A 144,179-nucleotide genomic window follows, 5' to 3' on the forward strand; every position below is an offset into this window, starting at 1 on the left:
TCAGATGATCAATGTCATAGAAGAAAAATCAAGGAAGGAGAAAGCAACTATAACCACTTAATGTTTTTCTAAGGGCAGTCAAAGAAGCTCGCCCAAATAAGATGACATTTGCACAGAGACCTGTAAAACTTAGGGACAGAGCTTTGCAGGTAGATATCAAAATAGAGAACAAATTCAAGCCCTAAAGAAAGTAAATTCTAGGTATTTATAATGCAATTATACTGCTTAAAAATCTTTAAAAATTTTGTTGGCCCTGAAAATCTCTCCTTTATCACCTATGATAAAAATAAAAATTCAAAAGTAGTTCACACCTATTTCACGTATGAGCTAAGTTGGTTGTTATTAGTACATGTAAAAACTATGAACTTCTGTCCACAACAGAGAGGCCTAAGCTAAATACTGAGTATTCACACCATGTTTAGTTTAAAAATAAATACAAATAACCTTCTTCCCTTCAATGACCCTTTAAATTTTGGCTGTTTTTACTGAAAAACATCCTTTTAAATTTGTCCTGAAGACAACATGGAGAATTACTTTCTTTCAAAACAAGTTCTCCCTTGAGGAGAAACACATGTTCAAAGAACAAACAACATTCCAGTATCTGACTTAAGGCTACTTAATTTCAGCAGGATGATGTCATACTTAGGCTACTAAACATATTCCTGTACATACTATTTCTTCTGCAATTCTATAAGTCAGGCCTATTCCTGGAAGCAGACCCATCATTTTATGCAATTAGAGAACAATAAAGAGAACAAGTTTGAAGTACAAATACATCCCCAGTAATAAATAATTTCTAAGGGAAATTAAACAGAGAAATATCGATGTGAGAGAAACAAATCAATTGGTTGCCTCCTGCATGAGCCCTGACCAGGGCCTGGGCCAAGGAGAAGCCTGCAACCAAGGTATATGCCCTTGACCAGAATTGAATACAGGACCCTTCAGTCCACTTGCCAAACCGGCTAGGGCCAAGGACGTCACTTCTTATCCTGCCACTCAGCCTGGGCTCCAGTGACCAGGTCCCAGGGAGCAGAGCAGGCCTCAAGCCCGGGAAGTAGCAGAAGTGATGCTGAGCACAATGAGTGACCAGACAGTAACAACAGCAGCTGAAGTAATAACAGTAATTGCTCTACTCCCATTGCTAAATAGCAGTGGTAGTATATCGGCAAGAAGAGAAGTATAACACTGGTGGAGGTATTTACTTACTTAAATTTATCCAGAGCTTAACCAGGAACCAAGCACTCTCCCAAATGCTTTATGGTTATTAACACCTTTAATCCCCACAATAATCTTATTGTTGGTCACAATTTTTATTACACCCATTTTACAGATGAGCCACAGATTAAGTAATTTGCCAAAAGCCACATGGTTAGTAAGGGGTAGGACCAGAATTTAAAATTGGCTAGTGCTACTTCCAAAGAAGCAGTGGTAGGAGCAAAAGTAAAAGAGGCAGAAGCTGAATGTTAACGATTGGAGCAGCAGCAATGGTGTTAATAGTGTGGGCAATGGTGGCAGAAGTAGTCATGGTAATAGCACCACTAATAATGGTAGTTGTGATAGTGATATTACAGAGCGGTAACAGTAGTGATCGTGGTGGCAACAATAACAATACTGATACCATTTTTGAACACCTACTGTGTCCCAGGTATCGGAGTGAGGTGTTTCCACATCATTAATCCTCACCAAAAGCTGTGAGGAAGGAGTTCTGACACTTTACAGCCAGGGTGACTAAGGCTTGCAGTGGTTCAATGACTCCCTGGGGTCACACAGCTGGGAAGAGATAGAGCCAGGCCTTTCTACCCCCAAGGTTGGGTTCTCTCTCCTTCTGGGGTCCTCAGTCCTCCCCCTTACCTGAAGCTGCCTAAGAAAGCACAGCCTCTTGCTTGCTGCCTCCAGAGGCAGAAGTGTGCACCTTCACCTGGCACCATTAGAAGAACAGTCTATTACCCCACACCCCCTACTCCTTGTTCCCAAACCTACCCCTCATCCCACTCCAAACACATCCACTCCCTTTGCCATGACAGCTTGTAGAGGTTGAAGGCAAAGATCTTATCCTAATCCACTAATTTCTTTCAAATCTTCTTGCTTATAACATGGGTTCCTGACTTCTCTCTACCCTGCTGGCCCTTCTCCAGGCATGATGTCTAGAACAGGGCTAATTCTGGAAATGGGAGAGTAGTAGAGTCACCTCCCTCGCTCTAGCATGACCTCTTTTAAAACAGCCTGAGATTACAAAACAGCCTGAGATTACATGAGCTTCTCACACTGGTGATGTCCTAACCCAGTGGTCGGCAAACTGCAGCTCTGTTGACTAATGAGTTTGCTGACCACTGACCTAGACTATCGATTCCAATAATTATAGGCTGTTGTTGTTCCTTGTGATTAAGCCCCTATCCCAGTGGTTGGCAAACTCATTAGTCAACAGATAGGCAATGGCTTGTGAGCCGCAGTTTGCTAACCACTGTCCTAAGCTGACATCTTAAACCCTTGCTCACTCCTGGGTCTGCTTCTCTCTGACCTGCCTGACCCTGAGCCCTTTCTGTGGTTCTCTGAGACCCTCTAGCTTGTCACCGATGGGCAGTAGAGGGTTTTCTCCCACAAGTTTTTTTTTTTTTAATTTAATAAATCTTTATTGTTCAGATTATTACAATTGTTCCTCTTTTCCCCCCCCCCCATAGCTCCCCTCCACCCGGTTCCCACGCCACCCTCTGCCCTTACCCCTCCCCCAGCACTGTCCTCATCCATAGGTGTACGATTTTTGTCCAGTCTCTTCCCGCAGCTACCACACCCCTTTCCCCCTGAGAATTGTCAGTCCATTCCCTTTCTATGCCCCTGATTCTATTATATTCACCAGTTTATTCTGTTCATCAGATTTTTTATTCACTTTTTAGATTCACTTATTGATAGATATGTATTTGTTGTTCATAATTTTTATCTTTACCTTTTTCTTCTTCTTCCTCTTCTTAAAGAATACCTTTCAGCATTTCATATAATACTGGTTTGGTGGTGATGAACTCCTTTAGCTTTTTCTTATCTGTGAAGCTCTTTATCTGACCTTCAATTCTGAATGATAGCTTTGCTGGGTAGAGTATTCTTGGTTGTAGGTTCTTGCTATTCATCACTTTGAATATTTCTTGCCACTCCCGTCTGGCCTGCATAGTTTCTGTTGAGAAATCAGCTGACAGTTGTATGGGTGCTCCCTTGTAGGTAACTGTTTTTCTCTTGCTGCTTTTAATGTTCTCCTTTGTCTTTTGCTCTTGGCATTTTAATTATGATGTGTCTTGGTGTGGTCCTCTTTGGATTCTTTTTGTTTGGGGTTCTCTGCGCTTCCTGGACTTGTAAGTCTATTTCTTTCACCAGGTGAGGGAAGTTTTCGGTCATTATTTCTTCAAATAGGTTTTCAGTATCTTGCTCTCTCTCTTCTTCTGGCACTCCCATAATTCGGATGTTGTTACGCTTGAAGTTGTCCCAGAGGCTCCTTACACTATCTTCATATTTTTGGATTCTTTTTTCTTTTCCAGTTGAGTGTTTTTTGCTTCTTTGTATTTCAAATATTTGACTTGATTTTTGTGATCCTCTAGTCTACTGTTAGATCTCTGTATAATATTTTTTATTTCAGTCAGTGTATGCTTAATTTCTAGTTGGTTCTTTTTCATATCCTCAACGGTCTCACTAAATTTATTGGCCTTTTCTAGAAAATTCTTGAAAAACCTTATAACTGTGGTTTTGAACTCTATATCCAATCGTTTGCTTTCCTCCATTTCTTTCATTTGTTATCTGTTTTTTTGTCTCCGCATTTTGGCTGCTTCCCTGAGTTGATAAAGTGGCTTTGTGTGCTAGGTGTCCTATAGGGCCCAGTGGCTCAGCCTCCCCAGTTACCTGAGGTGGACACTCTTGGTGCACCCCTTGTGGGCTGTGTGCGCAGTCTTGTTGTAGTAAAGCCTTGGTTGTTGTTGATATCACTGGGAGGAATTGACCTCCAGGCCAAATAGCTGTGAGGATCAGCTGTGTCTATGCTGGGAGAACTTCTATGCTGGAGACAACCTTATGAAACAAGATTTGCAAAAACCTCTGTGTTCAGCTTGGATGGGGTGGAGTCTCAGGGCGGAGCAGACAGCACTGGTTTCCTGTCAGCCCTGCACTAATAGGATCCTGTGTCTCAGTGTCCCGTGGTAATCACTGCAAGCACCTCTGAGAGAAAGCCGCCCTCGAGTTCTGCCCGCTGCCAGACAGTCCAGTTTCTCCCCAAATGAGTATGGGTCCCCAGAGTCTCACCTGGAACTGGAGTTCAGTGCAGTCAGGATCTTTTGTCTCCCTCCTGCTTGAGAAAGCCAGCCGCGTACTCAGTTGCCCTCCCTCTGCGCGTGTGCACCTCGGTACCTCTGCCTTCCACAGTTCCTCTGAGTCTCAGTGTGCTTTTCTCTTTCCTGACAGTCCAGTTTCTCCCCATATGAGTCTGGGTCCCCAGAGTCTCGTCCGGAACTGGAGTTCAGCACAGTTGGGAGCTTTTGTCTCCCTCCTGCTTGAGAAAGCCAGCCACACACTCAGTTGCCAGTCCTCTCCATGCGCATGTCTCAGTACCTCTGCCTCCTGCAGCTCCTCTGAGTCTCAGTGTGCTTTTCTCTTTCCTTCTAGTTGTAGAATTTCCACTCAGCCAGCCTTCCAGTGGTTCTGGATGGTGTCCGTTTTGTCTTTTAGTTGTAGTTTTGAAATTGTTGTGCGAGGCAGCAGTTTAGGTGTTTACCTATGCTGCCATCTTGGTTTCTCTCCCACAAGTTTTTGGTTGTCCTTTCTGAGCATCAGATTTAAGGGATTCTATATTCAACCACTCATTGTTCCCCTTCTGAAGGACACTGGTTCAGTGGTAAGTTAGTAAGTGTTCCTCAGAGAAAGGGTTCCCAGGTAAAATCAGTTTGTGAAACTCTGAGCAAAACAGTCTCCTTCCCTTGAGAACTCAGGGCCTTTATGAATCTTTGCAATGGGCCTGGGACTCTCCCAGAAAAGGGTATACTTCCCAGTGTTTCCCAAACCTGGTTCTTTAAATGGCTGTTTATCTAAGTATGTGACACACAAATAAATTCCCTTTGAAAAGAAAAGTCCCAAATTATAGTTAAAGCTAAAAAAAAGGTAATATCCCAACATATATTTAAATAAAATTTAAAAGCTATAGTTAAATAAAATGTAAAAGTTATATTTAAAATTTCTTTGTAAAAAAAAAAGAGATAAAAATATCCAAGAAAACTTTGAGAAGAAAGAAAGATAAGAGTGAAACAAACTACCAAGTATCTAAAGAAAATACAAGGCTATAATAATTTAATGTGTAATACTGGATCAGAGAAATGCATAAGTGAAAAAGAGAAAGAGCATAAAAGTACTCTGTGATTATATGGTGACATTTCAAATCAGTAGAGAAAGGATAACCCAACTACTCAAAAAGAGCATTAGAATAATATTCATTTAGAAAAACAGAATAGTTAGATCCTCACCACATAGCATGCATGTATTAAAATAACCCTAGCTGCAGTAACAGATAAATAGCCTAAATCTGTCACTTAATCAAGTACTCACTGATTTCTTGCCCATGTAAAGTTCAATAGGTGGTTGTATAGGGTTGGGAGATCTTCTCAATGTAACCATGGTTTATAGAAATGTCACCATCTTCAAAATCTCTCTTGAAAAGTTGCCCAAGATGTCAACATTTAGCTGGAAAACAAGAAATATGGAAGAATGCTTGGAAAATTTTGTGGGACAGGTGAAAATCATGTAGTCATCTTTACCCATATTCCATTGGCCAGCATTTGCCTAGCTTTAAGGAGGCTGGGAAATGTAATTTAGCCAGTTACCTAAGGAAAAGAAAAGTTAAGATTCAGTGAACATTTTTTTTTTTTTTTTTTAGAAAGTATTTAATGCAGTATGCCCTTCTGGTTACTAAGTATCCTACCAAATCTAGAGCACGTTTCCTCTTTCCCCAAGAGAGACGATCTAAAATTCTACCTAGTTATTGCAACCAGCTCCAAGTCCAAGAGCTCTGAATGATGCATGGCTTTTCTATCAGTTCTGAATATGGCCCATTAAGGTTCAGTGACACTTGCACTAAACACACAAGTTATAGAAATCTCTCTACTGCCACCTGGCTCAACCTACTCTGTTGAAGAAGGACAGGAGACACACGGAGGCACTGGTCGATCTGGCAGGCATTTTGAGGTCCCTATGATATAGCAGTGGGGACATCTCCTTAATTTGAACTTTGCTAGGTGGAAGAAACTACTTATTTAAATGTTCTTCCCAGCCCTGGATCTACCCTTATGCAGGTTCTCTTTTGTCCATTATCACATTCGAAATAAATTATGGGGACTGTGCCTTCCTTGGGGTCCTTTACAGTTTTCGTAACCCATATCTTCCCTGAGCAAGTTTGGGAGCCCCCAAATACCTTTAATGACAGAGCATCTTTAGGCTGCTGAAGTGCGGGCTTGCAATTTCGTTGCCATTACAAATAAGCAGATTATAGTTTTTTGAGGGCAAGTTCTCTATTCAGTTACATATGCTAGTAGCATTTCCCAAAGTTCTTTCCTAAATGTAAATCTCAAGCCTGTCTTATTTTCCTCTTCCTTTTCCCCATACCATCATGTTTAGGAGGAAATACCACACCTTTACTCAGGTGTGTATGCTGGAGCCAGAAGAAGTCTTCATGGACCTTTATGTATATCTCTTATCACCTGGGACTAGATGCTTTTCCATCATTTTACATTTTGTTTTTTTCATGCTGTCCAAGTAACAAATTATTGCCACATCCCATCTTTTTTTCCTATCACCTTGATAAATGTAGGTAATAACAATCAACATTCATTACCAACATTCCATTTTCTAACCTCCTTCCCTAGAGCAAAGGGTTCCCTAGACATGTGATCCACATTCTAATTGCAAATGACCATTGAACAATCATTTTGTCACTGCATGACACAAATTTTGTTTCTCACCCTGGATATTAGCTTTCATCTTGACTGTCTGTTGGACTAATTAATGCCATGTGTTCTGGGTTTTTTAAATATAATGAAATTCTTGTAGCAACAATTTCTGCGTCAGAGTAATGATACCTGTTCTGTTAAAAAAAAAAGTATCCCCAATTCTCTGGTTTAACACAGTATTTTTTTTTTTTTTAATAAGAAATCCAATTGGCTTAAGTGGAGGAAAGGGTTGATGACCATGATTCTCCATCACTTAGGTTCCCAGACTGATGGCAGTTTCTTCATTTTAAAAATAGGATCTTCTAATGTCTTCCTAGGAACCCACATCCATCTGAGGGACAAAAGAAGAGTGGAGGATAGAAGAGGATTTTATGGGCCAGACCTAGAAATGTTTTATACCGTTTTCACCCATATTCCAGTCAAGCAATTCTTAAGTCACAAGACCCCAAACTAACTTTAAGAGAGGCTGAGAGATGTAGATAACTTGTGTACTAATTGACTTGATTAAGCAGTTTGTCAATCTCTGCCAGGATACACAGGGGTATATTCCAGATGGTTAAGAAAGGTAAAGATAAGCCTATAAAAAGTACTAGTGGAACTACAGAATTATTTAGGGATGTCAAGAACTCTTCAGGGTATGTGAGTTCCATGGACCTACTACAAGAGAGCACTTAGAAGACAGGGGCAGAGCAAATATTAAACTGTCCTTGATGGTGAAAGAAAAGGCTGCTGTTGCAGCAGGGAATAAATACCCACCAGGATCCTTCTTCCCTGCTGAGGAAAAAGCCTTAAGCTACTGTAAGATCGTCAGACACTGTCAATCAGGACACAAGTAAAGACTCACTGTAGCATGGGTAAAAGGAAATACACTCTACCCCTGGGAAGAGTCAGGAGGGTATCCTGCAGCCAGACTTGGGGAGGGGCAAGAAACACTCCAAACAAGATTCACCAAACAAACGGTGAAGAGTTTAGCTGCCACAAGGAAGAGTACGGGTAGGAGCATTGAGAAAGCCATAATCCTAAAATCTAGCCACAATCTAAGTATAAAAACCGTGGAAAATATTTTAAAGATCAAGGGCTCAAAGAATTCTTCCCATGAGTTCTTTTCTGAGGAATTTACTAGAAACTGAACTTTATCCAAACAGAACAAGAGTGGGAAAACTTTAGCAATTTAGCTTTAATATAACTTAATTGCAAAAATAAGATTAAAACTAAGGAGAATAATCCCATATAATAAAAGGCTAATATGCTAAGTGTCCAGTTGTCCGGTCATCTGTTCAACCAATCAAAGCGCAATATGCTAATGATATGCTAAGGCCGCTCAATGGCTCCCTATGACGCGCACTGACCACCAGGGGGCAGACATTCCCACTGGTAGGTTAGCTTCCTGCTGGGGTCTGGCTGATTGGGACTGGAGCCCTCCCGCAGTCCCTCCCTGGCTGGCCATCCTCCCGGGTCCCTCCCAGCCATGATCGTGCACCAGTGGGGTCCCTCACCTGGCCTGCACCCTCTCACAATCCAGGACCCCTAGGGGGATGTCCGAGACCCAGTTTTGGCCCGGTCCTGAGGCAAGGCCGAGGGACCCCACTGGTGCACGAATTCTTATATAACAGTGCTCTATGCCTTGTGTTGTATGTTCCAGTAAAATAAAAACAATGCATCTAAAAATGGGAGGAGAATGGAGATGGAACAAGGAAAGTAGAATAAACTCATTAACTGTGATTTAGATAAGTAAAAGTTAAGAAATGTTATTAAAAATTGACAATACAAATTATAGATAAAAGAAATAAGATAACTACTAGAACAAAAATGTTAACCTCCCTAAATACCAAATTTAGGGATTTTTTAAAAAAATAAAACACAGTAAGCACATTATAAAGAGAAACAATGAATTATTACAGCATAATTGAAAGCAAGCATATTCATCTTATCAACAATTGTGCGTTTAATGTGCCTATCAAAAGGAAAGATTTTCAACTTTTATAAAGATGCAACTATATAGTATGCTCTATTCCAGAGACATGCATAAAACAGAAAGGCTAAAAATAAAAGGACAAAGTATTCCAGGAAAACGGCAACACTAAGAAAGCAGGGGCAGCAACACTGATATCAGATAAAGTAAAAGGCAAACAATAGTAGAGAAAGATTTTCTAACTATGATTCCAAATCCATATGCAAAAATGAAATAGAAGAAAATGAAAAGAGAAACTGATATATCTGACTACATATTAGTAAGTGGCAGACAAGCATGAAAAAAAGGAAATCCAAGACAACTGACAAATTTGGAAAAAATATTTGTAATACATATAACAGCTAAAGGGCTAGTATTTATTTTAATATAAAAATAAGTCTTAAAAATCTGGGGGAAAAGACAAAAACAAAAAATAACTCACTTGCCCTGGCCGGTGCAGTTCAGTTGTTAGAGCATTAGCCTGCACACCTAAGAGTAGTGGGTTTGATTCCAGTCAAGAGCATGTGCCTGGGTTATGGGTTCGCTCCCCGCCCCTGGTCAGAGTGCGTGTGGTAGGCAATCAATCGATGTGTCTCTTTCACATCAGTGTTTCTTTCTCCCTTCCCTCCTCTGTCTCTTCCACTCTCTCTGAAAAGCAATGGAGAAAATATTCTTGGGTGAGGATTAACAAAAACCCGAAACAAAACAAAACAAAACTCCTCACTAATGAAAAAAGGGCAAGACAATAAATCACAAAAATCGACTCAATAAAACTTAAAATTAAAAAGTATTCAACTGTACTCACAGTAAGAAAAGTACATAATGAAACTGTATTTCACTTATCCAACTGGCGAAAATAAAAATGTAAAAACACCAAACTCTGTTGGAGGTTGTGAGGAAACAAGCCTCTCTCATACACTTCTGGTAGAAATACAAATTGGTACAAACTTCATGGAGAAAACTTTGGCAATTTAAAAAATGCATTTACTTTCCGATACAACATTCTTAACTCTAGGAACATTCCCACAATATGAAAATGCATCTGTTTTTCATATTTTCTTTGCAACATTGTAAATGTAAAATATGAAAAATAATCTATACACCCATACATTGAATTGATAGATTACCCAAATGAAGTACTATTAAGTTTTTTTGTTTTATTCTAAATGAAGATTTCAATGAACATATTTGCAGTGATTTCCAGGATATATTTTTAATGAAAAAAACAAAGTTTTAAAAGCATCTAGGAATGCTAAATTTTGTATAAAAAGGAGGGAATAACAAAATATAGATACATGTGTTCATTTGCGCAAATGAACACAGCAAGGATACACCAGGGACTAATGAGACTGATTATCTAAAGGAAATGTATGGGGATGAGGTGGAAAGTAGGGAGTTGCCAATTCTCTTGAGTATAGCGCTTTGTGTGGCTTTGACTTATGGAAAATGTTAATGATTTACATACATAAAGAAAAAAATCAAATTAGCAAGAAAGAAGGACAAATACTTAAAATTATACACCATCAGAAACATATGACCAAAATTGATTCCAAATGAAGTACTACATAGAAAAAAGGAGGAAAGCACAAACCCAGATAACTTTATTATTTTTTAAATTGAGATACAATTCACATACCATAATATTCACATTTTAAAGTGCACAATTCAGTGGGGTTTTGTATACTGAGAAAACTGAGCCAACACCACCATCCAATTCCAGCACACATTCATCAATCAAAAAAAAAAAAAAAATGCCATACCCATTAGCAGTCACTCACGAAGCCTCCATCAACCAGACTGCACAAATTTTTGTGAATAGGTTTTGACTCCCCAAAAACTTGGTTGTTTCTCAGTATCCACAGGAGATTAGTTTCAGAACCCCTGCTTCTCCATGGATAACAAAATTCACAGGTCCCCTATATAAAATGGCATACATAGAACAACGCAGTCGGCCCTCCACATCCACACTTCCAACTACAAATAAAAAATACAGGTATTCATTAAAAAGATCTGCATATAAGTGGATCCATGCAATTCAAACCCGTGCTGTTCAAGAAGCAACTATATTGACTTTTGTTTATTCAATCATATGTTGGATATTTGAGTTGTTTCCTCTTTCAGCTATTATGAATAGTGTTACCATGAATAATCATGTTCAAGTTTTTGTTTGAACATGTTTTCAAAGTTCATCCATTGCCATTGTATATATCAATACTTCTATCATTTTTATGGCTGAATAACTCCATTTATGTACAGTTGACCCTTGAACAATTCTCTTAACTCTCAATTCCAATAATTACAGGCTGTTGTTGTTCCTTGTGATTAAGCCCTTATCCCAGTGGTCGGCAAACTCATTAGTCAACAGAGCGGCAAACTGTGGCTTGTGAGCCGCAGTTTGCTGACCACTGCCTTAAGGTATACAGCTGAATGGAAATGTGGCATCATATGAGACTCTCATTATGCCTATGTTGGCACACTTGATGGTATCCCACAAGTCTTTGTGAATCTGTTCATTTTAGTTCGTTTGTTCTCAGACTGGATCATCTTAATTGACCTATATGTAGGTTCACCTTATCGTTCTTTTGCCTGCACAAATCTGTTGAGCCCTTCTGTTAATTTTTTGTTTGTTTCACTTACTGTATTTTTCAGCTGCTGTTTCTTTTTGTCTCTTCATTATCATTTCTATCTCATCATTGATATTATTTGGTGAGACATTGTTCTCGGACTTTCTTTTAGCTCTTTAGACATGGTTTCCTTTGGTTCCCAGACATATTTAAAGTAGCTTATTTAATGTCATTGTTGAATAAATACAAAGTCTGGGTCTCCTCAAGAACAGTTTCTATTGTTTTCCCTCTGTATATGAGCCAGACTTTGCTTCTGCATATCTTGTTTTCTTGAAAACTGAACGTTTTAAATATAATATTGCAACCCCAGAAATTAGACAGTCCTTTTCGCCACATCTTGTTGTTACTGGTTTTTGTTGTTTAGTGACTTTTGAAACTGTTTTTGTTAAGTCTGTATTCTTTGTTATGTATGCCAATGACGCCTCCACTTCATTAGCTTAGTAGTATAATAACTGGAAATTTCCTTGAATTCTTGGAATCAATACTTTCCTGATTTTGTTGACAGGGTTCTGTGTGCTGGGACACACCTTCAACACTTAGCCAGAAAGTTGACAATTCCACCTTAGCCTTCATTTCTTGCTTGTGCAGGCTATCTCCTGTGTCCTTTCAACATGTAAGTCCTTTCTTTACTAGTGAAAAATATATATTGTGTAGGCCAACCAGAGATGAGAGTTTAGGGCATCTTCAGCTTTTTCCTGAACATGCAGTTACGCATGTGACTTCCTTAATTCCAAGAAATGTGTCAAAACTTACCAGATTTCCCAAGGATATTAAATTCTTCATATTTCACTTTAAGCTTTTCGATGAAATTTTTGTTTGCCCCAAGCTATTCACTGCCTCAGGCAGCTATGATGTTGAACAATTGCCTCTGTGTTCTAAGTGATCTCAGGAAATGGCTTTATGCACTGGGCAAGCTCTTTGACACAAGACAGATTTGCAAGAGGGGCCTTCCAGTGAACTACCAAAGTAGTCAATAACAATTCTGATAATATATCTATGAAGCTGACCCCCAGTGGCTGTCAGCTGCTGGTTTGCAAGACTACCAGGTATATGAGAAGTGGGGACGAGAATAGGGCAAGTTAAAATGTCACAAAGATCACTGTTCTTATGAACATTCAGCTGTTTTTCTTGAAAAATACTCCCTGGATTGCTGTAAGCCTTTGGTTAATTCTCATAGCTCTAAAAAGTTGATTCTGACAATATGGGCAGTTTTCTCATTGCTTTTGACAGCAAGAAAAATTTCTGGATGCCCTTATTCTACCATTTTTGCTGACATCATCCCAGATAACTTTCAAACTTAGTTTTGAGACCATATGCCCTCAGGCTAAAGAAAAAAGCATTCTAAACATATACTGAACTTTGGTTAATGGACTCCTGTTTTACAGAGGCATCATTAGCAATTCTCAAACTAACTTCTGTGTATTCTCATGTTGAGAAAACAAGTAAATATATTGTGAAAGGCTCCCAGTGGTCAAATTAAGGACAATTTGAGTATCAAAATAAATAAGGAACTTCTATTTCTAACCATTACATAATAACTGAAACCAGATTTGCCCTTCTACATTAAGCAACTAGAAAACTTAATAAAATTTATAAAACAAAGGTTTTGGGATAATGGATAAAAAAGCTGTACAGGATATTAACACCCCAGAGAAAAAAACCAAATGAGTTGAGTGCTTCAGCTCACTACCTGCTAGTTCAGAGTTTAGATAAGCTAATGTGACTAGATCGTGGGAGGAAAAATACAGAAGAGGAAGATACACAGAAAGGTTCCTAGATGTACAGAAGGAAGGGTTCCTTCAAGTTGATCATATAAGACTGATCTGTGCAATGCATATAAAGAATCTACATAGGCCAGGGGGAAAAATCCCTAGAAAGCAGAGGAACAATACCAAGAACTTACAGTGCCAGGAATAGTTTGTGTTCTCACCAGACACAACAGAAAGATTTCCTTACAGACGAAGCATAAGATAGTGATTCAGTAATGGGGCCAAATGAGCCCTACACTAAGGTTTCCCAACCTTAGCATTGTTGACATTTTGACCTGGATAATTCTTTGTTGTATATACTATAGAATGTTTAGCAGCATCCCTGTCCTATTATGAGCAAAAACAATAACAATGTATTATAGGGTTACACGTAGAAGCAAAATGTATGTAAATAACAGAACAAAGGCTGGGAGGAAAAAAACTAAAGTGTACTGCCCTGTCAGTGTGGCTCATTGGTTGAATGTCAACCTATGAACCTGGAGGTCATGGTTCGATTCCTGGTCAGGGCACATGCTCGGGTTTTAGGCTTGATCCCCAGTTAGGGGGTGTGCAGAAGGCAGCCAATCAATGATTCTATCTCATCATTGATGTTTCCATTTTTCCCTCTCCCTTCCTTTCTCTGAAATCAATTAAAAAAATGTGTACTGTAGGTTAGACTGTGATAAAGATGTATATTGTAAACCTTATAAGCTAATATTGGGTATTTACAAAATAAAAAATACCCAATAAAAATAGAAAGAGGTATCCATGAGGTCACAATGAAATAAATTAAAAACTGAATAGTTCTTCCTTAATATAAAAAGCCAGCTAGTAAGTGTAGAAATAAGAAGAAACATTTTTTTAAAAAAATTACCATTTACAATTACTCTAGCAGTAATCGTTTCAGTAAGAATTATGGCTGAATGGTAGAACTAGTCAGTGAAAGTTTTAGAATAGTCTATAATCTGAAAGTATCTCCCTAAAAATTCATTAGAAAGTATCTCCCTAAAAATTCATTAGAAAGAGGAAAATACTAACTTTCCAGTGGGAAAATCTCATAGACATTACCTGAAACAAGAAAATTAACATCACCAGTACTAGGTCACATCACCATCATCACCTGCCTCTTAATATGCACTGGGATAAATACAACATCCCTCCTATGATATTCCTGCCCAAAATGCCTAACTTGAATTTAATAATGGGGACATCAGACAAACCCAAATAAAGGGACAATGCTCAATACTTCTGAAAAATGTCAATGTCAGAAAATACTAAAACAGACTCAGAAAATATTATCAACTGAATGTAAGGTATGATGTTGGCTTTTCAGTTGTAAAAAGACATGGGGACAATGGGAAAAATCTGAGCATTTGATAACTGGATTGTGGTAATACAAGAGAATAGAAAATGACTTTGTTTATAAAAAGAATATAAAGGGTGGAGGGGAGAGAAGGAAACAAGAAAAATGAAATGGGAAGAGAAAAGGATGAGAACAAGAAAGCAGTTGGAGAGAGAAAAAGAGTGGAAGACAGAAAGAGAGGGGGATAAATAGGAAAAGGAGGAGGAAAAGGAGAAAGGGAGGAGAAAGATGAAAGCTACATGTAAAGAAAGTGCAGTAAAATGTTAATGCAGTAAATGTTTATGGAATTTGGGTGCAGGACAGGGTGTGGTAAAGAACTCGGCCTTGCCAAAGACAATAATTCAAGAAGGTGAAGGCAATCTATGTCGTACCTGATTGGACTGCTTTGTTTAGGGTAGGAGCTGGCTACACTAAAAAAAAGGACAAACTATGTGATTTACCATAGGCGCTTGGGTCATGTAGTATCATTCCCTCTGGAACAATCCTGTGGGCAATCAATCAATCATCCCTAAATATTGAAGGCACAGTAAAAATTCTGGATACAAAACCTTGAGAAAGCTCCTCAGACTGGCAATCTGCATTTGATGCCTCAATGATAGTATGTCCTGAGGACAAGAGAAGCTTTGCATTTAGAACCCTCATAGATATTGCTCTATGCATCTCTTCCTACGGCTGTTTATAAGTTGTGCACTTTTCCTGTGATAAACTGTGAATGTAATAGGTTTCAGTGAGCTCTGGAAATTTTTCTAGCGGATTATTGAATCTCAGTGTATGGGGAACCCTCCACCTATTCCCCTCCCGCACACCACCTCCAAACCTGCAACTGGTATCAGAAGTAAGAGTGGTCTTGAGTGGGCTCTTCTCTCTAACTTTGTAGTTGGCCCCTAACTCCTTGCAATTAGGGTAAAGTCTTAAGCAGACTTGACAGTCTGCAAAATAGTGCTCTCAACTTCGTAGCTTGGCTAAATCTGGGTAGGCATAAAGACATTTTTCTTTCACTTTTTTCCTGTAATAAATTTTCATAATTGAAATTAATTTCAATCTAACATAACTAAAATTATACCAAAATAAAATGTGAAAGAAAAAAAAAACACACAAATCTTGCATTCAACACAAATAATTTTCTTTCCACACAATATCTTGAATTCCATTGCTCAAGTTATCTAAATTTTTAAGCTCATGGAAAATGTAGAAATGACTCTCCAGAGCTTGTGAATTCCTGATAACCAGAGGCTTTCCCTGCCATTAAGTTTTGAAGAGATTTTATTTTATACACACACACACACACACACACACACACACACACACACACACACACACACGCACTCACACACATATACATTTTTATTGATTTCAGAGAGGAAGGGAGAGGGGAGTGATAGAAACATCAATGATGAGAGAGAAATCATTGATTGGCTGCTTCCTGCACACTCCCTACTGGATGTGCCCGCATTTTACTGAAACACAGGATGTGCCTTGTCCAGGAATTGAACCATGTCCTCCTGGTTCATTGGTTGACACTCAAGCACTGAACAATGCTAGTCGGGCTTGAAAGAATTTTTTAAATCTTATTTTTCTTTTAATAGAAATACTATGATGTACAGAGTAGCCCCCTCCTCAGTAAGTCAGCTTACAACCTTTCTGTTCAGCTATCGTAGAAATGCTCTTTCAATCATAACTCTTCAATCTATGATTCCTCAAAAATGTTTCTACAAGAGCACATGGCCATGTAATTAAGTGTCATACATTTTGAATTTAACAGAAATATTCATATGCAGTGAAATAGAAAACTAATTTTTGGTTGTGTTGCTACATTTAAACAATATGTTACCTAAATAATTGAAATATTCAGAAATCTAAATTTGTCCTGGGAAACTAAAACAGTCAAAAAGTACAAGATCATTACTAAATAAAACTATAATAAATATTAATATTTTTGTATATTACCTGTATACCCCAAATGAATATTACTCTCTTTTTTATTGATATTAGAGAGAGAGAAACATCAATTTGTTGTTCCATCTATTCATGTATTCATTGGTTGATTCTTTTATGACCAGGGACTGAAACCACAACCTTGGTTGTACTGGGAAGATGCTCTAACCCACTGAGTTACCCATCCAGGGCCAAATATTACTATCTTAATCTTAGTTTTACTAACAAGAATAACTTTTAGTAGAGGTTATCTACTTTAAATAGCTACAATTTCCTCATAATTTTCAATTATTATTTTAAATATATCTCAAATTTTATTCTCAAGGCAAAGAAACACAGACCTAATCCAGTGAAATATACTTCATGATAAGCACAAATGAGGAAATCTGAGTAATAATCTCAAAATTCTTTTATAAAGGGAACATTCTGGGCATATTTTTTAAAACCAACTTACGTAGTTGATTTGTGGAAGAGTTATGTAAACATAACTTGAACATACTTAAAAAAGAGAAATAAAGACAACAACAAACTTATTTCTATACCTCCTCCAAAAAGACTTATCCAAATACGAGTTTAAATAATGGGCTGGCAAAAAAACAAAAAGAAGGAAAACAATTTTTTAGATGCAAAAGTTCACAAAAAGAGGTACTAATTAATCATCAAACGTAATTTTTTTCCCCTGAAACACAGCAATTTTAGATTGCTGCTCTTTTCGCCGCCTGCTTGCTTCCCATGAAGGATGAAGAGGCAGCTGTATCTGCTGTTTAGTATTTTCTGGTCCTCTTGGTGCATTCTTAATAAACTGATTTTTGAGTTGAGGATCATTTTGCTGAAAACCTGGCAAGAGGAAGCAAAAATAATGAAAATTAAGTATATACCCAAACAACATGCAAAAGAAATATATTTTATCTTCTCAAATCAGTAATGAAGAAGAAATTTAGTTTTACTGAAATGGAATACCTCATTTTAAACCTAAGTCCAATAGGGAACAGTCTGAAGTTGAAATATACAGTACATGAGCAGTCAATGTTGGGACACATGATTCCTAATCCTTCCAAGTGGATGTGTAGTGTATTGCTTGCCTCTTAATATATGCTGTGATATCTTAAGAAATATCATTTGCTTATGAAATCTGTGTGTGAAGCAGATGTAGCCAGAAAGCACACGTCTTTACTAAGATACTGAATCTGACAATGTTGATAGGAGAGATTTATTTTTAAAAGGCTATTTATTGATTTCACTCCCTTCTGTTACTGAACAAAGTTATTACTACAAGGTAAATTACTAAATCTACTTCAATACAAGACAAAGTTTTGTTTTAATCATAAAGCTACCAAAAGATATGAGGTTGCCAACTTATATTTTAGTCCTTATGGCATCTTATATTATGAGGCACTTCAATTACATTACCTTGAACAAACTACTGTTTGGGAGAGATATACTAGCTTGAAAAGACCTGAATCAATGCATGTTTATAGAATCAGAAAGAAACGGGGGGGTGGGAAGGGGGGGAGACAAAAAAAAGAAAGAAACAGGGAGGCAAAAAGTTTAATATAGATGTATTAAGCATCCTATATTAAGTTTAATATAGGATACATAATTTCTCCACTTCAATTTAGACATCATTATCAAAAGCCTTTTAAAGATCTCCTTAAAAAGCAAATGGCATAATCTACATATAAAAGCCTAAGCGACCATTTGACCATTAAAATGATGCACACTGACCACCAGGGGGCAGACACACTGACTGGTAGTTTAGCTTGCTGCTGGGGTCGGGCTGATCGGGACTAGGCGAGATGGGCCGGACACACCCTGGAGCTCTCCTGCAGTCCCTCCCCAGCCCTGATCGTGCACTGGTGGGGTCCCTCAGCCTGGCTTGCACCCTCTCGCAATCCGAGACCAATCGGGGGATGTCAGTGAGCCGGTTTCGGCCCGATCCCCACAGGCCAGGCCGAGGGACCCCACCGGTGCACAAATCCATGCACCGGATCTCTAGTGTTTTATAAACAAGTGCATACAGTTTCTAAAATATCATGTACACAGATTCATATTTTATACAAATCACCATGTGCTCCAGAAATTTATAATACTCAGAGTGGCTCTAGGGATGAAGAATGAAGAGTTTAAATGTTAAGTGAAACTGTTTCATGATAACTGACATTTGAATGAGACAATATTTCTAAACTAATAATATATTTTTTTTATAATTACGCAAAGTAAATTTGCAGGTGTGAGTAAATTGATAAGTATTATAAATTAAAAAGTTAAGCAAAAATAAACAAAAAAAAATCTCTTTTACACGGGTCTCCTCAGGGAAAACATGGGTGTGGCTTTAGTTTACTTATCCTATGTTTGTAAAAATAAGGTAAATGAGGCAGATGGCCTCGTGTTTGCCAAACTTGGTTTTCTTTTCCTTCTAGGTGCACAACCATAATGTATTTCCCATCACACAACAGTTAAATGAGGCCATGTAACTTGAGTTATAGCCAATGGAAGCTTCTATTTTCTCTCCTTTATTTTTTGTAGTATATTGCCAAAGAGCCATCAGTATACTAATCTTTTATAGTTTCCAACCACTTACCACCCAAACTCCAAAAACATGAAGCCTGCTTCCCAAGTTTTCACTGCCAACCGTTTTACCTATCTTTAGCACACAAATGCTCACTTTTCAGTCTCAGATATCTATTTTCTTACCATCTATCAATGAACTGCTAAGCTAGTTTCAAATTTTTATGTTTTATTAAAAATATTTTTGTTGATATTTTAGAGAGAGGAAGGGAGAGGAAGAGAGAGAAAAAGAAACATTAATGTGTGAGTGCAACATCAATCGGCTGCCTTCTGCATACCCCCTACTGGGGACAGAGCCTGAAACCTGGGCATTTGCCTTGACTGGGAATCAAACCAGTGAACCCTTGGTACACTGGATGACGTTCAACCAATTGAGCCACAGTGGCCAGGGCCAGTTTTTTTTTTTTTTTTAATGTACAGGTCACTAAACTCGGAGCAGTCACATCCATGAGCTCTGTGGAAAGCACCACAAGCATCACTCAATAACCCTGGGCTTTGAGTTGGATGGGCCTTTGGGTTGGCTTTGTTGGGAAGGAGGTCAGTGTGCTCTGTGTGTGGGAGGAGAAAAAAATGGGCATCTGGTGATCATAAGGATAGTGATTATGTGATTATCTGTTCAAGAAATCCCACTTTATTTTTTCTCCTAGCCACAGAGTCAGTCTGCATTTCTTAACTCCCTTGTGGCTAGATATGGGGTCATGTAATTGAATTTTGGCTAATGAAATGAGAACAGAAATGATTTCTGCCACTTCAGGCCTGGCCCATAATAACCTTCTGCAAAATTTTCCATGTACTTTATTCCCTTCTGTTGGCAAAATGGAGAATATCTGGAAACTGCAAGAGGAAGAATCCAAATGAAACTTTATCATTGAATGACTATGTGAAACATAGCCTCTCTGCTGATTCATGCTGGACTGTGATGTGAGTAAGAAACAAATTTTTATTGTTTTTAAATCAGTGAGAGTTTGGAATATGCACAGAAGTTAGCCGACCCAAATATATTACACTTGATTTGTTATAAATTAATTTAAAAACACTTCGAGCTGGCCAGAGTGGCTCAGCTGGTTGAGTGTCATGCTGTACACTAAAAGTTTACTGGTTTGATTCCTGGTCAGAGCCCATACCTGGGTTGTGGGTTAGGTCCCCAGTTGGGACATATACAGAAGGCAACAGATCAAAGTTTCTCTCTCTCTCTCCCTCCTTCCCCTTCTCTTTCTAAACATGTCCTCAGGTGAGGATTAAAAAAGAAAAAACACACCAAAAACTTTGATTTTACTCTCAACCCAGAAAGTAACATACTTGTTACTGAATGTTTAACAGCACAGTGTTGACTAAGATATAGCTCATATAATAATTTACTTAAAGAATGCATTAATTTAGTTCAAGATAAATTAAATACACCCAATATTTCCTAATAAGTTTTGTCTATATCTTTCCCAATGGCAGGACATAGGGAAATAAAACAACTTAAATCTTGCCTAATAATAGACAAACATGTAAATCGACTATACCTCCGCTATACCCACAGCCAATCAGAGTGAGTATGCAAATTAGAAGACCAAAGATAGCGGCCGCCCAGCTGCTCCAGACGCGGAGTGGCCAGGCAGGGCGGGTGCCTGCTATGAGAGGGAGGGTGGGGCGGGGGGGTAAAGGGATCTACAGGAGCGGCACTCTGGCCGCAGCGAAGACAAGACTGCAGAGTCCGGAGTCTGCAGCGAAGACAAAGATGGCAGACTCCAGCCAGAATATGCGCTGAAGACAAAGATGGCAGACTCCAGCCGGAGTCTGCAGTGAAGACGAAGATGGCAGACTCTGACCGGAGTTTGCAGCGAAGACAAAGATAGCAGACTCCGGCAGGAGTCTGCAGTGAAGATGAAGATGGCAGACTCCGGCCTGAGTCTGCAGCAAAAACTAAGAAGGCAGACTCTGGCCAGAGCGAAGGCCTGGGTCCCGGGTGCTGGAGGAAAACCGGTGCTGGAAGCCAAGGGAAGGAAGGCCTATTGCACGAATCTGTTCGTGCAACGGGCCTCTAGTTAATTATAAGATGGTAATTATAAGATGCTCTATTTCCATTTCCATTTCTGTGGGTACCTAATTCATTCAGGCTATTGAGTAATGAGAGTTTTTCATCCTTCCACTTTGACAAAGCATTGCTTTATTGCATATGAAGGTCAACCAGTCATTAATAACATACCTGGGGTGTTGCTTTTTGGAGCCTGTTCTCTGTAATTTCTAAAAGAAGAAAAACGTCATTAGGATTTTTAAAAGACAAATCTTCTGACTTAACAAAAAAGATAAATTGATTTCACTTACATGTAAATCTAAAGAACAAAATAAAAGAACAAACAGATACAGAGAACAGACTGATGATTGCCAGAGGGGATAGGTTTGGGGGACTGAATGAAAAAAATGAAGGGATTAAAAAGTACAGCCAAAACCGGTTTGGCTCAGTGGATAGAGCGTCAGCCTGCGGACTGAAGGGTCCCAGGTTTGATTCCGGTCAAGGGCACGTAACTTGGTTGCGGGCACATCCCCAGTAGGAGGTGTGCAGGAGGCAGCTGATCGATGTTTCTCTCTCATCGATGTTTCTAACTCTCTATCCCTCTTCCTTCCTCTCTGTAAAAAATCAATAAAATATATTAAAAAAAAAAAAGTACAGATTGGTGGTTATAAAGCAGTCACAGACATATAAAGTACAGCAGAGGGAATACTATGTATGGTGTCAAGTGGGTACTAGAAATATTGGGAGCAACACTCTGTAAAGCATATGATTGTCTAACCACTATGCTGTACACCTGAAATGAATCATGTTAAATGTAAGCTGTAATTGAAAAATAAAATTTAAAAAGAAAAAAAATCTTCTAACTTAATATCCTATGGTTACCTTGTGTCTATTTTTGAGGTCTATCTAGACAAAGAATTCAAAAACTCTTTTCACAGGGGGAATGAGTCATATATAACAAAAATTAAGACTTACATTTAGTAGGAAAGAAAAGAGTAGTGATATGTTATTTTCAAGTGAGAAAAAAAATGTTGACTTTCGAGGCAGGTTTAGGAAATAAGTTAATTATTTTCAATCCTCCAAAGATGGTTGTGTGTCTTTTCTATACTCATTATATATATACTAGAGGCCCAGTGCATGAAATTTGTGCATGGGGGGGTGTCCCTCAGCCCAGCCTGCACCCTCTCCAATCTGGGACCCGTTGAGGGATGTCCAACTGCCCGTTTAGGCCCGATCCCAACAGGATCAGGATTGGGCCTAAACGGGCAGTTGGACATTACTCTCACAATCCAGTACTGCTGGCTCCCAACCGCTCGCCTGCCTCTGCCTGATTGACCCTAACCACTTCTGCCTGCCAGCCTGATCACCCCTAACCACTCCCCTGCCAGCCTGATCGACACCTAACTGCTCCCCTGCTGGCCTGGTCACCCCTAACTGCCCTCCCTGCCGGCCTGGTCACCTCTATCAGCCCTCCCTGCTGGCCTGATCACCCACAACTGCCCTCCCCTGCTGGCCTGGGTCCCCCCCAACTGCCCTCCCTTGCTGGCCTGGTTTCCCCCAACTGCCCTCCTCTGCCAGCCTGGTCACCCCTAACTGCCCACACTGCCCTCCCCTGCAGGCCATCTTTGTGGCAGCCATCTTGTGTCCACATGGGGGCAGCCATATTGTGTCTTGGAGTGATGGTCAATTTGCATATTACTCTTTTATTAGATAGGATGGATATATGTATATGTATGTATTTTATTGATTTCAGAGAGGAAGAAAGATAGAAACATCAATGATAAGAGAGAATCATTGATTGGCTGCCTCCTGCATACCCCCTACTGGGGAGGGGGAATCGAGCCCACAACCTGGGCATGTGCCCTTTGGCCAGAATCAAACCTGGGACCCTTTACTTCCCAGGCTGACACTCTATCCACTGAGCCAAACCAGCTAGGGCTTCCATATTCTTAAACTTCTATCAACATCACAGTTTTCTACTGTATTAAAATGATCCTGACCTCTAAATATATAGAAAAACAGTACACTGAAGAAAGCAGCTAATACTGAAGAAATTAGCTTACCATGTGTAAGGATAACCCTAACCTGATTAAAATTACAAATGAAAATAAACTTATTGATTTAAAACAGAACAGCTGTGCAAAGTGGTATTTAATAGCAGAGATAGAGACAGCAGCATCACCAAACATTAAAAAAAAAGCATTCTGGAGAAACTCCGGTGTTAGGGCAAGCAGCTGTACTGAAATAGAAATACATAATAAAATGATGGATGCTTACAATAATGGCCATAGGTTAATAAAAACAAAACAAAACAACAAAAAAACCTATCACATTTTTATTCATTAAGTTTTGTTTAAAGAGTGAACTATGTGAGACATTTTCACAAGTTATTCATCAAAAGCTAACTCAAAGTTTCAAAACTTTGGTAATTGAAGGGATAAACTTAAATTAGCTAGAAAAATTATTTGGCTATAACATCTCATTTTCTTATGAAGCTGGACAAATGTGTCATTGACATTTGTGTTTTTGTATACATTATCCTAATATAAAGTGGAAGAGATCCAAGTCACAGGATGTATTCTGTATAAGCTAGAATTACGGAGGGGAGGTAGTCTTTTCTTTCACTATTAGAATGTGTAAATATTTAATATTTTTAAAAATTAAAAACTAATAGTTATTTCAGGATACCAAAATATAATTACCTTCTAGAGCTTTTAGATCCAGATAAAGAATGGAAAAACACTGATTCAAACTTCCTTGCTTCTATACTTGGCTCGTTTTTGTCATTTCTTATACTCTCACGCGTTTCAAGTATATCTTCTTCAGGGAACACTTTTTTGGGAGATTTTTGTTCCAAAACTGAAGGAGGACAACTACTTTCCTTCTTTCGTGTCCGTCTGACTTTCCCAATGAAGAAGTCATCTCCACTATCACTATCCTCAGACATGGAAGACTGTTTGTAAAACCTTTCTTCTGTGCTATCATCAAAATACTCCTTCTCTTCATGTGACTCTTCTCCATCACTGTTATCACCAAGTGAACTATCAAAGGCTTTCTTTTCTTGGTTTTGACTTAATGTTTTCATTTTTGGGTCAGCAGGCATCTTCTGCGGTCCAGAAAGAACTACAGGATCCTTTTCAGAAGGCTGTGATGGAGAATTTGGAATAGCCACTGTTTTGAGTCCATGTTCCATCTTGGCTATTTTTTCTTTTGAACTATTAATTGGTTTCTTTGCTAATATTTTGGCTTCCTTGTCTTTTTGTTCACTGATAATAGCACCTTCATGCTGCAACTTAATGGCATCATCATATGAACATGAAGTGTCTCTGGAATGATTTTCTTCTGAAGCATTCATTGATGACTTAACTTCAGCATCATTTTGTCTTGCATCTTTGAAGGCTTTGACGGCAGCTGCAAGAAAAATAGCACACAACTTGTTTCAATACTGAAACAAACAACATAAGATATCAATGTTCAGTATAATATTCCTTATATTATTTAGGAACCCTTGGGCTAATTTATACATTATATGAAATGCAATCAAGCACCACATAATGACATTTCCATCAACAATGGATGGCATATATGACAGTGGTTACATGAGATTATAATGGAGTCTAGGTGTGTAGGAGGTCATACCATCTAATTGTGTAAGTATCCTGAATGGTGTTTGCATAATTATGAAATCACCTAATGATGCACTTCTCAGAATGTTATTCCTGCCGTTAAGTGATGCATGAGTGTATATATAACAAACAGGTCTGACTTTACAAAGAAAGCTACTGACTTTTTAGAAACCAAACTTCGAGTAAGAAAGCTCAGGAGTATCCATTTAAAACATAAAATGAGAAAAACCCATCATTTTATGCCTTGGAGTATTGAAGAACAGTAAAAACTTTACTGAATGCAAATAAATAAAACAAAATGACAACTTTAATCTCTATAGGAATAATGTATAGATATAATTGTAGAGCATTATGAATTGGTTTTCAGACATAAAAATATCTTCTAATCTGTGACAAAAGCATTTAATTCTTTCAATACATTTTAGAATACACATACTAAATGGAAATCATATGGTTAAGTAGCAGACACATCAAAAATAATAATATGAATTACATCAATAATTAGAAAACCAATTGTATTCAATATAATCATGAATATATATTACATATATTCAAATATTAGAATTTAGGAAAAAATATGAATTAACTTGGGCTACAGACTCATATATCCAACCACCTACTTGATAGATAATTCTTCAGGTATCAAATACCTTCCATATTTTCAAGCCTCTACCCATACATATGGAAATATTTGAAAGATATATTTGTAACAGAAAAGGTCCTTGAAAGGCAAAAGAACCTAAAACACAAATAAATCAACAGCCATTTTTAAAAAAATACGCACAAGTGCATTAATAAGTACATGGCTTTAATTCATACCTTTCAGCACATCTATTTTTTTCTTCAGAAGAGGGTGCATTGCTAATCTGGCAATTGCTCTTTCAGTCGCAGTAGATTCAGGCTGCAAATTGAAACAATAAAATTCATGCTGATAAAAATACTATTGTCCTTGGACAATTATAATTATTGTGTAATCAATGAATAAATATTGTTTGCGTACTTAATGTCTTTCTAAAATTGTGGTAGGCATCACATGTGATTTTTAAAAAGTCTAAAAAGATATATCACCCTAGCTGGTTTTGCTCAGTGGGTAGAGCGTCGGCCTGTGGACCGAAAGGTCCCGGGTTCGATTCCAATCAAGGGCTCATGCCCTAGTTGCGGGCTCGATCCCCCGTAGGGGGTGTGCAGGAGGCAGCCAATCAATGATTCTCTCTCATCATTGATGTTTCTATCTCTCTCTTCCTCTTCCTTCCTCTATGAAATAATATATATATATATATATATATATATATATATTTAAGTATAATATAGCTCCTGCTTTCAAAGAACTGAAAATATCAAGTTAAGACTAAATTAATATAAAGGAATCAAATGACATAGTATTAAGCTTGGTGATATAACATGATTATATAATGTTTGAACTTCCATTTAATATATACCAAGTAATTATCTAATCCTCTATATTTATACTTTGAATATCTAATATTACTATTGCATTCTCAGAACCTTCCACTACAGTGCATGGCTTACAGCCAAAACTTTATAAATATCTGATGATGACTGAACAGGAACAGATTACACATCATATTTAATGTATTTAAGAATTCAGAAAATTCATAATGCAGGTTAACTGCTTTAAATATCATCTGTAGGCTAATAACTTCAAATTTCTACTTCCAGTTTTAACTTGGGCTAAAGACTCATATATCCAACCACCTACTTGATAGTTAGATAATTCTTTTATTTTTCTTCTCAAGTCCACTTTTACTATAGACTTTCCCATCTTACTGTATGTAATTTTAACTTTTCTGGTTACACAGGCCTAAAAGTCTAAGGATTCTTCTATTGTATTTCTCCTTCCTTTATATCTCATAATTAATCATTCAGCAAATCCTATGATTCAACTGCAAAATATACTCACTTCTTATCATTTCTATTCTTACTACCTTTCACCAACTCTCCAATGGTCTTCTCACTTGAGCAAATGCAATAATTTCATACCTGGTCACTCTCTTTAGCATTTTGCTCCCCCACAGCCAATTTTCCCTGTAACAGTCACAGTGAGCTTTTAAAATATAACCAGACCATGTTATCTGTTCTTGATACTTAGGCTTTTCCATTGTAAGATCTTCCCTACCTGGAATACTCTACTCCCAAATATACACATGGTTGATCATCTCACTGTATTCTGGTCTCTGCTAAAATGTTGCCTAAACTAACACAACGCTTTCCATCACTCCTTATTTATTTCACATCACCTAATGCTTCATGCCAGTGCAGATATTTGCATATCTGTAAGGCAGACACTTTATCTTCTTCATTGCTGTAGATACCAGGGTCGGGGAACCTTTTTTTCTGCCAAGGGCCATTTGGATATTTATAACATTTTCGAGGGCCATACAAAATTATCAACTTAAAAAAAATTAGCCTGCTATATTTGGTCAAACATTTAATTAACTCATCCCTATGCCTTAGCAGGGCCAGACCAAATGATTTTGTAGGCCTTATATGGCCCGTGGGCCAGACATTCCCCACCTCAGTGCCTAGAACAATAATGGTTAATAGTTGGCATTCAGTAAACATTCCATAAAGCAAGTGAATAAATTTCACTAGTGTGTGAAAGAAGAGCTACCCGCTTCAAACATCTTTATTATAAATTTATCCTACAATGTTAACCCAATATAAGTTTTTTTCCCTTGCAAGTAATATAAACTTGTGAGTAAGTAAAAGCAAGATGGTGGCAGTTTGAAATCTACTGTTTAGAACACTGATCTAGGTAATGTCACCCAGAATAATGTCTTCAAATTAAACTTGGTGAAAATACTCTGCCTGGACTGCCTGCTGCTATCTAATTACCTTGTGTACTGGGCTGCATAATCTTCCCCTAAAATTTATGTTCAACTAGAAACTCAGAATGTGACCTTATTTACAAGCAGGATCCTTGCAGATGTATGTATGAGATCACAATGGATTAGGGTGGGCCCTAAATCTAATATGACTGGTATCTCTTAAGGACATTTGGTAACAGAGGCACAGAGAGACAGAAAATGAAGAAAGAAGGCTGAGGCAGAGATTAGAGTTAACCTGCCACAAGCCGAGGAAGGCCTAGGGACACTAGAGGTTGGAAGCAGCAAGGAAGGGTTCTTTCCTAGGACCTTCTAAGGAAGTATATAGCCTTACTGACACCTTGACTTCGTATTTTAGCTTCCTGAATCATGAGAGAATAAATTTCTGTTGTTTAAACCATCTATTTTGTGGCATTTTGTTATAGCAGCCTTAGAGAAACTAATATACTTTGACTATGACTCTTACACATTTTTCAACCTTCTCTAAGAAATGTAGTCCATTGGGAGATCATTTATTACACACAGTATTAAATCAGTCTTCTGCTTCTTCAATACATTTCTAGGTTTCTTGATGCAACACTGGACTTCTTACCCATTTTATCTACCTTAAAGAGATATGAGAGAATCTGGGAAGAAAGCCTATTGCTGGTATCCTGAGTCACTCAGTGACAAGCTGGACTGCTGAAGTTTATGGGTCAAACATGCTTGCTTGAACTTTACAGAAAGCATATTGAAGGCTGTAGCACAGAACCCCCAATGAAGGACATAATTTTTCAGGTTGAAAAGGCTCAACATAATATATGAAAACAGTCACATCAGAATATTGACTTTACAAGCTTTCAGAAAGAAAAGCAAACAAACAAAGCAAATCACACACACACAAATAATAATTTTATCACACACACTCATACAAATATAGGAATCAGGATCAGAGGTCGAAAGACAATAAAGCAATGCTTCTAAATTTTTGCAGGAAAATAATTTTCAAACTAGGTAAGAGTAAAAATACGTTGAGACATGCAAGGTTTAAAAAAGTTCACATTCCTTGAATCATTCTCCCAAGAAGTAGCTAATGCCTCACCACTGATATGAAGGATACAGCAAATGATGAAGGCATAGGATGTAAGAAAGAAGAGATCCAGGCAAAAGAAATGCCCAGTATGGTGACAGATTTAGAATTAGAACACCTGGTGTATTAAATATTTTTAGAGGAGATTTCAGTAATGTTGAGGGGTTTGGTGCTATGCTAGAGAGAAGATAGAAAACTAACAAAACAAACATAACAATGATAAACTATAGGAAATTGAAATATTATGGAAAGGGAAAAGTAATCACTCACTACATGACATAGTTAAAATAACATAATCACAAAATGCTCATTTAACCTAAATTTATATATAATCCTACTAGGCGTACCAGTTAATAATAGCGGATTTTGTAATGAAAGAAAACACGGCAATTTCAAGAGAAACATCAAAAGTGCTTTATTCAAAGTAATGTCCATTGCTAGCTACACATTTCCCTAGCTTTCAGGAAATTTGTGGATACCGTCCCAATAGAACTTTTCTTGTTTTGAGACAAACCATTCAGAGACCCAATTTTCCACTTCTTTGTTATGTTTTGAAGTGCTGCTCAGAAAGTGCGGGTGCCATCGATCAGAACAAGTGGTAATCTGAAGGAGCAAGGTCTGGTGAATACAGCAGGTGGGTTAATACTTCCCAGGCAAGATCTTTTAATGTGTCTTTAACTGGTTTTGAAGTGTGTGATGGTGCATTATCATGAAGCAAAATTACTTTGCCATGTCTTCTGGAACATTCTGGTCATTTCACAATCAAAGCATGGTTCAAATTGATTACAGGTTGTCAGTAGTGATCAGTATTAACGATTTCACCTGGTTTTAGAAGCTCATAATACACCACACCCTGATACCACCAAACACAGAGCATTGTCTTCTTTCCTAAGCGATTTGGCCTTGCAGTTGATGTTGATGGTTGACCTGGATCAACCCATGATTTTGTGCATTTGGGATTCTCAAAATAAATCCATTTTTCATCACCAGTCACAATTCGATGCAAAAAAGACTTTCTTTTGTACCGTTGAAGCAACATTTTACTGATGACTTTTCAGTTTTTCATTGATCTTTCGTTCAGTTGATGTGGCACCCATTTTCCTTCCTTTAAAATCTTTCCCGTTGCTTGTAAACGATCAGAAATTGTTTGCTGAGCAAGGTTTAATCTTTCTGCAAGTTGTTTTTGAATCTGACATGCATCTTCACCCAATAATGCTTGTAATTGTTGGTCTTCAACCAACTTTTTCGGTTGACCTGGACGTTCTTTGTCTTTCACATCGAAATCATCACTTTTAAAGCATTTAAACCAGCATTCACAAGTATCTTGAGATGGAGCATGTTCACTATAAGCTTCCTGAAGTATTCAGCACTTTTCTTCAAAATAAAGTAATGAATTAAAACTTCCCGCAAATGCTTTTTGGCATGAAATTCAACATTTTTAAGTGTAAAAATATCCATGATGTTAACACCTTCAGCAAATTTCACATATGAAGTTTTGAAGCTTGTTGTCAATACAACAAAACAGCATATATATCAAATAGCATATATATCAACACTAGTGGCCCGGTGCACGAAATTCATGCACATTAAAAGGGGTTTAATTAGAGGAAATAATTTAATATTGCTATTTGCCATTTCTCTGTAATAGAAGTGTCAGAGATGAAAGAAAATTAGTAAAATGTATATGAAAACCTTCCTCCTGTCAGAGTCTGGGGCACACCATGGGACCCAGAGTCAAGTCCCCGTCCACCCACATGCACCTCAAAATCACGTGAGACCCAGACCCGGCCACCCCACCCCCGCTCAATTGGGATAGATCCAGACCTGGCTAGTCCCACCCTTGTCAAGCCCCGCAGGGCAGGGAACATAGCCTCAGGTCCCCTGGCCTGGTGCCAGGATGGGGGGCGTGGCCTGAGGTCCCCCAGCCCAGACTGGGGTGGGGGGACGTGCCTTGAGGTCCCCTGTCAAGCCCCGCCAGGTGTGGGACATGGCCTGAGATCCCCTGTCAAACCCCACTGGGTGGGGGGCATGGCCTGAGATCCCCTGTCAAGCCCCATCGGCAGGGGGGTGCAGCCCCAGGTTCCTCCTGGGTGGGGGGCATGGCCTGAGTTCCCCCGACCCAGCACTGGGGGTGCACCTTGAGGTCCCCTGTCTAGCCCCGCCAGGCAGGGGGGAGCAGCCTCAGGTCCCCTGGCTCAGTGCTGGGGCAGGGGGTGTGACCTGAGGTCCCCGGCCTGCTGCCGGGGTGGGGAGCGCAGCCTGTCAAGTCCCACCTGGTGGGGGGCATGGCCTGAGGTCCCCTGGCCTGGCACTGGGGCAGGGGGAGCAGCCTGAGGTCCCCTAGCCCAGCACCAGGACAGGAAGTGCACCTTGAGGTCCCCTGTCAAGCCCTGTTGGTGGGGGGCGCGGCCTGAGGTCCCCTGGCCTGGCACTGGGGCAGGGGGAGCAGCCTGAGGTCCCCTAGCCCAGCACCAGGACAGGAAGCACATCTTGAGGTCCCCTGTCAAGCCCTGCTGGGTATGGAAGGCGGGCTGAGGTCCCCTGTCAAGCCCCACGGGGGCAGGGGAGGGCGTAGCCTCAGGTCCCTGCTGATTGCTTGTTAAGGCTCCTTATGGGAAGTTGGCCTCAGCTGTGGGTGCAGCCATCTTTGTGATGGAGTGATGGTTAATTAGCATATTCCCTCTTTATTAGATAGGATATGTGTAACTCCATCTATTAATAAAGTCACATTATTAACTGGTACACCTAGTCTTACCTAATAATAAAGAAACATGTAAATTGACCGTACCTCCGCTACACCCACAGCCAATCAGAGTGAGTATACAAATTAACCCAACAAAGATGGCGGTTAATTTGCATACATACCTGGGTCCCGGGAACCTCCTCGGCACCCAGGTCACTCCCAGCCGGCCATCGGAGGGGCGGGGCACACGGGGGGCGGGGGCGCGCTTCCCAAGCCTAAAGCCTGGGGCTTGGGAAGGGGCCGAACCTGCAACCAAATGCAGACCATCTGGAAGTCAGCGCTGGGTAGCCCAGCTGCAGCCTGGCGACCCAACACTGACTGCTCAGATGGCTGAGACCCAGAAAGTGAGTCAGGGTCTGATCTGCAGCCTCAGTGGAAGCTATTGATCAGTGTACTTACCTCTCTCTTTCTCTCCCTCTTTCTTTCTTTCTTTTTTTTAAATATATATTTTATTGATTTTTTACAGAGAGGAAGGGAGAGGGACAGAGAGTTAGAAACATCGATGAGAGAGAAACATCAATGAGAGAGAAACATCGATCAGCTTCCTCTTGCACACCCTCCACTGGGGATGTGCCTGCAACCAAAGGTACATGCCCTTGACCGGAATCGAACCTGGGACCCTTCAGTCCACAGGCCGACGCTCTATCCACTGAGCCAAACCAGTCAGGGCTCCCTCTTTCTTTCTGATCTTCGCCAGCAGCCAAGCTTTTCTTTCTCTCCCGGCCTCCGCGGGGGCTGCTGTTAAGCCCCGCCTCTTTGATCAGGTCAGAGATAGGTCTGGAGATGCTGACTGGCATAGGAACCGACCAATGAGAACCAAAGGTGGGTGCTGTGGGGAGCCAATGGCTGCCTAGGAGGTGGAGCTTTTAATGCATACTGGCATAGGACCGACAAATCAGAACCAAAGGTGGGTGCTGTGGGGAACCAATGGCTGCCTAGGAGGCAGAGCTTCTGATGCTGACTGGCATAGGAACCGACCAATGAGAACGAAATCTGGGTGCTGTGGGGAGCCAATGGCTGTCTAGGAGGCAGAGCTTTTGACGCTGACTGGCATAGGAACCAAACAATGAGAACCAAATCTGGGTGCTGTGGGGAGCCAATGGCTGCCTAGGAGGTGGAGCTTTTGACACTGATTAGCATAGGAACCGACCAATGAGAACCAAATCTGGGTGCTGTGGGGAGCCAATGGCTGCCTAGGAGGTGAAACTTTTGACACTGGCATAGGAACTGACAAATCAGAACCAAATTGGCCAGCAGAGGAGGGCAGCTGGGGGCGACATCAGGCCTGCAGGAGAGGGCAGTTAGGGGTGATCAGGCTGGCAGGCAGAAGCAGTTAGGGGCAATCAGGCAGGCAGGCAGGTGAGCAGTTAGGAGCCAGTGGTCCCAGATTGTGAGAGGGATGTCTGACTGCCGGTTTAGGCCTGATCCCTGGGATCAGACCTAAAATGGCAGTCGGACATCCCGCAAGGGGTCCCCAATTGGAGAGGGTGCAGGCTGAGTTGAGGGAATCCCACCTCCGTGCACGAATTTCATGCACTGGGCCTCTAGTATATAATAAAAGGCTAATATGCAAATCAACCGAACTGCAGAATGACTGGTCGCTATAACACGCATTGGCCACCAGGGGCAGACGCTCAATGCAGGAGTTGCCCCCTAGTTATTAGTGCAATCCCACAGCAGGGGTGCCACTCAGCTGGCGAGTGCAGTGGCAGTGGTGGGAGGTAAGGAGTGAGGGGTCCTGGACTGCAAGAGCAATGTCTGACGGCTGGCTTGGACATCCCCTGAAGGGTCCCTGACTGCGAGAGGGCGCAGGCCAGGCTGAGGGACCCCCCACACCCCCGCTCCAGTGCCTCTAGTCTACATATATTAGAAGAATGGAAAGGTACAGATATGACATGGAGGAAGAACGAGATAGAAATCCTTACAGATCACAGCAAGAAGTCAACAGCTTATGCTTAAAAGTAATCAACTTAAGTTGAAAGTGGGGAAAAACTAATAAAGACCTGTCATTTTCACAGAAAATCTTGTAGAAGTATTTGACTCTTATATCCAGTGGTAGGCAAGCTGGCCAGTTCTCACCTGTTGCCTATCTTTTAAAATAATGTTTTATGGGAACGCAGCCCCATAAATTCATTATACAACTAACCATATGCACTCCAGGGCCCCTGCCCTTCTTTCAGGTTCCACTGGAAAAGAAGACACTGCAGCAACAACTATTTATTTGTAACTACTTTCTTCAGTATATTTCCTGTAGCAACAAAAAATTTGTTTCGTTTCAAAGATAATGTCCAACATATGAACATCTGTATTTGTAAAATAGGCAAATTAGAAAGTGACTATTCTCATCACATGGGTTAATTTCACATGTTTTTAGATAAAAAATTCTGGGAATCCTAATAGATTTTGACTAAATGTATTCACGTAGAATTGCTCAAAACATCTACTACTGGCTTTGACAACTTGCTAAAAGCTTTGATAAATTGGGTATTTTTCTTTCCAGAGTTAGCTACAACTTTCCATCTTAGTTATAAAAAGTTTTAGAAGAGTAGTGGTAATACCTGCATGTCTGGTGTTGACTCTAGGTAAATACTGTTTTGTTAAGAATCATTTTATCACCGAGTTCATTTACCAATGTTATTTCTCTGCCCTGAAAAATATCCTACAGTGACTTAATGATCCAAATTCTGTAAATTCTATGTTTTTTAAAGGCTCTAGAATAGCACTCACCAACTGGTGGTCTGTGAGGTCCGAAAGGTTGGTGACCGCTGCACTAGAATAAGTTTTAAATTTTACAATTATCTATTAATTTAATAAATGAAGATGTTATTCTTATTTATGTCTAATAGGTAATCTTGAAATCAAGTCAAGACAGTATAATTGTTAAATAAAATCTTTGGTCTGTGTTCCCTTTACAAATTCTTATTAAAATTTATATTTAAACAAGTAAATAAATGGTTTTTAATGGCTTTTTGAAGAATAAAGTTAAAGAAAGGTTTAAAGTATTAATTTCACATTTTTTTACTTAGAAGAAATAAGTTCATTTAAATGATTGCTGAAAGTACAAAATTGGTATTTTTAACTTTCTTTAAATAAACCATTTAAGAACTACATGTATCAAAGTCAGGTTTCTGAATTCAGTCCAGTATGAGAAGTTGTTGAGAAACAAGTTTTCTTCCAAATTATTTGAGATAACTTTTTCTCATTTTGTGACCCAACTACAAACCCCTTTCAACCTTTTTGGGAAAGAGATCAAATATAAACATTTAAAAAAAGAGGCTTATGAAACAAGTGGGATCAGGCTCCCACACCTTTGGTCATGCTTTGGGACTCTGATGCAATTTGTTTAAAGCACTAGGCTAAGTGTAGGAGCTCACAAGAATAAGCAAGCAGCCCCTGCCTTAAGACTTCCTTTCTCTCTCTTTAATTTCTCTCCGGTCCATCCTCCTTCCTCACTTATATCCTCCTTCTTTATATTTACTCATATTTATATTTGCATTTATATAAACATGACTTATTATGTGAAGGTATGGTCTTGAAGACAAACCATCTTTGGTTTATGATCTTGCACTAATTTAAAAGATTAAGACAAATGCACAAATAACAATTCCAAGGCAGAATGTGATAAACTTCATAGGAGAGACAGAAAATGCTATGGAAGTTTGCAGAAAATTTTCAAATAGAGTCATACATCTTAAATTTAAATAAATTTATTTTTCAGCTAAAAGGCTAAGTAAGTAGTCTGTGAGCAAATAGTTTTTACACCTGCATGAAAGTCCTCACAATATTGTGGGGTATGAAAGAAACCACAGGTTTCCTTATTTAAAGTTGACACGATGTTTGCCATGGAAAATTCTCAGGAAACTGTGGTTTAACGCACCTCCAGTTTCTTCCATTTCAAATAAATTAAATAAAAAAGGGAAAACACCTAATTTTTAATGGAAAATTTTTATTTTGGCATATGGCTATTTATTGTGAGCACAAAGCATTTGGTGTTCAATTTTGAAAACCATTTTGAGAATGTACATATGAATATAAACAACAATCTAAAAATGCAAAAGCTCTCTCTCTCTTTTTAATATATTTTTATTGATTTCAGAGAGGAAGGAAGAGGGAGAGATAGAAACATCCATGATGAGAGAGAATCATGCATTGGCTGCCTCGTGCAAGTCCCCCACTGGGGTCAAGCCCACAACCTGGACATGTGCCCCTGACTGGAATCAAACCTAGGACCTTTCCGTTTGCAGATCGACGCTCTATTCACTGAGCCAAACCGGCCAGGGCTGCTAAAGCTCTCTTACATGCACTGTACATTCCTTTGAAAATATGCCTAAAACAAAGTGATTTTAAATGAACTGGTAGAGGTAGACTGCTAGTAGCAGTACTTTTAATTGGATTTAATTTCAATTCTGTGTTTTACCTAAAGATATAAATCAACACTTTAATATTTGTGCTTACTAAAGAGAAACAGTCAATTCAGATGGATTCTAAGAACTATGGCAAACTAAGGTTTAGAGCTCACATTTAAGAAGACCTTTCTGCATTCGTTGAATTCATAATCCCTATGATACCATGATTCAAAAATACAGTCTTATACATATGGAAACTTATTCCATCCTTTTGTCCTAAATTTTCATTCTGTAGGCCAAAAACTGAGAAACCTGGGTTTAGACCTTGGACCTGCCATTTCCTATTATCTGACTGTAGGAATATTTTTTACCTTTCTGAGCCCATGGTCTCATCTGTTAAATGGGATTATCATCATCTTCCCTGAGAAAGCTAGCATATATAAAGCACCCAATGAGCCAGGCAACTGGTATTCATGTTAACAAGTATTACTTTGCTGCCTCTTATCCTATAGTTGTTTACTGTAACTGTCTTTTATTTCTATTGGATTACATCATCCTTTAGAAAAGCTGTTGTATATATACACAATAGAATACTATATGGCTGTAAAAAAGAAAGACCTCTTACCCTTTGCAACGGCATGGACAGACCTGGAGCTTATTTTGCTAAGTGAAATGAGCCAGTCAGAGAAAGACAAATACCATATGATCTCCCTTACATGTGGCATCTAAGGAACAAAATAAACTGGCAAACAAAATAGATCCAGAGGTATGGATACACAGAACAGACTGACAGATCTCTGAGGGGAGGGGGCAGTGGAATGGATAAAATAAGGTGAAGAGATTAGTTACAGAAGGTATATGCAGAGCTCATGGACACAGACAACAGTGTGATGAAGGCCAGGGGGTGGGGAGGGCTGGGTAGAGGTGGGCAAAGCAGAGCAAGGAGGGGCAGAATGGAGGACATCTGTAATAGTGTCAATAAAAAAAAATATTGTCTCTATTCCCTTCATATCTTCCACAGTGCCAATTGCTATGCATGCAACAGATGTTTTGAATTGAGACGCTCCTGAAATTCTGGCAACAGCTGTCTGGAAATGTCAGCGTTCCAGTCCCTAAACTCTCTAGCTTTAAACTCTCATCACATACATATTAACTGGCTACTTAACCTTTGTACCCCGTTCCCTTGATTTGAAAAATAAAGACATTACTATTATTACCCCCCCCCCACACACACACATGAATACTTTCTCTATGAGATCACTGTTTTACGGTGTTTTAAGATCAATTAAGATAAGAATGCATAAGGAGAAATTGTGCAAGCTGTAAGATATTCCGGAAATTAGTTTGTTCTGGTCTATTCTGATGGTCACATAACCTCAAATGTACAGAGCTCTATGTAACAGACTTATTTTCTATTTGGTCATCTTCCACTGAGCTCCCTTCCTATAGCAAATCTATATATATAAAAGCCTAAGTGGCCGACCTGACGCATACTGACAACCAGGGGGCAGATGCTCAACGCAGGAGTGGAAACAATAGGCAGGGAAACATGGAACAGATGGATGAATCTCAAAGGGAAGGGGGGAGAGGGGATGGCGCGAAGAGATTAACCAAAGATCTTATATGCATACTAGAGGCCCGGTGCACAAATTCGGGTCCCTCGGCCTGGCCTGCAGGGATCGGGCTGAAACTGGCTCTCCGACATCCCACTATGTCAGTGGTCAGCAAACTGCAGCTCGCGAGCCATGGTTTGCCATTCTGTTGACTAATGAGTTTGCTGACCATTGGGATAGGGGCTTAATCACAAGGAACAACAACAGCCTGTAATTATTGGAATCGAGAGTCTAGGTCAGTGATCGGCAAACTCAGTCAACAGAATGGCAAACTGTGGTTCATGAGCTGCATGTGGCTCGCGAGCTGCAGTTTACCGACCACTGCCCTATGTGAATTACTATTACAAATCTCAGGACTACATATACAAATTAATTTACTATTACAAAATAATGATAAGGTAATACAGACATTGGTTTTTCATTTTTAATTTAAATGATATTTTAAACACTGGAAGGCTGAACAAAGGGCTGTAAATGGAAGACAGGTGATAATCTAAAAAACTGATTTTACACATACTACACATACATTAACTGATGTTAACTTTCCAAAGGAAAAACAATCTGGCTGAGAAGTTAAAAAAAAAAAAGACACAGGATATTTTATTTCGGATTATTTTCAAGTTAAAGTTATGTAATAAATATTGCCAAGTGTTACTGTTAGAGTTTAGATAAAAACATAACATTATTAAGGAACTAAAAATAAATTGCTTTTTACTCTTAACACAAATTAAACATTAATGAAATACCTTTAGAACTTAGCAACCAAAAAGTTTAAAAAATTTACCCTGGTAAAAATCTTAAATTGTGTATTTTTTAAAACTCTCAAGAGGAAGCAAAAATATATACTGCCATATTTTTATACAATTACCACTATTCTATTTAAGATGTCATTATTTTGTGTGAGATATAGACCAAACCACAAGTTTAAAGCTATAACAAAACTAAGTTTTACCTGCTCTTTTATGAATGAATTCTATAAAATAATATCTACTGAAAAATCATAGTAGTATAAAATAAAGAGGCTATTGTAAAATCATGCTCAATACTTTGGTGTTGCTTCTCTGACAAGGACAATGATGGCAACAAGTCCTTATTCTCCTCAAATAAATAAAACCATTTTCTATTCTGGACTTCTTCTAATAAAATGCTTTAACATATCTAACACCAATTAATTATAGAGAAGTCTGTGCAAGTCTACATAAATGTAGAATAAGAGTATATTTTTCCTTAAGGCTAGAATAGACAACCTGACATTTATAGTTGGTGATTCCAATATATTTCTCTCAGCAATCAATAAAACAGGAAGAAAATCAGTAAAGATATAAATCAACTGAACAACATCAACTCTCAGTTTGACCTAAGACAGTGGTTGGCAAACCGCAGGCTCGCGAGCCACATGTGGCTCTTTGGCCCCTTGAGTGTGGCTCAGACTCTGGCTGAATCTATTTTGAAGAAATGGCGTTAGAGGAAGTTTAAGTTTAAAAAATTTGGCTCTCAAAAGAAATTACAATTGTTGTACTGTTGCTATTTGGCTCTGTTGACTAATGAGTTTGCCGACCACTGACCTAAGACATTTATAGGACACTGATCCCAATAGAATATATATTGTTTTCAAGTGCACATAAAACAGTCTCCAAGATAACAAATAATGAAGGTAAAATAATAAAAACCACAAAAAGTATGCTCATGTATCATAAAGAAAACAGTAACAAAGATATACCTGAGAAAATCAACCAAAGATCTTGTATGCATATTTGCATACATAACCCATGAAAGCAGACAGTGGAGTGGGCTGGAGGGGGTTGATGAGGGGAAAAAGGGGATATATGTAATATTTTCAACAATAAAAATTTTAAAAAGAGAGATATACCTGGAAAATCCCCTATTTGCTCAGAGATTAAAGAATAAAGTTCTAATTAAGCCATCAGTTAAAGATAAAATTTCAGAGGAAATTCAAAACATTTTGAACTATAAAATGAAAATATATCAAATACATGAGATGTAGCTAAAGTGGTGCTTAGATAGAAACTTATAGCATTAAATGCTTACATTAGAAAACAAGGTATAAAATCAGTAATTTAAGCTTCCACATTCAGAAACTAAAAAAAGAGCAAAGTAAGTACAAATGCAAGAAAAAACAAATAATATAGAGTAGAGCAAAAGTCAATGAAAGCAAAACAGAAAAACAATGTAGAAAATCAATCAACCCAAAATCTGTTCTCAGGTAGGAATTCTCTTAATTGTAGTCAGCAAAATGAGCAGAAATATAAAAAGGCAAATAGTAAAGAAGAAGCAGGAGTTGCAAATCCAAGAAGCAGAACAACTGGATGAAAGTCCTAACTGTACTGCGTAACAGTAGTATAACCTTAATCATCTCACTTCATTCTCTCAGTTCTTCTCATTTGTAAAAGGGGGTTTAAAAAAATCATTCATAGGGTGAATGGCAGGGGTTAAGGGAAATATTCATGGAAATTATTTGGAAAGAATAAAAATAACTATTCTTGTTTGAATTAGTAAGATTGACAAACTGTTATCGAACACATAAATATCATATTAAGTTATGTCAACATTTAACATGTCTAACATCAATTAATTGTAGAGAAGTCAGTGCCTTTAAGGACCTTGAAGGTATGATAACACAGCAAAAAAATTCATAAATTGCTATAAAGTATTTTTTGGTGGCAATAATGAAGGTCAAGGGGGAAAAATTCATTATATACTAATAATACCTGGCTTCTTCATAAGTTTTCTCATAAAGGAAAAAAGTAAAAAATATAAATAAGGAACTTTAAAAAAATATATATAACCCACTGCAGATATACCTTTTTGCAGATTTTTTCAAAATTGATATCATCACCAAGAGCAGATTTAGTTACTATGTCAGGTTTCAATTCCTATAAAAAATAAAACAAAGTAATTTTAGTTATGAATCTAATTTTAAACTGTCATTATCATTATAAGATAAATTTCTTCCTCTGTTTTGCTCTTAAGAAATCTGATGTTAAGTACATTTTCAACTTTTAGAAGATAACAACTTCTATCACACAGTAAGAAATGACCATGCTAAGAAAAAAAGTCACAGCAAAATGAGTTTAAAAGCTAATCATTCTACAACAATTATATTCTATGAAAGCTAGAACATTCAATGTGCTATAAAATTCCAGGATAAAAACATTTCCTTAATAAGATTAAAATAATTCAAAATGTTAATTTAAGAATTATTACATTTACAGAAATTTTTACTTATTTTAATGACATTGGCAATTTCATCAATTTATAGAGAAATGTAGAGATTTATTGAGAAATATCTAATTTTAATTAATTTTAAAAATCTTAATTTAATTTATAAATGAAGATATGTTCCAAGTGACTGATACCCCAGTAAAATACCTGAAACCGTGCATAGTGCCAAATCCTATACACATACTATATTTTTTCCTATACATACACTAGAGGCCTGGTGCACGAATACATGCACGGGTGGGGTCCCTCAGCCTGGCTGAAGATTGGGGCCAATTGGGGTTGTCTTGCCCAGTCCCCATCGGGGTCAATTGGGGGAGGTACCACAGGAAGTTGGCTGTGGGAGCACACTGAGTATCTGTCCCCTGGTGGTCAGTGTGCATTATAGCAGCCGGTCAACCGGTTGTTTGGTCTACCGGTAGTAATGGTTGCTTAGGCTTTTATATATATAGGTGCCTCTGATAAAGATTAATTTATAAATAAGGCACAATAAGAGATTAACAACAATTAGAGTACAATAATGATAAAACTGAATTATAACAATGTACTATAATAAAAGTTATGTAACTATGATCTCTCTCTCAAAATACCTTACTGGACTGTACTTACGTTTTCACTTAAAAGAAGCACTTTATGACGTCTCTTTGGCATCTCTGAAGTGCCAGCATCACTACTCTTGCACTTTTGGGCCATTATTTAGTAAAATAAAGATCACTTGAATACAAGCACTGTGATACCATGACAGTCAATCTGATAAACACAGATGGCTACTAAGTGACTAACAGGTGGGTAACATATACAATGTGGATACACTGGACAAAGAGATGGTTCACATCCTGGGTGGGACACAGCAGGACAATGCGGGATTGCACCATGCTACTCATAGAGGTGCACAATTTAAAACGTATTAACTGTTTATTTCTGGAACTTTCCACTTAATATTTCAGACTGCAACTGACTGTGGGTAACAGAAGCTGAGGATAAGGGAAGAACACTATACACTAATTCATAACTGTATCACCAGTGGTATTGGTATGTTTCCAACCAAACTATTTTATATCGGGCTATGGAGAGGGATACTGTATCAAAATAAAAATAACTTGAAGGTAGTGACCATATAGACATTTTAAATTCCAACAGGTTCTCATTAAGGTTGGGCTTTTAATTTAATAAAATATAAAACCTGCTTGTATTTTCCAAAATGTGATGAAACTAAAATATGATGTTTAGATTAGGAGGGGTTAATCCCTAATACAAAGAATTACAAGGTGCCAAGAAAAGTCTGGATTCTTGGAGATTTTTTTTTAATTTTTTTTTTTTTTTTTTGGTCTTCTGAAAAATGAGGCAAGAAATGCATTTCTCTGAAATAAAAAATCTGAAATACGTGAGTTATTGACATCTAAATCTTCATGTTTTCCCCCAGATAGGAATTGCATTATGGTTATCCTTTAGTAACAATAAAAACCTTATTTCCTAAATATTGTTCTACTGTTTGTTAAATACACTTCTACCAGATGGAACTTTAATAGGTTACACTTTGTCATCATATTCCCAAGAAATTAAAAAACAAGAACAAAACCCCCCAATAACCTTTGTCTTCTTCCTTCACCTATTCCTGTGTTCTTCGTTGCAATTAATGGCATCTCCAGCCTTTGCTGCTCAGATTAGACAGCTCAGGCATCTGATACTGTGTGCCTCATATTTCTGTTATACTCTCATTCCCCTCCTTGCTTTTTTTGCTGTTGTGTCTGTTGAATTTTGTTCCCTCCTTTCGATTACCATTATCTTAACCATAGGCTCAGGACTCCTATACTTCTTCTAGGGGGTCTCATATACCATCCATTCATTGTTACACAGAATCCCTTAAATACATCCAACCTCAGTATCTTTGGTAAACTGTCTGCTTTAAATTTTTTTATTTGTGAACTGCCTTTCTCTATCTGACCACCTACCTTTCTCACTCCCTCTCCTCCCCCCCAATCAAAAGCTATCCACATTTCAATGCTTGCTTGCTAAATACCACTAAAATGAGACAGAACTTCTTAGAAAAAAATGGCTGACCACAGATCTGAGGCAGGAAAAATATAAGCCCTGCAATATTTTGTTATGACAGAAAAGGAAGGAATAATAGGGTTCTCTCTCACATACGCTAACCTTTAAAGGGATACCATTGGTCAAATTTGGGTGTGATAGAAGAATAATGACAATGACTACATAATTTTTTACTCAAATGAGAATCCATTTGAGAATGAAAGGAGGCACTATTAAAAATTATGCTGGGACACAAGTTATGAATGGGAGAATTGCAAGAAAATGTGGTCATGTGGTAACTCTAATTATAACACTTATTAATTCCTCTTATCTCCAAATGCTCTTTATTTTCTCTTAAACCCATTTCAAGCAGGCTTCTGCTCCAATTACTCCAACTAACATCATTCTTGTAAAAAAATGTCACCAACAATATCCATGTTGCAAAATCTAATGAACAGATCTCAGTCCTCTTCTTATTCAACATAGCAGCAGCATCTGCCTCTTCCCTTCCTTGGCCTGTTATCACTTTTTCACAGGTTAATTCCTTTTTTCTATTTGATATACTTTCTTTGTATGACTTTCAGGACCCATACTCTTGGTTTTCCTTCCTTAGCCTCCTTTGCTAGTTCTTCCTCTTCTTTATAGCTTAATAGTTGACTAGAATTCTATCCTTGGTACTCTTCACCATTATCTAATACTACCTTAGTGATTTCATTTAGTCTTATGATTTTAAATATCATGTACAAGTTAACAACTCCCCAAAGTCTCTTATCTCTAGCCCAGTACTGTCTTCTGCACTCACATTAAACTGACTCCTTCACATCATCACTCCTAACCCTTCCTACTCTGCTCTAATTTTCCATAGCATATCATCTACTAACATACTATTCTATAACAAATGAGTAATATGCTAATTAACTGGACGTCCTTCCGGGTGTCATTCTGGACGAAGCCAGGGCAGGAGGGAAGCAGCCGGTTCTGGGTGCCTGCTGGCGGCTGGAGGGAAGCCTGGGTCCCGGGTGCCAGAGGGAAGCCAGTGCCGGCAGCCAGGGGAAGGAAGGCCTACTCTTGCACGAATTTTCATGCATGGGGCCTCTAGTTACTATATTGTCTTCCCCAATTCCTCCCAAATATCAGAACACTGTAAATTTCTGTTTCTCAGGTGTATCTTAAGTACCCAGAAAAGCTCATGACGTTTGACAAATTGTTCAAGAATACTTGTTGAAAGAATGGATACTGAGGTTATTTTCATTTATTAGGTAGTATAAATTGTTAAATTGAATACTTCAGTTATCTCATATTAGTAGAGCATAAGCTAGACCTGCTAGTAAACACTGTCCCTGTTCAGGAACTATTATAGAGAGTACATTTAATAACTATATCTTTCATTAATTTAATTTTCTAAAGTAAAACAAAATTTTTAATATTGTCATGTGGAGATATGAATCTAAATCACTATCAAACCTAATGCAACACTTCATGTAGGGAAAACTAGTAAAATAATCTAAAAATGTTTTGTATTTTCAAATTCTGTTCACGTGTCCATCTCATTCATTAGACTCTAAGCTTCTCAAAGAAAGCATCATATTAATCTCTAAATTTCTATAAACTAACAGAGTACTTGGTAAACAAAGTACAGACCTAATAGATTTTCGTTGAGCTGAAATAAAGTGCTTTGGATGGCTCTCAGATGACATGATAAAAGTATGTGAACTTTTCTGGCAAATTACAGGACTAAATAACATCTGGTAAAACTTTTGTTTTTTGAAACCTACAATACTAACTAAAATAGTAAGAATGATTTCAGCTCTGGTCTAAAGTTACAACGTAACACAGACAATGACGGTGAACAGGGGTGTATAATAAATCTCCAAAAGACCTCTGTTCAGGATTTCTCCATACCGAATAGTTTTGACATAATTTTTCAAAATGGCATTGAAGTCAATTGCTATCTTAAGTAATATTTCATCTATGCCAGTTACATGAGTAAAAGACTAAAGAGATTCAAAATCGTTTTAAAAATTATTAAACTAGTACCATGCTAAGAACAATGATATTGCATCTTAGTGGTACAAAAACAGTATCAACCCAACTTGTTAAAATTTTCAAGAAATGACAGAAGTGGCTTTATTTTTCTTTGCTTTTATAATTATACCCTTCTACATCTTAAAAGTCATCAATGCTAATTTTACTTCAATAAATTCATTACAGGTGATATTTCAACAACATGGTTTTGATCTGCACAGGTTCATGTACAAGCAATTTTTTCAATAAATATAGTCAGCTCTCCACAACCCAGGGTTTTGCATCTACAGAATCAACCAACCATGGATCAAAACTGATCGCAGCTTGGAATCTGCAAATGCAGAGAGCCAACTGTATGCATTGCTCTATGCCAGTGGTCGGCAAACTCATTAGTCAACAGAGCCAAATATCAACAGTACAACGATTGAAATTTCTTTTGAGAGCCAAATTTTTTAAACTTAAACTTCTTCTAATGCCACTTCAAAATAGACTCACACAAGCCGTGGTAATTTGTGGAAGAGACACAATCAAGGGGCCAAAGAGCCGCATGTGGCTCGTGAGCTGAGGTTTGCCGACCACTGCTCTATGCCGTTCTATATAACAAACCTAAGCATCCACAGATTTTGGTATCTGGTGGGTGAGTGTCGTGTGTGTGTGTGTGTGTGTGTGTGTGTGTGTGTGCGTGTGCGCGCCTGGTGAGTCAGAGACTGTGTGTGCGTGTGTCTGACGAGAGAGAGAGAGAGAGAGAGAGAGAGAGAGAGAGAGAGAGAGAGAGAGAGAGATTGTGTGTGTATGTCCTGGAACTAATCCTGAGGGACAGCTGTAGTTCAGTTTTGGGGGGAGTCAAAAGTTACCCTGCTTTTCCACTGAGCAGGGTGACAAAGATGCTGTTCAAGAGTCAACTGTATTTAAAATTCAAATTCTTAAACCTGAAATGGAAACTTAAAAGAATCTCAAGCATTATTATTAAATGATTAATAGGAAAAAAGGAACTAAGAAATCTGCAAACAATTGACAGAAATTTATCTTTACTTTGATTAGCAAAATTTAATGTGAAGCATGTTACTAAATAGCCATCTAAAATCCAGAACACTGGGCACGGTATAAAAAGACAACCAAAAAGAGTACAGTTTATAATGTGCAAATGACCTGACATCATAACACAAAAAAAGATATAATATGGTAGATTGTTAAAAACTGATATATGTATGAAGACAAAATAGGCAAGATAGTTTCTGTTTAGTTCTCAATAGTGGGAATAATAAAAAGATAACCCAAATACTAGGGTTCCCTTCTCAATTTGCACAAACCTCCCACCCATATGATATTTGTCACTAGGTATGAATCCTCATGCATCTATCCTGCCTCCCCCAACAAAAGCTCTGTTTTAGAGGTTGATCAAGGGTTTGACAATGATCCATTCTGGCTTTGTAAGAATATGTGAGAGGTGATAGTGAAAGCCATGTGGTTACCAGAGAAAGTTAGAGAAACTTAAAAACTGGAATGTACAAAGTATGTGTAGGCATATAAAGTTGACTGTATTATGTAGATAAAAATGGGGATGAGAGACAAAGTTGATCAGGATGAGAAGAACTAACTGATGAATTAGCTTTTACTACCCACGAGGAATTAGACTCCATCTGGTAGACAATAGAAAGGTAATTTAGGTTCTTGAACAAAAGAGTAATATATAAAACAAAGTAGGTTTACTATTAGGAAATTTTACTAGTGTCAGGTTTTGCTGGCAGCCAGTTAAAGAATTACTAAATGTCTACAAACAGTACTGTCTCACTTTAGTTCCAAGTTGACTTTCATGTTTAAAGCTGAATCTTCATATTCTAAAAACTAAACTGCAATGCATCTTTCAACTATAAATTATTTTCATCAAGCTATGAGAAATTATTGATGTGAGCAAAAGCTAAAAAACAATGTGTGAAATTCAATAGTCCAAAGATGTGCATTACATCTAAAAGTAGATATTAACTAAGCATAAACATAATCAAATAATTTCATCAAATGAAGCTGCAAAACCCTCTTGGCATTATATAGTCCTATCTCTCACAGTAGAAATACCTTTTAGAAAATAGGACAAAACAAAAAGAGTTTAACTCAAGTGATTAAACCCGATAACATTTTTTTATGCCAAATAAAAACATCTAAACTGTTCTTGGAACTTCATGAAATTACTCACTTCTGAATGTTCAAAGAGGCAAGCAGAGAAATGAGATGCAGCAATTACATCAGCCTGAAGGTTCTACTTAGAGCACTTCTGCAATTCGAAGAAATAAATCAGGGTAGACAGCTTTTTCTTTTCCTTTTAGACTGTCTTCTAACAAAATGCCTGGCCTCGGGAAGAAAAGTTTACTATTTTATAAATATATAGAGAGTAAATAAAATACTTAAAACTATTTTACTTTTGTCTTCCCAATAACATGTTAAGAATAAAATAGAGGAGGTGAGATCTATACAGTTATTATTTTTGTTATTAGTCAGTATATCAAATAAAAGAGGACACAAATACAGCTTTACTTGAATATTTTTATTTTTAATACTATATCTATCTATCTATCTATCTATCTATCTATCTATCTATCTATCTATCTATCTATGCAGTATTTGCAAGTTTAATTTTCCTTGCCCAGCATCAAAGAGCTAAAGGGGGGTGGGGAGGAAGCACTTCAGCCCTAACCAGTTTGGCTCAGTGGATAGAGCGTCAGCCTGCGGACTCAAGGGTCCCAGGTTCGATTCCGGTCAAGGGCATATATCTTGGTTGGGGGCACATCCCCAGAGGGGAGTGTGCAGGATGCAGCTGATCGATGTTTCTCTCTCATCGAAGTTTCTAACTCTCTATCCCTCTCCCTTCCTCTCTGTAAAAAATCAATAAAATATATTTTTTAAAAAAAGCACTTCAAACTTAATAAACAATTACATAAGCCCAAAGAACATTTTTTTCCACTTCAGTAAATTACCTAGGAAATTCATCAAAAGGCCTTAGGAAAATTGTATTAGGTGATTGAGTCAGTCTTTCCCTATAATATTGGAATTATAACTAAGATATAGGGATGTGCTACATAGGATTTAGGAACATGTTAAAAGACAGTGAGTGGTTTTTAACTGAAAAAATAAAGGATAATCTTTAAAATCTCAAGGAAGTCAAACTATTTATTACAGCTCGAATTCCTTTAAGTAGTTTCTCTAGAACTTCCAATGTCAAGGACAAAATAAAATGTATACTTGTCTTTTTTAAAAATTTATTTTTATTGTTGAGGGTATTACAGATGTACCCCATTTCCCCACCCTTTCTTCCCTTCCATCCAGCTTCCACTCCACCCCATGCCTTTGCTCCTCTCTTTCTCTCTTTCCCTCCCTCCCTCCCTCCCTCCCTCCTCCCTCCCTCCCTCCCTCTCTCTCTACTTGATTTCAGAGAGGAAGGGAGAGGGAGAGATAGAAACATCAATGATGAGAGAGAATCATCACACTGGGGATTGAGCCTGGAACCTGGTATATGCCCTGACCAGAAATCCAACTGTGACCTCCTGGATCATGGGTCAGTGCTCAACCACTGAGCCACACAGGGGAGACTACCAAAGCTTTTTAATCTACTCATCTACTGATGGGCATTTGGGCTGTTCTAGATCTTAGCTATTGTAAATAACACTGCTATGAACATAGAGGTACATTTATACTCTCTGATTGATGTTTCGGGATTCTTAGGATATATTCCCAGAAGTGGGATGGATGTTCCATTTATTATTTTTTGAAGACTCCCCATGCTGTTTTCTACAGTGGCTGTACCAGACTGAATTACCAATAGCAGTGTACTAGGGTACCCTTTTCCCCATATCCTCGCCAGCACTACTTTGTTCATTTATTAATGATAGTCATTCTGGGAAGTGTGAGGTGGCACCCCATTATGGTTTTAATTTGTATCTTTCTGACGATTAGTGATATTGAGCATTTGTTCATATGTCTCTTGGCTATTTGTATGTCCTCTTTGGAGAAATGTCTATTCAGGTCTTGTACCTATTTTCAAATTAGATTGTTTGTCTTCTTTTTGTTGAGTTATATGAGTACTTTATACATTTTGGAAATTAACCCCTTATCAGATGTATCATTGGCGAATATGTTCTCCTATGCAGTGGGATCCCTTTCATTTTGTGGATGGTTTCTTTTCCTGTGCAGAAACCTTTTAGTTTGATGTAGTCCCATTTGTTTATTTTTTCCTTTTGTTTCTCTTGCCCTAAGAGAGAGATATTAGTGAAAATTCTGCTACGTGAGAAGTCCGAGATTTTACTGCCTCTGTTTTCTTCTAAGATTTTTAGGGTCCAGTTTTCTCAACACCATTTTCTTGAAGAGACTGTCTTTACTCCATTGTATGCTCTTGCTTCCTTTGTCAAACAATAATCGACCACATTGGCATGGGTCAATTTCTGGAGTCTCTATTCTGTTCCATTGATTTATATGCCTGTTCTTGTGCTAGTGCCAGGCTGTTTTGAATACAATGGCTTTGTAGTATAGTTTGATATACAGTATTGTGATTTTTCCAACTTTGTTCTTCTTTCTCAAAATAGCTGGTGGAGTCTTTTTTGGTTCCATATAAGTTTTTGGAATATTTGTTCTAGATCTGTGAAATATGCTAATGATATTTTAATAGGAATTGTGTTGAATCTATAGATTTCTTTGAACAGTACAGACCTCTTAATGATGTTAATTCTTCCAAACCACGAACACAGTATAAGTATCCACTTATTTTGTATCTTCCTCTATTACTTTTCTCAATGTCCTATACTTTTCTAAGTACAAGTCTTTTACATCCTTGCTTAAGTTTATTCCTAGGTATCTCACTCTCTTTTTTATTTTTTATTTTTTTTGCAATGGTATAGTAAATGCCTTTTTTTTTTTTTTTTTTAGTTTCTCTTTCTGAGAGTTCATTATTGTTTTATAAAAGTGACATCAATTTCCAGATATTAATTTTGTATCCTGCTACTTTGCCAAATTTGTTTATTAAATTTAGTAGCTTTTTGGTGGCACCTTTAGGGTTTTCTATGTTCAATATCATGTCATCTGCAAATAATGAGTTTAACTTCCTCCTTTCCAATTTGGATGCCTTTTATTTTTTCTTCTTGTCTTATTCCTGTGGCTACGACTTCCAGTACTATGTTGAATAAGAATGGTGAAAGCAGACAACCCTATCTTATTCCTTTTTTTTAAGGGAATTACTTTTAGTTCTTCCCACTGAACATATCTCCACGTGCTAATAATAGCTTCAAGAGCCTATATCAATTAATACTAGAATCATGTTACACTCAAATTTGTTTAAAATATTATACCAAATGCAGCACGGAATGAAAATGCTCAGAAACCTAATCATAGCTAGCTACTAATTCATGGTACCTCAGGAATTGATAATTTTGATATTTAGCTTCCAGATATTATTTCTAAATGTTAAATGCATAAACAAAATCCTTTATAGATAACCAGGTATTCTATCTTTAGGAAGGCCCAAATATTCTAATTATGTCAAATTATAAACAAATTCGATTTTGTCCCCAAGAGGCAATGATGATAAATCATTTCATTACTTTTACTTTTCACTTAATAATGAGCATTAAATTTATAATGCAAAAGCACATTTCATTTTTTTTCTTTTAGAAAAAGCACATCTCTTTATAACACCTAACTATTCTTTTTTTTTAAAATGTATTTTATTGATATTTTACAGAGAGGAAGGGAGAGGGATAGAGAGCTAGAAACATCGATGAGAGAGAAACATCGATCAGCTGCCTCCTGCACACCTCCCACTGGGGATGTGCCCGCAACCAAGGTACATGCCCCTGACCGGAATCGAACCCGGGACCCTTCAGTCTGCAGGCTGACACTCTATCCACTGAGCCAAACCGGTTTCGGCACACCTAACTATTCTTGATAAAATTGAGCACTTAACACTTAAAAGTAAGAGAGGTTAGGTTTGTAGAATATTAAGAATATGAGCTACTGATTCAGACAGATTTGTACTGCATCCTGGCTTTAGCTACACTCTAGTAGTATAACTTTGGGCAAAGCAATTAATTTGTAAATCCCTAGTTTATACATCAGTAAAATGAGGCTAAATAGGAGCCTTGAAAAAATACTATGAAGATTATAGATAATATAGGGGTTGGCAAAGTAGGTGTACAGTTGTATGTGGAACAGTTTATTCTTGTATTACTATTTATTCTTGTATTATTTTTCATGTGAACAATTGTAAATCTACTTTCACCCACTCCTGTATACGTATGCTATAGCAGAGAACCTGGCACAGAGTAGGTGCGCAGTAATTAATAACTAAAATTACTATTAAATTGTTTATTAGTACGCTTTTACATCTGAAATTGAGCTTCCTAGTGCTATAAATAACATATAAGTCTGGGATGTGAAGTTGTTGCATTAAACAGTATCTTTGCTATGTAACTGGGATTCACTTAAAGATTATCAAGGAACTCATATCAATTTGGTAAATCAGTAACATTAATGTTTTTCATTTAACTGTCTCCTTTTCCAGGAAACCGTCCCTGATTATTAGCTAGCAGCAACCGCTTACTCTTTTAAAATTTTCAAAGCACCTCTCATAACTTAGTCTGCTCTTAAAAGTGTGCATACCAGCCCTTCTCTGATAGTATAATACTTTTGCAGAGCAAGAACAATGAATTACATTGCGTATTACATTCCATAAAGATAGGCTTAATGGATGTCTCCTTAGTGCATGGAAAAAGTAATTCAGTCATTGCTTCCTATCAGTTATCTCCCCTCCAATCAATCCTCCACTCTCCTTCAAATTTATCTTTCTAGAAAATACATATGACTACTTAAAAACCTTTCATCGTCCATATTTCCTAAAGGCTTTAAATGGTAATCTCATCTATCATTAAGACACTATCTTTAACCTTTTGGTCCTCTATCCATTCCATATTCCAGCCATGATATTGACTACTGAAGAAATACTTGGTAAATGGATGCTTTATGCCAATTAGTACACTAAGCACTGGAGATAAAAAGACAACATTCTACCCTCAAAAGAGGAGACATTTAAAGAAATAAATGTACTTCAATGTGCTAAATATTGTAAAAGTACTGAACAGCTCTTCCAAATCACACCAAGTACTTTCAGATCTGTATACTTTCTTCTCGGTGTGCTCTACTTACCTAGACTGCCTTTTCCAAAGCAGAATCATATGTATTTTTCAAGTTCCAACCCAGTGCTTCCCATTCTGTAAGGTCTCCCCTAAAACCTGTCAATTAACAAATCCCTTCTCTATGTTCCTGAAACTCTGATTATATTATCAGTATAGTATCTATCACAGAGAGACTCATATGCTTATTTCCCACAGAATAGTATGTTCCCTGGCAGCAGAAATCTATTCATCTATAAACATAGGATGTTCTAAATTATAATTTATTTAACTAGCCTGAACATATAACATGGAATTTGTAATAGCTATTCTTGAGATTCAAGTCTTTTTTTAAATTTGTAGTTTTTCTTTTTCTTTTCTGGTTGCAAATTTTATGAATCTTAAGAGATATATGATCATTAATAAACTAGTATGCTATCTTAGATAGTGAATAACAGAATTATTAATGATAACTAAAACCCACAAGTTCTATTTTAATATATTGAGTTTCACCAGAAATTAAGAATTAAAGTAAAGATCTCTCCATACTTTCTTACCTTAATATACCTTTTGAAGGGTTTGGTTAGTTTTTATACAGAAGGGCAAGAATATAAGTAAAGTATACATTTTCACTGTAAACTGCCAAAGAACCATTTTTATAATTTAATAGCAGGTAGAAACCATGGAATAAACTTCATATTTAAGGAAAAAAATAGAACACTATTGAGTTTCTCTTGTTGTCACAAGATATTAATACTTTGAGTAGCAAAATGCTAACATTAGCTATTCTAACATACGGTGGGTGGGGGAGAATGCATGGTTTCCATTATAACAGAAATAAAACAATCCTATCCTAATAAAAGAGTAATATGCAGATTGACCATCATTGCAACACACAAGATGGCCACCCCTATGTGGACACAAGATGGCCGCCACAAGATGGCCAGCAGGGGAGGGCAGTTGGGAGGGACCAGGCCTGCAAGGGAGGGCAGTTGGAGGTGACAAGGCCTGCAGGGGAGGGCAGCTTGGGGGGACCAGGCCTGCAGGGGAGGGCAGCTGGGGGGAACCGGGCCTGCAGGGGAGGGCAGCTGGGGGTGAACCAAGCCTGCAGGGGAGGGCAGTTAAGGGTGACCAGGCCTGCAGGAGAGGGCAGTTAGGGGTGACCAGGCCTGCAGAGGAGGGCAGATGGGGGGACCAGGCCTGAAGGGGAGGGCAGTTGGGGGCAACCAGGCCTGCAGGGGAGCAGTTAGGCGTTGATTAGGCTGGCAGGAGAGTGGTTAAGGGGTGATCAGGCTGGCAGGCAGAAGCAGTTAGGGGCAATCAGGCAGGCAGGCAGGCAGGCGAGCGGTTGGGAACCAGCAGACCTGGATTGTGAGAGGGATGTCCGACTGCCCTCGAGGGGTCCCAGATTGGAGAGGGTGCAGCCTGGGCTGAGGGACACCTCCCACCCCATGCACGAATTTCGTGCACCAGGCCTCTAGTGTAAAATATGTGGGCATGTTATTGAGTATAAATGTTTATTTATTTATATTTTTAATTTGTTTCAGAGAGAGAAAATGACAGGGAGAGACTGAAACATTGATGAGAGAGAAACTGATTGGCTGCCCCCTGCATACCCTTTCCTGGGGATGGAACCCAAAGCCTGGGCATATGTCCTGACCAGAAATCGAACTGGTGAACTCCTGGTAACTTCCTGGTGCATGGGCCAATGCTCAACCAACTGAGCCACACAGGCTGGGCATGAATATAAACGTTTAAAAATAATGTGTCTCTGTTTAATCTCAAATTCAGGTGACATCCCAGTTGAATAAAAAGGAAAAGCCCATTTTCTAGACCAGTTATTTATTGTTCTTATTGCTGCCTACTCTAGGACTCTATGTCTCCCATTGTGTGTTTCAAACAAACTATGTTGTAATATTTGCCTCTTTTCTCAATCACCACATTATTTCATACTAACATTATGATAGTAGTATTGGTTGTCCAAATTTTTTGAATTAACAGTTGAAAAGGGCTCTGGATACTTGCACAATTAGTAGGAACATTTTGCCAAGGTTGTAAGTTCAAATCTGCAGAATTACAAAACTTAAAAAAAAAAAATCAAAATAAAACAAAAAGAGATAAAAAACATTTTTGACCAAAAGCTCATGTGATAATCCTTTCTTACTTCCTGTTCCCACACTAAATCCTATTCACATACTCAGAAGCCTCTGAAGTAAGTTTATCTGAACTGAAACAATTCCAAAATCAGTTTATTATTTTAAAATTAGGTGTGTATAATGACTGAGTAAATGGTAATAGCATTTTCATCACTTTTGTCAACAAGGATCTAAAACTTTTCCTGTGTTTTCAAATAGAATCAAGTAGTTTCAAAACCAGGGAATGCATACCATTTTTATTTGTCACAACTGCTCTTAATTTAAAATATAAAAATATTTTAAGGCCACCATATGCTTGATATAATATCTTTATATCAACACAGCCTACAGTGAAAATCATGAACCCTACATATTAAAAATGTAACACTGCTAAAGGTTAGAGGACTTATTCAAAATACTGGCTTAAAGCTGTAGAAACCACATGCCAGGAAACAAACTGGAATTCCAACATGATGATCTGTTTCTAAATGCTGTTTCATGTGTGTGAGGAGAGCAATATATACATATATATAATAATCTTTTAAAATACCACTATGACTTCCTTTTGGTCATTTCAAATGTCACAAGCTGAGTACAAAAGAATATTAAATCAGGGCATCTTGTTCTGCCTTAAGAAGCAATAAAAATTGTTCCTTTAAAAAAAATGAAATAGAAATTAAATGGCCGTAGAAAACTGGCCAAAGGTGACTATAAAATGAAGAGCCTATCCATTTTTCTATTTCTGACACTTAACATTAAACCAACTAAAACACAAAAATAACTCTGGTTAGAGACTCTCCTTAGTAATAGTTCAGTAATATTCTACTTATATATTGAGACTCAGAGCAACCTCAACATTGTACATATAACAATAAAAATAAGAAATGTTACATAAAATGTCACTCAGTCTGCCAGCCAGGCAGCATCATTTATCATACACCTGACACATTACCAGGTGTTGGGGACAAAGAATTGAGTAAAACAATGTACTAGTATTTTCTTAAGAAGGTCTCTGTGAGTAGTGTAGGAATGGTATGGAAGCAGATTCATACAATATGATAGTAGAAATAAATGAAGGTTAAGGAGCTGTATAGAAGACGTGGTGAATAATTCTTTTCGGGGCAGTGATTGTGTCAGAGAAAGTTTCCTAGAGCAAATAACATAAGAAGTGAAGTAAAGCTGCTGAAATAAAGAGTAAGTCTTTATTCAGATCAGAGAGGTGTGCTATCTTTCCCTTTCTCTTCCATTCTCTCTAAAAAGTGCAAGTAGGCATGAAATAGATTGATATGTTTGGGGTTCATAAACTATAGTTGGTACAAAAAGTATGGGATAGGTAGATGGTATAACTGGAGAAAAAAGGTATCTTGAGTATAGATCACAAAGGGCCTTGTGTGCCATGCAGGACAGAATCTTGATCAAATCTGCATTTTAGAAAGGTCACTGGTTACAGTGCAGAATGTGATTTGAAGTGTGGTAATACCTAAGGCAGGAAGTACAAGTGAGAAATAAAAAGAACCTGAACTAAGAAGTGGTTACGTATTTAGAAGATAAAAATAACAGATCTTGGTGAAGGACAAGATATGGGAATAGAAAGTAGCTAAGGGAGAAGGGAATTCAAAATAATTCCTAGACTTCTGGCTTAGGAAACTAGATGAATGATAGTGTTAAAACTAAAGTCAGGAATAGAAGAGAAGAACATCTGATTAGAGTGTGGGTGGTGAGGAACAAAATGTTAGAATCTATATTCAGATACTGACATCTTTTGGAATATCTCCTTATCCATCTTCTTTTCTTTACAATCCATCACCCTGTCCCCTAATACCCCAATGCCGCAGCTGATTAGAATAAGACCAGTGATGGACATCTAACCTAAGATGGCCCAAGAACTTGAGTTAGTGTGGGCTGAGGTTGCCACTATACAGTGACCTTGGAAATACCTAAGCAATGAGAGCTGTTTGGAAAGTCAGAGAGAAGGGGAGTGAAAGAGAATAGAGTGGGCAGGATAGGGGGAAGATGAGGAAAAGCAGAGATGAAGCACAAAATGGAGGGAAAAGAGGCAGGAAAGAAACACACAAACAGAACTACCTGAGTTTCTGAGAATCTCCAGATCCTGATTCTCATCCCTGCTGAGGTTAAAATTCAGTGCTTGCCCTTAGGCTTCATAAGAAAACCCACAACCTTAACCATGCTTTTTAACTTAGCTCAGTGAATCATGTAAAATGTTGAGTTTCGGTGCACCTAAAAACATTAATTGGAGCTGAATATAAGAGTGCAGACTGCCCTAGCTGGTTTGACTCAGTGGATAGAATGTCGGCCTGTGGATCGAAGGGTCCTGTGTTCAACTCCAGTCAAGGGCATGTATCTCGGTTGCAGGCTCCTCCCCAGCCCAGGCCCTGGTGTTTCTCTCACATCAATATTTCTCTCTATCTTTCCCTCTCTCTTCCATTATCTCTAAAAATCAATAGAAAGAATATCCTCAGATGAAAATTAAAAGAACGCAGACCTTCAAAAATGCAAGGAGCTATGTTATATGTTAAAGAGTATAAATTGGGAAGACAAAGAAAGAACTTTGGGGGGGACAACAACATCTAAGAGTCAGTGTGAATCTTATTCAAGGACACTGATGAACAGGCAGATAGATAAATTAGGTGGGTTGCTGAGGGAATGGGAAGTGAGGAGGTCCAGTTCCCAGTGGTTATGCTATGGGAGGTAAAGATGCTATTCTAATAAGGGGAAAGGAAGAAACTGAGAGGCAGTTAAAGGATGATGATGTGTTTTAAGGCATAAACTAGTTTATTAGCTGACTAATACCCAGTTAGGGGCAAAGTATGAAACTATAGGTGAAATAAGGAATAAGTAATAAAAGAATAAAAAGAAAGAGCATAACACATTAACAGGTTTTGGCCCTGAATAGGAAAAGAAGAAAGCATGGGACCAATAAGAACCAACTATCAGTCTGGGATGACTTTGTGAAGAAACATAGACCTATAAAAATTTTTAGAAAGTTTCATTACATGTTATTTTTTAAATACCAAACTGCATGTCTCCTCATTAAGGCAAAGAAGATTATCATATCTAAAGAAAATCATCATCATTGTAAAAAGTTAGATGTTTCAAGGATAAACATCTAGAAAGGTCCTTACCCTGTCAACTAGATGAAATGAATAAGAAATTGCTGATTTAGAAAATTAGTATTTAAGTGGTATAAGTCCTATAATGATATGTAAAAACATGTCAACCACTGCTTTGTAAATAAAATATAAATTTCAATTAAACTACTTCAAAACAAAAATATTGTTTCACTGAGAAGCTAAAAAGCCTACATTTTTTGCTCATGATTGAAAGAGCAGGTAGCAAAGGTAGTAAACTCCAAGCTAGTTGAGATTAAAGAATAGGACACGGGAGCAAATGACTTAAAAAAAAAATCTACTTAATCATCTTAATTTTGTGAAGAAACTAAAGCCTACAGAGGTCAAAGTTTATAACCTAAATTCCAAGACTTAGAACTCAGTTTTGTACTTTTCAATTCATACTCATTCCATTTTTTTGTTTTTCTTCTTTCGGCCTATTTACAGCGGTGTTAGATAAAAAGATTTTTTATGTTCTCACAAAAACGTAGGCAAACATATCTAAAGAAGAACACTACTCTGTTCCCACTACTCTGAAGACTGTTGCAAACAATTAATCCAGTTCATAACTATAGTCACATAGCTAAAAACTTCAAACTGTCAAGTACTAAAACAGCTTTATTCAATTTTCAGACTATTAGAGCTATTCTCTTACTATCTTTGTGGATTAACAATATCATTCACACCTCTCAAAATATTCACAAAGCACAGGTTTGTAATTGCTATACAAAGTTTTCTCTCATTTTCACATTCAACTACATCATAATCCTCCAGAAATATACAATAAAAAGATTAACATTATTAAAAAATTATTATAAAAAAATTCAATTGCAACATACATTAAGATTTTCAAAACTTGTGCGCTCTCCCTCCTAGGAACATGCCCATACCTTTCTCTCCCTCCTTTTCTTCCCCCACAGGCTTGCATCTCCTTAACTCTAAGGGACCCCATGAGACTTGCAACCAGGGGAGCAAGGGACAGTGGCTGCATATCCTGGGCTAACCCTCTGAGCCTGTCCCTAAGGCCTCCTGTTTTCTAACTCTCCAGTGAGCTAACAGCAGCACCTCATTGGCTCACTTCTTTCCCGTAATGTTTCTAGAGAGCCAAAGAAGCCCCGCATAGTCTCTCTCCTGTTGCTTCTTCTATCCTAAGCCCTTCCTCAGTTTCACTGTCTCCAGCTTTAATAAACACGTACTTCAAAATCACCTGGAATCTTGTGAAATCTTTCCTGCAGGAATTCAAGAACCCATACTCTATAGGGAAAAATGGCTATTAGCACTATCCTCAATATTGTAAAATAAAAATTAAAAACGTCTTAACAAATTAAAATCTTATCAGAGAAATAAAAAGAAATACAATATTCCAGCAGAAAAAGAGAAACAATTAACTGATTAGGCCACAAAACATCAGTCACTGGGTGAAAGACTACAGAGTATTCAGTTTCAAAATTATCACCTCACAGATTACTTAATAATTGCAAACAGGAAAATGGAGAAATCTGGCAGATAACATCTAACCTGGGGTGAGGAACGGCTGGCCTGAGGGCCAGTCCATATAAAGCCCACAAAATCATTTATTCTGGCCCTTCCAAGGCATTAGAGGTGAGTTAATTAAATGTTTGGCAAAATACAGAAGGCTAATTTTTAAGTTGATAATTTTGTATGGCCCACGAATGATGTTATAAATATCCAAATGGCCCTTGGAAGCAAAAAGGTTCCCCGCCCCTGCTCTAAACCAAGTGATTGGAACTAAGCATCACCAGTAAAGGGACAAACTAGATGTGATACAATGTATTAAAACTATACATTGTAGCATTATAATTTTTCTCTAGGTTTAAAATAGTTTCCAAAACATTGGAGGGAGATATAAACAAAAGAAGGGGGAAAAATCAAAGGAAGACTATTACAAATCAGAGAGGGAAGAATTAAAACAGCTGTCCTGGGCAATCACTTCTTTACCAGGAGGAAACCCAAGTATAAGTAGGTGATGGAGTTTAATCTATATGTTAATATGCTGATAACTGGTCCTCCTGGTAAACAGGCTAATGATTTTTGTTAGAAGGAAAGGCCTTATCTGAAGAATGTTCTGCATAGAACCCTTCTAAACATGTCCTTTGAAATAAGATTCTGCTCATTTTATGGTTGTGGTGAAATGAAATGCAAAAGATGTGATATGTTACTTTGTTTACATATTATTTTATTTGACTTTGCATAACTACAGATCATAATCTACAACTCCTTTCCCATTTGTGATCCACTAATAACAACCACTTAGAAACAGGCCATGAAGAGCATAAGCAAAGGTGCTTTAAAGATGCTTTTAATAACAGAGACTTGAACATGTAAACTTAGAAAAGAATAAGACAAAAGGAGTTTTAAAATAAAGAGTAGCAGGCAGAGCAAAGTCTCAGAATAACATTCAAGTTCTCACTAGACAGGAATACTCAGTATAGGAAAAGTAATCACCTCAGAGAGAAGGAAGTTAAAAAAAAAAAAGCAGCTTGAGTTAACTGGGTATATGCATTTTAGCTCTGAGGGATTAAAGAATCTGAAAACATGTTGCACATCTCCTTTGGGTCTTTTTTTCTTAGAGGACAACTATTATCCTACCTAATAAAGAGGGAATATGCTAGTTGACCCTCACGCAGTCACAAAGATGGCGGCGCCCACAGCCAATAAGGAGGAAATATGCTAATTGACTATCCCACCCTCAGAGATGGCAACACCCACAGCCAATAAGGAGGGAATATCCTAATTGACTGCCACACCCTCAAAGATGGCGGCACCCACAGCCAGAAGATGGCGGTGCCCAGTCCCCTCAGCCCCACCAGGGTGACAGGCACGGCAAGGCCGGGCCGACCTTGCTGCACACCTGCCTCCGGAGTCCCCCAGTCTCCTCAGCCACCCCCAGCCGCTCAGGGCCCGCCCGAGGTGCAGGAAAGCCTCAGATGGTGGCTGCCCAGTCACTCAGGGCCGCCTGAGGCTCAGGTAACCAGGCAGGCTGAGATTTGCACTGCCAGCAGTGGCAGCAGCAGAGGTGTGATGGGGCGTCGCCTTCCCCTGATCGGCGGGTTGCCTCCCACCCCAGAGGGCTCCCGGACTGTGAGAGGGGGCAGGCCAGGCTGAGGGACCCTCCTCCAGTGCATAAATTTTCATGCACTGGGCCTCTAGTGTTAATCGTATTATCTCATCTAGTCTCTAGGAGAGTAGAGAATAGGTATATTTCAGAAGTTCTGGTTTTACTGAAGAAGCACAGTAAAAGTGCCAAGGCCATTAGCTTTTTAATTAGTTATGAAGCCCAACAACTACTTGACCTTGGGCAAGTTGCTTAACTTCTGTAAGCCTTGGTTTCCTATTCTGTAAGATAGTAAGAAAACTGACATCTATCTCATGAGATACTGAATATAAAACAGAGGACAAATAAGGCATCTTATACCTTATAGCAAATTTCTTTTTAAGCTCTCATACAAAAAAATTAACACAGTGTCATGCACATAGTAAATACTCACAGAAGCAGCTAGTTATATTACCTTTATTTTTAAGGGATTTCTTGTATACTTATATTAATTTCACTGTCTGCCTTAATTTTGCTATCTTTTTCTTTAGCTAAATAACTTTGGGATCTATAAAAGTTGATCAGCTACTAGTACTTTAATTTCTAAGGAAAAGAAACTGTTTCAGAAGCCAGATTTACACTATTATCAGAGTTAAAAGTAGGAATACTATTAGAAAAGGCAACAGAGTTGGTATTCATATATTATAATCTACAGAATTGGAACCTATGATTTCATAGTATCATAAAGATCAGGCCCCCCTTAGCTGGTTTGGTTCAGTGGATAGAGCGTTGGCCTGTGGACTGAAGGGTCCTGGTTTTGATTCCGGTCTAGGGCACATGCCTAGGTTGCAGGCTCAGTTCAACATGCAGGAGGCAGACAATCAATGATTCCCTCTTATCATTGATGTTTCTATCTCTCTCTTCCTCTCCATTCCTCTCTGAAATCAATAAAAATATATTTAAAAAAAAAAGATCAGGCCCCCTTTTTTTTCTCTTGGCCAGAAATAAACAAACTCCCATTTCTAAAAATATTCTAGGTTTTCTCTTTGAGGAAGTCATCTTGCAACAAAATACCCTATTATCATAGAAAGCAAGTATAGGACAGTATGTCATGAACAAGACTATAAAAATGTAGTGGTATATGAGCCAAGGAAAAAATTCATCTGGAAAAATGAATAAGTAGAGGTTTTTCTTCAAATTTAATTGAGACTGTGAGTTTCCTGTTTTGTGACTATTTCTTTGATACTCCCATGTATATGATAAACTGTTCTTTAGGAAATTTCAAATGACCATTCACTTAAAAAATGCTCTATATATTTTTCTTTTAGAAAAGTAGACCATTAAAAGGATCATAAATAAGGAATAAAATTAGATGTGTAAGAAAAGCAAACACAGTCTTACTCTTTTTTTCTGTTTTTTATATTTAAATTTAATCCAACTTTTAAAAAGCGTTACAAAAAAAAAAAAAAGTTCAATTCATAGTATCCAATTCAGACCACCCTAACCCACTGCCTACAAGGGGAAAAATATACACATATACTATTAATTTTATGAATTTCAAGACTATATAAGCTATGCATTTTAGCTTTCTATGAGGCAACAATTCCACAGTGGTCTTATATAATCACATACACACACAAAATAAAACTATGAATGTGACATAGTAATGTTGCAAACCTATGAACTTTCTCACTGAGTCCGATTTGCTATTCCTGATGAGGTTTAAGAATAAAAGAAAACAAGTTTCACATATAAATCAATTAGGACAACTTGTTTTTCTGATTAACTTTAAATTAAATCCATTATTGAGAGTTACAGAAGGGAAGTATTCTGAAGATTAATGAATATCTTTTGATATCTTCAGAGTCTTCATATACTACACATAGGCCTATTATATTATAATGCATCCTTTCCATGGAAAAATAAAATCAGCAATTATATAGTAGCTCAAAGCCTTTGAATAATTGAGGACGACAAAAATGACCATTCAGAAGAAATTACAGGGGAAAATTTAGGTAAGGAATGTAATAATTTAGTAAGGACTTTGGTTAAGAGAAAGTGAAAGACACAATGGGATACACAATAACTTCCTATCTTAAAGTTATCCTCAAAACAAAAATGTCTAAACATTTTATCTCTCATTTTTATTTCATGAGAAATAAAAGGTATATGAAAAAGCCTAAATGATGTATCATCCAAAGTGACACAAATGACAATTAGGAGGCAAACATAGAGTATTTTGACTGAATGATTGGGAAAAAAAAGAGGGATTAAAACACTAGAGAAGATAAATCAAATGTATTTCATAAATTTTGCAGTCCTGTGATTAAAAATAATTCCACAAAAAAAATAAAATCACCTCACACACACACACACACACAAAAAAAATCATGTCCTATATCTGTTTCTACTCAGATTAACTGTGAAAAATAACTGGCCTATAAAATACTTTACTATCCTTTCAAAAGCAAAAAAAAAAAAAAAAAAAAAAAGATGAGAAACTTTGATAATTTAACTCAATTAAAGTAGTTTTAGAGAATTCAATCATTCTTTTATCTATCTCAAAATTTGGAAGTGCCCAGCCGGTGTGGCTCAGTGGTTGAGTGTCAATCTATGAACCAGGAAGTCACAGCTTGATGCCTAATGGGGGCGAGCAGGAGGCAGCTGATCAATGATTTTCTCTCATCATTAATGTTTCTCTCTCTCTCTCTCTCTCTCTCTCTCTCTCTCTCTCTCTCTCCTTTCCTCTCTGAAATCAGTAAAATTAAAAAACAAACAAACAAACAAACAAACAAACAAAAACCAAACTCTTGGAAGTTATACCAAAATGTAATAGTCAAACATACATGCAAAATGACCCTGCAATTAACATAATTGCTAGTACCAAATGTTGTTTTTAAGTTCTGCAATAAAAAAGTCTCCCAGACATTTAATAGTATGTCATTTGGTAAATGAAAGTTTCCACAAAATAAGAGCAGTGAGAAGACCTAAAAATTATGCTAGCGAAGAGTCTGGCTGAAAGAAACAAAAATATGGATCATTTTGGTCCAATACTAATTTTATTTCAAATTACTACAGAGCTGAATAAAATGCTGACACCATCACACAAAAATTTATTGAGTTGGCAATAGGCAAAGCATGATGTCAGCCACCAATATCCCCATCAAATTACCAAATAGCATGAACACTTCAATTCTTGAACTCAACTTAGACTACATGCCTAAAGTTACAGTAAAAATAAAAGCCTTAGGCATGAGGCATTATTAAACACAGATGAGTTTAGTTTGGCAGTGTTTTGACTCAAATTAGTCAAGTACTTTAACAAATTCAGTGAAAGAGAAAATGCAAGCTTCAACATATTACAATTTTCTAAATGTGCTACATTCTTCACCAAACAGACCCATAAAATAAGTCTTGGTAAACCTACAATAATATTCAAATAAGTAACCCAACACACACACAAAATGCAGACTGAGATGAGAGACAGAAACACGCATACACACAGCTGCACAAGTCCTTACCTTCATGGCATGAATTTCTTCAAGCAATCGTTGTGCCCGCCTTTGGTTTTTTAACAGTGCATCTTCAGTACCCCTGCAAAAGATACATTACAATATGTAGACAGGAAAAGCATTTATTACAGACTCATATCATAATGAAAAGTCTCATTTCTTTTAGAAAAATATCATAAATCTCTAAATAACAAGCAATATCATCCTGCACTGCTTTCTCCCCTTCCAACATATATCCCAATTCTATTAATAAACCCAAGTTCTTGGCAAAAATAGGCATAGTCCTGGCATAATATTAAAAATTATTGCTGCTGTTTGCCTTCTAATTCCTTAATGGGAAGGTCAAATAATACTTTTTAATTAATCGGTTAATAGCAATTGTATTTAATATAAGGTCCATAAGCTACAACTAAAGGTTAGATATAATTTTATTAAATAAAAATTTGTTCTCTGGAATTACAATATACAAAAATGTCAAATATCTGATTATATCAGAGAGGAAAGCCATCTTCTGCAACATTTATGAAAGAAAGCACTAAAAATTAATCAGGAGCAAAACACATTTGAAGACTTTAAATAACATACTTTTTCTCTAATACCAGTGACAATGAAAATACAAAATACTATTTTTTCAAAAAATTAGATGGAACACAATGTTTTGATAAACACTTCCACATGGTACTGAATATTTCAAATTAATTAGCAATTCAAGAAAAAAAGTGATATAAATTTTTACAACTGATTTACACAAGGTATTACTAGATTTGCTCAACCATACCACATCTTAAGATAACTTCTAATAACATAAAACACATACATAACCCCAAAGGACTTTCATTCTTAAAAGGCCAAAGAGATTTTTGAAAAAAATAGCAGCAGAATTCATCATGTATTTTAAGCAAATATGATCAAAACCATGTAACATGATGACAGAGCAAATTTTATCTCATTCAGATCATCTCTAAATATTTTTTTTAAAGTGCTGTGTAAGATATTTAATTATTCCTCTAGGTCCCACCCTCAAATTTTGTAAATATTAAATGAAAACAATTTTTGACATTTTATCAGTTAGAAGGCCATAACTTTAAATGACTAACTTTTTTGACTTCAGTCTGCTAACACTTCTGACAAGTTTTCGGATAACCAAAACTCGGATTCTCTTCACTTCTTTTCTCATCTTCACAACCTTTGAAGAATAAAGCCAAAATTTGAAAGATTATTAATTCAAAAAGAAACATACTTTATTTTGAGTCTTAATATTATAGGTTAAGTCTACCTTTATCCAAATTTTTGGTTAACTATATTTGTAGTTGGATGAAATCAAACATTTTCCACTGAGAGTGAATAAAGGAATACATCAACATTTTAAAATGTGTCTGAGGACTCAAGAGAAAGAAGTTATCTTTAAAAAAGTCACAGCATTCCCAATGATTAGCATTTTAATATTATACTTATTATATCTTGTTGGGCTTGGAACATAATAAACTGTGAGCTTTCTGAGATCAGAGATCATCATATCAATCTTTGTGTCCTTGCGGCTTAAAACAGAGCTTCAATCATCAACCATCATGATGGAAATTTAATTTATTGAATGAGTGTGTTAACAAAAGCAAATGCATGAAAGTGATCATATTTACTTATTTATAGAATACCCCTTGCATTAATTTTTAGCAATAAATTACTTGAGGCATAACTTTAAAAGAAATGCCAAAAACACAAGGGCACATTGTGTGTACTCACACACATACTAGTACACAGATACATGCTTTAAATCATCCCATGAAAGAACAATACTGAATTCTAAGAACAAACAAAACAAAACAAAACAAAAATGTATTGGCCCAGAGATGGAAATATTCCAAAGATAAAGAACTACATGTTATAACAGTACTTAGTACAATGGGATGCTATCATTTTAAATTTATGTTTGTCTGTTATTAGGAGCCATACATCTTATAATTCCTCCTGTATTGTCTTTCTTCCCCTCCTCCATGTTAGGAACTTCATAAAATTCATTTCAGATATCTTTCCCATAAAACCTTCAATGACTTCTTCAGTTAGAGAAAACCATTCCATCCTTGGGGTTCCAAAAATACTTTGTAGGTAGATTCTATTTCACCATACTGTCATTAATCACTGTGGCTGTTTTTTTTTTGTGTGTGTGTGTGTGTGTGTGTGTGTTTTTCCCTATAGTTTTTGAGCTCCTAGAGGACAAGGGACTTGCAATATTTACATAGTGATTTCTGTGTTTTTCAAGAGTACCTGGCATACACAATCCTACAAATTCTTCTTGCCAAAACAGCAATATCAAGGCTCTTGCATTTGGCTGTAATAGCTTCTCTTACCTTTCATGACTATCATTCACCCTCTGTATTACATTGAAGATACTGACAACCAACTTATAATTTCTCTCCACCCTAAGTTTTGACATCATTCTTATTGACAGAAATGCCCACTTAATAACTCACCCAATATATCCTCACTTCTTGACTTGCTCTTTTCTAACTACCTAATCTATTCCATCTCAGTTACCCACTCCCATGGTCACACTGTAGTCCTTATCATCACTTATAATCATTCTATTTCTAAAATGATCAGTTGAAATATTCCACAAGATTACAATTTCTATCTGCTTGCTTATTAAATTCCACCCACCACAATCATCTCTTGACTTCACTGGATCAGCAATTCACTTACCCGTGTACCTTCTCTCAAACAGTACTTTGCTTTTGATTTTCCTCCTTTATCCAATTTAGGTATATAATCAATATTTGCCAATACCTTAAATTCCCCTATGGTTAGCAATCCCTCTAGTTAATCTTGAATAAAAACAACATTCTGAGTTCTTTATCACAGCATCCCAATAGCCAGGAAATACTTAAAACATTCTATCTACTATAAATTCACCATAATTAACCTCAAACAGGCTCCTACACTTCCTAGCAATCTTACATATATTTTTTTGGCCAATTCACTCTACAATAACTATTTTTAACCTGTCTGCTTTCCTAAAATATCTAACATTCCTTTTCATTTCTCTTTATACAAATTTACTTGCATCATTCACCCTATTCTATTAATAAAGTTGTATTATCCTATATAATAAAAGGCTAATATGCAAATCGACCAAATGGTGGAACGATTGGTCATTATGACGCGGACTGACCACCAGGGGGCAGACACTCAACACAGGAACTCCCACAGGGGGAGCGCCACTCAGTCAGAAGCCGGGCTCATGGCTGATGAGTGCAGCAGTGGTGGCGGGAGCTTCTCCCGCCTCCACGGCAGTGCTAAGGATATCCGACTAAGCCATCAGTCGGACATCCCCCAAGGGCTCCCGGACTGTGATAGGGTGCAGGCCGGGCTGAGGGACTCCTGGCCCCCAGGTGCACAAATTTTATGCACCAGGCCTCTAGTAAGAAATAATCCTACACATATCTCTGGTTAACCTTTTAACTGTTTTGAATCCCATCCTTTCTGCCATCCTAGAACCCTCACTATACATTATTCCTTTCTAGCATTGTCAATCTCTTAACTGGATTATTCCCATTGATTTTTATCATGCTTGAGTCATTTTCATTAAAAACAAGACAAAACATCCTCACTACAAAGTTCACGAGGAGCACCCTCTGTCTTCAACTGCCTCAGAGCCAACTTTGAGAGATGTTCAAAGTCATTATCACCATTTTCATGCCACATAATTCCAGTTTGTGGTGTCCAAGACACCAATGATTTCTAAATGACCCTGAATCCAACAGGAAATTTTCAGACTTCATTTTACTTGAAATATCAACAGCATCTAACACTGTTCACTTCCTCCTTCTTGAAACACTTTTCCAAGTGTTTACATGACCCATGACAGAATACTCTCATGGTTTTCCTTCTGCCCCTCTAGCCTCTCCATTTGGTCTTCTTTGAAGGCTCATCCATCATTTCATGTCATGAAATGTTCAAGTTCAAAGATCAGTCCTAAGCCAGCTGCACTTTTCACCATCCATTTTTGGCCCTAAGTGATCTTATGTGTGAATATTTTTTCCATTTGCCACCTAAACAAATATGACTCAAAAATTTCTACCTTCAACTGAGATATATCTTTCAGGTCCAGACCCAAGTGTGCAATTGCCTACTCAACAGTTCCTTTGGAGTAGCTTAAAATCACTTCCACCTCACACTGGAACCCATGTTCTTCACCCCCAACTGGATCCCTTTTTTGGTGTTTCATGTATCCAGGAATGGAACAATCTTTTCATTATAAACCTAGGGCTCACTATAGATAGCTCTCACTTCTAAATCTCCCACAATAAATCTATTACCAAGTCCTGTTAATTTTATCTCCTAATTATCTCCCAAATTGTACCACTTTTTTATCTTGACCTCACCTAGCTATCCCGGTTGAATTTGGTAACTTGTTTCCCCACTCTTGCCCCTCTCCAGTTACCCAAAACTCAGAATACATTGTTAACACAGAGATGTCATGCCATACCTTCCTTTCACTCTCTTCAATGGTTTCCAATTGCTTAGGATGGCCACATGGGCTCTTTTTGAGTCCTTTGTCTTTACCATGCTCACATCTACCAGCAAGTCTTTACATTTACTGTTTCCTCTGGTAGGTTGCTCTTTCTCCCCATGTCAGCTTGTTATCTGATCCTTCTGATTTTTGGCCTATTTGTCATTTCCCAGTAAAGTCACTTTTTGGGCTCCCTGAGTCAAAATTCCCAATTATAAGTACTTAGAGTATATATAAAACTTATCATGAACAAATAACTTAAGTTTAATACTTTATTTTTAATCTGATGATATTTAATGTGTTGTTCTCCCAGTAAGTTATCAATTCAATGAAGGTCAAGTATCTTGTTTTACTCAACATTATATCTTAACACCTAACATAGTGGGTGACATACAGTTAAGTGTGTTCAATAAATATTTGTTAAATAAATGACCAGAAAGGTAGAAACAGTCGCTTGTTCATTCACCATTCAAAAGAATAGCATAGTAAAAAAATGCAGAGCAATCAGGTTTCTTTTTCACTAGATAGGTTAACCTTTTTGAAATCTGTTTCAAAGTTAGGTCTATTTAGAAAAAAATCATCCTATATAATAAAAGGCCAATATGCAAATCGACCGAAAGGCGGAACAACCAATCGCTATGACGCGCACTGACCACCAGGGGGAAGACCTCAATGCAGGAGCTGCCCCCTGGTGGTCAGTGCACTCCCACAGGGGGAGTGCCGTTCAGCCAGAGCCCTGAGCCAGGCTCAAGGCTGGCAAGTGCAGCGGTGGTGGCCGGAGCCTCTCTTGCCTCCACAGTAGCGCTAAGGATGCCTGACTGTCGGCTTAGGACTGCTCCCCGGGGGAAGTGGGCCTAAGCAGTCAGTCAGACATCTCCCCAAGGGCTCCCGGACTGCTAGAGGGCGCAGGATGGGCTGAGCAACCCCCTTCCCCCACCTCCGAACCAAGTGCATAAATTTCATGCACCAGGCCTCTAGTACTTACATAAATGAAAAGATATTTAGACCAGGTTTAAGTGGAAAAAAAAAAAAAAGGTTTGCTACATTTCATAAGCAGCATAATAGGGTTAGTAATACATTTTTTGAAGGTTATGTCATTCATAAATAAATTAATAACAAGTGATATATTTTGCCTTAAAATATATTAGCAAATCTTTCTAATTGCTGTACCCTGCAGTGCATGAGATTATATACCATTTGCTAACCACTGTTAACCAAACTTAACTAATATGCAGTGGTCAGAGTTGGTCCTCGGTTACATTCCAATCATGGGAAAGCTAGACTCCAATTTTAAAATTCCAATTTAAGAAGAACTATGTTTGTCATTACTGCATAAGGGAATCTAAAAGCAAAGGGAATGCTTCATGTACTTAGTTTCATGCCAATGTCAAAAAATACTTTTCTAGGTTAACTTTCTCAGCATTTATGTACAGCAGAAAGAATATTTAACAAGTTTATTTTTTAAAAAAAAGCACATTGACTTCATGTAAATTGAATTATACTTTTATTTTTCTCACAACTGCTTACCTCAAGCATTTAGCTTTCTCAAAGTATTTAAATTTATTTTTGAAAAACTGATGAACAGCTACCAATAGACTTTTAGTTAGAATTTCAAAGGGTGCCAAATCATTTGGCATCTAGAAATTATGATGCTGGTTGATAGATAATGCTGAAGTTAAGTTAACAGAAAGGACTAAAACAACCAATATCATTAGAAAGCTGGAGAATTCACTTTGATGAATTCTCCAACCAAAAGCAAATAGAACTTTCATTGTTAGAAATGCAATAAGAGTATGATACTGTCTGGAAGGGAAAGGATAGAAATGTGAGCAAAGAGGCAAAAAATGGAAATGAAATGTGCTGACAGAAGAAAAACATGAAAGAAAAGTGGAAAGAGTTTGAAGACAGAAACTGAAGGACAAATTGGAAGGTCATGATCATCAAAACTGAGAAGCCTAAGCTAAAGTGCTTCCAAGCAGCAAAATAAATTTAATACAATCTCCAAGAGTAGAAGAAAAGAGTTAACACATCACACATCACACACACACATACACACACACACACACACACACACACACACACACACACGCTAAAAGTGAGGTGTCACCTAGAACCTAGACTTACAGATGCCTCAGTTAACCTGGTAAAATCTGAACATAGTAATGTAACATGAATCTCCCCTTGGATACAGTACAAAAATATGTCCTAAAATAAAGTAAGTGGAAAGCTAATATAACTACTTGCAAAAAGACCATGTAAGCATATGGGGAAGAAACAACATAAACACAGGAAAGGGAACCATGAAAGCAAAAGCTGGTAGTGTCCAACTCAAGGAAATTCCAAATTGTATTGGAATAACTCAATTATAGAGACAGATATATCATAGCCCAACACTGAATCATGCAATTAAAATCTTTTCTATGGTTCTATATTCCAAGCAGCCAATGTAGATCAATAGATAGGAAAAAAAATGTTTATAATGTGAATATTACTGTCTACATTAGATATATTTCTTAATAAACAGGCTTTCTTCTTAGTCTTTAATAATAATAAGCTTATGGTTAATGCAAACTTGCTTTGAGAGAATGAGCTATACTTTCGGGATGATAGAAGCAAGTTTCTGATCTACAAAGCTTAGAGCAAACTTTGGTCCACAATTTAAATACTACTTTGGGTTGATTTTTTTGCATTTGAATGTTTTTATTAAAAGTTTAGCCCTGATCGGTTTGGCTCAGTGGATAGAGCGTCGGCTTGCGGACTGAAGGGTCCCAGGTTCGATTCCGGTCAAGGGCATATACCTTGGTTGCGGGCACATCCCCAGGAGGAGGTGTGCAGGAGGCAGCTGATCGATGTTTCTCTCTCATCGATGTTTCTAACTCTCTATCCCTCTCCCTTCCTCTCTGTAAAAAAGCAATAAAATATATTAAAAAAAAAAAAGTTTAAAGTAGGTGTTTAAAGTACAATATTTCCATTTTTAAAAATTACTTTATTTTCCAATCATAGTTGGCATACAATATTATGTTTCAAATGTACAACATAGTGATTAGTGATTTATATGCCTTATAAAGTCATCACCCCAGAAAGTCTAAGTATTCATCTAACATCATACATAGATAGTTATTACAATATTATTGACTATACTAGAGGCCCGGTGCACGAAATTCGTGCACTGGGGGAGGGGGGGTTCCCTCAGCCCAGCCTGTCCCCTCTCACAGACTGGGAGCCCTCAGGGGATGTCCTACTGATGACTTAGGCCCGCTCCCAATGGGGAGCGGGCCTAAGCCACAGTCTGACCTCCCTCTGCAGGAGGTGACCAGGCTGATCAGGGGAAGGCGCCAGCCCCATCATCCCGCTGCTGCTGCCACTGCCGCAGTCGCCAAGGTGTTTTCATCAACACGGACTCCAGTCCCTTCACCACGAAAAAACGACAACTTTCTTTAGGCAGCCACCGGGAGCACACCTCCAGCCCAGCAGCCCCACGTTGTGTCTGCAGCCCTCCCTCCCTCCACGGTCGGGGTGCTATGGCCACCGCCATCTTTTTGTCCTAGTGATGGTTAATTTGCACATTACCCTTTTATTAGATTAGATTCCCTATGCTGTACTTTACGTTCCTGTGATTATTTTTATAACCGGCAATTTGGATAGAGGTTGGAGATGGTGGTGTGAATTGACTCTTCATTGACTATCTGCTAGCCAGTCAACTAGCCAGCTTCTTTTTGATAATGCATTGACTTTGCCATTTATTTGAATTAACATGTAACAAAAACCCATGGTTAATATAAAGCCATTACTCCAAGAGCTAGTATTGTTCTAGGGGAGCTTGCAGTGCTAAGAAAAATCTGAGTATATCTGTGTTTCTTATAATACATTAAAACTTCTGAAAAAAACAGCAACAACTTCTGCTTATTCATTACTCATTTATCAGACTGACAAAGAAAAAAACTTTAGCAATACCTAACAAAAGCCTACTTCTAGGAATCTAGGTAGAAGACACACCCCCAGCAATAGCAAAAGGTTATGCATAAGTCTATTTATTGCAGCATTGTTTTTGTTTTTGTTAATCCTCACCACAGGAAATTTTTCCCATTGCTTTTCAGAGAGTGAGGGAGGAGGGGAAGGGACAAAGACAGAGAGAGAGAGAGAGAGAGAGAGAGAGAGAGAGAGAGAGAGAGAGAGAAAACTGATGTGGAAGATAGATACAAATCAATTGGTTCCCTCCTGCATGCCCCCAACCGGGCCTGGGGATTGAACCCCTGACCCTTCAGTGCTTGATTGAGCTGACACTCTAACCACTGAGAAACACCTGCCAGGGCTCACCACAGCATTCTTACAAAATGTTGCATAAGAGATAAAATATTATATAAGGTATACACAATGTAGTATTTTAAACTAATGTAATAGGTTTGCATGTATCATGGATAAACCTTGAAAATGTTTGGCAAAAAAAGTAACTTTTAGAGTGATATGCATATGATATCATATGCAAAGTTTAAAAATATATAACACAATACTATCCACTGGATATAAGCATGGGTATATATGTTAACTAAAATTGTAAAAACTATGGATGAGAAAATAACACACTAAGAATAATAATTACTTCTGAGGTTGAAAATACAGTGGGTAGAATGAGACAGTCTAATATGGCAAAATATTGACATTTTCTAAACATAGGAAGTAGATTACAAGGACATTTGTTAGACCATTTTCCATATATTTGAATTATTTCATGGTTAACAAAATTAATTATGGTTTTATATGAAGAACTTCTTATTTGGCCATTATTATTTTAATATATTTCTTTTTATTTCTAATGAACAACAATGTAAAAATTCTAGAATGCTTGGTAATTATCTACCACTTAGTCATTATTGAGAATATGCTGCCACCTAGCAAAACTTCCCAGAATAGTTTAACAAAAAGCAGAAAATGATTCCCTTCTTATGGATGGATTCTATTTATTATTTCAGTAAAAATTATTTAAAAGTACTACACACTCAACTATGAAATAGCAGTTTTGCAACATCAAAAGCACAAACATAGTTTTTGACAGCCTTATCTTTTACAATACATGGAGGCAAACCATTTGTTCTCTGGCACATTAGCTATGTTTATTATCTTATAGGAAATGGAAAGCAACTTTTTTTTTCTTTTTTAATATATTTTATTGATATTTTACAGAGAGGAAGGGAGAGGGATAGAGAGCTAGAAACATCGATGAGAGAGAAACATCGATCAGCTGCCTCCTGCACACCACCCACTGGGGATGTGCCCGCAACCAAGGTACATGCCCTTGACCGGAATCGAACCCGGGACCCTTCAGTCCGCAGGCCGACGCTCTATCCACTGAGCCAAACCGGTTTCGGCAAGAAAGTAACTTTCTAATAGGCTTGTTGTTAATCTGCAATCAAGGAAAACATAATGTCAGTTTTATATAAAAGCCCCTGGCCCTTGTATGAAATTAAAGTACCCTGATTATTTCATCTCCTAATTCTGATTTAAAATTTTTTTAAAAAATATATTTTATTGATATTTTACAGAGAGGAAGGGAGAGGGATAGAGAGTTAGAAACATCGATGAGAGAGAAATATTGATCAGCTGCCTCCTGCACACCTCCTACTGGGGATGTGCCCGCAACCAAGGTACGTGCCCTTGACCAGAATCGAACCTGGGACCTTTCAGTCCACAGGCTGATGCTCTATCCATTGAGCCAAACCGGTTTCGGCCTAATTCTGATTTTATATATCACTGCTATTTATTACTCCAGTGTGGCAGGGTGGCTCATTGAGCGGCAGCCTATGAACCTGGAGGCACATGCCTGGGTTGCAGACTCGATCCCCAGTAGGGGGCGTGCAGGAGGCAATCAATGATTCTCATCATTGATGTTTCTATCTCTCCCTCTCCCCTCCTCTCTGAAATCAATAAAAATATTAAAAAACAAAAACAATAGCATGTTGTTGCATCCTTTCTCTAGTTCTAGTAAAAAAGGGAGGAAAAAAATCTACATGTAGGACATCCCCCTAACCCCCGCATGTAAATATTAGACTCAAGTTGAGCTATCCATACTTCCATGTGTCCAACACATATTTACTTGTTACTATCTATAGACAAGGTACTATGCTAGAGGTTAGGGAAGTTCTATAAGTCAGTCCACATAAAGTAGTGGTGAATATAAAGCATGCATTAAATAATCATAAGATGAAATAAAAAGTGATAGTTTATTATTTTAAAAAGGTAAAATTTTACATTACTTCAAAAGAATAAATGTATTTTAAGGACCTAGAGTCAGGAAATATTCTATAAATGTTAGCCTAAATTTATCCTTGGAAATTTTTTTAAAAGAATGGGATTATTAAGGGTAGAAGACATTGAAAATTAGCATAATAGGTGCCTCTGGAGGCAGGCTTTTAAGACACTTTGGGTACTTAAATATACTATAACTTTTTAAAAGAAAAACCACAATACAAAATTACAATACAGTAATTCAGTCAAATAAATCACAGATATGAGTGCCAACATCCTAAAGATAATACCAGAGCTTTATAGATGAACTAGTGGCCCGGAGCATGAAATTCATGCACAGAGGGGGGTTTCCCTCAGCCCAGCCTGCACACTCTCCAATTGGGGACCCTTTGGGGGACATCCCTCTCACAATCTGGGACCGCTGGCTCCTAACCGCTCACCTGCCTGCCTGCCTGATCACCCCTAACTGCCTCTGCCTGCCTGCCTAATTTACCCCTAACCCCTCTGCCTGCCTGCCTGCCTGCCTGCCCATAACTGCCTCTGCCTGATTGCCCCTAACTGCCCTCCCCTGCCGACTTGATCTCGCCCCCAACTGCCCTCCCCTGCTGGCCTGATCTCGCCCCCAACTGCCCTCCCCTGCCGGCCTGATCTCGCCCCCAATGGCCCTCTCCTGCTGGCCTGATCTCGCCCCCAAATGCCCTCCCCTTGCTGGCCTGGTTGCCCCCAACTGCCCTCCCCTGTAGGCCTGATCTCGTCTCCAACTGCCCTCCTCTGCCAGCCAATTTGGTTCTGATTGGTCGGTTTCTATGCCAGTCAGCATCAAAAGCTCCACCTCCTAGGCAGCCATTGGCTCCTCACAGTTGACCCAGATTTGGTTCTGATTCGTCAGTTTCTATGCTAGTCAACGTCAAAAGCTCTGCCTCCTAGGCAGCCATTGGTTCCTCACACTTCACCCAGATTTGGTTCTGATTGGTCAGTTTCTATGCCAGTCAGCGTCTCTGGGTCTATCAATGGGGCCTGATCAGAAAGGCAGGGCTGATCAGCAGCCCTGTTGGAGGCCTGGAGAGAAATGGAGGTGCGGCTGCTGGCCAGACTGGAAGAGAAAGAGACAAGTCCTGCTCAAAAGCTGCCACAGAGGCAACGGATCAGTCCCTGCTTCTCTCTTCAGGCCTCTCTCTGGCCCTGATTCGCAGTGCCCTCAGCAGTCAGTTTTGGGGCACTGAGCCTGCAGTGGAAGCAGACTGCAGGACTGACTTCCGGTTGGTCGAGCCTCAGTCGTTACCAGATGTTACAACCCAGGGTTTTTATGTATTAGGATGCCTAAGGACTCTTTTCCCTTCAGAGACAGGCATACAAACCCCAAATTACACATAATTTCTGGCAATTATAGGATCCCTGAAATACATTCCTGGATCTCAGTTAAGGAGAGCTAATTTAAGTTACTAAGGATCATAAAAATGATGCCTCAAATTCCCATTCAACAGATAGGTACTGAGGATATGATAGTGAACAAAAACTTAGGTGGAGGGAATAGAAATCTCTCTCACATTCACATACACACTAGAGCAACTCTTACAAGCTTACCTCTAATAAGAGGTAAAATGGTTCTACAAGAGCTTATAAAATGGGTAATGAAGGTCAAGAACGCTTTCCCTGAAAAAGTATGAAATGGACTAATGAGAGAAACAGTTAAAAGCAATAACATAGGATCTGTTGATGGGGAATGTCTGGCCCAAGAGCCATATAAAGCCAGTGAAATCATTTGATCTGGCCCTGCCAAGGTATTAGGGGGTGAGTTAATTAAATGTTTAACCAAATATAGCGGGCTAATTTTTAAGCTGATAATTTTGGATGGCCCTCAAATGATGTTGTTATAAATATCCAAATGGCCCTTGGCAGAAAAACGGTTCCCCACCCCTGTGATAGATGGTGGAAGAAGACCAGTGTAGTTGAAGTAAAGAGACAGAAGTGGGGGTGTTGGGGTGGCGAGTGGTATAATAGAAGATGGAGACACTGGCTTTATTTAGATAGGTCTTGACCAAAAGCAATGGGAAAATCATCAAATAGGTTCTAAGCAAGGGAGTCACATGATTAAATTTGTTTTGAAGAGAGTACTTCAGCTGCATTAAAGGGAGTGACAAGATAAGATTTATGTTTTGAAGAGAGTACTCCAGCTGCACTACAGAGATGAAATTGGAGGGAAAGAAGAATCACAGGTAAGTAGCTGGGAAGCTAGTACAGTAGTGCTGGAGGGAGATATAATGTGGACTAGGATAGGGGTAGTAATGAGAAAGATAGCAGTGAATTTGAACTTTTTTTCAGGTACATTTCTTCTTGAAAAGTTAATTCATTTATTTTACCAATTTTCTATGAGATGGTTCCTCTTAATTTCCATGAGGTATTTTACAGTAATGGCATTAGCCATTTATCTGTCATATTTGCCCTAGTTCTTTTCCTAATTGGTTTTGTCTCCCTCCCCGCTTTGGGATGTTTTTCAAATTTTATGTAGACAAATCTGTATTTGCTTTCCCCTTTGCAGTATTCCTCCCATTAATTTAAAATTATACCATCATGTCTACTTTTTCCCCACCTTCATATTAGAACATATAAGATTTACTTTAGTGTGAGACATGTAAGCTTCCAATTTGATAAGTTCATTTAGTCATCCAGCAAACATTTAGAGAGCACATATGTTGTAGGTGATAGACATACACACAATAAGAAAAAGGTAAACAAGTGTTTTCAAAGTAGAAAGCACTCTAGTTGCACAAAGAATGGATACTTAGCCCAGACTGAGGTGAATTAGTGAAGACTTCCTAAAGGTCAAAATTTATTTGGAAGAGGCCTGGAAATTAGCTAAATGGAAAAAGAAAGAGCCTTAAATGAGGAGTGGCATATGTCATTACTACTCTCAGAGTAATTTCAAAATTGAACAGGAACTCACTAGTATTTCCAGTGAACTCCCAAGAACTCCAATTAGATCTTTTATACCCCACTAGAGGCCCGGTGCATGAAATTCATGCATGGGGGGGGTGGGTGTCCCTCAGCCCAACCTGCACCCTCTCCAATCTGGGACTCCTCAGGGGATGTCCGATTGCCTCTGGGATCGGAACTACGGGCTCCCAACCGCTCGCATGCCTGCCAGCCTGATCACCCCCTAACCATTCCCCTGCCAGCCTGATCGACGCCTAACTGCTCCCCTGCTGGCCTAATTGCCCCCAATTGCCCTCCCCTGCTGGCCCAGTAAACCCCAACTGCTCTCCCCTGCAGGCCTGGTTGCCCCCAACTGCCCTCCCCTGCCAGCCTGGTTGCCCCTAACTGCCCTCCCTGAAGGCTTGGTCCCCCCCAACTGCCTTCCCTCTCCTGTAAGCCCAGTTGTTCCCTAACTGCCCTCCCCAGCTGGCCTGATCCCCCCAACTACCCTCCCCTGGGACCATCTTGTGGCAGCCATCTTTGACCACATGGGGGCGGCCACCTTGTGCCAGGGGGTGAGGGTCAATTTGCATATTACCTCTTTATTATACAGGATAGTTAACCTAATGCAAAAAAGCCCACTAAATGTTTTCTGCAACTAACACAAGCTTAACGTTTATAAATATACACGAAGCATCTTTAATATTTCCCTTTCTAATAAATCCTGTACTCCACTGCCAAGTGAAACCCAGATTTATTGACCTGGTAGTAAGGAAGTAATATATTTCAGTTTCATTTCCTACTTCATCCCATAAGTTCTCATCAATGGAGAGTTTCTATCCCTATAGGTCATGAGCCCCGGTTTGCCACTCTGTTGACTAATGAGTTTGCCGACCACTGGTAGAGTAAATGTGACCCTGTAGTTGGAAGCTGTGAGGATTAGGCAATTGTGGCATATTGTGTGCAAAGAGGTAAAGGGTAGTATATGACAGTGGTCGGCAAACTCATTAGTCAACAGAGCGGCAAACCGCAGCTCACGAGCTTAATGCGAGCCGCAGTTTGCCGACCACTGGCCTATACCATCCAAGCGGTTTCTTACTACCATCCCTTTTCTGCTCATACTGGCCCATCTGTCTGGAATGCCTTCTTCCCCTTTATTGAATCACTGACCTGAAATTCCTGCATAAGATTCTTAAATCCCAAGAACAAATACTGCAATCACTTCACTTTGCCTTCTTTGGAAACTTTTCTGTACTGTTTTTCTGGGCATTATTCTGAATCATAGGTGAGTTTTCCTACCTGGTATAGGTTGCTTGAAAATAGAAAGTGCCTTACACAACTGTGTAATATAAACAGTGAGCAGATTATAGCAGACACATGTATCCACTGAATAAAGAAGTTAAAGAACAATCTTTGCTGTAGCTGTGAATCCTAATTTGAACCTTGCTTTTACAGCTTAATTTTAATCTTCAGAAGATTATTGACTCCCTTGAAGAGAAGCAAAAACTGTAAAGAGAATAGTGGCACAAACGGTAGCCTGGTGACATAAGCACGCTATGGTGGAGGTGATGAAGGCAAATGTTTGATGAGACTGGAATCAGAACGAGTGAAGAAGAATTGGGGGCCACAAATATAAGCAGCTCTTAAAAGTTTTGCTGTAAGTGAAAGCAAAGAAATGGGGATTTCGCTGAAAGAAATGAGGTACTGAGCATACATCCTCATAAAAGATATGACCTACTCAGGGTCAGCAATTTCTTAGGAGAAGCTACATAAGGTAGATAATGTGTACCGGGAGTTTACTGTCAGGCACTGGGCAAACACTTTATGTATTCCAGTTAATTTAATTCTCACAACCATGTACTATACTCTGAGTTTAGTTGTACAGAGGACACTGAAAAAAATTATATATATAATTATATTAACTCCCCAAAGTTCCACAGACACGAATTCCTGGGTCCAAACGTCAGGATACGTCTCTTGCTTCAGTCACCTAGAAACCTGAAGCCGAGTTACCGCTGCATCCTCCGAGTTCAGGACACCAGCCCGGGCCCACCTGCAGTCTCCTCTCCGCACTTCCCATCCTCACCCCGGCCAGACCACGCGTCCTTCAGAGAAACGCAGAAGTGCCCTTCGAAGGCCCCCAAGGTCATCCCCACACACCCCCAGACCTCGGTGCTCACCTCGTTATTGAGGTTCAGGGTCCCGGGCTGGGCCATGGTTGATCTAGGAAGCGGATCCGCAGCAGCACGAGAACTCAGTCCGCCTTTGGCGTCGGCGTCGGCGTCGCCACGCCCCCTCAACGGTGGCCTGTTTGCCCCAAAACTCCGTAGTCATGTGCGCTAACCAACGTTTGAATAAAAAGGGACACAGACGCTAAGGCAGGACAACTTCCGGAGCAGAGGGCTACGCGCCGGAATTGCGCGTTCCTATGGAAACCAGGCGTGAGCGGTGGCCCCGGGGCGCTCTGTGATCTGTTTGTAAAGGAATTTTTCAAGATGCTTGTTTTATTTTATTCACTTGTAGACTGGGCCCGCGTTGTAAGGACCTTAGTTTTTTTTTGTTTTGTCCCAGTGGAGGTGAGAGAGCTTTTTTGAAAGCATCACTTGAATCACCAGGTTTTGCTCTGAATTTTTATTTATACATGTGGAGATTCTTGCACGCCTTATTAGATACAACTTTTTGTTTCAGCCTCACATTATAACTTAGGCGTGAACATGTTTTTCCTGCACACTGTAAGAAAGTTTAATTAGATAATGAACATGTAAAGCAAAACCAGGACACACATTTGCTGCCGCCTGTGGGGATGGATATTTTAAAGTATTAGCCTGCAGGCAAATGAGATATGAGGGAGTGAGTATGAATTAGGTAATATATTGATTAACACTTACCTGTAGTACTGAGCGTAACATGAATCAAGTACTGGGACAAATGATCTCCAAAACAGTAGCAAATCCAATTAGATAGGAACAACTATTCTTATCTTACAGATGTGGAAACTGACTTCCAAGGAGGACTCCAGGGCTGGTTGTAATCTGCGGGGCCCAGTACAAAATGAAAATGCCGAACTCCTCATTCAAAAAGTAGGAAAACGTTTCTTTCCTGGTTTATTGACCTGTCATATATTTCTTATTGGTATTTAATCTGTTGCTCCCTGGATCACAGGAATACTGGTGGGACTAGTGCACACCCTCACAGGTGCCTAGGAGCTCTGCCCCAGCAATCAGGGAGGGGTGCCTGTGCTTGGCATAGACATGGCTGTGGGCAGCCAAAGAACCCAAATGGGAGGATGTGGACAGCAGGGCCACACATGACCTGAGACTAAGCCCTTGATGTATGTTCCACTGCACTCACAAAACTCAACTTCACAGATAAAAGTATTAGCAATTTCAAGAGTCTGATGAAAGAACATTTAATCCAGACCCACTTCTGAACTCTGTCCAAGAGACAGTGCTGTCCAAAGCCCATGCTCTTAACTGCTGATTCTGTACTCAATTTACAGCAACTCAGATTTCTATTTGGATTAGGATTCTTTTAGTTTAATACATGATTTGAGCACAAATGAATTAATGGCTGACTTCCTGTTTGACTAGTGTCACATAAAGCTAGTTTTTTGCCATGAATAAACCATACACTGACTTATAATGGTCTCCTTATCTATCAGCTTCCCTCAGCTGATCAATGATTCTCATCATTGATGTTTCCCTCTCCCTTCCTCTCTGAAATAAAAAAAAATACATATATATTTTAAAAAAGATGAGTTCCTATGTAGGGGCTTTTTCAACTCAGCAGGTAGTAGACACTACATACATAAATACCTAGAGAGAAAAAAAAAGAAAGAAAAAACATAAATACCTAGGAAAGGATGTTTTAAAGCTAAATGTAGGACTTTATGGAAAAGGTGTTTTCTTATTTGGGAGAAAGGTGTTGTTATGATTTCACTAGAGGCCCGGTGCACGAAATTCGTGCACTGGGGGGGGGAGGGGTGTCCCTCAGCCCAGCCTGCACCCTCTCCAATCTATAACCCCTTGAGGGATGTCCGACTGCCCATTTAGGCCCGATCCCACCGGGCCTAAATGGGCAGTCGGACATCCCTCTCACAATCCAGGACTGCTGGCTCACAACTGCTTGCCTGCATACCTTCCTGATTGCCCCTAACTGCTTCTGCCTGCCAGCCTGATCACCCCCTAACCACTCCCTGCCAGCCTGATTGATGCCTAACTGCTCCCCTGCCAGCCTGTTTGGCCCTAACTGCCCTCCCCTGCAGGCCTGGTCACCCCTAACTGCTCTTCCCTGCAGGCCTGGTCACCCCTAACTGCCTCCCCTGCAAGCCTGGTCCCCCCAACTGCTCTCCCCTGCAGGCCTGGGTCCCTCCCAACTGCCTTTCCCTGCAGGCCTGGTCACCCCCAACTTCCCTCCTCTGCTGGCTTGATCGCCCCCAACTGCCCTCCCTTGCAGGCCTGGTCCCTCCCAATTGCCCTTCCCTGCTGGCCATCTTGTGGTGGCCATCTTGTGTCCACATGGGGGCAGGATCTTTGACCACATGGGGGCAGCCATCTTGTGTGTTGGAGTGATGGTCAATCTGCATATTACTCTTTTATTAGATAGGATAGAGGCCTGGTGCACGGGTGGGGGCCAGCTGGTTTGCCCTGAAGGGTGTCCCGGATCAGGGTGGGGGTTCCCTTGGGGTGTGGGGCGGCCTGGGTGAGGGGCCTGTGGTGGTTTGCAGGCCGGCCACACCCCCTGGTGACCCAAGCGGAGGCCCTGGTATCTGGGGTTTATTTATCTTCTACAATGAAATTTTGTAGCCTGGAGCGGAGCCAAGCCTTCTGCGGCAGCCATTTTTTGGAGGATTTATGTATCTATTATAATTGCAACTTTGTAGCCTTAAGCGGAGGCCTGGGCCTGCCAGGGTGTGCGGAAAGCTTGGCTTCCTCCATCGCCAGGGGCAACCCTAGCCTCCTGCTCTTTCCAGCTCCGTGGCTGCTGCCATTTCTGTTTGGATTTATGTATCTTCTATCATTGAAACTTTGTAGACTTGAGTGGAGGCCTAGGCCAGCAAGGGCAGGCAGAAAGCTTGGCTTCCTCCATTGCCGGGGAAACCCAAGCCTCCCTCCTGCTCTCTGTGGCCATAGCCATCTTGATTGGGTTTATTTGCATATTTGCTCCTGATTGGCTAGTGGGTGTGGCTGGTGGGCGTGGCTTGTGGGTGTAGCGGAGTGATGATTAATTTGTATATTACTCTTTTATTAGATAGGAAAATGCTTCAGAAAATGTATTCTTATTATGAAGTTTGTCCGTGGCTCTTAAAGGCTATAGTATTTACTCATAACCACACCTCTTATTTTTCTAACACCTCATATTTCTAGCAACTACTGTCTCCTCAGGCTCAGCATTTGTTTTCTATCTTTTCTTAGCCCAAGCTCTCTCCTTTCCTTTGATACTTCCCCTGTGCTACTTTACAAGATCAGGTCAAATTCCATCTATCCTTTAAAAAAATCCTTCCCATAGACCCCAACAGAAGTTAATTTTTCTCATCAACAGTTTATTCTTATATTATTTACAACTAGAGGCCCAGTGCACAAAATTCATGCTCAGGGGGCAGGGGGGCCCTCAGCCCAGCCTGCACCCTCTCCAATCCGGGACTCCTCGGAGGATGTCCGATTTCTGGTTTAGGCCCGATCCGGCAGTCAGACATCCCTCTGACAATCCTGGACCGCTGACTCCTAATCGCTCACCTGCCTGCCTGCCTGGTCACCCCTAACTGCCCCCCACTGCTGGCCAGGTTGCCCCCAACTGTCCCCTCCCTGCTGGCCTGGTCGCTCCTAACTGCCCCCAACCCCGCTGGCCTGGTTGCCCCCAACTACCCCCCTCTGCCAGCCTGGTCACCCCTAACTGCCCCCCCCCATGGCCTGGTTGCCGCTTACTGCCTCCCCCCCCCCCCCCGCTGGCCTGGTAACCCCCAACTGCCCCCCCTGCCAGCCTTGTTGCCCCTCACAGCCTCCCCTGCCAGCCTGGTCACCCCACACAGCCTGCTGTTCAGTCGTTTGGTCAGCCCTCACTAACCTCCCCTGCTGGCTTGGTCGCCCCATGCAGACTGCTGTTCAGTCATTTGGTCAATCCTCACTAACACTCCTGCTGGCCTGGTCACCCTGTGCAGCCTGCTTATTCAGTCGTTTGGTCGTCCTTCACTAACCCCCCTGCCAGCCTGGTTGCCCCACACAGCCTGCTTATTCAGTCCTTTGGTCATCCCTCACTACCCCCTGCCGGCCTGGTTGTAGGCAACCATCTTATGAGGGCATGAGGATCAATTTGCATATTACCTCTTTATTATATAGGATAGTCTAATTTGAAGTTTCTTGTGTGCTGTCTACTCCTTTATATAATAAGTTCTCAGAAACCTTAGATGCTCATTTTTAAAGTGACTGGTAGTTTTTCATTTGGCCCTAATATATCACTTCCAAGTCAATCTCAAAAATTATTTTGATTCTTTACAGAGGTGATTCTAGTAATCTGCTCTCATTAAGCCATTCACATTTCCTCTAGTAATAATAATGTATTTGTATTAATGAGATTACAGGTTTCTCTAGAAAGCAATGCCATCAAACCACCTCTTCCTTTATTCCTGAAGGACTGACCTGAGTCATTTAAATGCTGTCAGATATATGAAACAACAGACTTAGTATCATTAAAGCAACTAGTGTGCAACCATTTTCCTCTTTATTGCAGTATTCCAATCGGTGGAAGTAAAGACCTAAAGAATGTTTAATGGGGACTCAAGTTTCCCATTTTCAAGTTTGTCAAGAATTACTGAACTCCCACTGTATTTATCTACTCAGGCTATCATAACAAAATACCACTACTGGGTATCTTTACAGAAATTAATTTTCTAACAGTTCTGAAGGCTCAAAGTACAATTTCAAGGTGCCATCATGGTTGTTTCTGGTGAGAGTTTTCTTGGCTTTCAGGGACAGCCTTCTTGCTATGGCCTCAGGTGGCCTTTCCAATGTGCACCTGGAGAGACACTTCTCTGGTGTCTCTTACTCTTCTTATGAGGGTAATAATACTATTGGGTTAGGGTTCCACCCTTGTGATTGCATTTCACCTGTTACCGCCCTGAAGGCTTTGTCTCCAAATACAATCACATTGGGGGTTAAAGCTTCAATACATGGATTTTGGCAAGGTGCAATTTGGTTCCTAACACCCAATTTCTTTGAGAAAAGGAAGTTATCTCAAAAGTAATCTTTTCCTTATCTAACATGCCTGATGACTGCCATTTCTATCATTTTGCACTTTTGAAAACTGTAGTCAGACATTTCTAAAAATTTTTAAATTGATTTTTAAAGTGAGTTGAAAGGAGAGAGATAGAGAGATAAAAACATTGATCGGTAGCCTGCTGCATGCTTGGGCATGTGTCCTGACTGGGATCCGATCCGGTGACCTCTTGGTTCATGGGTCGATGCTCAACACTGAGCCACATCAGGCCAGGACATTTCTGGATTACAACTAAGCATATGGATATTTAGCAATCAGAATAGAATTGTGAAATAGACCTACATATATATGGACAACTGATTTTCAACGATGTTGCAAAGGTAATTCAGTGGGGAATATCTAGTCTTTTCAAAAGTTGTGCTGAAACCATCAGATATCCATATGAAAAAGAGTACTTTGACACATATTGCACACCAAATACAAAAACAACTTAAAATTGGTCATACACCTTTCCAAAACCGGTTTGGCTCAGTGGATAGAGCGTCGGCCTGCGGACTCAAGGGTCCCAGGTTCGATTCCGGTCAAGGGCATGTACCTTGGTTGCGGGCACATCCCCAGTAGGGGGCGTGCAAGAGGCAGCTGATCGATGTTTCTCTCTCATCGATGTTTCTAACTCTCTATCCCTCCTCTCCCTTCCACTCTGTAAAAAATCAATAAAATATATATATATAAAAAAAATTGGTCATACACCTCAATATAAAACTTAAAACTATAAAACTTAGAGAAGAAACATAGGATAAAAATGTTGTGACCTATGGTTAGGCACAGATTTCTTGGATATCAGAACAAAATCAGAATCTTTATAAAAACACATTGGACTGACTGGAACTCTCAAGTATCATTTTTGGGAAGGTAAAATGGCAGAATCACTTTAGAAAAATTTGGTAGTTTCTTAAATTATACATCCATAAGCCATATGATCTAGACATTCCCCTCTTAGATCAAATAAGAGATGACTACACATATTCACATGAAGACTTGAGCATGAATGTTCAGAGATGCTTCATTTGTAAGAACTAAAAAATAGAAACAATTCAAATTTCCATTCAGCTGACAAAAGAATAAACTGTGGTATATACACAGACACACATACACACACACCACATACACAATGGGCCACCACTCAGAGTAAAAAAGAATGATATATACTACAATATCGATGAATTTTTAAATAATTATGCTGATAGAATTTAGACCAAAGAACTATATACTGTATTATTCTATTTATGTAAAATTCTAGGAAATGCAAACTAATGTATAGTAACAAAAAATAGGTCAATGGGTTTGCCTAAGGCAGTGGTCGGCAAACTCATTAGTCAACGGAGCCAAATATCAACAGTACAATGATTGAAATTTCTTTTGAGAGCCAAATTTTTTAAACTTAAACTTCTTCTAACGCCACTTCAAAATAGACTTGCCCAGGCCGTGGTATTTTGTGGAAGAGCCACACTCAAGGGGCCAAAGAGCCGCATGTGGCTCTCGAGCCGCAGTTTGCCTACCACTGGTCTAAGGATATGGGGGGATGGGAGAGGATAGAATGATGGGAGGGACTAATCACAACAGCTCAAGAAGAAACTTCTGGGAGTGATTGATATGTTCATTATCTTGATTTTGGTCATGGTACCACATTGTATGCATATTTCAAAACGTGCACTTTAATTATACACAGTTTATTGTGTGTTAATTATACCTCAATAAAGCTGTTAAATAAATACACTGACCATTGAACTAGCAATTCTCCTTCTAAAAAATACTACAGTTATATTGGTACAAATTGATGATGCATATATAAGAGTACTTATTACATGAGTGTTTGTAATAACAAAAATTTGGAGGAAACTTGTCCATAAATACATAACTTGTTAAATTAATGGCTTCATTAAGAATAATCAACTCTTTTATTTACTGGAATGGAAGACTTGCCCTTATATATTCTTTGGTGAACAAATCAAGTGACATTATACTATAGTGTGTTATCATTTGTGTGTGTTTGCATTTACTTGATTATATAGCATTTTTGTTCCCTAGAGGGGAAGTCAGTGGCTGAAAAACATAAGTAAAGTATTTCTTCCTTGTTCCCTTTTGTATCTTTTAAATTTTGTACCATGTGGTAGTATACACTTTCAAAACAAAAATTAAAATATATTCTCATGTTTGTTTGTTTTTGTTACAATTGTCAATGGCATATGTTTTCTCATTTCTGCCTGTGTTAGCAGAAAGTGCCATTATAGATATAAACTACATATTTTTATTTTGGATATATTTGTTATGCAATCACTTATCCAAGTGTTTTGTTATGTGTGTGTGTTTTTCTGAGGGAGGAGAATTTTCCAAGTATATAATCATATTATCAGATGGAGAATTACATCTATTTTTTAGTATTTATGCCAATTATTTTATTTTAGTGTATTATTATACTAGAAATTATAAAACAGTAAGTAGTAACAGTGATGGTAGACGTCCCAGCTTGTTCCTGATTTTAATGGGAATGGCTTTAATATTTCACCATTTGAAATGATATTTGTTGTTTGTCATGGTGAATAGTTTAATAAAATTCAGGTAGTTTTATTTTTCTAGCAGTTTTTTTTTATGGGTATAAATGGTTGCTGAATTTTATCATTTGCCTTTTTAATTTCCATTGCTTTGATCATATTGATTTTCCCCTTTAAAGAATTTCCCCCACATATGTTCTAATTTTATTGTAGCTATTAGAAAGGTATGGTTGTAGATGTTAGCATCAAGCATGCCTATCTTCAGATTCCAGCAATGAGCCCGCTCACCTGTGGACCCTGCCAGCTGACCTGTCCCTGCCCACAGACCCCACTAGCTATCCTGCCTGTGGACCCTGCCAATTGGCCTATGCAGAATCTCTGGCCGAGTTGAGTGGGGAGTGACTCTCCCTGATGACTCCAGTCTGTAAGGTCTACTAGAGACAAGTGCCTCTTCAGATGTCCAGCCAATAATTCAAGGCTACTAGAATCATGATAAGTCAGGGAAACACAAGACTACCAAAGTAACAAAATGAAGCTCCAGTAACCCATCCAGAAGAAATGAAGAACTATGAACTGCCTGATAAAGATTTCAAAATAATCACCCTAAAGAATTTCAAAAAAGAGCAAAGATATAAAACCAAATGGAATCAAGAAAACAATAAATGAACAAAATGAGAACTTCAACATCCTTTCATGATAAAATCTCTAAACAAATTTGGTATAGAAGGAATGTACCTCAACATAATAAAGGCAGTATGTGACGATCCCACAGCTAACATCATACTCAGTGGTGGAAGGTTGAAAGCTTTTCCTCTAATTTTAGGAATAAGACAAGGATGCCCACTGTCACTACACTTATTGAACTTGGTACTGGAAGTCTTAGCCACAGCAATTTGGCAAGAAAGGGAAATAAAGGCATTCAAATTGGAAAAAAAGTTAAATTATCTCTGTTTGCAGATGACATGATCTCATATATAAAAAAACTCTAAAGATATAACAAAAAACCCCACTTATTTGAACTAATACACACATTCAGTAAGTTGCAGGATTAAAAAAAAATCAACAAACACAAATCAGTTGCGTTTCTACACAATTACAAACTACCCAAAAGGAAATTAAGATAGCAATCCTATAATAGTATCAGAGAGAATAAAATGCTCAAAAATGAATGTAATAGAAAAAATATTTTTGGGTGGGGATTAACAAAAATAAATAAATAAATGAATAAATAAACATATCCTCAGGTGAGGACTAAAAAACAATAAAGAGAAATTTATGAGCTGGTACTAACAAGGTGATTGTAATGTTACACCTTTCTCTTACTTGGAAGAGTCAGTAAAAGTTATTTGGAATTCTGTCTTTTGTTAAGCATATTTTCAATCTTTAGTACTCAAACTATCATTAGTAATTTACCTCACAATAGATTGTAACACAACTGAGTGTTTCAATCCCTCCTGAGGACCTCTGCATTAAGTTTTTCAGTTATTCTGGCTCTGCCCTTTCAATCCTTTATCCCCTGGATGGCAGTGTTGTTCTCCAAATTTCACAGTACAGTGGACACTTGGAATGTTAGAGAAAACAATATAAGCGAATGGATATGATAGCATTTTCTGAATTTGAAAGAAAATAGATCCCAGGTTTTATATTTCTTTAATGTCTAAGATTAACCCCTCAGGTTTCAGTTTTTTATTTAAAGTAAATTACTAAATAATAATAAACCCAATAATTGAACTACTAATGGATGTATTTAAGATTCAATGTTTTATGTTTATGTAAATAAAACATACTGAAGGTTATAACTAGTTACTGTGTAAGAGACAGAAAATTTGCAAGTCACTAGGCTAATATGTTTGCTAAATCAATTCTCCAACATATTTTTGTCAAAGTTTCATTTGAATTTTTATGGAGTGTTTTGATTAGATTTGTCACTTTATATGTCTAGGAAAACTAAAGAAAAGTTTCTATTCTTGGAATTTTAGATCTTAAAATTTTGAAATAACTAGTTAGTATTACATCACCAAGTTTTACAGAATCTGAAGGGATGCAGCTGATACTTAGCAATTTAGCATTTTGACTAAGAAATTTGTTCTGGAATCAGACTAGCTGATATCAAATTCTAATTCTATCTTTTAATATCTTTGTGCCCTTGGGCAAAATATATAAGGTCTATGTAACAAGATTATTTATGAAAATGGGTATGATAATCAACCTCATAAGATTATATTGGTGATTAAATGAAAACACAATGTAGAGAGTTCTTGATAAATATTTACCTCAATAATTCAAACTGTTATTATTTTCCATGATCTCATTTTATCTTGATTGTGAATTTTGAGATAGGCATGATACATATGAAGTATTCATTTCTTAAGAATAATAAATATGCTTGAGATCATAGAGGTATAGAGGGCAATCCAAATCTCTTGACACAAAATCACTGGTGGCAGATTTATAACACTATGATAAGAATGTATAAATTATACTAATAATTTATAATAACCATGTTATTCTTTCTCATTAATAATTTATTGAATGTTCAGTAATTAATGAGCTAATGTATTTTATGCACTATAAATCTCTTCATATATAATTTATTTCTTTTGTTTGCCAATTAACCCAGATAGGCTATAGATTATGCAACAAAGTCTATAATAATTTAAAGATAAATTCAGAAAACATTATTAAAGCCCAATTCAGATTAATTTTCAATATAGTGATTGGCTTTGATTCATTTTAATCAACATTTAAAGGCAACTCTCTCTCTGATGGCTGAGGACAATTGTAAGACTCTACAAATAGAAAGTAAGGGGTTTGAACAGAGATTTGATTTTTAATGTGAAAGGAAACCTTGCATCTATTCAAGGTAAGGCCCATGAAAATGGTTTGATACTATACATAGAGCAGAAGTGTTTTGAACTTTGCAAACATAGAAAACAATGTATTATAGGTTAAAATGAGAAAAATGAGGCAAAGGGAAATAAAGGCAGGAAAATAAGATAGAACCAAAAGAAGGGTAATATATAAATGGATGTCATAATGTCCTATACCTTATTTTAGGGATGAACTCTAGATTAAACTCTAAGATTATAGTGCTAATCCTATATAATAAAACCCTAATATGCAAATTGACTGAATGGTGGAACAACTGGTGGAACGACCAGTCCCTATGATGCGCACTGACCACCAGCAGGCAGACGCTCAATGCAAGAGCAACTTCTGCATTGAGTGTCTGCCTGCCCCCACCTCCTCCCAAGAGGGAGGCGACCAGCAGTGGCGATTAGGGGGCGGGGCCAGCCAAGGCGGGTGCCAGCAGGGTCCCCCCAATTGCCCAGGCTGCCGGTCACCCCACAGATGGCCCTGACCGCCAGCCAGGCCTAGGGACCCTACCCTATATATTGGGAACAGTCTCTTGGATTTAAAAATTAAAACATGGCAAGGCTACTCTAACACTGAAAAAATAGGACAATGCAGCGTTGGACTCTGGCTTGCACATTTTGTGGTCAGCCCTGATTCTGACACTTATAATTGTGTGACAAAGCCAATTACTTAACTTATCTCTGCTTCAGGTTTTCCACCCATAAGATGGGGAAAATGGTACTACTGCCTCAGAAGGATCATGTTTTGTACTACTTTTTATAATCAGGGCAAAAAAATGTAGCTGCCCATACAACAGCACGATGCCTTTCCCCTGTATGAAAAGTATGGTCACTGGTGCATGCAGCGTCCCGGATTGTGAGAGGGATGTCCCACTGCTGGTTTAGGCCTGACATCCCCTGAGGGGAACTCGGGTTGTGAGAGGATGCAGGCCAGGCTAAGGGACCCTCCCCCTCTCATGCATGAATTTCATGCACCGGGCCTCTAATATCCTATCTAATAAAAGAGTAATATGCAAATTGACCATCACTTCAACACACAAGATGGCTGCCCCATGTGGACAAAAATGGCTGCCCCCATGTGGACACAAGATGGCCACCACAAGATGGCCAGCAGGGGAGGGCAGTTGGGAGGGACCAGGCCTGCAGGGGAGGGCAGTTGGGGAGGACCAGGCCTTCAGGGGAGGGCAGTTAGGGGTGACCAGGCTGGCAGGAGAGAGCAGTTAGGGGTGACCAGCCCGGCAGGGGAGGGCATTTAGAGGCAATCAGGCTGGCAGGGGAGCAGTTAGGCATTAATCAGGCTGGCAGCGGAGTGGTTAGGGGGTGATCAGGCTGGAAGGCAGAAGCGGTTAGGGGCAATCAGGAAGGCAGGTAGGTGAGCAGTTGGGAGCCAGCAGTCCTGGATTGTGAGAGGGATGTCCAACTGCCCGTTTAGGCATGATCCTACTGGGATAGGGCCTAAACAGGCATTCAGACACCCCTTGAGGGGTCCCAGATTGCAGAGGATGCAGGCTGGGCTGAGGAACACACACCCCCATGCACAAATTTCATGCACCGGGCCTCTAGTCACACCCCCATGCACGAATTTCATGCACCGGGCCTCTAGTATATATATACTAGAGGCCCGGTGCATGAAATTCGTGCATGGGGGGTGTGTGTTCCTCAGTAGGATCATGCCTAAACTCGCAAGAACATTGTAAATATCTTGACCACTCCCTTGTTTTGCTTTGTGTGATCTGACTATAGAGTAAAGATTCGGCTTACAGGTGGGGGTCCCTGTGTCCTCATCCAGGCGCAGTGATCCACCTGCCCCCAGATATATTCTCTTGTCTCTTTTCTTTAATCCTTCACTGCCCCTCCTCAGGTTCACCACTGGCTGTGCTGCACGCGGTTCAGTTCGGTTGTTCCACCATTCAGTCTATTTGCATATTAACCTTTTATTATATAGGATAGCTGGAGGGCATCCTAGGTTTTGATTCACCAAAGTTTTGTTTCAAAATATTAAAGATCAAGTTTTAATAAAGAGGGAGAGTGGTTCATCTCCCAGTCCTGAGAGACTAACAGTGTCTGGGATTACTTTTCGCTGTAAACAACTAGAAAACTGCATTAAATGTATGGAATTTCACATATAATTCATAAATAATTTTTGTACATTGAACAACAGGCAGCAGAGGGCTGTGACCCCTGAAAGAAAACAAAAAAATGAATATAAACCTATTTAAGGTGTTATTCTATGCTCTCAGTGTCACTATTAATTATACTTGTTCTAAAAAAGATATATTTTGTTATGAAGTTTTGAGTTTTAAAATTATTCTATTACTAGAGGCCTGGTGCATGAAATTCTTGCACAGGTAAGGTCCCTAGGCCTGGCCGGCGATCACAGCCGATTGGGGCCTTCTGGCTGCCAGCCAGGACCTTCCTTTGTTCCATGCCACCCCCTGGTGGTCAGTGCACATCATAGTGAGCAATCAAAGTCCTGGTCTCCTGATCGAACTGCTGAGGGGACACTTTGCATATTAGCCTTTTATATACAGTACTAGAGGCCCGGTGCATGAAATTTGTGCACGGGGGGGGGGGGGGGGGTTGTCCCTCAGCCCAGCCTGCACCCTCTCCAATCTGGGACCCCTCGAGGGATGTCCGACTGCCCATTTAGCCCACCGGGATCGGGCTTAAACGGGCAGTCGGACATCCCTCTCACAATCCAGGACTGCTGGCTCCCAACTGCTCGCCTGCCTGCCTTCCTGATTGCCCCTAACCGCTTCTGCCTGCCAGCCTGATCACCCACTAACCACTCCCCTGCCAGCCTGATTAATGCCTAACTGGTCCCCTGCCAGCCTTTTTTCCCCTAACTGCCCGCCCCTGCAGGCCTGGTCACCCCCAACTGCCCTCCCTTGCAGGTCAAGTCCCTCCCAACTGCCCTCCCTTGCTGGCCATCTTGTGGTGGCCATCTTGTGTCCACATGGGGGCAGGATCTTTGACCACATGGGGGCAGCCATCTTGTGTGTTGGAGTGATGGTCAATCAGCATATTACTCTTTTATTAGATAGCATAGAGGCCTGGTGCACGGGTGGGGGCCAGCTGGTTTGCCCTGAAGGGTGTCCTGGATCAGGGTGGGGGTTCCCTTGGGGTGTGGGGCGGCCTGGGCGAGGGGCTTGTGGTGGTTTGCAGGCTGGCCACGCGCCCTGGCGACCCAAGCAGAGGCCCTGGGATCTGGGATTTATTTATCTTCTACAATTGAAACTTTGTAGCCTGGAGCGGAGCCAAGCCTTCTGCTTGCTCTATGGTGGCAGCCATTTCTGTTGGGATTTATGTATCTTCTATAATTGAAACTTTGTAGCCTTAAGCGGAGGCCTGGGCTGGCCAGGGTGTGTGGAAAGCTTGGCTTCCTCCATTGCCAGGGGCAAACCTAGCCTCCTGCTCTTTCCAGCTCTGTGGCTTCTGCCATTTCTGTTTGGATTTATGTATCTTCTATCATTGAAACTTTGTAGCCTTGAGTGGAGGCCTAGACCAGCAAGGGCAGGCGGAAAGCTTGGCTTCCTCCATTGCCGGGGAAACCCAAGCCTCCCTCCTGCTCTCTGTGGCCATAGCCATCTTGGTTGGGTTTATATGCATATTCGCTCCTGATGGCTGGTGGGCGTGGATGGTGGGTGTAGTGGAGTGACGGTTAATTAGCATATTACTCTTCTATTGGATAGGATATAGAGTGTATTATTTTAAGCACTAAAATCACCCCTTACTACCATGGTGCCATTTATTTTATTCCCTAACACCTATATTTTCTGTGATTTGGTACTTATATTTCATTGATAATATTGTGTACTTCCATGAGAAGGCATGAGTATGTGACTCTTTCTGGAACATCAGTACCTATTATGATCATTGTCTAGCTCCATGAATTTCTTAATGGTTCCAAAATGGTGATATTTTAATTCTGTCATTTCTTTTTCATTTAGGAGTTGTTCTGAAGAATAACTTTTCAATTACTTGGTTATTAGGATACAGTTGTATAGGAGAGGCAGAATAAATACTTGATAGCCTTCATCAGTTTTAAAAAGAATTGGTTTCCTAGCATGCTTAAAAGATTGACTCAGAAGTTTTCTGGGTTTTTAAGAAATGCTTGTTTTAGAAAATAAGTACCAGCTTTGGAGAAAATAATCTACATCATTGAGGGTTTAATCCCACTCAGTTGCTCAGCTGGTCAGGGAATAAGTAAAGGTAGATCATATATACTATCCTGTAGCTATCAGAATTATATATAGGCTACTCAACTACTCCCTCTCTTTTCCTAGATTCATTTCAGACAAATCAAAATGTTCCTGCTCCTTAATTTCTTTTTCTTTTTCCCTGGGAGAAAAACAAAGGCCAAGAGCAAGAATCCTAAGGGGGAAAATGGGATAGGCAGAGGGTTATATATTATTTTAAGGTGAAATTCACAAACCCATTAGGTTGTTTGGGCAGGCTGTAGATAGGCTGCTGTTTGATCAAGCATATTGATTTTCCAGAATGAACTAGAGTAGGAAGACCCAGAGACGCATCAAAGTTAAAAACAGAAAAAGCCCTAGCTGGTTTGGCTCAGTGGATAGAGTATTGGCCTGTGGACTGAAGGGTTCTGGGTTCAATTCCAGTCAAAGGCACATGCCTGGGTTGATCCCAGTAGGGGGCATGCAGGAGGCAGCCCATCAATGATTCTCATCATTTATGTTTCTACCTCTCCCTTCCTCTCTGAAATAAATAAAAACATATATTTTTTAAAAGTTTTTAAAAAAGAAGGAAAGTTCTATTACTAAGTTCAGGAAGTGATTCTTGATCTGGAAACTAGACATAAAGAAAAGAATGTTAGAGGATGCTTAAGTTCTAGGATTAAGAGAAAACAAGACCAACGATAAAATCAAAGGTTCCAACATAATTGTTTTTAAAAAATTGGAGTCCAATGGGTCATTTTTATTGAGCCATTTATGCAAGACTTGAGCAAAAAGAGAGGAAAAAAGATATTTGTAAAATACTAAGTGCTCAGTTCTTAATTTATTCTTGCGTGACCTAATTTGGCTTAGATTTGAGGGAGGTGGTTATTATGTTTGATTATATGCTGATTTAAGTGCTGTGTATATCTTTATCAGAATAGAACTTAGTTTTAAATGTAGTTACTCTCATTTTTTCTACTTGGATGATAAAAGCACTGTTAATTCTAACAGTTCTTAAATTAAGCAACCACTAATAATAACTTCTTCTCAGAAATCCTAGGTAGAAGGATAACAATTGCTTGACAACCTCATCAGCCTGCCATTTACAAATTACCTGCGCTATCTTCAGCATTGAGATTCAGCAGCACTATTGCAGGGCTACAGCCAGACTATAAATTAAAGAAGCTGCTAGAATTCTTACAGTTGTCTTAGTTTTGATACATATCTTGTAGCTAAAAAAGGATTATATCTTACTTAGCATATGACCTGTTATTAATATAAGAAACACTAATAACTAAATAAATTTAAAAACCCTGAAATTGCAAATTCAGTAGAACTCAACGAACAATCCTATATAATAAAAGACTAATATGCAAATTGACCAAACAGCGGAACGACCAGTCGCTATGATGCGCATTGACCACAACGGGGCAAATGCTCAATGCAGGAGCTGCCACCTGGTGGTCAGTGCACTCCCACAGGGGGAGCGCAGCTCAGCCACAAGCCGGGCTCAAGGCTGGTGAATGCAGTGGGGTGGTAGGAGCCTCTCCCACCTCTGCGGCAGCACTAAGGACCCCGTGGGGAGCGGGCCTAAGCCAGCAGGCAGACATCCCCTGAGGGTTCTCGGACTGCAAGAGGGCGCAGGTGGGCTGAGGGACTCCCCCCAACCCCCACCAGTGTATGAATGTAGTGCACCTGGCCTCTAGTAGTATAAATAATCTACCAGTGGTGTTTAAGTTCATTCTTCATTGGCTTTGTATTGCAAGACTGAACAGTTAGAACAAAAATAGATAGACATTTTTAAAAAGTTTTTAAAGAAATTGTATTTTATGTAAGAATACTAAATGTGTCTTTACTAACTCTGATAGTGTGTCAAGTTCAAGTACTGACAGATGTGGTTTAACAAATGTCAACTTTGATTAGAATTTTGACAGTGTTCTAGCATTTAATGATTTTATGCCCATGTAGTCTAGAATACTGTATCTAACCAGGACTGGGGAAAACAGACACATGAAGTTGACAGAATGGTGAATAACCCATATGTAACCATTTTTTGTCAAAAAAAAAAGAAGCCCAAAGCTATAGTTTTAGGTTTCTATTTTGCTTTATAATTAAGGCTTTTGCAAGATAGTTTCCATACGAAGTAAAGAAAAGGTCTTTCCCCTTGGAATAAATGAATTTCTTTTAAGTTTTCAGAAAGTGAACTTTTCATTTTCATAATGTTATATATAACACTAGAGGCCCGATGCACAAAATTCATGCCAGGGTAGGCCTTCCTTCCCCTGGCTGCCGGCACCGGCTTCCTTCTGGCACCCAGGACCCAGGCTTCCCTCACAGAGGGAGGCCCCACCCACACACTGCAGCCCACTGGGTGGTGGCCTGGGCCTCCCTCTGCAGGGCGATCAGGGGGCTATGTCCGGGCCCCTGACCAATCGCATTGCACCTGCCTTGGCTGGCCTGGTGCCAGTGGGTGTCATACTGTGGTCCCTGATGGTCCTCTAGATGGTCGTCCAGAAGGTTGTTGGACAGTCATTCCGCTGTTCAGCTGTCCAGTCTAATTAGCATATTACCCTTTTATTATTATAGATAAGAACTCATAACATTAATAATTTTAAATGTAGAAATGGATTGCAATGTATGTTTGTATATTCTTAATGAAACTAATCTCTCCATGGATCGACTGATTGGAGAAATTTTATGCCCTAAGTGTATTAGGACATAATACCAAAAATAAAAATGTATTTATGAAATCATTCTTAATTTTTTTAAGAAGGAGTCTTTTATAGTCATGAATATTTAATATATTCATTAGGGTTTAAGTTCATTCTTCATTGGCTTTGTATTGTGGTTTTCAGAATAGTACCACTGTGGGGCCATAGCCAAAAAAATATAGGTCATCACTGCTTGTGGAATAAAGAAACCATATGAGTTCCTAGGTTAATGCCAGCAAATGATTTGGAATACATTAAGTTTTGTTTAATCCAACTCAGTAACTGTTCTAAGACTATGTTTCCAATTTTGTTGACTCCATATTGCATCAGGTATATAATAGTGATAGGCTCTTAATTACCAAGTTATAGGTCTTGCAAGTATTACTAAATAAAAAATAGATAATATATCAAACTACTCTTTCCTTGCTATTGGCATATATTAACTTACTAGAGGCCCATTGCATGAAGAGATTCATGCAATAGGCCTTCCTTCCCTTGGCTTCCAGCACTGGTTTTCCTCCGGCACCCGGGACCCAGGCCTTTGCTCTGGCTGGAGTCTGCCGTCTTCGCTGCAGACTCTGGAGTCTGCAGTGTTGTCTTCCCTGCGGCACTTGGCTCCTGTAGATCCCTTCACCCCGGCCCTCCCTCTCACAGCAGGTGTCCTGCCCCGCCGGTCTGCTCCTGGAGCAGCTGGGCGGCCGCCATCTTTGGCCTTCTAATTTGCGTACTCACTCTGATTGGCTGTGGGTGTAGCGAAGGTATGGTCAATTTACATGTTTGTCTATTATTAGGTAAGATTATTTAACACACGTTTTTTCCAGTCAGAATGTCTTATAATGTGTTAATCTTATAAATCTCGATTTCCCTGCTTCTGTCCTGCTAATTTGCATTCTTTTATTATAATATTTGTGCTAGCAGGAATGGTGAGGCAGTGATCAGATTTTAGTTCAGTATTTAAAACTGCTAACAGCTGTTTAGCAATCCACACTCATTCCCTGCTTCTATAACCCAAATTCTTATCATACATTTGCATTCCACCTCATGGTACAAGAGCAATTCATTATATTTCCCCTGATCCAAGTACTCTCAACTTTCAAATGCTCTCAGCTCTTATTACTTCCTGTATAGTGACTGGCTCCATAATCATCTCAGAAACCCAAGATGGTTGTGAATTTTTCCCTTTATCTTCAATAGTTCCTCACTGCTTACAGGGTCATTTAAAACTCTTTCCACTTGGCATATAAGACCTGAAGCTTCAAATATTAGAACTCCCATCCTTGCACTTAAGTACCACAAATACTCAATGAACTATACTTGTAATCCCTGGAACATTCTATTGTCACAGCATCTAAGCCTTTGCCCAGGCTGTTCCCACTGCTTGGAAATCCATTCCTCAGTTGTCTGCCTGCTTTTCAAAGGATACCCACATCTCCTTTTCCCCTTCCATCATTCAGAATTTCATCACCTTGTTGGTCTCTGAGACTGCAAAGACTATACGCATCACACCTTTGTTTTCTGTGTATTTTATTCCCCACCAGAAGCCTCAGACTCTCATCCTTAGATAGCTTGTGTTTAACCTTGTTTGTCTCCATTTCCTTCCTACCCCTAGTCCTAATTTATTCCCTAAACTCTGCTAGGGCACTCTCTGTAATTTATAATTTGTCCTTATCAAAACCTCCTATATCTTTCATCTCTACATTAAACATTTTCTTTATCTTCGTGCTCTAACCAAGACTTGATTGTATATTACTAACCACTCTATATTTTATGTAGCTTTCTCAGGTAGTGGCTAATTTTCCTCCTATGGCCTTTGTGTCTCTGAGCCTGAAACTGGAATAGATGCCCTTTTTGTTTCTATTAGCTGTATTCAGAACATTGTTCATCCCTCCTTCTAAAAAGCTTCCATCATTGGAGAAACCAAGATGGCGGCATAGGTAAACACCTAAACTGCTGCCTGGCACAACAATTTCAAAACTATAACTAAAAGACAGAACGGACACCATCCAGAACCACAGGAAAGCTGGCTGAGTGAAAATTCTACAACTAGAAGGAAAGAGAAAAGCTCACAGAGAATTGGAGGTACGGCAAAGGGTCTTTGTGCGCGCAGAGAGGAAGGGCGGCTGAGAGCCTGGCTGACTTTCTCTGGCGGAAGGGGGAAGGAAGCCCCCGAACGCACTGAACCCCAGTTCTGACTGCACTGAACCCCAGTTCCGGGCGAGCCCCTGGGGACCCACGCTCTTACAGGGGGAGTCTGGACTCTCGGGCGGAGACTCGGGAGCCGGGGAAGGCGGAGGACTGAAAGTGCGCGTGCGCCAGTGCGCACAAAGGCTGCGGAGGTTGCCACAGGCTTTCCCTAGTGGAAGGGAGTCAGAGGCTCCTGAATGCACTGAGCCCCAGTTCTGACTGCAGTGAACCCCAGTTCCAGGCGAGCCCCTGGGGACCCACGCTCTTGTGGGGGGAGTCTGGACTCTCGGGCGGAGACTCGGGAGCCGGGGAAGGTGGAGGACTGAAAGTGCGCGCGCGCCAGTGCGCACAAAGGCTGCGGAGGTTGCCACAGGCTCTCCCTAGTGGAAGGGAGTCAGAGGCTCCTGAATGCACTGAGCCCCAGTTCTAGCTGCAGTGAACCCCAGTTCCAGGCGAGCCCCTGGGGACCCACGCTCTTGTGGGGGGAGTCTGGACTCTCGGGCAGAGACTCGGGAGCCGGGAAGGCAGAGGTCTGAAGGCATGCATGTGCGTGCAAGGGCAAGGCTGACGGGAAGCCAAGACTGAGGCTCCACCCCATCCAAGCTGAGCACAGAGGCTATTGCAATTTGGCAAGTCTAATCCTATAAGGCTGTCTCCAGCACCGAACTTCTCCCAGCATAGACACAGCTGATCCTTACAGCCAACTGGCCTGGAGGTCAATTCTTCCCAGTGATACCAACAACAATCAAGACTTAATTACAACAAGGCTGTATACACAGTCCACAAAGGGGTGCACCAAGAGTGTCCACCTCAGGTTAACTGGGGAGGCTGACCCACTGGGCCATATAGGAAACCTAGCACACAAATCTACCTTACCAATTCAGGGAAGCAGTGAAAATGCGGCATCAAAGAATCAGATCACAAACGAAAGAAATGGAGGAAAACAAACGACTGGATATAGAATTCAAAACCACGGTTATAAGGCTTTTTAAGAATATCCTAGAAAAGGCCGATAAATATAACGAGACCCTCGAAGATATGAAAAAGGACCAACTAGAAATTAAACATACACTGACTGAAATAAAAAATATTATACAGAGACCCAAAAACAGACAAGAGGAACACAAAAATCAAGTCAAAGAATTGAATTACAAAGAAGCAAAAAACACTCAACCGAAAAAGCAAAAAGCAAAAAAAAAAATCCAAAAAGTTGAAGATAATGTAAGAAGACCCTGGGACAACTTCAAGCGTACCAACATCAGAATTATGGGGGTGCCAGAAGAAGAGAGAGAGCAAGATACTGAAAACCTATTTGAAGAAATAATGACCGAAAACTTCCCCCACCTGGTGAAAGAAATAGACTTACAAGTCCAGGAAGCCCACAGAACCCCAAACAAAAGGAATCCAAAGAGGACCACACCAAGACACATCATAATTAAAATGCCAAGAGCAAAAGACAAAGAGAGAATATTAAAAGCAGCAAGAGAAAAACAGTTAGTTACCTACAAGGGAGCACCCATACGACTGTCAGCTGACTTTTCAACAGAAACTATGCAGGCCAGACGGGAGTGGCAAGAAATTTTCAAAGTGATGAATAGCAAGAACCTACAACCAAGATTACTCTACCCAGCAAAGCTATCATTCAGAATTGAAGGGCAGATAAAGAGTTTCACAGACAAGAAAAAGCTAAAGGAGTTCATCACCACCAAACCAGTATTATATGAAATGCTGAAAGGTATTCTTAAAGAAGAGGAAGAAGAAAAAAGTAAAGATAAAAATTATGAACAACAAATACATATCTATCAACAAGTGAACCTAAAAATCAAGTGAATTAAAAACCTGAGGGACAGAATAATCTGGTGAATATAATAGAATCAGGGGCATAGAAAGGGAGTGGACTGATAATTCTCAGGGGGAAAGGGGTATGGGGGGTTCATGAAGAGACTGGACAAAAATCATACACCTATGGATGAGGACAGTCGGGGGGAGGTAAGGGCAGAAGGTGGGGTGGGAACTGGGTGGAGGGGAGATATGGGGAGAAAAAGGAGAAATAATTGTAATAATCTGAATAAAGATTTATTTAAAAAAAATAAAAAAAAATAAAAAGCTTCCATCATTGAAGCTTCTGCCATCAAACTATGTTACTGGTTATTTTTGTTTCTGTTAACTATACTCAGGCCAGTCTCTCTTATTCCTCAAATATTTGAGTACTGGTTGTCTAGTACAAACAGATATAGAATTGTGATGATTTCAATATCCATATAGATTCAAATAGACAAACCTTCAAGTTCCCTGCCCTGGTTTCTCAATTCCTTGATTTTCCTTTATTTACCCCATTTTTCACCCTAACACAGCCAACCATTCTCATGTTACTCCAAATTAGCCATAACCAACAACTACCCTTCTTTCTACATAATTTCAATTGTAAGCATCCAGCTTTATTTTCCTTACTGGCATTTTATTATAAAAAGTTTTTAAGCATGAAATATTTTAAAGAATTTTACAGAAAAAAATCCTATATACACAGCACCTAGATTATGCCATTAATATCTTACTGTATTTGCTTTTCTATCTATCTATCTATCTATCTATCTATCTATCTATCTATCTATCTCATCATCATCATCATCTATCTATTATCTATCTACCTATCATCCATCCATCATTAATCCATTTTATTCTAGGTGCATGTCAAAGTAAATTACAGATATCAGTAAACTCCTTCTTTAATACTTTAAAATTAATATAATTAACTACAGCTTAAATATTTGTTTGCAATGGTAGTAATTCTCTCTCTCTCTCTCTCTCTCATTTATTTGCATTCTGCTTTACCACTGGACTGTGATCTTTTTAAAAATTTTTTTTGTTTATTGATTAAGGTATCACATATGTGTCCTTATCCCCCCATTGCCCTCACACCCCCCACTCATGCCCTCACCCCCCTGGTGTCTGTGTCCATAGGTTAGAGACTAATATGCATCCATACAAGTCCTTTGGTTGATCTCTCCTCCTTACCCCCACCCTTCCCTACCTTCCCTCTGAGGTTTGATGCTTCTCTGTCTCTGGATCTATTTTTGTTCATCAGTTTATGTTGTTCATTAGTTCATTATATTCTACAAATGAGTGAGATCATGTGATATTTATCTTTCTCTGACTGACTTATTTCGCTTAGCATAATGCTCTCCAGTTTCATACATTCTGTTGCAAATGGCAAGAATTCCTTCTTTCTTTCTCTCTCTCTCTCTCTCTCTCTCTCTCTCTCTCTCTCTCTCTCTCTCTTTCTTTCTTTCTTTCTTTTTTTTTTTTACCACAGTGTAGTATTCCATTGTGTAGATGTACCACAGTTTTTCAATCCACTCATCTGCTGATGGGCACTTAGGCTGTTTCCAAATCTTAGCTATTGTAAATTGTGCTGCTATGAACATAGGGGTGCATATATCCTTTCTGATTGGTGTTTCTAGTTTCTTGGGATATATTCCTAGAAGTTGGATCACTGGGTCAAATGGGAGTTCCATTTTTAGTTTTTTGAGGAAACTTCATACTGTTCTCCACAGTGGCCGCACCAGTCTGAATTCCCACCAGCAGTGCAAGAGGGTTCCTTTTTCTCCCCATCCTCGCCAGCACTTGTCTGTGATCTTCTTGAGGGCATGCACTATATACACTTATATTTGTATCCCCAGTGGCTAGCACAAGAGCATTTAGTAATTGGTAAAAAATGCTAGTTGAATGGATGAAGATCTCTCCTTACAGTAATATTAATTTAGTCAATTAAGATCACAAAATAAATCCCATTGGATTATTCATATTCAGACTTAGGTTACCTTGACAAATCAGGCAGCAAGCATTGCCAGGATGTCAGGATACAGACTGACTTTATAGACAAGTCAGCTTTTTTTTTTTTTTAAACCCTTTTCTTACATTTTATTATATTCTAAAGGAGTGACAAAATTGAAATTTATTGTATGAGCAAAAGCTATAATGCCTAATAGCTTTCTTCTGAAAGGCATGCTTATGCTGACACATTTATTTTCTATTATGGCTAAACATAGGCTAATATTTTTATTATTAGTTTACTATGCCAAAAATAATTATAGTTATTGTCTCTTAATAAATAATTACTTCCAGAATGCATTTTATCTTTGAGCTTAAATAAAACTCTATCATATATAGCATAAAGACACCATTAAGAAATTAAATGTTCTCATCAAATCTTGCTAAGTTACATAGATCAGATATTTAATAAACTGGATGCAACCTGACATGGCTTTTACACATATGTGTTGATTTTTCATGGTTGCTTATAGTGTTATACAGATGTCATAATGTTAATAAGAAAATCAAGACTCTGTGATATACCTTACTTCCAACAATGTAACTGGATAATTTATCCCTCCTGCTAAGAGAATCAGTAATCATACTGAACAGATGCAAAGGAAAAAGAAATATATGGTATGCTCTGACAGCATGACACCATTCACAGTATTAAATAAGAAGCATGTGCCATAAATGTGAACCTTAAAAACACCTTTTAAAACACAAGTGTGATCATAAGACCATCTGTTTTATAATGAGCTTGCAAAGTACATCTGGTATTGCTATATTGGCTCACCAAATATTTCCTAAATGCATTTTAAAAACAAAGTACATACAGATAGTCTATGGATTGAGAGATTAAATATATAGATGGCTTCCTTTAGTACCTTTGCTAATTTCATCATTGTATTTCTTAATTAAGCTCTCTCAGTAAGCATGTAACTGTTACCATTAAAAATGCATACTGATTAAATGGGTGTTTGAAGGACAATCAGATAACTGGTGGCTTCAATTTAGCTGTGTAAGTTGAGAATAATTTTATTTCTACTTAATTATTACTTATTAAAATAACAGAAAATACGACATCACTGGAATCTTTCAATCTTAATATCAATATATCATATACAAGTACTCTATTGCTACAAGAAGTGGCAAAGCTTGAAGTGTAAATTAATATGGAGTAGACAGTGGGTTCTGGCTTCAAACAGATTTTAATAAGGCAGTGAAAACCTTTATCTTAAATGAGAAGACACCCTTACCTTCTATTATCATTGACATCAGAACTTTTGTAATTTTATCTTTAGTAAGAGTAATAATTGATTTAAAAATAATTATCAGGTTGGTCAATATTTCACAGCAAATTTGTTCTTTATACTAGTTGGCAAAAAAAAAAAACACTGCAAAGAATTTATGGATATTAGATTTTAATTATCATGTGAACTTCTTTTCTTAAATTTAATGTATTGGAGTGTCATTACTTAATAAGATTAGATAGGTTTCAAGTGTAAAATTCTGATACATGATCTGTATGTTTCAATGTGTTTCCACCACCCAAAGTCAAATCATCATCTGTCCCCAGATATTTGACCCCCTTTTATCCTTTACTACTCCCACCCCTCTTCCCTCTGGCTGCCACCATACTGTTGTATGTGTCTATGAGTTTTTGTTGTTCTTGTTTGTTCATTTGTAGCTTTCAGTTTTATTCCCTCATGTGAGTGAATCATATTGTTCTTAACTTTTTCTGACTTACTTTGCTTATCATGATATTCTCAATATCCATCCATGTAGTTGCAAATGGCAGTATTTCACCTTTTCTTATGTCTGAGTAGTATTAAAAAAAATCATCTATCAAGGACACTTGAGTTGTCTTCATGTCTTGGCCACCATGAATAATGTTGCAGTGAACATAGAAGCATATATCTTTGCAGATAAATATTTTCAGATTTTTCAGGTAGATATCCATAAGAGGAACTGCTGGGTCATATGGTAACTTAATGGTATTCTTAATTTTTTGAGGAGCCTCCATACTGTTTTTCATAGTGGCTGTACCAGTTTACATTCCGACCAACAGTGAATGAGAGTTCCTTTTTCTCCACAACCTCTCCAACACTTGTTATTACTTGTCTTGTTGATAATAGCCATTCTAACAGATGTGAGGTGGAATCTCATTGTAGCTTTGATTTGCATTTCCCTGATAGCTAATAAAGTTGAGAATTTTTTCATATATGTGTTGGCCATTTGTATGTCTTCTTAGGAGAAGTGTATGTTCGGGTCTGCCCATTTTTTAATTGTATTGTTTGTTTGGTGTTGAGTTATATGAGTTCTTTACATATTTTAGATATTAACCCCTTGTCAAAGCTGATATTTGTAAATATCTTCTTTCATTCAGTTGGTTGCCTTTTTGTTTTGTTGGCAGTTTCTGTTGCTCTGCAGAAGCTTTTTAGCAAACAGACAAGAGAAAGAAATAAAAGGCATCCAAATTGGGAATAAGGAAGTAAAATTGTCACTTTTTTGCAGATGGCATGATTCTTTATATAGCAAACCCTAAAGACTCCACCAAAAAACATTTAGAAACAAATACAGTAAAGCTGCAGGATAAAAAGTCAATGTACAAAAATCCACTGCATTCCTTTATACTAATAATGAAATTTCAGAAAAAGAAATGAAAAAACAATTCCTTTTGCAAATTCAACCAAAAGAATAAAATACCTAGGTATAAACTTAACAAAGGATGTAAATGACCTAATCGTGAAAACTACAAAGCCTTATTAAAAGAGATTGAAAAAGGCACAATGAAATGGAAAGATAGTTCATGTTCATGGATTGGAAGAATCAACATAATTAAAATGTCCATATTATCCAAAGCAATATACAGATTTAGTGTAATTCCCATCAAAATCCCAATGACATTTTTTTAAAGAAATAGAAAAAAATCATCCCATTTGTATGGAACTACAAAAGACTCCAAATAGCTGAAACAATTTTGAGAAAAAAGAAAAAAGTGGAGGTATTATATTTCAAATTATACTACAAAGTGACAATAATCAAGACAGCATGGTATTAGCAGAAAAACAGATACACAGAATAGAACAGAATTGAGAACCCAGAAAAAAACCCACATGTATACGGGCAAATAATTTTGACAAAGGAATAAAAGACATACAGTGGAGAAAGGAAAGACTCTTTAATAAATGGTGTTGGGAAAATTGGAAAGCCACATGCAAAAGAATAAAACTAGACTACTGTTTGTCCCCATGTACAAAAATCAACTCAAAATGGATCAAAGTTCTAAATATAAGACCTGAAACAATAAGTTGCATAGAAGAAAACATAGGTACTGGACTTATGGATCTTGGGTCTTAGGATTTTATGAATTTGACACCAAAGGTGAGGGAGTAAAGGCAAAAATAAATGAATGGACTACATCAAACTGAACTAACCTTTTTATCATAACCCTTCTCCTTTGAGAGTTTGAACTATTTCCTTAGTTAGGATTTTAGGATTTATATTTGCATGTGTTTCTCTCTCCTGTCAATACTGTTATTTTTAGTTTAATTCTATTCCTTTTGCTATTCTAGGGGAGAGGAACAAATGTTTCCAGTATAATGTTTTAACACTTCTTTAAATCAACATTTAAAAATATTTCATTTCTTAACCAGTGTTGATGACAGTATGGGCAAAAGGCCAGTACTTTTGGTAGATGTGTAATACTGTAATCTAATAATTTTTAGAGAAATTTGGTAATATGTATTCAAATGTAAAATGTTATTACCCTCTCCAGCAATCTATTTTGAGAAACGTAGGTACACCTTGCAAATGTGCACAGATATATTTACTATTTAGCCACATATGCATTGAGAGTATTCACTGTACTCTCATTTGCAAATTGTGAAATGTTGAAAACAAGAAAATTGTTGCCTAATAAGGGACGAGTTAAGTAAATTATTTCTTATCTAAGCTCATCTTTTTGTTAAGAGGAACCCAAAATTATAAATGGTATAAATGACTAAAAACAAACATAAGACACTGTAAAAGTATTTTCTTACTTTGGGTTTGGATCCTGGAAGACTTCTTTTTATGTTATATAGTTTTGTTATACTTAAATATTTTACAACCAGCATGCATTACTCTAGCAAACTGACAAATAATAAGATAATGAACCATTTTAATGGTTGGAGTGATTTTAGTTCTTTTATCCCTTACCCCTACAAACAGCAATGTTAACTCTAGCATTCATTTCATACTACTTTTGAAAACTTTCCCTTCTTTTGCTTTTTTAAAACCCAATCCTTCCCATTACTTAGCTTTTACCCTTTCAATGCCAATATGATATTCTACATAATTGCATTTTTAAGAGCTATTAATTTTACTCTGATTTCCACTGTACATTTTTTAAAATTTATTTTGGGTCTGGAACAATTTATTTTCTATATAGAATCAACAGACATAGCTTTGGTGGGCTTATTCTGTCACTTTTGCCATGTGGTTAATTCCGCATGATGTAGGCTCTTTCCAGAAGTCTTCGCTATGAAAAATGTAGAATTTGTCATATAATTAAATCTCATTAGATTTATAATATAGTCTATTTTGGAGAACTGATTTATTTTTAATTTTTTTATTAGAACTAATTTTTTTAAGCTAATAGGCCCTGAAATACTTTGAAATAATGAAACAGTGCAGGATTTAAGCAGTATGTTTATTTATTATTTCTAAGTAAATTCTAATAGAAGTCGCCATCATTTTCACATTCACACAACAGAGAGTAGGGGAATTGGCCTCTATAGCTTCACAAACAAGCATTCTGTAGTTCTGTATAGAAAAATATGGAGTAAAAGCAATTAGACTGTTTAATTTAAAACCAATAAGGATAAAAGAGCAAAAAGACACAAGTGAAAAAATAAGATACTAAACAGGACTTAAAAAACAGAAAGCATAGTGAAAATACAAAATGAAATAGCAGTAAGAAATGCAAACATTTCAGTAACCACAGTAAACATGAATGCTAAATGAAGCTATTAAAATAAATAGGGGCTCAAATTAACTTAAAGAAACCTTAAATCAAAATAAATGCTGCCGGTGTGGCTCACGGTTGAGCCTTGACCTATGAACCAGGAGGTCATGGTTAGATTCCCAGTCAGGGCACATGCCTAGGTTGTGGGCTCGATCCCCAGTAGGGGGCAAGCAGGAGGCGGTCAATGGATGTTTCACTCTCATCAATGTATCTTTGTCCTTCTCTCTGCCTCTCTGAAATCAATGAAAAAATATTTTTAAAAAAGATAAATACTTGCCCTAGCTGGTTTGGCTCAATGGATAGAGTGTCAGCCTGCAGACTGAGGGGTCCCATGTTCGATTCTGGCCAAGGGCACATGCCCGGGTTGTGGGCTCGATTCCCAGTAGGGGGCGTGCAGGAGGCAGCCAATCAATGATTCTCTCTCATCATTGATGTTTCTCTCTCTCTCTCCCTCTCCTTTCTTCTCTAAAATCAATAAAATATATTAAAAAAAAAGAGATAAATACTTATTATTAGAGACATTCCATGTATGTTCATTACAATACTGAATAAGGAGAGGAAAATGGAGGTATGTTTCCTAGTTGGAAGAACAATTCATCATGAACAACAAGAAGATGTAGCAGTTGGAACCTTTATGCACCCAACAAATTTGCCTGAAATTTATTATACTATCTTAGAAATAGAAAATCTATAATTATAGTGAAACATTTTAATATTCATCACTCAGAAATGACAGATTAAAAGGTTAAGAGTAAGATTACTGAAAATTACACCTGTAAATTTTTCTTTCAAACAACAAATATCTTTTCCAAAATTATTTATGTTTAGGCCTTGGAGTGAATCTTAATAAACAGGAAAATTTGTTTTTCTGCAGGTCACATTCCCTGATCGCAGGACAATATAATTAGATTTCAATAGTCAAAAAAGTACACAACTAAAAATAAAAACACATTCAAAATAACATTTGTGTTCAAGAATAAATGGAAATGCTAATTATGAACTGTTCATAATTGAACAATAACATGTGCCTCCCATATTGAAATTTGTGGTTATGGCTAAAACAGAACACTTAAAATACTAGTATATATGACTTAAATATATTATAAAACTAATGAAATATTGAAAACAAATAAAATGGACTTCAAGATATTAAAAATAAAAACAAAATATATCTTTATCCACCTTAATTAAAAATTTTATTTTTTTTCCCCAGGATGAAGATCTTTCATTTATTTATTTATTTATTTATTTATTTAAAAGATTTTTTGTTGTTGTTGTTAATCCTCACCGGAGGATATTTTTCCATTGACTCTGTTTTTTAGAGAGAGTGGAAGAGAGGAGGAGAGACAGAGAGAGAAACATTGATGTGAGAGAGACACATCAATTGGTTGCCTCCTGCATGTACCCCAATCAGGGCCGGGGATCAAGCCTGCACACCGAGGTAAATGCCCTTGATTGGAATCAAACCCGGGACCCTTCAGTCCTCAGGTCGATGCTCTATTTACTGAGCCAAACTGGCTAGGGCGGCTCTTCATTTTTAATACCAATTTCCTATACTGTTTTAAAGGTCCAAATTGCAAATTCCCAGCAAGAAGTCAGAAAGTTGTGCATTTATTATGTACTTGCCCTCTGATATTAGAACCTTGGTTTGCTTTTGTACAGTCTTTTAAAATCATACCCAGCATAAACTGGATCTTTATGAATAAATTGGGGATCTTTATCTCTGACCTCATGCTCAAACTTACCAGTTTTAAATTGTTCATTCAAAAAAATATTTGAGTTTGCATTATATTTAAGTCATTCACTCTTTTAGAAAATTCGACAGGAGTTATTGTCATTACTCTCAAAGAACCAAAGAACTAAAATTCTTTAAGAATAGTCATTTGAGGAGGCTTCATTAAGAAAGTGATGTGTCAGTTGGCTAATTGTGAGTGTCCCATGTCCCGCGTGGTTCAGGGTTCGGGTTCGGGCTCTGGAGGAGGCCGCATGCAAATGAAAGAGACAAGACAAGGAATAATAATTTGGAAATTGGGGGCCAGGCGGAAGCCCAAGGAAGGACTCTGCTTTGCTCTGGCCTTGCCATCCCTTTTATTCAGGTTTGGGATACACCCATAGCCCTTAGGCAGGCAATTCCAGTAATAGCTCAGTGATAGCCTATCAGCAAGGACTTACATAAGAGTAAAAGGTGGGTTGCTTCAGCTACCTTTGTCTCAACTAGACCTTGGGTGTATGGCTCTGACCCTTGCCTTCCGGGTTCCTTGTCCACACCTCTCTGCTAGTGAAGACAATGGGTGGCTTCCCGCAGCTAAAATTTTTAAAAATTCTTTATTGTTTAAAGTATTACGTATAGTATTACATATGTCTCCTTTTTTCCCCATTGACCTCTCCCAGCCACACCCTCCCCCCAGAACATGCTCTCACCCCGCTAATGTCTATGTCTATTGGTTATGCTTATATGCATGCATACAAGTCCTTTGGTTGATCTCTTACCCCCTTCCCCTGCTTTCCCTCTGAAGTTTGATGGTCTGTTCAATGCTTCTCTGTCTCTGGATCTATTTTTGTTCATCAGTTTATGTTGTTCATTATATTCCACAAATAAGTGAGATCATGTGATTTTTATCTTTCTCTGACTGACTTATTTCACTTAGCATAATGCTCTCCAATTCCATCCATGCTGTTGCAAATGATAAGAGTTCTTTCTTTTTTATAGCAGCATAGTATTCCATCGTGTAGATATACCACAGTTTTCTAATCCACTCATCTGCTGATGGACACTTTGGCTGTTCCCAAATCTTAGCTATTGTAATTTGTGCTGCTATGAACATGGGGGTGCATATGTCCTTTATGATTGGTGTTTCTGATTTCTTGGTATATATTCTTAGAAGTGGAATTACTAGGTCAAATAGGAGTTCCATTTTTATTTTTTTGAGGAAACTCTATACTGTTTTCCACAGTGGCTGCACCAGTCTGCATTCCCACCAGCAGTGCAAGAGGGTTCCTTTTTCTCCACATTCTCACCAGCACTTGTCGTTTGTTGATTTGTTGATAATAGCCATTCTGACAGTTGAGAGATGGTATCTCATTGTCATTTTGATTTGCATCTCTCGGATGACTTAGTGACTTTGAGCATGTTTTCATATGTCTCTTGGCCTTCTGTATGTCCTCTTTTGAAGTGTCTATTTAAGTCTTTTTTTTTTTTAAATATATTTTATTGATTTTTCACAGAGAGGAAGGGAGAGGGATAGAGAGCTAGAAACATCGATGAGAGAGAAATATCGATCAGCTGCCTCCTGCACACCTCCCACTGGGGATGTGCCCGCAACCAAGGTACATGCCCTTGACTGGAATCGAACCTGGGACCCTCAGTCCGCAGGCCGACGCTCTATCCACTGAGCCAAACCGGTTTCGGCTCTATTTAAGTCTTTTGCCCATTTTTTGATTGGATTGTTTATCTTCCTTTGGTTAAGATGTATGAGTTCCCTATAAATTTTGGAGATTAGGCCCTTATCGAATATAATATTGGCAAGTATGTTCTTCCATGCAGTCGGCTTTCTTATTGTTTTGTTGATGGTTTCTTTAGTTGTGCAAAAGGAAGGAAGGAAGGAGGGAGGGAAGGGGGAAGGGAGGGAAGGAAGGACACAGCCTTTTAAAGTATAATTTGTTATTTAAAGTATAATTTTCTGTCAGCACTCACCATTACCAAGAGTTAGCTACTTCTGTAATTCTCCTACCAGTTTTACTACAATTTCCTATTTTCTTAAGAGTTTTGTTTATTGAAGTAGCATTTAATACAATAAATTATGCAAATTTCATGTGTAGAATCATTTATGTCTTATTTGTTTCTGAATTATTATATTGTTGATGTTTGGTATTGAAGCGATTGTGTCTAAAATACTCTAATGTAGTCTATATTTAATTTATATTTACAGTATTTATAATTTGACATTTAAAAAAGAAATAATAGCTTAAACTGGAAGCTCATGTCCAAAGTAAATGACATTTTATTTAAAGAATTTTATTTTTAAGAATTAATTATATTAAATGTCCCTCTAGTAAGTTTTAAAAAGTCACAAATTCTCACAATTTGAGGCAGCTAAGAATGGACAGAATTCAGAACTTTACCTAATCTGATTTACAGCTAGCTTACCATGTTTTCCTTTATGCCAGTTAAATGGAACCTACTTTGTCTCAAATTCTTATTATTATGTAGCATTAGAGTGGAATCTATTTTACTTTCAGTTTTGCTTTATTTTACGTGGTTCCTAATATTTCTGGCTCAAACAAATTCCCAGAAAACCTTTTAGGAAGCACTTACAAATATTTTCAGGCCCTTGGAATTTATTGTCCTTACAGAATAAAGCACATATATGAGTAGATGAAAAATCTATAAATATTATACATTACTTAAAATGCAGCACATTTTATTTCTTGGCTTCATTTGTAAAAGTTAATGCTTCTAATGTCACATTGAATAAAACATTAGCATTTAGATGTGCCTGAAGATATTATCCTCTAATATGGAAACCAATTATTCTTTTTGAAAGTTCGATAACAATTATGAATTAGTTAAAGTAATTTAGGTTGACCTAGTTTTGATGCTTATTTTGAGACTATCGTCAAATTATTTTAAAATTATATTACTGTTTTCAAACTTAAGCAATTCTTATAGAATTTTAATAGGTTTTGCTTTGTTTATTTACCCACGCTCTTATTATTTACTTGGTATTTTCTTTTGAAATGATTCTTAAAAAGAAAACAGCCCTGGCTGGTGTGGATCAGTTGGTTGGAGCATCATCCCGTGCACTGAAAGGCTTTGGGTTTGATTCCCAGTTGGGGGGCATGTGGGAGGTGGCTGATCAATGTTTTACTCTTGCATCCATGTCTCTCTCTCTCTCTCTCTCTCTTTCTCTCTCTCTCTTTCTCCCTCTCTACCTTCCTCTCTTTCTAAAATCAATAAGGCATATCCTTAGGTGAGGATTAAGAAGAAAAAAAAGAAAGCAAAGGTTACATACTATTTTAGATTTATCTTTATAATAGTATCACAGCTTTTTATATATTTTTTATTGACTTCAAAGGGAGAGAGAAATAGAAGCATCAATGATGAGAGAGAATCTTGATCGGCTGCCTCCTGCACTCCCTGCACTAGGAATTGAATCAGAAACCTGGGCATGTGCCCCAACTGGGAATCGAACTCTGACCTCCTGGTTCATGGGTTGATGCTCAACCACTGAGCCACACCGACTGGGTAGTATCACAGTTTTGATGTATTAGTAATGTGTTTATATATATTTAAGAAACATATTACTATTAAAATTTAAAATGTTTATCTTTGTACTAACTAACTGTATTAAGTACTCAGGGTTAAGTGTACCACATTTTGGAAATGACTATTAAATTATGAGTTACGTTATGAAGAAATGAGGTTGTTTGGGCATATCTCTAGCCACCAAGTAAAGTCCATACAGGTCTACAGTCTCAGTATCTGGCCATCATGGGGCAACTAAAACCTGGTAGAAGTATCAATCAGTTGGAATCAGAAGTTTCAGTGTACAGAAATTATAAACAAGTATGGATAAACTATTTTAATTTCTGTTTAAAACATGGCATGTTAGATTAAAATCTAAGATACTATAGTGTGGACAAATGGTCCCACAAAAATGTATATTATTTTCATGGAAATCCTGAATGCAAAACCTTGCCTGCTAACAGTATTGGCATATTTAAGTATTTGTGGGCAGAAATAAGAATCAGAAAAAAGGGAGATAAAGCTTCTCAAAATTGGGAAAATGACCATCTAGGATATTGATAAATACACAATAGATCATCATGGAGTTTTCATGAAAGCCAGATTTTCATGTGCTTCTTAATTTTCCATTTCTGTAGATGTGAGAAGAATTAAGTATAGACTCTACAAATGACAGAGGTTGTATTCTCTAAGTTCTAAATATGAAGTCAGAATTCCAAAGTGCTCAGGAAGGTAATTGACAATGCTTTTGAAGTAAAGGAGTCTTTTAAAAAACTCAGTAAATTGGAGACTTGAGGGAAGCCCATTGGAAATGTTGTGCTTGATTTAAGAGATTTAGGATGTATTAGACATCATCAAACTTAGAGAGAACTATGCTGAACCATGGATTGTTTGAGACTTGTTAATATTTTTGTTGAGATTTGATCGTATGAGTATGATATTTTCTCTTCTTCTTTAAATAATATATTGGTGTCTATAATTTAGAAATTATGTTCAGTAATTATTATACACCTATGTTTTAATAAAGCATCTATTTCTATAGAATAAGCTGAGTTGAATAGGAAAACTTGCTTTGATCTTTGGTATAGGATCTTATGATATAATTTGACCTTTGGTATAAGACTTTATTATGTAAATTGCTAATAGTAACACTCTGAAAAAGATCAAAATTTCTACAGTAGTTCTGCTCAATAAAGTTATTGTTTTTCTGCATTTCAGGAATTTCATTTTCATGTTTATAGTCTAACTTACAATAATATAAAATCAATATTTTTATGAGTGACGATAGTAATTAAAATGAAATTTGGAATGGTATGGTCACATTCTTTATTCTAGCAATGCAATATGTGGCCAAGAGTGTGAGTTCAGAAATCAGATAGCTCAGAAATTCTTTTTTAGCCTGTTTTCTCATCTATAAAATGAAGATATTAAGAGTACTTATTTAAATTTGGTTGTTGCGGGGATTAAATGAGATAATTTCCATAAAGTTCTTAGTATTGTTCTAGGGACATAAAATGTACTCTACAAAAAGCTATTATTTTAAATAATATGATAATAAATAGTGACAATAAAATAAAATAAAACTGATGAGATGATTTTAAAATATATGAAATTTGTATATAAGTAACTGAAGAGATATTTCTGGTTAAGATTATTATTACCATGTTGAAAAAATTCATTAGTAGTGCGTCTAAAACATTCAATTATCATGTAAACAAACTCCCCTGTGGGGAGCCAGGAGGATAGCTCCCTGAATTTTTGTAATTTATCAACATCCTTTGATGACTGTTGAGAAGAGGTCAAAATGAGCTTTTTATTTTCCAATTGATGGCCAGGAGTCTCTTTAGGTTGTCACCCAATGGCATTTTGAGCTGCAATGGTCAATTAAATTCTGCTATGAAGTGACGACTCACTGTACCCTTACTTATCCATCATGACCCTTTCTATTTACATAATATGTACCATCAGATTTGCCACTTTCACACCTCTCATCAAATTTATAGTTGCCCTGAGCAGTTCAAAATGTTAGAGAAAATTATATTTAATTCCTAAACAACTAATTTTTCTGATACATTTTACATTTTTAGAAATAAATATAAAAATAAATAACCACCAATAAGGACAATATACAAGACATATCTTAAAGTGATTTCTGTATCATGTGCTTCAGCAAAAAGGACTTAGGGATATCTTAATAAAGGTGTTAATAATGGCAGTACTCCTGCCAATTAAATTAATATTCAATATTCCATGGTTCTCTACTTAAACCTCAACAGACCTAGTATATTGTTAGAGAACTGAAGAACCAGTGCTACTGTATGACATACTTAATAGCCTTAGGGAGGAAATTTGTTGCGTGGTACAGATTTGTTAAGTTTGAGGAGACATTAGATGTGAACTAAGTAGGACATAAAAAGTGTCTTCCGCCCAGCCAGTATGGCTCAGTGGTTCAGCATTGACCCATGAACCTGAAGGTCATGGTTTGATTCCTAGTCAGGGCACATGCCTGGGTTTTGGGATCCATCCCCAGTAGGGGGCATGCCAGAGGTAGCTGATCAATGATTCTCATCATTGATGCTTTTATCTCTCTTTCCTTCTCCCTTCCTCTCTGAAATCAATAAAAATATACTTAAAAAAAAAGCATTTTCTAATTTGAGTTACATTTAATTTATATCATGCAAGTTCTATAATTATTTCAATATATATTAATTTACTCAACAAGCAGTTATTGAGTGCCAGCTATATACGAGGTACTTAAGGCTCTGGAGATACAAAGGTAAAAACTGTTTTCTGAGTTAAAGGAGCTTACTGTAGTGTGAAGGATGTTCATGACAGTAATAATGACCTTTCTAAAGATCATTCTCCCAAAACTGAAAGAATAAAAAAGCTGTGGTACTTTTACACAATGGAATACTACAGGGCAGGAGTAAAGAAGGAATTCTTACCTTTTGCAACATCATGGATGGACCTAGAGATTATTATGCAAAGTGAAATAAACAAGTCAGAGAAAGACAAATACCATATGATCTCATTCATATGTGGAATTTAACAAACAAAATAAACTGACAAAATAGAAACAGAAGCATGGATACATAGAACAGACTGACAGCTGTCAGAGGGGAGGGGGGAGCGGGACTGGCTGAAAGAAGGTGAAAGGATTAGCCAAAGAACATATGTGCATAACCCATAGACACAAACAACAGTGTGGTCTTGATCAGAGGGAAGGGAGGCTGAGGGCTGGGTGGAGGTAGGCAAAAGGTGGGGGATAGGACATTTGTAATAGTTTAAACAGTAAAAAGAGAGAAGAAACTCCATGAATTTTTAAAACCTTGTTTATTGACATAGTGTTTGTTATATATGTGAAACTTTCATTAGTTCAAAACATATTGGACCACCTACTATATGGGCCAAACATTTTGTGAGATGCTAGAGGTACCATGTGAATAAGATTTAATTCTTGCTTTCAAGGAACTAGTCATATAGTACATTATAGAGCTGAATAAATGACAGTTAAAGATGTATTAATAAGTGAATTCAATGTCAGTTAGAGAAAGGAAAAAAAAACAGATTATTATAGTCTTCCTTTCTTCTTCTCTAACCTCTTCTAAACTCTTGAGTGCTTTTTGGTCTTTGATGTTTGTGTGAGTTTGGGTTAGTTTTGTTTATATTAGTACATCCATCAGGATTCTTGGTGATGACCAATAGAAACTAACTTTGATTAACTTAAGCAAAAAACATAATCTATAGAAAGATTAATATATTACTCTTAATATAAAATGATTCAACAAGGATTTATGAAATAACAGAAATCCACTGTAGCTCCAGGGACCATTTTCTATTTTTTAAAAAATATATTTTATTGATTTTTTTAAAGAGAGGAAGGGAGAGGGATAGAGAGTTTGAAACATCAATGAGAGAGAAACATCAATTAGGCTGCCCCCTGCACCCCCCTAAATGGGAATGTGCCCACAACCAAGGTACATGCCCTTATCAGGAATCGAACCTGGGATCCTCCAGTCCACAGGCCAACACTCTATCCACTGAGCCAAACTGGTTAGGGCTATGTCTTCTATTTTTATGTGTCTCCACCCAATATTCAAATTCCTTGGAGAGACATCTGATTTTTCTAATGAGTCATGTGCTCATAACATGGATAAAGAAAGAAGAAACAGTATGATTTAGAGTTCTACCACAACCATGTGGAATAGAGGAGTGGTTTTCCAAGGGAAGAATGGGGTGCTACTGCTAAAGGCAGGTTTAAACATGCTGGGCAGCTAAGAACAGTGTTTCTCAAAGTTCAGAAATGCATGGCCTCTTTTAAATGAAAAAGAATGATCACACCCCTTCTCAATGTAGCTTAAATTTATTTTTATTCATTATTTTCAATATTGTTATTTTTCCCCTTTTAAATTTTTATTGTTAAAAGCATCATTTTATTGATCTCTTGCAGCACCCCCGCCCCACAACCTCCCCTGCCTTCCCGCTGTAGTTTGACAGTCTGTTCAATGCTTCTTTGCCTCTGTATCTATTTTTCTCCCCATTTCTTTCCTTTAAAAAATCTTGCCTCTGCAGACTAGAAATAAACATATAATAACAAAAAATGTCAACCGAAGGACTTGTACGCGTGCATATAAACATAACCAATGGATACAAGACACTGGGGGGGTGGGCAGGTAAAGGCATGTACTGGGGGGAAGGGGAGGCCGGGGGTAGGTCAATGGGGAAAAAATAAAGGAGACATGTACTACTATTTGTAATACTTCAAACAATTAAAAAAAAAGTAGTTTGACTAGGGGATATATACGACTCATTATTTTATTGAAGGAAATGAATTTTATTAGGGTAGATTTTCCACTGTAAAAACTATAGAACAGGGGGCATGCTTATAAGTATTTGCAAAATATGTGACCTTAATGATGTGAAAAATCAACCATAATTTTTAAGTACAAAAAATTATTAATATAAAAAATGTACAACTTAGTTTAGCATAAAAGAAATTATAGGTGCTTTAGAGAGTTATCATTGAGAGGATTATAATAACCTTGTAACAAAGGATGTAACAAAATTACAGAAATTCCAATTGTTTTCAAATCACTTTTTACCAATCATTCTTTAATATAAAATTATCATAACTTTATTTATTTATTTATTTATTTATTTATTTATTTATTTTTAAAATAAATCTTTATTCAGATTATTACAATTGTTTCTCCTTTTCCCCCCCATAGCTCCCCTCCACCCAGTTCCCACCCCACCTTCTGCCCTTACCTCCCCCAACACTGTCTTCATCCATGGGTGTATGACTTTTGTCCAGTCTCTTCCTGAACCCCCCCATATCCCTTTCCCCCTGAGAATTACCAGTCCACTCCCTTTCTATGCCCCTGATTCTATTATATTCACCAGATTATTCTGTTCCTCAGGTTTTTAATTCACTTGATTTTTAGGTTCACTTGTTGATAGATATGTATTTGTTGTTCATAATTTTTATCTTTACTTTTTTCTTCTTCCTCTTCTTTAAGAATACCTTTCAGCATTTCATATAATACTGGTTTGGTGGTGATGAACTCCTTTAGCTTTTTCTTATCTGTGAAGCTCTTTATCTGCCCTTCAATTCTGAATGATAACTTTGCTGGGTAGAGTAATCTTGGTTGTAGGTTCTTGCTATTCATCACTTTGAATATTACTTGCCACTCCCATCTGGCCTGCATAGTTTCTGTTGAGAAATCAGCTAACAATCGTATGGGTGCTTCCTTGTAGGTAATTAACTGTTTTTCTCTTGCTGCTTTTAATATTCTCTCTTTATCTTTTGCTCTTGGCATTTTAATTATGATGTGTCTTGGTGTGGTCCTCTTTGGATTCCTTTTGTTTGGGGTTCTGTGTGCTTCCTGGACTTGTAAGTCTATTTCTTTCACTAGGTGGGGGAAGTTTTCGGTCATTATTTCTTCAAATAGGTTTTCAGTATCTTGCTCTCTCTCTTCTTCTGGCACCTCTGTAATTCTGATGTTGGTACGCTTGAAGTTGTCCCAGAGTCTTCTTACACTATCTTCAACTTTTTGGATTTTTTTTTCTTTTTGCTTTTTCGTTTGAGTGTTTTTTGCTTCTTTGTATTTCAATTCTTTGACTTGATTCTTGTGTTCCTCTAGTCTGTTGTTGGGTCTCTGTATAATATTTTTTATTTCAGTCAGTGTATGTTTAATTTCTAGTTGGTTCTTTTTCATATCTTCGAGGGTCTCGTTATATTTATCGGCCTTTTCTAGGATATTCTTGAAAAGCCTAATAACCGTGGTATTGAATTCTATATCCAGTCGTTTGTTTTCCTCCATTTCTTTCGTTTGTGATCTGTTTCTTTGATGCCGCATTTTCATTGCTTCCCTGAGTTGGTAGTGTAGATTTGTGTGCTAGGTTTCCTATATGGCCCAGTGGGTCGGCCTCCCCAGTTAACCTGAGGTGGACACTCTTGGTGCACCCCTTTGTGGACTGTGTGTACAGCCTTGTTGTAGTTAAGTCTTGATTGTTGTTGGTATCACTGGGAGGAATTGACCTCCAGGCCAGTTGGCTGTAAGGATCAGCTGTGTCTATGCTGGGAGAATTTCGGTGCTGGAGACAGCCTTATAGGATTAGACTTGCCAAATTGCAATAGCCTCTGTGCTCAGCTTGGATGGGGTGGAGTCTCAGGGCGGAGCAGACAGTCTTGCTTCCAGTCAGCCTTGCCCTTGCGCACGTGTGCGCCTGCAGACCTCTGCCTTCCCTGGCTCCCGAGTCTCCGCCCGAGAGTCCACATTCCCCCCACAAGAGCGTGGGTCCCCAGGGGCTCGCCTGGAACTGGGGTTCAGTGCAGTCAGAACTGGGGCTCAGTGCAGTCAAGAGCTTCTGACTCCCTTCCACTAGGGAAAGCCTGTGGCAACCTCCGCAGCCTTTGTGTGCACTGGCATGTGCGCACCTGCAGACCTCTGCCTTCCCCGGCTCCCGAGTCTCTGCCCGAGAGTCCAGATTCCCCCCCTGTAAGAGCACGGGTCCCCAGGGGCTCGCCTGAAACTGGGGTTCAGTGCAGTCAGAATTGGGGTTCAGTGCAGTCAGGAGCTTCGGACTCCCTTCTGCTAGGGAAAGCCTGTGGCAACCTCCGCAGCCGTTGTGCACACTGGCGCATGCGCCTCCCAATCCCTGCCTGCCGGGGCTCCCCCAGGTCTCCCGTGGGTTTCCGAGTCTCCAGGTGCCTTTCTCTCTACCTGACAGTCCAGACTCCCCCTGTATGAGCCTGGGTCCATGGGGTTTCACCCGGGACTGGGGTTCAGTGCAGTCAGAACTGGGGTTCAGTGTGGTTGGGGGCTTCATTTCCCCTTTCGCCAGAGAAAGTCAGCCAGGCTCTCAGCCACCCTTCCTCTCCGCGCGCACAAAGACCCTTTGCCATACCTCCAATTCTCTGTGAGCTTTTCTCTTTCCTTCTAGTTGTAGAATTTTCACTCAGCCAGCTTTCCTGTGGTTCTGGATGGTGTCCGTTCTGTCTTTTAGTTGTAGTTTTGAAATTGTTGTGCAAGGCAGCAGTTTAGGTGCTTACCTATGCCACCATCTTGGTTTCTCCAAATTATCATAACTTTAAAAAAAAGCATCATTTTAAATATTTTTAAAGTTCAAACATTTTGTGCTTATTAATAAACATATTACATCCTTTTATAAGGTTGTTGAATGGAGAAGAATAGAAAAATGATGACTAATTTTTGTTTCTTGGTTTAAAACACCATGAAAACTTGCGTGTACTAATACAGTGATGGTGTGTTTCTCTTGTCCTGCCCAGGGTACTGTCAACTGGTAGCAGGGGATGAAGAAGTAATTCCCCATACAACCCTCTGTTGCCATAATCCCCAAAATAATTTTTGCTAATTAAATGCAAACAAAACCAAAAAGGAACATAATATTTTATTTTAAAACACTGATTTACTGTGACAGATGATGTTGTTTCCTGTATTTGAATCATTGCTCAAAATATAAATATGAAACCAGCTGCTGCAATGCAGGTTCTTTTAAGTTTGGCATGCCTATACCAGGGATAACTCAAAATTTCCTTCACTTTTCTTTGTTTAAAGAGATTCATAACCATTGCTTTGAGAGTGTTCAGTGACATCCATCTAATCTTCATCTGACATGAAAATATTATTTGTATTTTAAGTCCATATCTGTGCTTTTGTTATTAGCCTCGATAAATAAAGTGAACCATTTGGTTTCAATGTGATGATAAAGACAAATGCAACATGTGCTGAAATGATGAAGCTGCACTCCAAGTATAAGATACTTATTTATAAAACTTTAGATTAATATCAAACAAAAACATCACTTAAAAATTATCTTGACTAGAACTCATATACCCTACTTGAGAAACTGGTTGTAGGGACAGGTGAAGGATGGAAGGACAGAAAGATAATCACTGTGGGCAGGACAAGGGTTATATCTCTACTCAGCTCTCACCTCTCTCCCTGACTTAATTTGGTCCAGCATTGGCTATATTTTCTTTTTCTCTTACAAAGGTTTTAATTAGGTGGCCAGGAATGTGAAAAAAATGATTTATTATCTAATACTTATTGATGCAGATGGGGAAAGCACTGCTTCTCCAAATTAAAGAAGTAGACTTTCATTCATTTGTCACAGAAGATAGTAATCATGATATTTTATCTGCAGTAGATTGTTTCACACTTGGATGGTACTCCAACAATTATTCATGAAAACTATTTTAAATTTGAACTTTGTATAAATTAGTATTTTCACACATGGTAATAGAGTACCCAGTTCCTTAGTAGTAAATATACTACCCCTTTTACAGGGATGTTGTTTAGGGAAGAATGAAAAATGGTTACCTTTCAAAGAAATGAATTCAGTATACTGAATTCCCATGTTTATTTAAGCATCCACTATAACTTATTGACTATAGTGTCATTTAATGTATTTTAATATGGTTCTTTGACTGTATTCATAATAGTCAAAATATGGATACAACCTAAATGTTCTTACTGAATGAATGGATAAAGAAACTCTCTTATCTGTGGTTTCACTTTCTGTGGTTTCAGTTACCTATGGTCACAGTCTGAAAATATTAAATGGAAAATTCTGGAAATAAAATTCATAAGTTTTTAAAGTATACATATATATTTTAAATATATTTTTATTGATATCAGAGAGAAAGGGAGAGGGAGAGATACCGTAGAAACATAAATGATGAGAAAGAATCGTTGATTGGCTGCCTTTTTTAGGTCCCCTTGGGGATTGAAACCATAACTCGGGCATGTGCCCTGACCAGGAATCGAACTGTGACATCCTGGTTCATAGGTTGATGCTCAGCCACTGAGCCACACTGGACGGGCACAATTCATAAGTTTTAAATTGTGTGTGGTTCTGAGTAGCGTGATGAAATCTTGAGTCATCCCACTTCCTTTGTCCAGTGTACCCACCCATTATCAGATCAGTATAATTGTTCTATTTTTTATTGGTGGTGTTAATCTCTTTCATTGCCTAATTTATAGATTAGACTTTACCATAGGTATGTATGTATAGGAAAAAACATAATATATATTGGGTTTGCTACTATCCTTGATTTCAGGCATCTACTGGGAGTCTGTGAACATATCTCTTATGGATAAAGGAAGGCTATTTTGGTCCTAGCTGATTTGTCTTAGTGAATAGAGGGTTGGCCAGCAGACTGAAGGGTCCCATGTTCGATTCTGATCAAGGGCACATACCTGGTCGGAGAGTATGCTGGAGGCAACCAATCGATGTGTCTCTCTCATATCAGTGTTTCTCTCTCTGCCTCTCCCTGTCCCTTTCACTCTCTCAAACAAAATCAATGGCAAAAATATCATTGGGTGAGGAATAACAACAAAAATAAAAAAAATAAAGGACTACTGTGTGTGTGTATGTATACTGTATATGAATTTTATTAAGCTATAAAAAGAAGAAAATCATTCCATCATTTGTGACACATGGAAGGCATTATACTAAAGAAATAAGCCAGACAAAGAAAGACAAATACTGTATACTATCATTTATATGTGTATTCTAAAAAAATAAAATGGTTTCATAGAAATAGAGAATAGAATGGTGGTCTCCAGAAGCTGGAAAAGAAGGGAAAAGATGTAGGTGAAAGGGTACAAACACTTATTTATAAGAAGAAGTTCTGAGGATCTAATGTATAATATGGTGACTATAATTCATAGTATGATATTGTATATTTAAAAGTTGCTGAGAGTAGATCTTAAGCATTCTTAACCCCCCCAAAAAGTTAACTATGTGAGGTGATGGATGTGTTAATTATCTTGATACTGATAAACATTCTAATATATATTTATATATAAAACTAGAGGCCTGGCGCACAAAATTCATGCACTCGGGGTGGGGGGGGGGGGCCCTCAGCCCCTCTTGCAGTCCAGGAACCCTCGGGGGATGTCCGACTGACAGTTTAGGCCCGCTCCCTGTGGGATGTCAGTCAGACAACCTTAATGCTGCCATGGAGGTGTGAGAGGCTCCTGCCACCGCCACTGCACTCGCCAGCCGTGAGCCCGGCTTCTGGCTGAGCAGCGCTCCCCCTGTGGGAGCGCACTGACCACCAGGGGTTAGCTCTTGCATTGAGCGTCTGCCCCCTGGTGGTCAGTGCATGTCACAGTGACTTGTCGTTTGCTGTTTAGTCAATTTGCATATTAGCCTTTTATTATATAGGATTATCACTGTCCATTTTAAATATATGCAATTTTATTTGTAAATTATTCTTCAATAAAATTGGGGGGAAAGAAAAATGCCTAAATTTTCTTTTAAAGCAATATGAAAAATTGTCTCTAACTACAGTAATATTAGGTTTTCCTTGACTTGGCCTGTGTTGCCACTCCAAATGCACATAGAATTTGGACAAATATCTGTTATAATTGCATCTTCAACACAAGTCCCCTAGCTATATCCAACCGTATTGCTCTGTTTCCATTTAGAAATTCCAGAGTTGCTATGGACATTCTAGAGCTTCTGACACATTGTTGACCCTCAAGAAAAGCTTGTGTGGACTTGACATGGGGCAACCCACAGATCTAGCAAATATTTCATGTTGCTAAAAACACTTGGTCTTTTAGCACACACATATATTTCTATATGAATAAGTCTAGTACATATAACAGACTTTGGAAGGAATTTGAACTATACAAATGTAAAGTAAACTCAATTTGCAGGGTACACACAATAAACATAAAAATGAATTTATTTTGAAGTGATTAGAGAGGTTCAGGGTTGAAGACCTTCTCTTTATTGAAATGGCAGAAAATGTAAACTTCACTTATTCTCACATAGACCAGCATTTATACTGATTATCTGAAGTCAGAGCTAATAAAGCCAATCTGCCAAAGGTCAGTTTTTATGTTTGGGTTTTACAGTGTGAAAAAGCCTCCATTCAATGGGTTTTCCACTAGATTAAACAAACATTTACTGAACATGAGCTGCACAGATTTGCGCAAGGTGCCGTCAGGGAGACAAAGGTGAATAAAGCAAGAAGGCTACAGGTAAGTTGCATGCACACATAATAATGGCACAGTTCTGCAGTGCACATTTTGAGTGAGCTACTCTAGGAACAGAAAAAGTGCACATAGGAGATAAGAAGGGGGGATGATTGCTGTAACCCCAGGTGCTGGGAATACAGAGAATAAATAGATACCAGTCTTTGCCTTCATGGTGTTTGCTGTCTTGTAGCACAAACAGAATTACACAAGTAATTATGCAAATATTTAATTAACCATACATGCTATGGGCTCTACAAAGGAGAAATATAGATGTTAGGAGAATATGAAACAGTGGAGCTAACCTATTCTGATTTTCAACAAAGACTATCCTGAGGAGACAGAATGTGAACAGAGACCTGAAGGAGGCCAGGTGGCAAAGAATTGCAAGGAATTCGTTGATGGCATTGTTGAGGAGGCTGACCATCTGAAGAGAAACATCTCAGGCAGTGGATACAGTGGACTTGGCAGGACAGATCCAGGGGAACCAGGCAATCTTTTGGATCATAACACGATTTGAAAGGGAGCAACCAGAAAAGTATGGGAGCTATTGGGTTCAGATCAGAGTGTGAGCTTGAAAGCCTTCCTTGTATTCTTACTGAGGTACTTGGACTTTATTTTATAGCCTTTTAGGAACTGCTGAAGCCATTTGAGCAGAGGATATAACCTGAAGCAGGACATGGAAATATTACCCTCAGGAATGTGCATTTCCATAGGAAGGTATCAGAGTCAGAGAAGTTGCAGTGGAGGCTAGTACCAGGCCTGAGAGCATCTGAATGAAAATAACTCCAGTGGTAATTGAGGGAGAGCTGGGATCAGATGCAAGGGTGAATGAAGTGGCAAAAGTATCATAGAACTGTACACCTGAAACCTATATAATCTTATTAACCAATGTCACCCGAATAAATTTAATTTAAAATAAAATAAAATATTGTGGTATGTAAATGTCTAAACACTATATTGTATACCTGAAACTAATATAATATTGTAAGTCAACTATAATTAAAAAATAAATAATAATAAAAAGAATACCCCACAAGGAAAAAGAAAAGTGACTCAAAGCTTTGAATTTGGAACTGCTGAAGCCATTTGTTTGGTTGTTTGGTGCCACTGTCAGAATTAAAGGACATGTGCCCCGAAGAGTAAATTTTTGCCCAGACGTGAATGTGGTTTATGAACTTCAGCTAGTAAATACTTATTTTTAAAGGAAACAGTAACACCTAATCATAGATGGGTAGATTTGTGTGACAAATTTTATTTAATGCAAATGTAGAAAAAAAATTAGGGTGTTTCCCCCCCTCCCCCTGCAAATGTGCTTATTTGAATGAAATATAAATTATCTTTATCTAAAAATCACATTAATTTTTAACCTTTCCTTTTTATTATTATTATTATTTTTTGTTTCCCAATGATGTTAACACACTAGGGCTGTTAAAGAGGTGGAGAAGAAATATGTAGAAAAGACTGTTTATATTGTAATTCCTGCCGTTCAGCCAGCAGCCTAAATGGCTATCCTCCAGGGAGAGTCTTGGCAGCTGGTCAATAATGTGAGTCAAAAGGGCCAGACTGGAGCCAGGTAACTTGGCTGTCTCTTTAATGAGGCATCTTCATAGTGGCTTGTTTGTTTTCTTTCCAGATGCTTGATTTGTAACTCCAATCAATTTCTGAGTGTTTATGTAATTCATTTAAAAAGAAGAAAGGATCAACTAATCCCACTTCTGCCAAGAATAACCAGATTGAACCAATTCCAGTTCTCTTTAAAACATTAAATTGCACTTGTACTGTTTAAGAAGAATATCTTGCTATTCCAAAATTGCCTTTTATTTGTTCTTGAAAGTCTCATTCTGCTTACCCTGCAGTATGGACAGAGTGAACATGCCTACTCAATCTTATTCACATTTTATCTTCAGTTGTGGAAACTGCTTAATGAAATGACTTTCAGTTAGTGGATTCGAGTGTGCTAAGTTCCAAGCCTCATCCTAAAGCTGTCCAGAAAATACACTAGATTCTGATCTTTTGAGGTTGGGGAGAATGAGTGGTTTGAAGTAGAGGAAAGGTGGATATTTTCTCATTTCCAGTACGCCTATATGTTCATCTCCTAAAAGAATAAATAACCCTAAGTTTAACAGCTCACTTGGGGTGGACATGAGGGGCCAAATAATCAGAGATGCCCTCTCATTACTTAGGAGTGCATCTTTTGAATCCTTGAAAAAAAAGATACAGCCACTACAATTAATTGAAAATTTCAGGTCAGCTTTATACCAGTAATAAACCTGATTTTGAACTGAGATTTCCATACTGTCATGTGTTAACAGTAGTAGAAACCCTTAACCAGCTAAACAAGATAAATCATATGTTTTTGTCTTTGATATTTTTCCATTTTGAAGATGACACAGATGAAATTATGTCTGACTTGAAGAGCACAGGACCAGGTTAAAAAGAAAATTTGTCTAAGCCTTACTGCGCATGAACTTGAACTGTCTCTCCTCTCCCCTCTGTGGCACTTAACCTTCTCTGTGAGCTGAGAGTAATAGTTACACTTCACTTGACTGAGGACACAACTTTATGAAAATTTACTTTAATGGCAGACATAGAATTTTCCTTCCTTAAAAGTGCTTCCAGTACTCCTGATGATAACATTTTAAAAGGAAGAGGCTCAAAACGTGAAACCTCAAGAAGAATTTCCATAGACTGGAATCTGCTGAAAGATCATTAGCAAAAAGCACAGTAGCTTTAAGCAATTTTCAGAGATTGAGAGTTGAATTGGGACATGGATAAAAATAAAATGATATTCAATGAACTAGTGATAAAGAAGCTAAGTATAAACTCTATATATCTATAAGCATCAGGTTTTGACATATTTTGCTGTCTGCATTGTGGTGTGGGAAGGAATTTTAGTTTACTACTAGATATTCCATAACAAAATGGGTTTCTCTGAAATGTAGGCAGCTCTTGGTGAAAGAATGTGCTCTCTGGCTTACCATAGGGACAATGTGAAGCTCTGCAGCTTTGACAATATGTGCTAAATACCTTATAAAAACATACCTTCTTTTTGATGCTCTATAGCCTTAAGCACTTTAAAAAAACATGTAATCTAGGGTGCAAGAGTGGAAAACATGTTATATTTTAACTTTAGTTTGCATCATAAATATCCTGGGGGAAACTATATGGAGAAATGTGTTTGTAGTATGTCCTATAGGATCATGTATTGTGTTGTTATGGTCCAAACGTTTCACGAATACTTCCTTGTCTATTAGAAGGATCAAACCAGAAAATAACCTATAAAACTGGGTTAAAATTTTCTTATCTCTTTTTAAAAATGACATGGTCTAGGTTAGTGGAATTCAAATAAAGTTTTTATTTTTATTTTTAGGTATTCATTTCTTTCACTGGTGCATCTTAGCCTTGAGACAGTTTTTCTACTCTGCAATTCAGAAAATGGCACGGCAAGGGTTCTTTATGAAGACAAATTGCCACTAGGTCTTGCCAGGCATTAGATTTAAAATGACGTTATTTTTTAAAAGCCCATATAGGGTGTGTGGCCACAACTGAATGACAGTTGAGGTTATAAAATGAAATCTCCACAGGTATATAAAGTGCCAATAAGTGCATGAAATCATTCACTGCTTTGAAAGTTAGCAGACTTTTTAAATCTATGTCTTGAAAAGTAAGTCTTATTCTGAGGAGATGCAGTCTTCCTGCTGTGTCCATATAATTAGCAGTAATGGCAATTAGACAAGCACATGTCCTGCAAGCTCACCTTTGCTTTAAGTTGTGCTTGTCAAATGGGGATATAAAATGAGATGTGCTGTTAATGCTCTGGTGCCTGTGGACATATGGCAGGCTGTTAGCACAGGGGCACCCTGGGAGGATATTTGCTTATTCTTCGTATATGGCACTGAGACTCTCAGCACCCTCTCTCTCCTGATGTCTAATAAAGGGCACTAAGAAAAACAAGTGGCTGAATTTATGACCTAACAATGAGTTACAAATTTATCATAAATTATGGTGAATATGAACCTTCATAATTGAAGTTCATTTGATGCATTTTAAATGGTATTGTCCTCTGTCCTAATTTTTTCTAGAAAAGGCTATAATCTCAAAAAATAAACAATAAACTCCTGTTACAGAAAGACTGGGGACTGTATGATGAAGGAATGCATGTAACTTATTTTTTGGAGAATCTACTATGATTTCAGTAATGTTTTAATGTTATTTCATTTCATCTTTACCATATACTTTGAGGTAGGAATTATTTCCAATTCACACATCAGGTTGTAATTAAACCCAAAATCTGTGGGACCATATTTTTCTCATTTTCAGTTTTGCTCAATGCTCTTCATTCACTTTTACCTTCTGCTTCTCCTGGCCTACAGGGAAGCAGTTAAGAGTCTACTAACTCTGTACCATGATTCTTTTCTCCTGTTACAAAATATTAACCCATGAAAAATCACATCCTGGATTATACAGTTATTGACTTCCAGTTTTCTCCCCAAATTCAGTAAGGATTTTGGCTGGAGTCTAGCACTCGTTCTTTGCAAATCCTACTATTAACCTGAATGATTTTAGTGTCCATCCAGCTTCCTCACCTCAAGCATTTCCAAGCTCCTCAACATCATTATCTTTTATGCTCTCTACACTTTAGCAAACTAGTACTCCTAGAAATCATTATCACCCAGAATTGCTCTATCCCTAAAATGTTAAATGCTAACAGATCATGGCAGAGGATTCTAGTTACCTATCTCCAACATTTTTTATCTTTCACCTTAGAACTCATGATTTGCAGTAAACATGACTATCTATAAAAAATATATATTTTCCAGCTTCTCTTATAACTGGTCTTATCCAAATGACTAAGTTCTTGTCTAGGAGATATTTGCAAAAGTTTGTGTAAAACTGTCCTTAAAAGAAGTTGGGAAAAGAAATTGCTCTAGTTTTGCTGTTTTGACAGCAAATGTGATGCTTGGAGTTTTGGCAGCTGTTTTGGACCAGGAGGAGGAAAGCATGAGCTGAAGATGATTAAAAGACAAGATAAAAGACTTGTTCACTGATTCTGTGGAGTGCTCTACCAGCTCTGGACTATCTATTTCTAGACTTGTTTTACGTGTGAGAAAGAAAAAACAACAACCCTATTTTGTTTAAACCAGTATTATTTTATTTCCTCAAATTCAGCAAAACTTACACCTGATATATTCTCAGAATCAAGTTGTCCTTTTTCTCACACTTTGACTGCTCTATTCTGATGTCCATTCTTTTTCTACTCAGCCTGGCACCCACATTAATCACATGAACAACTGTTTCACCAGAACTGTGCCTACTACTTTTTAGAAAATTTAAAGAGTTCCATCCAAGACTTAACCTAGCAATCTGGGACTGTATAGGTTTTCTACAGTATACCACATATTTGCACATATTTTTCCTTGGTCTAGAATGCCAGCCTCTCCTCACTCTTTGGAAAATCCTGTTCTCTTAAATATAACATGTTTGATTATATGTTTACTAGAGGCCCAGTGCACAAAATCCTTGCACGGGTAGGGTCCCTAGGCCTGGCCGGCAATCAGGGCTGATTGGGGCCTTCCTTCATTCTGTACCATCCCCTGGTGGTCAGCACACATCACAGTGAGTGATCGAACTCTCAGTGTCCCAGTCGAACTCCCGAGGAGACACTTTGCATATTAGCCTTTTATATATATAGATTGAATAATGACATGTTAACTCAGACGAAGATCCAGGAAGATTCCATAATTGACACCACTTTCTCCTGGCCTAGGACACCTAGATATTTACATTGTCAGGCTTGTTGTTAATGTAAAGTTATTCCTATATAGTTGGAAGGGGAAAAATGTCTTTCTTAAAAATATGTTTTTATTGATTTCAGAGAGAGGGAGAGAGAAAGAGGGATAGAAACATCAATGACAAGAGAGAATCATTGATTGCCTGTCTCTTGCACACTCCCTCCTAGGGATCAAGCTCACAACCCAGCATGTGCCCTGACTGGGAATCAGACTGTGACCTCCTGGTTCATGAGTCAATGCTCAAACACTGAGCCACACGGGCTGAAAAAGTCTTTTAATTTAATCTTGTATAACATTAAAATATACAGCATTGTATTAATGAAGACAAGATTCTCATAAAAATATTTATTATACAATATTTATGAAATTCTGGTTTAAAAAGCTAGCTATGAAACAAGATTGGATCCAACCTCACATCTGTGGAATCAAAGTCTTTCAGGGTAAAATCCAGAATACTAATCTTGTAAGCAGCTGTCTAGCCACTGACATTGGAGAACTACTTCTTTAGGTAAACTCCTTGTTGATATTCAGCATACTGGCTTTACCTAATCTTCAAATCTGTGATGTTCACTTGACATGCTTTCTATACACAGAAGGGAGAGTATCTTACCTGAGATGTAGGCTAGCTATGAGTACATCAGCACTAGATAGATATCTAGTATATCTATTAGATGTCTGTATAATTGAGGTTATAAGAGTGAGACCTTTGCAGGCAGTTCATTGATCTAATTAAAATGAAAATTGTTTATCTAAGCCCCAAACTGTTTATTTGGTTGACTAAATCTTTATTTTGTACCTTTTTTTTTTTTCAGGTAGAGGAGAAAATGAATTAGCGAGTTGTAGTACATTCAGCTATAGTGAATCAAAGATGGATGTTATATATGTTCAGATGTTCAAAAGGAAACAATTATCATTTGTCATTTTCCAGTCTCTACTGAAAACAATCCCAATTTAGAATGGGGTAATATGTTTACACATAAACATTTGGCATATCTCTTTCTAATAACTAACCAAAGATTGCTTTCACATAATTTATGCTTGATGAGTAATCTACTGATATTTCATATTTTTACACTCAAATAATAATATACCTGATAATACGGGAGCACAACCATTCTTTCCGTTTTCCTTTTGAAATAAAAAAACAGTTTTCTAAGTAAATATTAGAATTTCTGATGATAGTTTTTGATGATGAGAAACTAAACAGCTATTACACTGGGTGCTATGTGATATTAATAAACTTCTCTATATGAACATGTATCTGGGTTCATGATCAGTTGTCTCATGTCCTGTGCTATGATACCATTCTTCAGGAAAAATTAATGTATCACAATCTTTGTCTTTAAGAGACTGCATGAGAAAATAATGTCTTAATCACTTCTGATTTCATGAGAAAGTAATACAATTATATTTTGAAGTTTGTTTTAGATATCTCATTGACTAAAAAAATAATACTGTTATAACAAATTTCAGATGATCCACTTGAAAAAGTAATAAAGAATACTTAAGAAACATTTTCATTAAAAATATTTGAATTTTATTAAAATATATTTTTGTAGAAAATTTATTTTTACTAGTTTTTCATGGGCATTACTTTTTATATTAAAATATTAACCAAAAACAGAAATAATATTTTTTTCTGTTAAAATATATATGACTTTGTGATAAATGCCTGCTTCGAACATGTTACTTTAACTACTGAATAATTGTTTAAAATTCCAGCCAAAATATAGAATTATATTGTAAACTGCTCATATATACTAAAACACCAAGTGAGCATTATAAAATATTTTCACTGCAGAAGTCTTTGAAACATTATTTAAATATGCTTATATTACATGTAATGTTCACAGAAAACAGATATTCTAGTCAATAATTAAAATTAGTATTCAGTTTGATTTTATTTACTAGTTGCCCATTAAAAGAATGTATCAGATATTATTCAAATAAATTTGTAAGATATTTGATGATTAAATAATTATATATTCAATAAATCAATGCAATAATTTAATAGAAAGGAACAAAAATAATTTCCCCTTTATTTTCTTTAAAAAATACATTTTTATTGATTTCAGAGAGGAAGGAAGAGGGAGAGAGAGATAAAAACATCAATGAGAGAGAATCATCAATTGGCTGTCTCAAGCACGCCCCACACTGGGGATCCATTGGGGCATGTGCCCTGACCAGGAATCAAACCGTGACTTCCTGTTTCATAGGTCAACACTCATCCACTGAGCCACACCAGCTAGGCTTCCCATTTATTTTCACCTTCCCATAAACTCATTAAATACTCAGCATCTTTTCAAAATACATGAAAAGAATCTCTCAGAATATCATAAAAATTTAATCAGATCCCCTGCAGGAACATTTAGAGATAATTGGTATATGCCGTAATTACTTCCTTTAGTCCTGGTCCTTTAGGTGTGTACTGTATAAGGTAACATTGTTGATGTTTTTTTGTCTTTTGGGCTGTATATATAATTATTCTGTGCCTCACTGGTCAATAGGCTCAACACTTTAATGAGAATTGCCCTTGCCTTGTCTACACAATGCACTTAAAGAGAGCCAAATCCCCTTTCTGAAATTCAGGGACCCATTCCTTGCCATGTATTATTCATTTTAGGTAAGTTAATGTCATTGGGAGACGGAGTTCTACCTTGCATGATAAAAAATTTTAAGTGAGGTGCAGTTAATTATTATTGCCTATGCCCTGGTGTGCTTTCCCATATGTTGTTTTTTTCTTTTAGCATATGAGTGACAAGAAGTCATCAGGGCAAAGTCATAAGCAGACCTTTCTATATTAAAACTTTAATGTTTTAGTGCCTGGGGCACTAGCTAATTCCAGTTTTCTAGTTACAGAACCTGAGCGAATAATTTAGCATCTAGTGCTTCTCAACATGCTTATTTTAGTTTGCCTGTCTCTTAAATCAAATCAGAATTGTACCTTAAGTGCTTCAATTGCATGTGTCACTGACCTTGAAATGAAAGTTTTATTAGCAGGAATGCCTGTGTTCTCAAAGGAAACATAACAAAACTTTTAAACCACAACTGTGGGTCTAGTTTTGGAGTGATGGAAATCCAAAATGTGCATGACAGAAGGAACATCATAACATTTCTTTTAGTTGTATTGGATTATACAAAAGAAGACAAAATGCTTTCTTCACATTTTCTAATTATGAAGGTGTGCTTTAAAATGATCCTTGATTGATAAATACTTGTTCTGATTACAAGCCTTGTAAATCAATACATGTAATCATTATTGGAAATGAAGAATAAAAAATGGGAGCAGTTCAGCTCTACAATGTGTACATCAGGAAAGGCTGGGCCAGCAACTTTGCTGGGTGGGTTGCCTGTGACTTGACAAGCCTCACTGGCATAGTAGCCCAGTTCTGTTATGTTATTGTGTGTGTGTTTTAAAGAATAATCTTTATTTAAAGCTTTTTTCCCTATATGAATTTAATATAAACATTGAATTTTAGAGGTAGAAGCAATTTTGAGTAATTACTGTCAGAGAAAATCACGTCACTTGATAAGGATCACTTAACAAGTTAGTGGTAGCCCACAGTTTTTACGTCATTGGTCTGCGGTCTGAGTGCTTTTGGAAATTTGATATAAAGCTTCTCTGTGCGAGGCCTCAGTATGACCACTTCATATGAAAATATTAGAAATAGAAAGGACTTCAAAATCATTTTAGAGTAACTCTTTTTATAGTTGAGAAAACTGAGTGCTAGAAGTTAGAGTGATTCAGTTAAGGTTACAGTTTAATTCTTTATGCCTTTATGCCTTAAATCTCTCTTAATATTAAAATAAATTTTAAACAAGCACGAATCATTTGCTATTCCTAAATAGGTATCGAAAAACATAATCATAGCACAATTTTTAATTTTTCCTTGTCAAACTATTAGAAATGCTTCCTGTGTAAGAATATGATTATCAAAAAAGCCGGTAGCAACATACCAAAGCAGAAATTTGATATAATTTAAACACAAATGTTAGATGCATTATGGTTTCATAATTTACATATTATGCATTAGTGAAATTGATTTGCTATGCAAAAGGGAATATATACTTGGAAAAAGATTTTCACCAGTATTACACTTGTCATATTTTTATGATACTTAATGTTACTATTCTTTTTTAAAAATGTTATTTGCCTTATACTATAGTTATAATTTTATTTAAAAATGATTTTCGCATATTGCCATTTTAGAAGGAGATGTTTGGCAGAAAATAGAAAAAAAGGAAGAAGTTTAATACATTACTAATGAAATAAAATTGGCCAAGACTTCAAGACCAAGCCCAATTTAGTAGTAATTAAATAGCAATTATAATTTTAGAGCTATTAAGACAGCAGTGTGAATGGATTTGATTTCAATTCAATTCCATGGAAGGACAGATGCACACTGTGTCGACAGATGCAGTCACTCCACTAAATTATGCTCTTGAGTGGGAATCAGGAGAACTGAGTCCATGATCAGTTTTACACATAATTTTTCAGAGCTCCTATTTTGTATCTCAAAATTTTAATCTATGGCTATTGCAATTCTTGCCTTTTCCTTGTAGAGAGATTTTGATAGTAAATGAATCTATAAGAGAGTGCTCAATACAATGTTTTGTATGTTTTTTAAATTTAAGTATAGTTGGTATACAATATTATATTAGCTATATTAGTTTCAGGTCTACAATATAGTGATTTGACATTTTTATACCTTACAATGTGATCACCCCACTAATTCTAGTAATCATCTGTCACTGTGCAAATTTATCACTATCTTATTCAGTATATTCCCCTTCACCTTTTTCACTCATCCCTCCCATCCCTCTATAACCATCTGGTCTCCGATTCTGAGTCCTTTTGTTTGTTTGTTCATTTGTTTTGTTTTGTTTCTAGATTCCACATATAAGTGAAACCATTATTTGTCTTTTTCTGACTTATTTTACTTAGCAAAATACCCTCTATGTCCATCCATGCTGTCACAGTCATAAATGGCAAGATTTCATTTTTTTATTATTGCTTCATAATATTCCTATATATAGATTATGAATAAATGCATATATGTACATATGGTATATACACATCATCTTTATCCATTCATCTATTGATGAACACCTAGGTTGCTTTCATTTTCAATATTGTAAATAATGCTGCAATGATTTTGTACTGCAAATTGGTACAGTCACTGTGGAAAACAGTATGGAGATTCTTCAAAAACTGAAAACAGATCTACCATATAACGACCAATTTCATTTCTGGGTATTTAGCCAAAGAAAATGAAAGCACTAAATTCAAAAAGATATATGCACGTCTATGTTCATTACTTTGCATTTGTTTATATTGTTATTTATTTATTTTTCAATTACTTTTGGCATTCAATATCATTTTATTTTAGTTTCAGGTATACAGCATAGTGGTTAGATAATTATCTAATTGCAAAGTGATCCCTGATAATTCTAGTACCCTTCTGGCAACATACATAGCTACTACAACATTATTGACGGTATTCCCTATGCTGTACTTGACATCCCCATGACAGTTTTGTAACTAACAATTTGTACTTCTTAATCCCTTCACTTTTTTTTACCCAGCCCTCCAACCTCGCTCTTATCTGGCAACACTCAGTTTATTCTCTATATCCATAAGTCTGTTTTTGTTTTATTTGTTCACTTATTATGTTCTTTTGATTCCACATATAAGTAAAATCATGTGGTATTTGTCTTTCTCTGTCTGACATTTCTTTTTCTTTTAAATTTCTTTATTGATTAAGGTATTACATATGTGTCCTCATCCCCCCATTTCCTTCCCCCCTCCACTCATGCCCTCACCCCCCTGTTGTCTGTGTCCATTGACTAGGCTTATATACATGCATACAAGTCCTTTGGTTGATCTCTCCCCCTTACCCCATCCTCCCCTAACTTCCCTCTGAGGTTTGACAGTCTGATCGATGCTTCCGTGTCTCTGGATCTGTTTTTGTTCATCAGTTTATGTTGTTCATTATTTCCCATAGATGAGTGAGATCATGTGATATTTATCTTTCTCTGACTGACTTATTTCACTCAGCAAAATACCCTCTAGGTCCATCTGTGTTGTAGCAAATGGTAAGATTTTATTCTTTTTTTATGGATGAGTAACATTTCATTTTATATGTATGCCACCTCTCCTTTATCCAATTGTCTAAAGATGGGCACTTGGGTTGCTTCCATATCTTGGCTACTGTTAATAATGCTGCAATGAACATAGGGGTGCATATCACTTTTTGAATTTGTTTTTTATGAAAAATTATTTTTTATTAATTTCAGAGAGGAAGGGAGAGGGAGAGAGATAGAAACATCAATGATGAGAGAGAATCATTGATTAGCTGCCTCCTGCACGCCCCTACTGAGGATGGAACCTACAGCCTGAGTATGTGCCCTGACCAGGAATTGAACCATGACCTCCTGGTTTATAGGTTGACGCTCAACCACTGAGCAGCACCATGTGAGCATTAATTTGTGTTTTTGATTACTGCATATATTTAAGCAGAAGTGGAATTGCTGAGTAATAAGGTAGTTCTATTTTTTATTTTTTGAGGAACTTTTATACTGTTTTCAATAGTGGCTGCACCAATTTGCATTCCCACCAACAATACAGGAGGGTTCCCTTTCCTCCACATCCTTACCAACACTTGTTTGTTTATTTATTCATGATAGCCAATTGGATCTTTCTAGAAGGATATCCCGGAGGGATGTCCCACCAACTCTTCAAACTAAATGTTGTTATCTCTCTCATCAAACACCCTTCTTTCACCCTGAAGTTCATTATTCATGTTAGGAAACTTTGAATTGCTTTTGCTATCTTTCTTTTTTCACATAATCCCAAATATCAAATGTTTTTAGAATCAATCATCTACTCTTAATTTACATTGCCCAGACCATTATTTAGGTCCTTATTGTTGAATGTATTAAATTAATGCCATATAATTGTTTGGGTAGGTTGTGGAAAGAATGAGGGCTTTGGTGCCCAATAGATGGAGATGTTTGAAGACTCAGCTCTGCCTCTTACTAGCTGTGTTTGGGAGATTACTTAAACTTCTTTTTTTTAATTAAGGTATTATATGTGTACATATCTTACCATTGGCCCCCCCCCTACTCCCATACATGCCCTCACCCCCATTGTTTTGCATCCATTGGTTACTCTTATATGCATGCATATAAGTCCTTCAGTTGATCTCTTATTTCCCCCACCTCTCCCTAACCTTCCCGCTGTAATTTGACAGTCTGTTTGATGCTTTACTGCCTCTGCATCTATCTTTTTGTTCATCAGTTTATAATGTTTTTCATTATCCCCAAATGAGTGAGATCATGTGGTATTTTTCTTTCATTGACTGGCTTATTTCACTTAGCATAATGTTCTCTAATTCCATCCAGGTGCCTACAAATGGTAGTAATTCCTTCTTTTTTATGGCAGCATAGTATTCCATTGTGTAGATGTACCATATTTTTCTGATGCAGTCATCTGCTGATGGGCACCTAGGCTGTTTCCAAATCTTAGCTATTGTAAATTGTGCTGCTATGAACATAGGGGTGCACATATCCTTTCTGATTGGTGTTTCTAGTTTCTTAGGATATATTCTTAGGAGTGGGATTACTGGGTCAAATGGGAGTTCCATTTTCAGTTTTTTGAGGAAACTCCATACTGTTCTCCACAGTGGCTGCACCAGTCTGCATTCCCACCAGCAGTGCACGAGGGTTCCTTTTTCTCTGCATCTTCGACAACACTTGTCGTTTGTTGATTTGTTGATGATAGCCATTCTGACAGGTGTGAGATGGTATCGCATTGTCGTTTTGATTTGCATCTCTCAGATAATTAGTGACTTTGAGCATGTTTTCATGTGTCTCTTGGCCTTCCTTCTGTCTTCTTTCGAAAAGATTCTATTTAGGTCCGTTGCCCATTTTTTTATTGGATCATTTATCTTCCTTTGATTAAGTTGTATAAGCTGCCTGTAGATGTTGGAGATTAAACCTTTATCAGTGATAACATTTGCAAATATGTTCTCCCATACAGTGGGGTTTCTTGTTGTTTTGTTGATGGTTTTCTTTTGCTGTGCAAAAGCTTTTTATTTTGATGTAGTCCCATTTGTTTATTTTCTCTTTGGCTTCCATTGCCCTAGGGGCAGTATCAGTGAAAAAGTTCTTTTGGCATATGTCTGAGATTTTGCTGCCTGTGGATTCCTCTAGTATTTTTATGGTTTCCCGTCTTATATTTAAGTCCTGTATCCATTTTGAGTTTATTTTTGTGTATGGTGTAAGTTGGTGATCTAGTTTCACTCTTTTGCATGTATCTGTCCAATTTTCCCAACACCATTTATTGAAAGACTGTCTTGACTCCATTGTATGCTCATGCCTCCTTTGTCAAATATTAATTGCGCATATTGGTTTGGGTCTATATCTGGATTCTCTATTCTATTCCATTGATCTATATGTCTGTTCTTGTGCCAGTACCAGGCTGTTTTGAGGACAGTGGCTTTGTAATACAGCTTGAAATCTGGTATTGAGATCCCTCCTACTTTATTCTTCTTTCTCAGGATTGCTGTGGCTATTCGGGGTCTTTTTTTATTCCAGATAAATTTTTGGAGAGTTCTTTCTAGGTCTGTGAAATATGCCTTTGGTATTTTAATGGGGAGTGCATTGAATCTATAGATTGCTTTTGGTAGTATGGACATTTTAATGATGTTGATTCTACCAATCCATGAACATGGTATGTTCTTCCATCTGTTTACATCTTCCTCTATCTCTTTTTTTCAGTGTCCTGTAGTTTTCCGTGTATAGGTCTTCTACCTCCTTGGTTAGGTTTATTCCTAAGTATCTTAATTTTTTTGGTGCGATGGAAAATGGGATTGCTTTTTTAGTCTCTCTTTCTGTAAGTTCATTGTTGGTGTATCGAAATGCCATAGATTTCTTGGCGTTAATTTTGTATCCTGCTACATTGCCGAATTCATTTATTAAGTCTGTTAGTTTTTTGATGGAGTCTTTCGGGTTTTTGATGTACAATATCCTGTCATCTGCAAATAAGGACAGCTTTACTTCTTCTTTTCCAATTTGGATGCCTTTTATTTCTTCTTCTTGTCTGATCACAATGGCTAATACTTCCAGTACTATGTCAAACAGGAGTGGTGAGAGTGGGCATCCCTGTCTTGTTCCTGTTCTTAGGGGAAATGGTTTTAGTTTTTGCCCATTGAGTATGATGTTAGCTGTGGGTTTATCATATATAGCTTTTATTATGTTGAGGTATGATCCTTCTATTCCCACCTTGTTGAGAGTTTTTATCAAGAAAGGGTGTTGGATTTTGTCAAATGCTTTTTCTGCATCAATTGATATGACTATGTGATTTTTATCTCTCAATTTGTTTATGTAATGTATCACATTTATTGATTTGCGGATATTGTACCATCCTTGCATTCCTGGGATAAACCCTACTTGGTCATGGTGTATGATCTTTCTGATGTACTGCTGGATCCGATTTGCTAGAATTTTGTTGAGGATTTTGGCATCTACATTCATGAGGGATATTGGCCTGTAATTCTCCTTCATTGTGTTGTCTTTATCTGGTTTTGGTATTACTTAAATTTCTTGACCTTGGTTTATTCAATGTATAATAGCAAATCATTATTTTACAAGATTGCTTTAAAGATACAGTTTTTTAGCACAGTTCCTAATACATCATTGGCTTTAAATAACTTGCCATGGTATGTTTAAGTGTATAGTCAAAGACTTTAAATAAATCTGGTTGCAACAGTTATCTCATCTTTAGCTCAAGTAACCTTTATAATGCTGCCCAAGTCTTCTAAAACTTATTTCTAGTTGAGCCCCTCTTAAGCTTAAAACCTTCAAATTTTTAGAATTTGAGATCCTTACTCGTGTGCATTTCAACCTCCAAGGTTAAAATCTACTTCCCACCACTTTTGGCAAACAAGTTACTTCCCATTAGAATACATCAGGAACCTCAATGTCCCTCGAGCTTGTTTGTTTTGTTTTTCCCTGATTGAACTGCCTTTCTTCATTTTCCTTTGTAACAAAACTTTGGGCCTAACCATTATCTCTGCTTTGAAGCCTTCCCTGACTCCCTCCCTTGTAATATATAGAAGTAACTAGAGGCCAGTTGCACGAAGATTTGTGCAATAGGCCTTCCTTCCTCTGGCTGCCGGCACCGGTTTTCCTCTGGCATCCAGGACTCAGGCCTTCGCTCTGGCCACAGTGGAGAAGGCAAGCCTCGAGGGTAGGCTTCTCCACCCTGGCTGCAGCAAGGATTGGCTTCTCCGCTCCAGCCACAGGGGAGAAGCCAAGCCTCTTCAGTCTTCAGTCTTCAGTCGTCTTCAGTCTTCATTCGTTTTCAGTCTTCAGTCTTTAGTTGTCTTCAGTCTTCAGTCTTCAGGCCACGCCTGCATATGCAAATTAATCCACCAGCTTTGCTGCATTAATTTGCATACTCACTCCTGATTGGCTGATTGGCATCGTGGAGGTACGGTCAATTTGCATCTTTATCTTTTATTAGTGTAGATTACTCTCTGCTTTGGAAAGCCTTTGTCCTTGTTTCACACAGCTAATTATCATAGTTAACTTTTGTTGAATTTTATTATATTCTCAACACTCTTACTAGTATTTTAAATGTATAAATTTATACTTTTGGGGAAGGCACCATTATTATCCACATTTTACAGATCAGAAACTCAGGTGCAAGGTGGTTAAGGAACTTTGCCCAAGATCAGTGGCTGTGGAATCAGGATTTTACTTAGGCAGTCTGGCTTCTGTGTCTATGCGATTTCCATGTAATCATTGCTTCCTGATAGTATTTAACACTGATGGACTGTCATATGCTCTAGTCATCTCCTTCAACTAGGAAAAACCCAGCCCTATGTTGTACATAGTTTGGTTTGGCAGTAACAAGTGCAATTACAGGCAATTAGGAAGTAAGCCCTCCAGGACTATGTAAGGGATAGCAGTTTGCAAATGATTTTTATTGTTAAAGTGCTTTTGAAGTGGCAGCTATCCATAATGCTGCACAATCAACTTATATTACTTCGGGAGTGATTATTCATTTTTGTGACTTGCTTTTTTGTCATTTACTGACTTTACCTCTGGCCCATCATTTCTTCTTTTCGCTATTTTTCTGCTCATTACCATGTGCAATAGGAGAAGAAAGAGGAGTTGAATTCTAATCATTCCAGAGTAAAGAAAAGTTAAACTGTTGGAAAACGTAATGTTTAGGGTTATACTGTGAAATTTTACCCACACATTTATTTTTAATTATCATCAGTAATCAAAAACTCATTTACATCTTAAGAACCATATTTTGTATACTTATTATGTGCTAAGCTCTGTGAACTGCATTAATTGCTCCTTTGGGCAGTATAAGCTTTATCTTATATATTCCAACCTTTTAATACAGGTCCAATCTGAGAAATCCTCATGAAATAATTTTTGACAATGTGCATTAATTAATTTAGCAGTATACATAAAAATTCTGGCTTTGGGAAACTGTTCATTTCTCCTGGGCTGAATATAAACCTTCTCCCATCTTATTTCTACATTATACTTCAACTGCAAGTCCCAGAATCTTCCCCAAGAGTATCCTTCTGGCCACAGTGAGGTGGTTCCCAAACATATCATGTGCATGTGCCTTATGACCTTTGTCATCCCTGGTGTACTCTCCATCCCTCACTTCTATTGGGAGCTTTCCTCTGCCTTTGAAGCCCAAGCAGCAAGATCTCAAGAAAGGTATCTCTGGGGAACTGTCTTGTTCCTGTCTTTTCCTCCTGCTATAAACTACAATGCTTCTTACCTCTACTGCTGATACTTAGTCTCGATATTTATCTCCACTCTGTCTCACTTAGTGGTTTCATATAATAATGATAATAAAAACTGCCACTTTCGAACATTTTCTGAAGATCCAGCACTGTACTAAGGTTTAACAAACTATCTCATTGGCTGTTCACAGCAAACCTAGTGGGTGGGCATTACAAAGGAAGTAACACAGGCTCAGAGAGGATAAGATACTTGCCCTGAATCATACAGCTTGTGAATGGTAGCCACTGCTTTTTATCATGTTTCTCTTTGAGACAAGAGATCACGTCTTTCTCTGAGGAATATTGTGAAGCATCAGTGAGCTAAAACTTGTAGCCCCTAAATGCACAGAGGGGACCTGAATCATCTGTGGATAATGATACTATATCTTAAGGTACAAATAAAAAGTGTACAAGTAAATAAGAATAAAAACACTAAGTTGATACTTCTTTATTTGTATAAATTAAAATATCTTTCTAATTATAGAGCCCCCTAAATAGCAAGTTTCTGGGAGAAATGATATGAGAATACCATAATTTTATAACTTATTGATAACCATATCATGGGAAGCATTAACAGTACATTTTATAACATTAGGTGGTCACTTAAATCATCACCATATTATAGAAAGAATAGTTGTTGAAAATTTTAAATTCTCTAATTTTTTTTAATTTTTCAATTTCTTATATTATCAATTAACCATTTTGTAATGCATTATTATCACTGTTGCCTTCCAGGTTTTGAGATTACTCAACTTAAAAGATGTTATTTTCCAGATTTTATCAACATCTTCAACAATCTACAATGTCTAAACTAATAGGGAGTAACTTGTAAAGTGTTGGCTATTACTAGAACTAACCCTGAATTAGAATATACATTTTAATATATTCTTTACCTAATTGTTATGTCCCATGATTTTTCAATTGATGACTCACTTTGTAAGGTATAGACAAGCAACTGTAATAGTAAAATCATGTGTAGGGTTTAGTGCTGATTTTAAAGTGATAGTCATTTGTAAGGTGTCTACTAAAATAACATATTTCTCTCTTGTAACATAATGATTTATGACACCTTTCTTTTCTTTGACAGATAACCTAGAATATTTTCAACTCATCTAATATATGTCTAATAAAAATCTATTCATGTCTCTGTGGGTGGGCACAGCCAAGGCATGAAGTAGTGCTGAGTGTCAGCAGTGCTGCTTCTGTTAATAAAGATCCTGGAGAAAAAAAAATCAACTCAAACAGCAAAGGCTGGGGTTCTCTTTCTAGCCTCTTTTGAAATCTACCAAGCCATTTTTATTGATACATTTTAAATCTTGACAAGAAGTTAAATAGGTATCTTACCATGGATTACAGCAATCTTTTCACTGTGGGGGAGTTTTATATGGTTACTAGTGGCCTGGTGCACAAATTCATGCACATTGAAAGGAAATTAATTAGAATAAATATTTTAGTAGCGCTATTCACCCTTTCTCTATAATAGAAATGTCAACCAAATTCACAATTGACAATGACAAACCCAAACACACATGTGCAATTGGTGCCGCAAGAGCTTTATATGTATTGCTCATGCACGAGTCAACTTAGCCATATATATATAATAAACTTGCTTAATTAGACCTGCTTTCTGATTTAGCTAAACTTTTTCCAGCCCAGTGAAGCACCCCAACTTCTCTTTCCAGTAACTGTCAGCAACACAGCAGTAAACATCAACACGAAGCAGATTATTGGTAAAATATTTAACTGCAGCAGTGTTTGACTATATTCTGCACAGTGAGAAAACCTGAAGCCATTTTCAAGGTCCACCATTTCTTTTTTTTTTTTATTAAGGTATTATATGTGTATATATCTTACCATTGCCCCCCACCCCACTCCCATACATGCCCTCACCCCGCAACGTTTTGCATCTGTTGGTTACTCTTATATACATG

The 144,179-nt window shown here is 38.0% G+C and overlaps 1 protein-coding gene across 2 annotated transcripts; it reads right to left on the reverse strand.

Moving 5' to 3' along the window:
• Positions 1–16,201: 16,201 nt before the first annotated feature.
• Positions 16,202–79,631, reverse strand: SRFBP1 (serum response factor binding protein 1). 2 transcript variants are annotated; one of them, XM_080682088.1, is made up of 8 exons: positions 79,517–79,628; positions 64,771–64,859; positions 63,683–63,755; positions 40,222–40,293; positions 25,602–25,683; positions 23,859–24,567; positions 21,349–21,386; positions 16,202–17,423 (listed from the first exon to the last, which is right to left on the reverse strand). In XM_080682088.1, exons 1-8 carry the CDS (start codon positions 79,550–79,552, stop codon positions 17,239–17,241), a joined length of 1,284 nt encoding a protein of 427 aa, XP_080538214.1. In that variant the 5' UTR covers positions 79,553–79,628; the 3' UTR covers positions 16,202–17,238. The 2 variants fall into 2 exon arrangements, with proteins under 2 accessions (XP_080538214.1, XP_080538215.1); XM_080682089.1 differs by lacking the exon at positions 64,771–64,859 and having other exon boundaries at positions 16,215–17,423; positions 79,517–79,631.
• Positions 79,632–144,179: the final 64,548 nt, after the last annotated feature.

Source organism: Plecotus auritus, assembly GCF_963455305.1.
Source record: "Plecotus auritus genome assembly, chromosome: 7".
In the NCBI taxonomy this organism is placed as follows: domain Eukaryota; kingdom Metazoa; phylum Chordata; class Mammalia; order Chiroptera; family Vespertilionidae; genus Plecotus; species Plecotus auritus.

What these genes read in the sequence shown, in the direction of transcription:
- SRFBP1 (XM_080682088.1), bottom strand. Translation starts at nt 79,552, where the DNA reads ATGGCCCAGCCCGGGACCCTGAACCTCAATAACGAG. An exon ending in CCCTGAACCTCAATAACGAG is followed by an intron (nt 64,860 to 79,516) that starts GTGAGCACCGAG and finishes TATTCTTCAAAG; the next exon opens with GTTGTGAAGATGAGAAAAGA. An exon ending in TTGAAAAAATCTGCAAAAAG is followed by an intron (nt 25,684 to 40,221) that starts GTATATCTGCAG and finishes TTCAATTTGCAG; the next exon opens with CCTGAATCTACTGCGACTGA.